General features: G+C 39.2%; 1 protein-coding gene across 6 annotated transcripts; it reads left to right on the top strand.

Annotated features, from left to right (window-relative positions):
* Positions 1 to 37,864: 37,864 nt before the first annotated feature.
* Positions 37,865 to 119,814, top strand: AGFG1 (ArfGAP with FG repeats 1). 6 transcript variants are annotated; one of them, XM_033229981.1, is made up of 14 exons: positions 37,865 to 38,289; positions 56,833 to 56,926; positions 85,682 to 85,797; positions 89,714 to 89,876; positions 91,016 to 91,169; positions 97,312 to 97,431; positions 99,787 to 99,996; positions 101,038 to 101,218; positions 102,818 to 102,897; positions 103,099 to 103,191; positions 114,500 to 114,547; positions 116,404 to 116,562; positions 118,130 to 118,215; positions 119,126 to 119,814. In XM_033229981.1, exons 1-14 carry the CDS (start codon positions 38,123 to 38,125, stop codon positions 119,183 to 119,185), a joined length of 1,731 nt encoding a protein of 576 aa, XP_033085872.1. In that variant the 5' UTR covers positions 37,865 to 38,122; the 3' UTR covers positions 119,186 to 119,814. The 6 variants fall into 6 exon arrangements, with proteins under 6 accessions (XP_033085872.1, XP_033085871.1, XP_033085876.1 ...); XM_033229980.1 differs by having other exon boundaries at positions 118,124 to 118,215; XM_033229985.1 differs by lacking the exon at positions 97,312 to 97,431 and having other exon boundaries at positions 118,124 to 118,215.
* Positions 119,815 to 144,179: the final 24,365 nt, after the last annotated feature.

Here is a 144,179-nt window from a genome sequence, read left to right as displayed (position 1 = left end):
GACTGAAAATTACCTGGTTCTTTTTTCACGGCAGCATGTATTTAAAAATTTTTGATTTTTACAGGACTGGACAAAAACAAATGTGTCCAGGAGCGGTGGCTCATGCCTGTAATCTCAGCAATTTGGGAGACTGAGGTTGGCGGATCACCTGAGGTCAGGAGTTCAAGAGCAGCCTGGCCAACATGGTGAAACCTCATCTCTACTAAACATACAAAAATGAGGCAGGCATGGTGGTGTACACATGTAGTCCCAGCTACTTGGGAGGCTGAGGAGGGAGAATTGCTTGAACCCAGGAGACGGAGGTTGCAGTAAGCCGAGATGGTGCCACTGCACTCCAGCCTGGGTGACAGAGGGAGACTCCGTCTCAAAAACAAAACAACAACAACAACAACAACAACAACAAACAAATTAGACAGAATGTAGTGTCTAATTTCCCCCTTGTTCTTTACTTACTGTTAACGTAGCTGATGTCTCTGAAAGAATTCACTTTGGGAGTAACAGCCTTGAAGATCAGAGTCAATGGCTAGTGATGGATAACCTCTGTCAACCTTTATATCAAAGCAATGTTCCCAGAGGATTAACTGGAACCTGCTCCATTTAATGACATTTTTCATTCTGGAATCCATTGCCTAGATGACGCTAAGGTCATATCACTTCTAAACTCTTGTTCCTAATAGTCTCTCCACTTAGAATGCATATTTTTATTAAAAATGTTAAAGACATAAATGGATCTGGGAATTCAAAAAATGTTGAGTGAATAAAAAAGTTGCAGAAAGATGAATATAGTATGGCCACATTCATGTACATTTTTTTCTCCACTTTTTAGTCATACACAGTAAATTTGGTGTACAGTTCTGTGAGTTTTGAGAAATGCATACGGTTGTGTAACTACCACTGCAATCAACACACAGAACAGTTGCATCACATACAGCCTCAAATTTCCTTGTGCTGTGTCTTTATAGTCAAAGTTCACCCTTCTTTCAGACCCCTCTTCTCTCTGGCAATCACTGATCTGTAAGATGTTACTATACCCTTTTCCAAAATGTCATATAAATGGAATCATATGGGATGCTACCATTTTACACTGATTTTTTTTTTTTTTTACTTAATATAATGTTCTTGAGATCCATCCAAGTTGTTAGATAAATCAATAGTTCTGTTTTTATTCTTAAGAAATATTAAATTTTGCCATAGACCACAGTTTGTTGAGAGACTGTGTTCAGTTTTTTACAATTATGAATCAAGTTGCTATAAACATTTGCATACAAGTTTTGGTATAAACATAGATTTTCATTTCACTTGGGTAAAAATGTAGAAGTACGATCACTAAGTTGTAGGTTAAGTGTTGTTTATAAGAAACTGCCAGGCTTTTCCCATAGTGACTGAATGAGAGTTCCAATTGCTCCACATCCTCGCCAGTACATGGCATTGCCAGGTTTTTATTCTATTTTTAGCCATTTTAAATGGTACACGGTGGTATTTCATTGTAGTTTTACTTTATTTATTTATTTATTTATTTATTTATTTTGAGATGGAGTCTCACTCTTGTCACCCAGGCTGGAGTGCAGTGGCATGATCTCGACTCACTGCAACCTCTGCCTCCTGAATTCAAGTGATTCTCCTGTCTCAGCCTCCTAAGCCGGGCCACCATGCCTGGCTAATTTTTGTATTTTTAGTAGAGACGGGGTTTCACCATGTTGGCCAGGCTGATCTTGAACTGCTGACCTCAAGTGATCCTCCCGCCTCAGCCTCCCAAAATGCTGGGATTACAGGCATGAGCCACCATGCCCGGCCTCATTGTAGTTTAACTAGAATTTTCCTAATTGTGAATAATTTGAAGATCTTTTCATATGATTATTTGCCATGTGTGTATCTTCTGTGGTGAAGCACTTGCTCAAATATTTTTCCCATTTTAAAAATACTGTTTTCTTACCATTGAATTTTGAGAGTTCTTTGTTTTTTTGTTTTGTTTTGTTTTGTTTTTTGTTTTTTGAGACGGAGTCTTGCTCTGTCGCCCAGGCTGGAGTGCAGTGGCCGGATCTCGGCTCACTGCAAGCTCCGCCTCCCAGATTTACGCCATTCTCCTGCCTCAGCCTCCCGAGTAGCTGGGACTACAGGCGTCGGTCACCTCGCCCGGCTAGTTTTTTGCACTTTTTAGTAGAGACGGGGTTTCACCGTGTTAGCCAGGATGGTCTCGATCTCCTGACCTCGTGATCCGCCCGTCTCGGCCTCCCAAAGTGCTGGGATTACAGGCTTGAGCCACCGCGCCCGGCCGAATTTTGAGAGTTCTTTGTATAGTCTATCTAGACGTCCCTTGTCAGATATGTGATTTGCAAATACTTTCTCTTTTTTCTCTTTCTTGTGAATTTCTTAAAGGTGTCTTTCACAGAGCAAAAATTTTTAGTATTGACAAAGTCTAATTTGTCAATTTTTTCTTATATGAAGCATTGCTATTTATATCGAATCTGAGAACACCTTGACTGACAATGTTTCTTTTAAAGATTTAGAGCTTTGGCTGGGCATGGTGGCTCACGCCTGTCCCAGCACTTTGGGAGGCCAAGGAAGTTGGATCATTTGAGGTCAGGAGTTCGAGACCAACCTGGCCAACATGGTGAAACCCTGTCTCTACCAAAAAATTCAAAAATTAGCCGGGTGTGGTGTTGCATGCCTGTAGTCCCAGCTACTGAGGAGGCTGAGGTGGGAGAATCGCTTGAACCTGGGAGATGGAGGTTGCAGTGAGCCGAGATCACACCACTGCACTCCAGCCTGGGTAACAGAGTGAGACACTGTCTCAAAATAAAAATTTTACAGTTTTATGTTTTACGTTTAGGCTAATGGTCCATTTTGGATTAATTTTTGCATAAGATGTGATATGCCAATTTGAAGCCACAAAAATCACTATATATAACGTACAGTCATGTATGTGTGCAATTAAATTTAAAACAAACATGGACGATGGATACACGGGGTGGGAGAGAGTACCCATGAGTTTGGGTAAAATTGACCAAGAAGTCTTCAACAGCAACGATAACATTTTATTCCCTTTAAAATAATCAATCTTAGAGTTATGGGAAGATGATATACAAGTAATATCTTCTATTCTTTTTGCTAAGTACAACTAAAAAGCCTGGATATTATATGTAAGACATAAACTCTGAGAGAGGTGGAGAGAAAAAGGCATATTAACTAGGGATTTAGGGGCCTAAGGAATGACACAATGGTGAGTTCCCTGGGTCTTCTTTCTGTCTCATGTATATTCCAGACTTGGAATTGAGGAAGCTGGTAGCCCAGAAACTCCAAATGATGCATATGGAAAAAATCCTTGACAAGCCTTCTCACTCCAGCCAAAGGATGAGGAAGGAGGCAGTGTAGTAAGACAAAATACTTACAGACAATACCTGCTATACTCCAGTCAAAATCCACAGAAAAAAAAAAAAAGTAGCCCCCAACTTCACCCATGTCAGCAAAGATTCAATAGTACTTCGGTCTGAATGTTTGTGGCCCCTTAAAATTCATATGTTGAAATCCCAAGGTGATGATATTAAGAGGTGGGGGCCTTTATGAGATGATTAAATCATGAGTGCAGACTCTTCGTGGATGGGATTAGTGCCCTTATGAAAGAGACCTCAGACAGCTGTCTTCCCTCTTCCACTAGGTGAGGACATGGTGAGGAGAAGCCATCTATGAGGAAGAGGTCCTTCTCTGACACTGAATCCCATAGTGCTTTAATTTGGACTTTCCAGCCTCCAGAACTGTGAGAAATAAATGTTTGCTGTTTATAAGCCACTCAGCCCAGTTCACGGTATTTGTGTTATGGCAGCCTGAATGGGCTAAGACAAGTTGGGAGCTGAGACTTCTACTCTTGTGAGACTGTAACAATGTGTGTCAGCACCCCACTGCAATGGTGTCAAGAGAAGGCCAAGCAAGGAGCCAGGACTTGCATACCAGGCAGTTGGTAATAGGCCCCCATCCTGTGATGTGTCATTGGAGACCCCATGAGGAGCCAGAACTCCCACCCTTGACCAGCAGTAACAAGGAATCACCTCTTCAGGTGTCAGCTTAGGCAATGTTGGGAACCTGGACTGCTACTATTACCTGGCAGTAATGAGGCAGCACCTTCCCCTTACACAGCCAGCCAGCTGAAAAAGGTTTTTTTTTTTTTGAGACAGAGTTTGGCTTTTGTCACCAAGGATGGAGTGCAATGGCACCATATTGACTCACTGAACATCTGCCTCCCGGGTTCAAGCAATTTTCCTGCCTCAGCCTCCTAAGTAGCTGGGATTACAGGCACCTGCCACCACGCCTAGCTAAGTTTTGTATTTTTAGTAGGGATGGGATTTCACCATGTTGGCCATGCTGGTCTTGAATTCCTGACCTCAGGTGATCCACCCTCTTTGGCCTCCCAAAGTGCTGGGATTACAGGTGTGAGCCACTGCACCCAGCCAGAAAAAGAAGGTTTCAATAAATATCCAGAGTCTCATAACATAATATGAAAATCAGCAGATGGAGAACTAAACAGCACTGATAACCAACAGGATCTAATCATTTAGAGAATACCCCACTTAAGAACGTTAGAATACACATTCTTTCTGAGTGCCCATGGAATATATGCCAAAATAGATTGCATTCTAAGCCACAAAAGAGGCCTCAAAAAATGTAAAATAGTTGAAGTCATAGAGTGTATTTTCTGACCACAATGGAATAAAGTTAGAAATCAAAAATAAAAAGATAATACAGAAATCTCCAAACACTTGGAAACCAAGTAACACACTTTTAAATAATCCATGGGTCAAAGAGGATGAATCAGAGGAAATAAATTAAAAATGCATTGAGATTAATTAAAATGAAGATATAACATATTAAAATGTGTTCCCATGACCATGGCACAATTGTCTACATAAAAAATAGCAAGGAAGAAACAACAGCAACAAAAAAATTTCTGGAATAAGTGAGTTCAGTGAAGTCATAGGATACATAATAAACTTAACAGCAATCATTTATATTTCCATATACTAGCAATGAACAAACACTGAGATTTAGCATAGAATACTATTCACAGTTGCTTTAAAAATAAAATCTTTAGATGTAAATCTAACAAAATATATATAGGACTTGTATGTTGAAAGCTGTACCATGCTAATTAAAAGAATCAAAGACAATCTAAATAAATTGAGAGACACGTTATGTTCATGGATTGGAATACTCAATGTAATGATGATGTCAATACTTGCCAAATTTAAATACAATTTTAACACAATTTTTATCAAAACCCATGCAAGGGCCAGGTGGGGTGTCTCATGCCTGTAATCCCCGCACTTTGGGAGGCTGAGGTGGGTGGATCATGAGGTCGGGAGATCGAGACCATCCTGGCTAACACGGTGAAACCCCATCTCTACTAAAAATACAAAAAATTAGCTGGGCATGGTGGCGGGTGCCTGTAATCCCAGCTACTTGGGAGGCTGAGGCAGGAGAATGGTGTGAACCCAGGAGGCGGAGCTTGCAGTGAGCTGAGATTGCACCACTGCACTCCAGCCTGGGTGAGAGAGCTAGGCTCTGTCTCAGAAAAATAAAATAAAATAAAATAAAACCCGTGCAAGATTTTTTAGATGTAGGCAAGATTATTCTAAAATTTCTATGGAAAGGGAAAGGAACTAGAATAGCCAAAACAATTTTGAAAGAGAAGAATCAAGTGGAAGGAATCAGTCTGCCTGATTTCAAGACTTATTCTATAGCCATGACTGTGTGGTATTGGTGGAGGGATAGAAACATAGATCAATATAACAGAATAGAGAACTCTGGAATAGAACCACACAAATATCCCTAACTAATTTTTGACAAAGGTGCAAAAACAGTGCGATGGAGAAAATATAGTCATCTGCAGGTACTGGCAGGGGACTGGTTCCAGGAACCCTGGAGATACCAAAATCCGTGATGCTCAAGTCCCACAGCAGGCCCTGAGGATTCCACGGGTGCAAAAAGTTGGCCTTCGGTATCTACCAGTTTTTTTTTGGCTTGTTTTGTTTTTCTGAGACAGAGTCTTACTCTGTCACCCAGGCTGGAGTACAGTGGCACGATCTCAGCTCACTGCAACCTCCACCTCCTGGATTCAAGTGATTCTCCTGCCTCAGCCTCCCAAGTAGCTGAGACTATTGGTGTGTGCTACCACACACGACTAATTTTTGTATTTTTAGTAGAGGCAGGGTTTTACCATGTTGGCCAGGCTGGTCTTGAACTCCCGACCTCAGGTGATTTGCCCGCCTCTGCCTCCCAATGTGCTGCAATTACAGGAGTGAGCCACTGCGCTCGAAGTGTATCCATGAATTTTGCATCCCACAAATACTGTATTTTTTTATATATATAGTCAGCTGAGTGTAAGCATAAGGAACCCATGGGTACATATAGCCTTTTTAACAAATGGCACTAGAGTGTGCAACAACCATCCATTGGTGAAAATATGGGTCCTAACCTAAGTCACAAGTCTTACAAAAACATTAACCCAAATTGAATCATGGACATAACTGTAAAGCATAAGGCCACGTATTTTTTCTTTTTTCGAGACAGGGTCTTGACTCACTGCAACCTGCACATCCTGGGCTCAAACGATCCTCTTGCTTCAGTCTCCCAAGTAGCTGGGACTACAGGCATGTGCCACCACGCCTGGCAAATTTTTGTCTTTTTTAGTAGAGACAGGGTTTCCCCATGTTGGCCAGGCTGGTCTCAAACTCCTGGGCTCAAGAGACCCACCCGCCTCTGCTTCCCAAGGTGCTGGGATTACAGGTGTGAGCCACTGAACCTGGCCAGAACAGGGACATTAAAGCTACTGTTTCACTTTAACCAGCCAAATACAGTCATGTACTGCGTAACAACATTTTGGTCAACAACAGACCGCATATATGATAGTGGTCCCAAAGAGTATAATACTGTATTTTTACTGTATCTTTTCTATGTTTAGGTGCACAAACACGTACCATTGTGTTACAATTGCCTACAGTTATTCTGTGCAGTAACATACTGCATAGGTTTGTAGCTTATGAACAATAGGCTATACTGTTTAGCCTAGGTGTGTAGTAGACTGCAACATCTAGGTTTGTGTAAAAGCACTCTATCATGGTCACACAACGACGAAATCACCTAACCATGCATTTCTCAGAATATACTCCTGTTGTTAAGTGACGCATGGCTGTATTTTGTCTTGCTCCCAAGACTACCTTATAGAAGTTTTCCCCTTGGTCCCCTTGGTGGAACCCCACCATTGCCCAATTCCTGTATCACAGTCTGCTCAAATACACTTTAAAATTTTAATGTGCTTCAGTTCATCTTTTAACACTTACAATACATGTTAATCTACAGTTATTTCAAAATGAAAAGTTCAATTTAAAAATGGAACTGAAACAAAAATGCTAGTATTTATAAAAGCAGTTGGTGGGTACATTAGTGTGTATTATATAATTTTCTGTACTTTTTATGTTTAGAAGTTATTTTATTAAAAAAAAAAAAAAAAAACCTTGGCCAGGCTTGGTGGCTTATGCTTATAATCCCAGAACTTTGGGAGGCAGAATCAGGCAGATCACCTGAGGTCAGAAGTTTGAGACCAGTCTGACTAACATGGCAAAACCTTGTCTCTACTAAAAATACAAAAATTAGCCGAGCATGGTGCCTGTAATCCCAGTTACTCGGGAGGCTGAGGCAGGAGAATCGCTTGAACCTGGGAGATGGAGGTTGCAGTGAGCTGAGATCATGCCACTGCACTCCAGCCTGGGCAACAAAGTGAGAATCCATCTTAAAAAACGAAAAACTAAAAATTAAAAAAAAATTTTTAAATACTTCAAGACTTAGGTCAAATGTCTCCTCCACTCAAGGCTGTTGTCAGATAGAATGACATTAGCTGCTCTTCGTCCATGATTCCATGGGGGTAAAATCAGAATAAGAGCATCTTGTCATTTGTCTTTCTTTACACCACTTCCCGTAACTCCCCATATTTAATGCAGTGCCTTGAATGCAATGGTTATTCTTACTGATACACCATTATTTTTGTGCATTTAGCTGTGTCTAAGGGATCTAAATTAGAAAGAAACCAAAAAAGCCCATACAATTTGAGTCTTCATTCCACAAAGAAAACATCCAGCCAAAATAAATGCATCATAAGTTACAGCAATTCAAAGAAATCATAAGGAAGGGTATTGAAAAGGACCCACAGTGTGCTGTTTTCCAAAGCAGGTCTTTTGCCCAAGGGGACAAAATGTCTTTTGTGGAGTGGAAATTTTGTTTTAGTTCCTTTGATGCCCACTTCTCTATCTTTGTGTTGTTCCGAATGCTTTTGGTTTCGAGTAACAGACATTGAACTTCGCTGGCTGAAACGCTGAGTAACTGTCTTGGCTCTCAGAGGGCGAGAGTGTTGATAGGGCATGATCAGGGTCATCAGAATCCAGAGGCTCCAGTTCCACTTCCTGGGGCTTTGCATTCCCCTGTGGGCTGATTTCATTTGTGGCCTAATATTGGCAAGTTCTAGGCCTCATATCCTCACATGATGATATCCAGAGGAAGAGAAAGACGCTCTCTTCATCCTGCTTTCTCCTTAGCCTGAGGAGACGCCCCCAGGGTGCCCCAGGAAACTTCTCCTCGCATTGGCTCACATGCCCACTGCTGAGCCAGTTGCTGGCAGTGAGGATGGAATCGCCCCAGACCAGCCAGGCCTCTTGCCCATCCTGAAGGCTCCATGCCCTGGAGGACCTGAGGGCTGTCTGGGAGAAGGGTGGTTATCTGAACATGTTACAGGAAAGGGGTCCCGATCCAGACCCCAAGAGAGGGTTCTTGGATCTCGCGCAAGAAAGAATTCAGGGCGAGTCCTCAGTGCAAAGTGAGAGCAAGTTTATTAAGAAAGTAAAGCAGTGAAAGCATAGCTACTCCATAGACAGAGTAGGACGTTCCCGAAAGTAAGAGGAGGAAAGTGCCCACCCTAGGTACAATGCTTGTTTATATACAGGGTAAAAAAAGATCTTGGGGAGATGGGCTCTACTATGAGGGTTTCTGATAAGGGATTAATTTTCTTAATTATTATATTTTGCAAGAATTGATATTATCTTTAAAGCAAAATTAGGAATGCCTTTGTTCTCCAGCTATTGGGATATCTGGATACTCCCAAGTCTGGGTCTGGTGAGTAAACGTTATTAATTTGTTCCCTTAATCGTAAACATCACAGAGGCCCGGAATGCTTAAATATCTGGGAATGCAGCCCAGCAGGTCCCAGCCTCATTTTCCAGCCCTCACTCAAAATGGGGTTGCTCTGGTTTGAACGCCTCTGAGAAACAGGCTTGGGGTTCTGGAGGGGTGACAGAGCCTAACAAGAAAGTCCATCCTAATCTCCCTGTCAGCCCTAGGTCAAGCTATGGCTTTTATTCATGTCTCTTTCTGCAAATTTGTTTGGCTTTGTTTCTGTGAATCAGGTGGTACTGGGGTTTAATATTCCTGGCTGACTTGAACAGAGAAACTTAGCCAGCAGGATGGCCCATGTCTGTAGTCCCAGCTACTCCGGAAGCTGAGATGGGAGGATCGCTTGAGCCCCGGAAGTGGAGGTTGCAGTGAGCCAAGACAGCACCACTGCACTCTAGCCTGGGCAACAGAACAAGACCCTGTCTCAAAAACAAACAGACAAAGACAGAGAGAAAAGAGAAACTTTCTTCCACATGTTTTCTGTCCATGATAATAATATATGCTATAAGGCCTCAGGCCAGAGCCAGGTGGGGAATGTGACTTATTAAAAAAAAATCCTGGGCTTATGTTACAAGGAGAGATGTACACGCCTGGGGAGAGATGACCCAGGCGGATCTCTAAGTCCAGGTGGATGGAAAGACAGACAGTGCCCAGTAGGTGACAGGATGATGGGGGCCTGTTGCCAGGCCCCTCAGTGGCTTGGGTGATGTGGTAGGTCTCCCTAAAAGAAGACTGAAGGCCAGAATAAACCCACAGAGAACCTGGGGGGCACACCCAGATACAGAAGTGTGTTCCCAGTATGTGTTTAAAAAACAAAGACTAAAGATATGTCTAGGAAGAACAGGAGACGAGCCAGGAAGACAGGCCGGGGGGCTGCTCCATTCCATTTTGGGATTTAGAGGGAATAGTGAGGGTACGGTACCTTGAAGCAACAAGGTATTCAAGGATACAGGACCACCACATTCAGCTCTGTGGTCCACTAATGAATATGCTAGTCCTACAGCTTCCGTGGATTTACAGGATCAATGTTAGTTTAAGCCCCCAGTTAATTTCAGTAAATGAAGGCTATTTTTTTTTAATTAAAAAAAAGCCTCAAAATTCAAAATGAACTCAAGAACTTGGATTAAAAGCACATAAACATAAAAAGAAACCACTGAAGTCGGGGAAAAACGTTATTTAAAATCTGCCACTAGTGGTAATCACAATTTCTTTCTCTAATCATCCCTCTCACTTATTTGGAATCATTTTTGAGATATTTCTGGGTCTGGCCTGGTAAAGATTTAGTGATGATAGTACTGTGAGCTCTGGGGAGAGAGAGGGAAAAAAAAGAAATTGGAGCACAGAAAAAAATAATTTTCCTCTATTCCCCTTTCTGAAAAATTCTAGGAGAACACATGAGGAACTATTAATAGTGCCTACTTCTGAGCAATGGGACTTTGGGTTGAACAGGTAGGGAAAGGAAGTCTTATTTGTACCACTAGTCTGTGTGGTAGGCATTTTTTTCATACATCATGAGCTCATATAACTATTGTAATTTTTTTTTTTTTTTTAGATGGGGTTTCGCTCTTGTTGCCCAGGCTGGGGTGCAATGCTGCGATCTTGGGATCTTGGCTCACTACAACCTCCACTTCCCGGGTTCAAGCGATTCTCCTGCCTCAGCCTCCCAAGTAGCTGGGATTACAGGCATGTACCACGACCCCCAGCTAATTTCTTATATTTAGTAGAGATGGGATTTCACCATGTTAGGCTGGTCTCGAACTTCTGACCTCAGGCGATCTGCCCACCTCAGCCTCCCAAATTGCTGGGATTACAGGTGTTCACCACTGTGCCCGGCAGACTAGTGTAATCTTTACAAGTAAAACAAGATTAAGGAAAAAGTGTATTAACTATATCTCCAGTTAGTACCTGATGCATCGATTCTTAGTTCTGCTAATGTTCAGTGCAACTGTCTTCCCTGGGATGAATTCGTGTCTGAGGTGTCCTTGGAAGCCTCACTCAGTAGGGAAGGAATGTGAGTGACTGAGTTTAACAACAATAAACGACGAACATTCTCAACTGTATGCTTTGTACGGATGCTTCACATACTAAATATCACCACGGAGTCTCCACTAAGTTTAGCTGCACCCTTCTCATAAATACCCCGAGAAATGCCCAAAGATCAGACATGGCTCATTAGGAAATGTAACGGAGTTGTGACTGAACACAAGTGACAGATTTTAATTCAAATTAGCTCAACAGTGCAGAATAGTCCAATCTTGATTCTGTCGGGGGTGGGTAGGGAGCAGAAACAAAAAAATGTCATAATCAAGGCCAGATTTCAGGGAAGGGATAACTCTCCAACAGGCTAAAGAGTAAATGTATTTAATGTTTCAAGTATACAAGCATTATTCCTATAATGATATCAACACATTATTAAAAAACCATATTTAACAAGGACTATCAGCGGATCCGGCTTGCTTCCCATACTTTCAAAATGTCTGCTCTAACCTGGAATTGGTAACAACTCTTTTGGTCTTTGAAAATATTAATTTAGGTGAGATTCACAAAACCAGAAACTTGAAGCAAGCAAAAATATGATGACGTGATAAACTTAAGCCTATTGTTTGTAATTGCTACTTGCTTTTTTGATCCTAGTATTTTGGTAACATTTCATAAAGCACACTGCCTTATTCATTTTCCTCCTGACATTTAGCATTGAAATCTGTATTATAGATGACACAAAAACCAGTGCCAAATTCCACAAAAAGTTGGGGATGGAACAAACAATCAGGAAGCTTCTGTTAGCTAAAGTCCTTCCAAACCTGCAGGAAAAAAAAAAAAAAAAAGTGTCCTAGCCTTCCCTATTCTCTTCCCTTCCTTTCCCCTCCTCCCTTCCCTTTCTTTCTCCCTCCCCTTCCTTTTTTCTTTTCCCTTCCCTTATTGTATCACTACATTCACCTTATATTCTTAAGAAACTGAATTCTCCCTTTTAAAAAATGAATGGAGAATATAATTTTGGGGGGGTACCTCTTTAATATTCTTTTCTTTTTTTTTTTTTTTTGAGACAGAGTCTTGCTCTGTTGGCCAGGCTGGAGTACAGTGGCACAATCTCGGCTCACTGCAAGGTCCGCCATCTGGGTTCACACCATTCTCCTGCCTCAGCCTCCCGAGTAGCTGGGACCACAGGCGCACGCCACCACACCTGGCTAATTTCTTGTATTTTTAGTAGAGATGGGGTTTCACCGTGTTAGCCAGGGTGGTCTCGATCTCCTGACCTCGTGATCTGCCTGCCTCAGCCTCCCAAAGTGCTGGGATTACAGGCGTGAGCCACCATGCCCGGCTGAATATTCTTGAGATATTTGTTTGCTATGAAAAGTTTTTCACTTTTAAGTCTTTGACTTTGCTTGACTCTGCTCTGCCTATATAAACTTGAATATGTAGAAACAAGAATACAAGCTTCTGATTAACAATAAGGCCCTAATGATTGAGGCAAGGGTTTTTTTTTTCCCTTCTACATTTAATGGCTTTTCTCCTTGGGTTTCTCAAGTGATTTGGTTAATCTGGAGTCTTACTAAACTCAACACAATCCTAATTTTAGAATAACTAGAAAATGTAATTTTGTTTCTCCGTGTGATTGCTAATGCTTGCTTATCTTGGGACTAAGAAATATAATTGCCAGGCGTGGTGGCTCACACCTGTAATCCCAGCACTTTCGGAGGCTGAGGCGGGTGGATCACCTGAGGTCGGGAGTTCAAGACCAGCCTGACCAACATGGAGAAACCCCGTCTCTACTAAAAATACAAAATTAGCCAGGCATGGTGTTGCGTGCCTGTAATCTCAGCTACTCGGGAGGCTGAGGCAGGAGAATCGCTTGAACCCGGGAGGTGGGTTGCGGTGAGCCGAGATTGTGCCATTGCACTCCAGCCTGGGCAAAAAGAGCGAAACTCCATCTCAAAAAAAAAAAAAAAAAGAAAAGAAATATAATTAATAGGCTGGACACGGTGGCTCACGCCTGTAATCCCAGCACTTTGGGAGGCTGAGGTGGGTGGATCACCTGAGGTCAGAAGTTTGAGACCAGCCTGGCCAACGTGGTGAAAACATGTCTCAACTAAAAATACAAAAATTAGCCGTGCATGGTGGTGGCACATGCCTGTAGTCCCAGCTACTTAGGAGGCTGAGGCAGAAGAATTGCTTGAACCTGGGAGGTGGAGGTTGCAGTGAGCCAAGATCGTGCCACTGTACTCTAGTCTGAGCAACAGAGTGAGACTCCATCTCAAAAAAAAAAGAAAGAAAGAAAGAAATAGAATTAGTAAAAACTTTGTTTCATATGGCTTATTTCAAAATAGTGTGTGCTCTTCAGAGTCATTTAATCAGTCAAGTAATCTGCTTTGTTTGGGGCAGTGAATAGATAAGCAGCAGGGGAAAAAAAAAGCAAGCTTAGGAAAAGACCTAAATTGGGGTTTTTTTAACCTTGGCACCATTGACGTTTCAGGCTGGATAACTCTTTGTTGTGCGGTTGTACTGTGAACTGTAGGAGGTTTAGCAGTCTTGCTGGCCTCTACCCAGGCAGTAGCAACCCCTTTCTTTGATATGTGACAACCAAAAAAAGTCTCCAGATATTGCCAAATATCCCCAGGGGGTCAAAATTGCCCCCAGTTGAGAACTACTAACCTAAATTCAGCAGTGAAACTGTTTTATGAACAGTGTCTCTCTGAGATTTATTTCAGAGACTTTCAAAAATTAAAAACTGGGACAGAGTAAAATTTTACGTGGCTCTAAATTTTCCTTGGTCATTTGCCTAAGACAGCATGTCACAGGCTCTCCCTGGAGACCTGGGCCTGCTCCAGGAGTGAACTTTGATGATCTAATAGATCTTTTTTTCTATCTTAGTATTCTGGATAATGGCAGCATAATCAATGTGCTGATGCTGAAAACATGCTGAGAAAACAGTGGGAACAGGGTCAAATCCTCCTGAAGAAAGATTCTTTTTTAGTAGCATGGACCAGACATAACACTGCAGTGTATTTTTTTCATAAGGCAGAAAACTCCAGTGATCCAAGGAGAAGTAAAAATCATTCTTTTTATTGTATTCAAGTCCAGTATACATCCATACATGGATGGAGTTAAGATATAGTGACAAAAGGAGAAAGCTTGAAATATGCTGCCAGGTGGCTTAATAATCACAGCTGAATCTATACGGTCAACTTGGCAGTAAAACACGTTACTTATTTCCTGTTTGGGAAAAATACCACACTATCCTTCCTAGATTCAACTGAACTATGAAATGCAGAAATCGAGATGGGTATAAAAAGTATACTATTTTTTCTCCCTCCCCCCAACCCCCGTTTCCTTTCTTCTTCCCTTCCTTTTTTTTCTGACAGCGTTCACACATAGAAGAAAAGTTGATTCGACACATCTGGATTGTGAAATAGAGCATAAGGTGTGGACAGACAGTACAAGTATTGCATACTGTTAATGTTTAATTAAACATTGGAAATCAAAAGGTTGACTTAGCAAGTGCTATAAAGAAGAGAGTGTAGATTTTACTAGCTTCTCCATAGCTTGGAAAAAAATTCAGATTGTACCAACGAAGGTCAGGTCTTCACTTGTAAAAGCTAAACATTATTCCATGGACGGCTTCCTAGTAGGTGACTTTGGCTCCCTGGCTGCACTGCCCACGTGGCTTTACAGGTCAGAAAACATCTTCTACAAGGAGAGTTAAGAGGGGGTCAGACCAATGAGTGGCTAATTTGTAAGGATTTCACCTTATTGAAAGACACCCTTATTAGTGCTTTCTAAACCCCATTAACATAAATTAGTGTTAAAAGTTAAAAACTAGTAATAATCTGACCTTCAAGCATGCTCTACTATAAACTGAACTCTCTATTTTCTGGCTACCGCATTTTCCACTACCAGCTCTAGCCCAGGTTGCTTCCTCTGCCTGAGATGTTCTTTCCTCCCAGAGCCATGTGCCCTCCAACTCCTGCCCAGCTTAACTGCTACTTCCTCCAAGAAGTCTCCCTTCCCTTATCCTTCAAGACCAAGGGACTCATGCCTTCCTATGAACTGCCTTAGTGGATTATCTCACCATTCTTGTGACACTTCACTTTCTGCCTTGTTTTAAGATCTTTTGTGTTTGCTTTTTTTTCACATAAAAAGCTCTTTGTGGAAAGGACCTGCCTCAGGTTCCTTGTTCCATTCCCCCCACCACATGGCTTGGGACTTTGTACACTGTTTAGCAGATAACAATTTAAATGAATGACCCATTAGATATCCTGTTGGTGTCTGATATTTGTTCTACCCAGAGTGAGTCCATCTGGACGGTGAGATAACGTAGTTCAGCTCCTCTCCAACCCCATCAGCAGTCCTAGGTGAAGAGAGGCAAAGGCCTGTTGTAGATCAACTCCCTGAACTAATGTTGCAATCATTCTCTTTGCAAACATGTGTCAGCATTTCTGCTTCCATATCTTTCTACATATCTGCAGAGAACAAACTCCCTAAGAAACACTGGCTGCTTATTGAAATGGAGCATGTTACTAAATACTATACAGCATTCTTTTTATCCCCCTTCTCTGCTGTATGACACACCAACCTCCACTTGCACGTTCAGAAATACAAAAATGATTACATTATGTAAGTCCAATCCCTTTGTAGGGATCACTGCCAGAGAGATGTTAAAATGACACTACACCTGACCTTTCTGAAAAGGATAATGCTCCAGAAGTAAATTCTTGCAAATGAGGATGGACAACATTTGGAGATTTTTTTTTTTTTTTGGAGTCTTGCTCTGTCTCGCCCAGGCTTGAGTGCAATGGCGTGATCTTGGCTCACTGCAACCTCCGCCTCCCAGGTTCAAGCAATTGTCCTGCCTCAGCCTCCTGAGCAGCTGGGATTACAGGTGCCTGCCACCATGCCCAGCTAATTTTTTGTATTTTTAGTAGAGATGGGGTTTCACCATGTTGGCCAGGCTGGTCTTGAACTCTTGATCTCAGGCAATCCACCTGCCTTGGCCACCCAAAGTACTGGGATTACAGGCGTGAGCCGCTGTGCCTGGCCAACATTCAGAGTTTTTTTGTTTTGTTTTGTTTTAAAGAAACCCCTATTGGTTTGTTATTTTATGTAAATATGATTTTTGATTAAAGGAACTATTTGAACTGAATATTTTCTCCCACAGAATGGGAATTAGATTTCTTTAACTTGGCCTGGCTTAGGGTTTCTCTGTCTTCCTTTTTTTGAAGATCTGAAACTCTGGCAAAACAATGTCATATTTTCTGCTAATTTGTGGTAGTTGTCTTCTTGCAGGATTTGAATCTTATATGAAATTTATTTTGTCACCAAGACCGTATGCCAATTTTTGAGTCTCAGCTGGTATAGGGGTAAAGGCAATGGTGGTCCACTGGACAGCATGTGGAAGAAGATGGCATTTGAGTTTGGGCTATGCAACTACTGGCAGTTTGGTTTGGGGAAAGCCAAATCTTCGCCTCTCAGTCTATCTGAAAAATGGAGACAATAACAATACATATTTCTCAGAATTTTTGTGAGATTTTAATGAGCTAATGCATGAGAAAATGCATCGTATACAATACTATACAAATACCAACGCTTCTTCCTGTATCACCAGACTCTGCCACATTCTTTCAAATCAGCACTTGGTGTTTATGAACATCTTCTCCATATGAGATGCAGAGGACGGAAAGTAAAGAGATGCTGACCTTGCCTTTGCCTTTGCAGAGTATTTAACCTTTTTTTTTTTTTTTTTTTTTTTTTGAGATGGAGTCTTGCTCTGTCACCTAGGTTGGAGTGCATGGAGTGCAATGGTGCAGTCTTGGCTCACTGCAAACTCTGCCTCCCCGGCTCAAGTGATTCTCCTGCCTCAGCCTCCTGAGTAGCTGGGATTACAGGCACCTGCCACTATGCCCGGCTAATTTTTCCATATTTAGTAGAAACAGGGTTTTACCATGTTGGCCAGGCTGGTCTTGAACTCTTGACCTCAAGTGATCCACCTGCCTCAGCCTCCCAAAATGCTGGGATTACAGGCATGAGCCACCACACCAGGCCTTAACCTTTAAGTTTCCTTCTTTCCTTCCTTCCTTCCTTTTTTTTTTTTTCCAGACAGAGACTCACTGTGTCATGTGTCGCCCAGGCTGGAGTGCAGTGGTGCAATCTCAGCTTACTGCAACCTCTGCTCCTGGGATTCAAGTGATTCTCCTGCCTCAGCCTCCCAAGCAGCTGGGATTACAGGCACATGCCATCATGCCCGGCTAATTTTTGTATTTTTAGTAGAGACGAGGTTTCACCACGTTGGCCAGGTTGGTCTTGAACTCCTGACCTCAAGTGATCTGCCAGCCTTGGCTTCCCAAAGTGCTGGGATTACAGGTGTGAGCCACTGCACCCGGCCTTTTAAGTTATGTTTAAAAATTAGTTTAATTTTGTTTGCTTTGTGAATCTGAAAAAGTGGCTTATCTTTTGTGAGTATTGGTTTCCTCATCTGTAAAATGGAAGTAGTAATAGCCATTTTTCAAGAACAAAGGAGGTAATACACATGAAGCATTGGCATAGTACCTGTCACATCTAGTTTCTCAGTAAATGGTACCTTTCCAAAGAAAAAGAAAAGTGCCCACCTAGTATTATAAGGGTTCAAATGAACAAGTAAGAACCATTATATTTAGTTGGAAAAGTCTGGAAAGGCTTTATAGAAGATTTAGAATCTGAGCAGAGGCTCAAAGTACAAACAGATTTCTGCATTTGAAGATAATAGCAGCAATGGCCAATGTTTGCCACACACTGTTCAAATCACTTTACATGTATTAACTCATTTAATACCAAAACACAGCTGGTATTTTCATCCCCGTTTTGCAAATGAGAAGACTGAGGTACCAGAGTTGAAGAGACTAACCCACAGTCTCACAGATGGTTTGGAGCAGAGCAAGGACTAGACCCAAGCAGTCTGGTTCCTAAGCCTCAGCTCATAACCACTACTTAGGAGGGGCAGTGGGGGCCAGTGCAGTGACTCATGCCTATAATCCCAGCACTTTGGGAGGTGGAGGCAGGAGAACTGCTTGAGCCCAGGAATTCAAGACCAGCCTGGGCAACATAGCAAGACTCCATTTTTAAAAAAAAAAAAAAAAAAAAAATAGCTGGGTGTGAGGGTGTGAGCCTTTAGTCCTAGCTACTAGGGAGACGGAGGTGAGAGGATGGCTTATGCCCAGGAGATCAAGGCTACAGTGAGCTATGATGGCACCCCTGCATTCCAGCTTGGGCGACAGAGCAAGACTCTGTCTACAAAAAAGTAAAAATAAACAAACAGAATGGAACAGGGAGCTGGAGGGTGAGAGGGATGGGGGAGACAGGCAACAAAAAGCACTGCAGGCACAGAGATGATGAATGAAAAACCTAGGGTCTTCCTCTTATAAGAGAAAGCAGTGTGAACAGGTCAGAGGCACAGTGAGAAAGGAGCCCCGTGTGATGGGAAAACTGGGGAGACAAAAGGCCAGAGGGAGAGTGTTGTCACTGAGTTGCAGAGAGGTGGCCTCACCATTGAGCCCAGTTCGTATCTATTGATTATGAAGGCAGCAAGAAGGAGAGTTCCAGATTTTGCAAGTCCAGGCCAGATTTAAACATAGGGCCTGTGCTTTCTTAGGAGGCTACCTGGTCTAAGAGGGCAAGGTAATCCCCTCCTCTGTCCACAAAATGCTGCTGACCTTTGGCCAGGCGCGGTGGCTCAAGCCTGTAATCCCAGCACTTTGGGAGGCCGAGACGGGTGGATCACGAGGTCAGGAGATCGAGACTATCCTGGCTAACACGGTGAAACCCCGTCTCTACTTAAAAAAAAAAAAAAAATACAAAAAACTAGCCGGGCGTAGTGGCGGGCGCCTGTAGTCCCAGCTACTCGGGAGGCTGAGGCAGGAGAATGGCGTGAACCCGGGAGGCGGAGCTTGCAGTGAGCTGAAGTGAGCTGAGATCCGGCCACTGCACTCCAGCCCCGGCGGCAGAGCGAGACTCCATCTCAAAAAAAAAAAAAGGCTGCTGACCTTTGACTTTTGCCAGAAAAGCTTTCATCTGGTGTCACCTCTCACCAGGTCCTGGCAATTACGTATATTTCTTAAAAAGGTTATGTAATCCCAGCACTTTGGGAGGCCGAGACGGGCGGATCACGAGGTCAGGAGATCGAGACCATCCTGGCTAACAGGGTGAAACCCCGTCTCTACTAAAAATACAAAAAACTAGCCGGGCGAGGTGGCGGGCGCCTGTAATCCCAGCTACTCCGGAGGCTGAGGCAGGAGAATGGCGTAAAAACCCGGGAGGCGGAGCTTGCAGTGAGCTGAGATCCGGCCACTGCACTCCAGCCCGGGCGAAAGAGCAAGACTCCGTCTCAAAAAAAAAAAAAAAAAAAAAAAAAAAAAGGTTAGACTAGCAATTTTTCAAGCTCACACAGTAGAATGTCATTGTGTGCATGTTTAATTAATCAAGCTGGCATCTAGACTGTGAAAAGCAAGTCTGCAAAGCACCTTGAAGAAAATAATAAACATCCTTCAGTCTTTAAAACACAAACTGCAACAAAAATGAACACTTTCCTTAAGAATCATGAAGACTCAATGGATGCCAAGTTTGCATGTTATGTTGCATGAAATTTCCTCCTCTCTCTCAAATTCAGAGTTTTATAGACAATTTCATCAGGCCAGAAGTGTCAGACTTTCTCTTCGATGGAATCATGATGTCTTTATATGGCCAAATATTGTTAGCATTTAGATTCAAGGTTACTTCCTCTGCAAAAGTTAATTGGATGGGATGATGGTTATTCAATGATAATACATTACACTGTCTTAGTGTGACCCCTGAGCCTGTCATTTCATTAACAGTCCAGAGAGCATGCCTCACTAAGGCTTTTTGGCTCCTAAACACATGAGGTCACCTCTGCATGCAAAATGAGTCCCTCAAAGGTAGTTAGCATAAATTACCTTATCACTCAACCACAAAAGCATCTTTCTTTTGGCAAAATGTTTCTGACTTTTAAGTAACTTCCTCGTACATGCAGTTTTGCTTCTTATACTCGTTATCCAATGAAGCAAAACCTAATAATAATCTAGGCAACTGTTTGTTCTGTTGCTAGGAAGACCCAAGGAACTGCTATAATCTTCTTTTCTTAAAATTTTTTTGTATTTAAAAAATTACTACTCTGAAAATAAATTACTGTGTAAACTCTGCTTGTGGTTTTGTCCATTTTTCTCCCATTAAAATGGGTACATGACATCCATGAATTTATACTGAGAGAGTTAAATGACATCTATTATGTGTTCACACTTTCTAGTCTGTTTCCCTCCCATTTACTTTTTTTTTTTTTTTTTTTTTTTTTGAGACGGAGTCTCGCTCTGTCACCCAGGCTGGAGTGCAGTGGCCGGATCTCAGCTCACTGCAAGCTCCGCCTCCCGGGTTCACGCCATTCTCCTACCTCAGCCTCCCGAGTAACTGGGACTACAGGCGCCCGCCACCTCGCCCGGCTAGTTTTTTTGTATTTTTTAGTAGAGACGGGGTTTCACCGTGTTAGCCAGGATGGTCTTGATCTCCTGACCTCATGATCCGCCCATCTCGGCCTCCCAAAGTGCTGGGATTACAGGCTTGAGCCACCGCGCCCGGCCCCCCTCCCATTTCCTTACTTCAGAAACCCTCTAGAGGTGATGTTCTTGCTACTAATCAGCAGTTAACCAGAACAATGGCTTTATTTATTCATTCAACCATTTATTCATCAAATACTAATTGAGCACCTATTACATGCCTAGCACTATTCAAGGCACTTGGAATACATTAGCGAAAAAGCAGAAGAGATTCCTGTTCTCCTGGGGCTTAAAGTCTCATAAGGGATAGTTAGATAATAAATAATAAACATAACAAATACAAGAACTATAGAGTATATTGAAAGTTCACAAGTGATCTGGAAAAAATTAAAAAATGGCACCAGCGGAGTGGAGAACTGGTATATGCAGCAGGGAGGAAGGGACAGACTGCCATATGTAATAGGGTAATCACGGACGGGCCTGGTTGAGAAATAGAGATGGAGAGAAGTGAAGGAGTTAACCAAGCCAGTACCTGGCTTAAAGCAAAGGTAACAGCTAGAGGAAAGGCCCCAGGCAGGAGCTTGGCATGTTCCCAATGTGGCAATAAAGTCAGAGCGGCTGGAATGAATGGGAGAGAAGAAAGAGCTCTGTGGGACAGGAGGTCAGGGGTGCTGGGGCACAGGGTGGACACTGCAGGAGTTTGAGTAGCAACATGATCTGACTCAGTGTTTAAAAGGATTCCCCTTTAGGGCCTTTTAGGGCATGGTGGCTCATGCCTGTAATCCCAGCACTTTGGGGAGGCCAAGGTAGGAGGATTGCTTGAGCCCAGGAATTGAGACCAGCCCAGGCAACACAGTAAGACCCCTGTCTCTACATAAACAAACAAACAAACAAACAAACAAATAAAGGATCCCGCTAGCACAGGGTTGAGAATGGACAGTGGAGGGGGCTCAGTGTGGAAGCAGGAAAACCAAATTACTATATTCTACAGTCACATTAGAAAATATTAAAAACCCTTTTTGGTTTACATTGTTGTAAACCAGACTTAGAACTAGAAACAAACAAACAAACAAAAAACCCCTCTGTTCAGTCACCTTCTTGGACTACAACGCTTGCATAGAAACTTCAGCACCCTCCTGGAGGAAGGTACAGCATTCTTAGCCCCCTGGCTTTTCTGCGCTGGAGGAGCATTAGATCCGCTTAAGCTAACTTGGTAGTGCCCTGTGGGGGCGCTGCAATTACATCACAGAAGACCATCATCAAGTCAAGGGGCACTGAGGCAAACACAAGGGTGGGAAGTTCCAGAAGTAGTTCCGGAATGCTTGCTTGGTGATGCAAGCCAGGAACGGAATCAGGGAAGGGGGCCAGCAGGTGCTCTATCCTCACTGTGTCTCACTGACGCTACAGATACAGAGTGCATGTTCTTTGATATTTAGAGTAACAAGATGCAAAATAGCACACCTTACCTCACTGTTTTTGCTTTTGAACTGTCATGATGCATCTTAGACTTGTATCAGTCTATTTTCTTTTCTTTTCTTTTTTTTTTTGAGATGGAGTCTTGCTCTGTTGTGTAGGCTTGAGAGCAGTGAGTGGTGCGATCTCCATTCACTGCAACAACCTCTGCTTCCCAGGTTCAAGCGATTCTCCTGCCTCAGCCTCCCGAGTAGGTGGGATGACAGGAGTGAGCCACCACACCTGGCTCATTTGTGTGTGTGTGTGTGCGTGTGTGTATATATATATATGTATATATCTATATTTTAGTAAGATGAGGTTTCACTATGTTGGCCAGGCTGGTCTTGAACTCCTGACCTCAAGTGATCTGCCCACCCTTGGCCTACCAAACTGCTAAGATTACAGGACTGAGCCACCATGCCTGGCCTTTTTTTCCCCTTTTCCGAAGTCTAATATTAGGGATATAGTCCAGTAAGAGAACAATCACTGATACATAAAAGGGCATCACAAAATTGAGACCCAAGATCGAAGGGCAAAAATGAGATTGAACTTCATGCTTCTGAGGACCTGTCTTCATAGTCTGTGTAAACATAAGTTAGAAGCAAGAATACTTGGGGCCCTCTTAATTATTTCACATGACTGAGAATGTAGGAGCACAGCTATTAGAAGAAATCCTAGGAGAGATTACTGCCCTAGAAAGAGAGGTCTCTGGGCCTCTGCTGAACCAAGTAAAGCCATCAGAAAGTTTAAATGAGACTACAGGGAAATATCACAAGGGACTGGAAGCAATGCGGGAAGGTCATCTAGCCACAGAGTGGCAAACAGTGTGCAGATCTCACAGCAACTGGGATCATTAGCAGTATCTTCTGAGCAGAGAGTTAGCTGCAAGGGATTCCAAGGCTACACGTGGTATTGGCTAGAAATGGTGTAATGAGGCCGGGCGCGGTGGCTCAAGCCTGTAATCCCAGCACTTTGGGAGGCCGAGACGGGTGGATCACGAGGTCAGGAGATCGAGACCATCCTGGCTAACACGGTGAAACCCCGTCTCTACTAAAAAAAAAAATACAAAAACTAGCTGGGCGAGGTGGTGGGCGCCTGTAGTCCCAGCTACTCGGGAGGCTGAGGCAGGAGAATGGCGTAAACCCGGGAGGCGGAGCTTGCAGTGAGCTGAGATCCGGCCACTGCACTCCAGTCCGGGAGACAGAGCGAGACTCCGCCTCAAAAAAAAAAAAAAAAAAAAAAAAAAGAAATGGTGTAATGAGCATGAGTGATGCCTGCTCCCTGCTAAAGAGGCAGGAGTGGCGTACAGAGACCACATAGTTAACATTCCTGATGGGTCGGTTCTCTTGCCTTCTTATCTGTCTACATTCAGACCATCTTAGAAAGATGAGATACTAATGCTATTTTTAAGAAGCTTTGGCCGGGCACGGAGGCTCATGGCCTGTAATCCCAACACTTTGGGAGGCCAAGGTGGACAGATCACCTGAGGTCAGGATTTCGAGACCAGCCTGGCCAACATGGGAAAACCGTGTCCCTATTAAAAATACAAAAATCAGCCAGGTGTGGTGGTGCATGCCTGTATTCCCAGCTACCTGGGAGGCCAAGGCAGAAGAATCATTTGAATCCAGGAGGAGGAGGTTGTAGTGAGCCAAGATCACACCACTGCAGGCCAGCCTGGGCAACAGAGTGAGACACTGTCTCAAACAACAACAAGAAGAAGTCTGAAGAGGACATGATATATTATCCTTTCAGAAATGCAAAGATTAAAATGAATTCTTAAAATTCTTTTTTTTTTTTTTTGAGACGGAGTCCCGCTCTGTCGCCCAGGCTGGAGTGCAGTGGCCGGATCTCAGCTCACTGCAAGCTCCACCTCCCGAGTTTATGCCATTCTCCTGCCTCAGCCTCCCAAGTAGCTGGGACTACAGGGGCCCGCCACCTCGCCTGGCTAGTTTTTTGTATTTTTTAGTAGAGACGGGGTTTCACCATGTTAGCCAGGATGGTCTCGATCTCCTGACCTAGTGATCCGCCCGTCTCGGCCTCCCAAAGTGCTGGGATTAAAGGCTTGAGCCACCGCGCCCGGCCAAAAAAGAATTCTTAAAATGAGTTCTTCTTGTTTTACCGGAGGTGGGACTGCTTTAACAGACAGCTGGTTTTTGTTGTCCTGGCCTTTGTGGAGAATGGAAGAGTGCCATGTCCAGGAATCCATCTGTGTCTTTGGTCTAGATTGGGGGAGGGGGTCCAATATTTTGACTTCCCTGGGTCACACTGGAAGAAGAATTGTCTTGGGCCACACATAAAATACACTGACACTAACGATAGTTGATGAGCTAACAACAAAAAAAAAATAGCAGAAAACCTCATAGTGTTTAAAGAAAGTTTACGAATTTGTGTTGGGCCGCGTTTAAAGCTGTCCTGTGCCACGTGTGGCCTATAGGCGGTGGGTCGGACAAGCTTAGTCTAGATATTAGACACTCTCCTTCCTCTGGCCCATCCTCCTACTTAAATCCAGGGTTCCCCTCCCTCTGTTCCCCACCCCCCAACCTTTTTTGTCCCTGTAGACAAACTGGGGACTTCAGATTCAGACAGAGGGAACCTCAGGGAGATGAGGCATTGAGGAGAATCTGGGTTCCTGCCATCAGATCCCTTGTTTTCCTCAGTAGAATGAGGGAGATTTTAACCTTGGGCACGGGATCAGCCTGAGATGATATTTTACATGTCTGGTGCATAGTTAAGAAAGGGGAGGTGGTATCGTCTATCTGATTCTCAAAAGGGGCTCTAACCCCAAACCTGTTGAGTCATTGGTCTCAGTGATTTCTAACATTCTTTCAATTTGAAACTTTGTATGCGAAGATCCGTTTTCACTGGGCACCATGGCTCACGCCTGTAATCCCAGCACTTTGGGAGGCCGAGGCAGGTGGGTCACTTGAGGTTAGGAGTTTGAGACCAGCCTGACCAACAGGGTGAAACCCAGTCTCTACTAAAAATACAAAAATTAGCTGGGTGTGGTGGTGCATGCCTGTAATCCCAGCTACTCAGGAGGCTGAGGTGGGAGGATAGCTTGAACCCAGGAAGCAGAGGCCACAGTGAGCTGCGATCGCACCACTGCACTCCAGCCTGGGCGGTAGAGTGAGACTCCATCTCAAGAAAAAAACAAACAAAAAAAAGAAGATCCCTTTTCACGCAATCATATACCCTAGGTATCATGCTCACAGCTGGAAGATGTAGCAAAATATTCTTCAAATGGCAACTTCCAGATCTTATGGAGAACGGACCCATATTTATCAGATTTAAGATGTTTAAAATAGTCCCAAAATGTAACCTGTATAAGAAAGGAGAAATAGGGGTTGTTAAAATTTCCCTGAAAGCCCATGTGTAATAAAAATGAGTCATTATTCTAGAGGGTTTTCTGCCTTTTAAGGGCTGTAAATCAGAAGCAATGCTCATGGGAGATAAGGCCACGCTCCCCGGGTCTCCTGGGGGCGGCGGCAGCAGCACCCTTGTCCTGGCTGTGGTCCACGGCGACTGGCTGCAACCAAGGCTGCAGAACGCTGGGTTGCTATTCTGTGGTTTTGCCACATTTGTCAAATGTGGTTATTGTCAACTAGATAAAGTATAGGATGGTGGTTATGAGCACAGTTTCTGAATCAGACTGTCCAATCCTGGATCTCCCCTGGGAGCCTGAGCAAGCAACTTAATTTTTCTGTGCTTCAGTTTCTTCACCTGTAAAATAGAAATAATCAGATCACCTACTTCATAAAGTTCCCCTGAGGATTAAGTGATTTAAATATACGAAAAGCACTGAAAACAGTGTCTGGGAGATGGTAAGCATTCTATGTACTTGGATAGTAATAGCATTCCAAATATTACTTAGCCAATCCACAGTATTGGATAGGTTAAAAAGCACAGAAAAAAGGTCTGGAAAGGTAACGATGTGCCGCTACTGCTGGACAAGGGGATGTGAATGGGAAAGTCTGAGCTGTGGGCAGGGAAACTTTTGGCTTTATTGGCTGTGTTGGCTTCTGGAACAAACTGTCACAAGCTAGGTGGTTGAAAACGACAGGGATTTATGCTCACAATTCTGTAAGCTACAGGTGAGCAGTCGAGGAATCAGTAGGTCCATGCTCCCTCCAAAGGCTCCAGGGAAGAATCCTTCCTTGCCTCTTCCAGTTTCTGGTGATCTTAGGTGTTCCTCGGCTAGTGGCAGCATGACTCTCACCTCTGCCTCCATCATCACATGGCCTTCCTCCCCGTATGTCTGTGTGTGTCCTCTCTTTTTCTTATAGAGACCCTAGTCATTGGATTTAGGGCCCACTCTAAATTAGAATGATTTCATCTTGAGTTCTCCAATAAATCACATCTTCAAAGGTCTTATTTCTAAATAAGGTCACATCCTGAGGTTCTGGTTGAATGTGAAGTTTTAGGAGATGCTTCAACTCACTATACCAGCATTGTTTTGTTTTGTTTTGCTTTCTTTTTAAAACGAGATTATATTCATGTATTACTTAGGGTATTTTATTGCTTTTAAGACAGAGTTTCACTCTGTCGCCCAGGCTGGAGTGCAATGGCACGATCTCGGCTCACCGCCACCTCCGCCTCCCTGGTTCAAGCGATTCTCCAGCCTCAGCCTCCCGAGTAGCTGGGATTACAGGCATGCGCCACCATGCCTGGCTAATTTTGTATTTTTAGTAGAGATGAGGTTTCTCCATGTTAGTCGGGCTGGTCTCGAACTCCCGACCTCAGGTGATCTGCCCGCTTCAGCCTCCCAAAGTGTTGAGATTACAGGCATGAGCCACCGTGCCCGGCCCTACTTAGGATATTAAACAACAAAATGAAACAAGAAAAGGGTACTATGGGAAGCTAAATTATACATGTACACACTTGCTTATTCTGTCTCAGTTGTAGAGGAGGTTGTTGATGGGAAAAGAGGGAAATACAATGATTGCTAACACTTGTAGAATGATTACTATCTGCCAGACATTGTTTTAAGTGCTTTTCATATATTAAATCACTTAATCCTCATAGGAACCTTATGAAGTAGGTGGTACGATCATTTCTATTTTATAGGTGAAGAAACTGAGGCACAGAAAAGTTAAGTTGCTTGTTCAAGCTGCCAGTGGAGATCCAGGATTGGACAGTCTGATTCAGAAACTTTGCTGGTAACCACCATGCTGTACTGTCCTTCATGTATGGGCACACATAGGCGATACAGGTCTGAGTCAAGAAAATTTGACATCACTTCCTAAACACACACACTCTCCTTTTTCTCCCCAAATAAAGCATCTATAAATGAACGTTGTTTCTGTGGTTAGAAGTGTTTGGAGAATTTTATCTGCAGAATCTTCTGAACTGGACATTGTCTGGTATTTACTTAGAAGAAATAAAAACTTCCGTGAACTGAGTAAAAAATAGTTGTTCCTGCATATCACTGACTGCTGTTCAGATCACTTAGAGCACAACGGATTTCAACCAGTCAAAGTGCAGCAACGCTTTGGGCAAAGGGTAGCCACACACAAGGTGGTTCATTTACGGCAGCTTCTGGCAAATTGCAGCTAAACTGCAGTTCCGGTTGACTTGGCAACTTACAAACAGCACACACTGAATGGAGAAGGAATTGGTATGCCATATCTGAAACGATGAGAATAATGAGAGCGCTGCTTACATTTATGCTAGGTGCTGCGCTGAGTATATTTTCTTACTCTGTACTTCCTGTAACTTTCTGAATCATTAATGCCCTAGACAGAGGTGTGGTGGTGACTAATGATAAACTGATAAGGGTACCCTTAAGGTAAAAATGGCCACGGCCTTGTTCCTGTAAAGTTGCTCCAGGGACTTCCCCACTCAGAAGCAGACTTGGATTTTTCGCTGTAAGTTTTATGCACATTCAACAGGGACACCTCTGTGTAGCATCAGTTACCTAAATGAATATTCAGGCTGTTTTCACTCTGGGAACTTGGTGTGCGTAAATTTTCAGGTAATTTCCCTCATTTGAATAACTTTTTGAATGAAAACAGGTCCTTCAAGTGCACATCCTGGAGCCCTGGGGCTGGCATAGCATCCTTATGAAGCAGAAGCCTCAGGCTAACAGAGCCCAGTTATGCCCTGGGATGTTTGTATTCCTAGACCCCAGCTCAAGACTAGGAAGTGCCTCCTAGGTTTTCCTGTTCTCCTGTGGCCTTGGTTTGGATTCACAAGAAGAGGATGCAACAGAGTACAGTGCTGACTGTACCGGTTAAATTGTGGCCTCCAAAGTCCAACCACTGGCCTTCCAGTCCCAGCTCCATCACTTCCCAGCTATGTGACCTTGGCAAGCTCAACTTAGGAGGCTTAGTTTCTTCATCTGTAAAATGGATATAACAATAAAATTTATGTCCAAAGGCTGCTGTGAGTATTAACTGGGAGCTTAGTCAACCAGGTAACTTTAGTCATTGCTATTGGGGGATCAACAGTGGAGCTCTATGTCATCGATTCCCTTCTCGGGGGATGGGGTATGATGGTGACATCAGTCAACTGGGCTCAAGAGAGTTACTTTGTGCTCAGTTCACCACATGCTGTCTAATGAGACATTGCCTATCTGCCAGCATTTGTTGAGAAATACAAAAAGAAGGAGAGGAGGTTTTTTTGGAGACCCACTTTTAAAATACCCCCATCTGACCCCTTCAAAATGGAGGGCCGATGGGTAGGGTCCATTTTCCTTTTCTGTAGGCCCAGCAAGCTCCCCTGGTGTTTCTTTTCTGATAACTAAAGCAGGTTTCTGTCCCCACAGGGGCCCCTTTCTTTCCCCTGAACCAGAAGGGAAGATCCCCTTTCTCTTTTCAGTAATGGGCAAGAACAAAGTTCCATTGACAACGTGAATGGAGCATTTCTTACCCTGGACTCTCTTCGCACTGCAGAGGCAGGGACCTTTTCTCTCCCCCTTGGCTTCTGAAGATTATGATTCAAGCCCTCTACAGGCGATTAGAGCAGCCCAGGAATCCTGATTCTAGCACGAACTGACCAAGAGAGGGAGGCTGCTTGGTTGCAGAGCCTCCGTGCCGGGTCATTTTACCTGTGACTTCTGATAGGTGCAACCCCGAGAATTTCCCCTGCTTCACCTACTCTGGGCCTCCCCTAACCACCCAGTAGCATCCTCTCCTTTCACATGCTATTACCATACCCTGCTTCACTTTCCACTGGAGCACTTAGCATCACCTGGTCCATTATATTAACGTGTTTGTCTGTTCTCCCTCCCAGTGGAACATAAACTCCAGGAAAGTAGATGTTGTCTTGTTCATTACCGAATCCCCAGTGTCTGGCACAGTGCCTGGTAAAGAGTAGATGCGGCCGGGCGCGGTGGCTCAAGCCTGTAATCCCAGCACTTTGGGAGGCTGAGACGGGCGGATCACGAGGTCAGGAGATCGAGACTATCCTGACTAACATGGTGAAACCCCGTCTCTACTAAAAAATACAAAAAACTAGCCAGGCGACATGGCGGGCGCCTGTAGTCTCAGCTGCTTGGGAGGCTGAGGCAGGAGAATGGCGTAAACCCAGGAGGCGGAGCTTGCAGTGAGCTGAGACCCGGCCACTGCACTCCAGCCTGGGCGGCAGAGCAAGACTCCGTCTCAAAAAAAAAAAAAAAAAAAAAAAAAGAGTAGATGCTCAGTAAATATTCATTGAATGAATGAAGGCAGGCTGAAAGCTACTTCTGGTTTCCCTCTAAAATCCAAAAAAAAAAAAGTCTTTCTGATAAATGGATAACCAAAGTCAGGTTGCAATGGTTTTGGGCTTTTAGAATGGCCTGAGTTTGGATCAGTCAACTGGCACAATTTATGGGAGATCTTTTATGGCCCAGCAAAGTAGGGACACAGAAGGATATGACTTGGTCCCTGCTGAGTGCACAAAATTCAGCTGGTGAGACAAAGCTCACAAATGACTGTGGAAAATGAACTGAGGTAAAAGAAAAGGTCTCCAACACCACGGACAGCTGGAGGGCAGGTCTGCAGCTTCTCTGTTTTCCCTGGCATCTCTAAGGAAAGAGAAGCCAGGTACCCACCTGTCAGTGCCACAGCCACTGGTGGTAAGGGATACTTGCCCTACAGGTGTCTAGCTTCTGCATCCCTGGTGCTCTGTGTAGTGTATACCCAGAAACTACACTAATATTTCCAGGAAGTATACACCAAGTGCTGTTCCCTGTAGGGTTTGCCCCTTCTTTCTTTTCTGTCATGCTGCCTCTTACAAATTAAAAAGAAGTCAGGAAGCAAGGTTAAAAATAATCAAGCCACAGCTAAAGGAAGGTACCTTCAAAAGAAGAAACGAGGGAAAAAACTGAGTGGACTTTTATTCCACAGTGCTTTATACTTGAGGCGCTGTGATTATTCACTCTGTGAAACCCGGCGGAGACTGGGGGAGTTAATGGGGCCAATGTTACTTTTCTTTTGCATTACTTACGTGGGCCGTAAAAATGAGCACTGGCTCCATGGCCAAAAGTAGAAAATGTCACGTCATGGGGAGGGAAGAATGTTAATCAAAATGTAAAACCTACAGCTCTAGTTTTCCTACATTGTAAATGCTTATTGCTATCAGGTAACTCCTCTGTAATCCAAAGCAGCTCCGGGCACCACAGGAGCAGAGGAAAGGAAGATGTGAAAACCCTAAGTATGGACAATATTGAAGCCAGACACAGTGGCTCACACCTGTAATTGCAGCACTTTGGGAAGCCAAGGCAACAAGATCGCTTGAGGCCAGGAGTTCAAGATCAGCCTGGGCAACATGGCGAGACCCCGGTCTCTGCAAAAAATATTAAAAACAGTAATTAGCTGGGCGTGTTGATGCATGCCTGTAGTTCTAGCTACTCTGGAGGACCACTTGAGCTCAGGAGTTGGAGGCTGCAATGAGCCATGATTAGGCTGCTGTACTGTACTCCAGCCGGGGTGACATAGCGAGATCTTGTCTCAAACAAACAAACAAACAACAACACAAAACAATATTGAGGGTCCCCAGCTACCCAGAGCTACCTGACTGAAACTGGGTGTTTAAGAGAGGATTTGGGGGCTTCTGAGAGAGGCTCTGTGCTCTAAGACTTGGGGCCAGGGAAAGTCGATCAGAAATGTGGGGGCTTGGGGAAGAAGGTAGCTTGCTTTGTGACCAGCTCAATTTTTTTGAGGGTCCCAGAAACAGGGCCTCCCAAAACTGTGGCATATTCTAAAATAATTAAACTTAACCAATATATTGTTTAATATTAATTACATATTAAATATTAATTTCATTAATATTAAATAGTAAGTTTATTAAGACAACATTAAACTTAATATAGAGGTAAACAAAGAAAATACAGCAATCATACTATTCACAATGTAGATCCAAGACTTACTAAAAGTATGAGTGCACTGCAGGTGGCAAGAACGATGTGGGACATGACTGGAAACATCTTTTTTTCTATTCTGTCAATGGATCTTTCTGACACTGCAGTAACTCAGAGATATTGTCAAGAGTCTAAACCTAAGTCAAGCGTGGCAGCTCATGCCTGTAATCCCAGCACTTTGGGAGACTGAGGTGACAGGATCACTGGAGGTTAGGAGTTCGAGACCAGCCTGGCCAACATGGCGAAACCCCGTCTCTACTAAAAAAACAATTAGCCAGGCATGGTGACTCACACCTGTAATCCCAGTTACTTGGGAGGCTGAGGCAGGAGAATCACTTGAACCCAGGAGGCGGAGGTTGTAGCAAGGCAAGATCGTGCCACTGCACTCCAGCCTGGGCAACAGAGCAAGACTCTGTCTCAAAAAAAAAAAAAAAAAAGTCTAAACTGATGACCTTTATGAATGGAAAGCCCTCCAGGGACAAAACCAGCACTGGCCATCCCATGGTGTTTCTTACTGCTAGTCCTGCTTTGTTCTCAAGTAAACAGGGGGCCTCCTCTTGGGGCCTTGCCTGCAGGCATGGAGGGTGGAGCAGCCTAAGATGAGCTGGCAGCTTGCTGCTGGCTCCCTGGGGCCTCTTCAAACACCAGGGTTTGTCGGGGATATATTCTCTGACTCACCAGTAGTGATAAGACAGGCCAAGAACCTTTAAGCAAGTCAGACAGCATTCAGGGAGGTTTTAGATTCTTACCACTGGAAGTCTGATTCCAGAATTTGCAAGTTCCTTAACAAAACTGTTGTAGCTTTGACAGAACTGTAGTCATCCTGGGAGCCAAAACAGCAGAGACAACAATACACGGAATGCTGAACCTGCTGCATGAAAGTGAGGGAAGCTTCATCTCTGCCTCCTCATTGCTGCATCTATTTATTCATTCAACCAATATTTACCGAGCCCTTTCTAAGTGCCAAGTCTCACAGTGAGTGCTGGAGAAATAATAGCGGGCAAACACAGACTTGGTCCCTTCCCGGAGGAGGTCTGCAGTGTGTGGGGCTGGGGGAAGGAAGAGGGACCCTAATTGAAAATCACAGAGCAATGTAAGTAGCCACAGCAGCAAATGCTATAAAGGAGAGGCACGTGGGGCTATGAGTACATATAATGAGGTCTGACATGGTTAGGCATGTCAGGAAAGGATCTCTGAAAAACGGATATTAAGCTGGATCTGTTATGGTTGAGAAAGGAAAGAGGAGATGGAAGACCATTTTTTAACCAACAAAAATAGTGTGTGCAAAGGCCCTGTGGTGGGAGCCAGGAGAATGTAAAAAAACTGAGACGAAGTAGGGCTGGAGCAGAGTGGTGGGGACTTAGGATGGTGCCCAAGGCATTGGGGCATGGGGCAGAGGCCAGGGTGCGGCGGGGGGCAGGGGTGTATGTGCTGCTGGGGTTGTGCTGGGCCAGGCTGGGAGAGACCTAGCGTGGGTAGGAAAGAGGCTGTCCGTGCAGGGCTTCTGAGCCTAAGAGGTTTTCTTTCATCCTAAGAGCAAAGCAAAAGCTTAAGTAGGGGGAGGGGGACTGGGGACATCTGAATCACATTTGGATTTTGAAAAGATTACTCTGGCTGCAGTGTTAACATCTCTAAAGGTAATTTCTGCTTTGCAAGTCCAATAAGCAGGACCAGTCTTCAGTCACTGGAAGCAGAAGCTGGGGCCTTGCAGCCAGATCTGGGTTTGAATCCTGGCTTCATGCCTCACTTCTGACATGGACTTGGGCAGGCCAGCCTTTCAGAGCCTTAGTTTCCTCATATATAAAATAGCGGTAATAATGCCTCTTTCTGCATTGTTGTGAGAGTTAGGGAAATTAAAGCAAATAAATAGTCTTGCTTGATACATAGCAAACTCTCCTTGGGATATTTTAAAGTAGAAACTGACTTTGATACTATGTATGGCATAAAACAGCTAACATCCAAAAGGGATGTATAAACTTTCAGCTTGAGGAAAACATGTTGGACCTAAACTTCACCTTCCTACAGGTCCATAGTTTGGAAATACTGCACCTACTCTTATCTCTCGCTCTCTCTTTTTTTTTTTTTTGAGACAGGGTCTTGCTCTGTCACTCAGCCTGCAGTGCAGTAGCACGATCACAGCTCACAGCAGCCTCAACCTGCTGGGCTCAGGCAATCCTCTGGCTTTAGCCACCTGAGTAGCTGGAACTATAGGTACACGCCACCATACTCAGCTAATCAATTTTTTTTTTTTTTTTTTTTTGTGGAGGCAAGGTCTTACTATGTTGCCCAGGCTGGTCTTAAACTCCTGCGCTCAAGCGATCCTCCTGCCTTGGCCTCCCAAAGTGCTGGGATTACAGGCAGGAGCCACTGTGCCCAGCCTTACTCCTGTCGCTTTAAAACAACAAAAACACAATAATCAACCAAGCACTCATTTAACTGTTTGTATTAGGTGCTACAGCCATGCCTTGGGATTTTGGAATTTATCAGATGATAGACCATGGAGAGATGAGCAACCAGAGAACAAACAAATGACAAAAGAGCACTGCAAATATAGAAACAAGTAAGTCACTGGCTGTGGCATGAGGGCACTTGTTGGTTATGAATAAGACACTGCTGGGTGTCATATTTAGCCAGCGTGGGGCTGGTCCGTAAGCCTTCTGTTTGGATCAGTCAAGAATTCAACATTGCTTTCATCTGTTGAATGGCCCGGGGCCCTGTCAGAATATAACTCCAGGGCCAGTTGCAGCGGCTCCTGCCTGTAATCCCAGCACTTTGGGAGGCCGAGGCTGGTGGATCACTTGAGGCCAAAAGTTGGAGACCAGCCTGGCCAACATGCTGAAACCTCATCTCTACTAAAAATACAAAAATTAGCCGGGTGTGGTGTCGGGTACCTGTAATCCCAGCTGCTTGGGAGGCTGAGGCAGGAGAATCACTTGAACCCAGGAGACAGGGCTGAGATGGCGCCACTGCACTCCAGCTTGGGCAACACAGCGAGACTCCATCTCAACAACAACAAAAACTTCAGTTGACCGTAAGTCAAGGGTCTTGTCAAAATACTCAAGAGCCAGCTTTCAGTGGTTCCCACTGGCCAATGATGAGACAATGTAAGCATCGGGGACATAAAATATATAAAATACATTTAAATCCTTGAGTTTGTAATAACACTTTAAAAATATTCATCACCTAGCCTGGGCACATAGCGACAACTTGTCTCTACAACAAATACAAAAGTTAGCTGGGTGCGGTGGTCCTAGCTTCTTGAGGGGGTGTGCTGAGGCAGGAGGATCACTTGAGCCCAGGAGTTCGAGGCTGTAGTGAGCTTTGATTGTACCGTTGTATTCTAGCCTGGGTGACTGAGTGAGACTCTGTCTCCAAAATGTAGATATAGATATATCTATATATCTCTGTCTATATATATTGATCACCATTGGAAGGTGAAATGAAACCAATACATTATTTTGAAAATTTGTGAATAAAGGAAAGGAATCAAATATTTATCCTGCCTTTCTGACATGTAGTATACCAAATAAAACGGTAGATGAGTGGAAATTTTTTCTTTATAGAAAATTTGAGCTGATAAATGAAGGAATGGTGGAATTAGTTTTATTTATTTATTTATTTTTATTTTTTATTTTTTTGAGACAGAGTCTTCATTCTCATGCCCAGGCTGGAGTGCAGTGGTGGGATCTCGGCTCACTGCAACCTCCACCTCCTGGGTTCAAGCGATTCTCCTGCCACCGCCTCCTGAGTAGCTGGGATTACAGATGTCCGCCACCACGCTCAGATAATTTTTGTATTTTTAGTAGAGACGAGGTTTCGCCACGTTGGCCAGGCTGGTCTTGAACTCCTGACCTCGGATGATCCTCCTGCCCCAGCCTCCCAAAGTGCTGGGATTATAGGCGTGAGCCACCGCGCCCCACCAGAATGACAGAATTAGAATATCGCTATTTTCTTTTAATCATTAGTGAATTAATGGATCTAGACATTAATCATCAATGGTTACCAACATCATGAAAAAGATACCCTCTCCTCAATTATGTGCCTCCTGATGGAAGAACACAATGAAATGCATGCCTGCCCTGCAAAAAAACTGAACTGGATACAAGTGAACTATATGTAACTACCAATTTTTAGCAAATAGAACCGAGGAACATGTTAAATGATACAGATTATGAGAAATTCTACAGAATAAAGTGTCCAATTACTAAAACAAATGAATTGCAATTAAAAAAAAGAGATGGTGGAGAAACCCAAAGAAACTTTATGAGACATATTACCCAGTTGCAAGGAGTGGGTTCAAACAAACTGTAACAATCTTATTAAAATATTGATAATTGCCAACTTAAACACTAGTGTGATATTTGATGATCTTTAGGAATTATTAACTTTATTTTTATTTTTTTCGAGGTGGAGTCTCACTCTGTTGCCCAGGCTGGAGTGCAGTGGCACAATCTTGGCTCACTGCCACCTCCGCCTCCCAAGTTCAAGTGAGTCTCCTGCCTCAGCTTCCCGAGTAGCTGGGACTACAAGTGCGTGTCACCATGCCTGGCTAATTTTTGTATTTTTAGTAGAGACCGAGTTTGCCATGTAGGCCAGGCTGGTCTTGAACTCCTGACCTCAGGTAATCCACCTGCCTTGGCCTCCTACAGTGCTGGGATTACAGGTGTGAGCCATCGTGCCCGGCCTATTGTTAACTTTTTAGATATGCTAACGGTATCATGGCTAAGTTTGAAAGAGAAAGTTTTTCTTTTTTAGGGATACAAATGGAACTATGTACCATTAGATGAATGGTAAGAAATCTAGAATTTGCTTTAAAATAATAGAAGAGCGGATGGAGGGATGGGTTGAGGTATTCATAAAGCAAGATTAGCCATGAGCTAACAATTGTTGAAAGTGGTCCATGGGCTCATAGTAGTTTGATATTTTCCATAACAGAAAAGTTTAAAAACATTCATTGGCCAATGTATCTGTTCATTTCTTTTAATATTAAAAACATTATTATTAGTAGTATTATATTAATATGAAGTCTCACTTCGTTGATTCACCCAGTCCTTTTCATAAGAGATGTGGAGGTTGGCCTTGGCTGTTAGGGAACGTAGATTCTAATCCATTCACCAGCCCAGTGATTTGGGAACTTCAGCTTTCTGGGTCTCTCTGTACTCCTTCGGAAAATCAGAGACGAAGTTGACTGCTGCAGTGACTAAGAGATTTGAGTCCTGCAGTCTGACTGTCTGGGTTGGAATTGAGCTTCCCCATAGGTACCCTTGGGTAAATTTACTTTATCCCTCAGGGTTTCATCTTCCTGTTTTGTAAAATGTAAATAACACTGACCTCGAAGTGTTGTTGTGAAGATTACATAAATGATTTTGTGCATTCATTCCATCAACATTGAACACCTAGTCTCCAGCTCTGGGAGGGGAATGGGATGGAGTGGCAAAGAAAATACAGGTGCCAGTCTGTTTAGCGCCTAAAGGGAGATCCCAGAGAACCCATGGTAAACACGAAATAAGATGCAGTATTTCAAATAGCTAGAACTGAGACGAAAATACAACGCAGCAATTTGATGGAGAGCAACTTCGAGAAAGGTGAGCTGCAACATTAACTAGGCTGATCTGGGACAGCCTGGCAGAGGTGACATCTGAGCCCCACCTGACTTAGAGGACATCAGCTATGGATGATCCGGGTTTCCATACGCAGCAGTGATTCTCAAGCCAGGTGACTGCACCGCCCTAAACCTCCCTCCACTTTCAGCAATGTCTGGGGATTTTTGGTTGCCACCACTGGGGATTGGGAGTTTGTTCTGGTATCATCTAGTGGGTATAGGCTAGGAATGCCGTCCAGTATCCTACAGACAGGACACCCTAAGGCCCCCAAATTAGCTGGTCCAAAAGATAAAGAGAGAAGAGCAAAGGCAAGGGTCCTGCAAGAGTCAGAAAAGAGCTTGCTGTGTTCAGAAAACTCAAAATCCAGTGTGGATGAGCAAGGACGATGAAGAATGAGGTAGACTGGGCTAGACTATGGAGCACTTTTCAGGCTACGGTGAGAAATTTGGAATTATCCTCAAAGCAGTGGAAAACCCTTGAACAGTTTTAAACAGAAGGGGAAGGTAACCCATATGAAACGCTTTGTATATATAAGCGCTTAATAAATACTGTCTATTATTAATACTGTTACCATCATTGTGTCTTCCCTACTCTGCTCCAGACCCAGCCCATGCCTCAGCGCAGCCGCAGTGACTCCTCCTGGCCAGCAGAGGGCGCCAGCCGACACTTGGCTACCGGCCGCCTGGGGCGGGCCTCCTCTTGCCGTCCCCTTCCTCGTCTTTTCCCCTCAGGAGAAGTCGGGAAGGTGGCGGCGGCGGCGGCGGTTGTCCCGGCCGCGCCGGTTGGTGTCTCCCGTCAGCCCGCGTACCGCAGCGCCCGCGCCGCGTCGAGCCCAGTAGAGCCGAGCCGCTGCGGCCGGGTCCGGCGCCGGCGGCGCGCGCTGACGGAGGGCGGCGGCCGCGGCCAGGGCGGCCCGTGGGACCGCGGGCCCCCGGCGCAGCGCCGCCCGGCTCCCGGCCCTGCCGGCCTCCTCCCTTGGCGCCGCGGCCATGGCGGCCAGCGCGAAGCGGAAGCAGGAGGAGAAGCACCTGAAGATGCTGCGGGACATGACCGGCCTCCCGCACAACCGAAAGTGCTTCGACTGCGACCAGCGTGGCCCCACCTACGTGAACATGACGGTCGGCTCCTTCGTGTGTACCTCCTGCTCCGGCAGCCTGTGAGTGCGGGGCGGCCGGGCTGGTGTCGGGCCCTTCCCGGGAGGTGGGGGAGCGGGCGGCGAGACCAGGACCCTGCCGGGGCCGGGGAAACGCTGGGCGGCGTGGGTGGCTGTCGGAGGCGGCCGTTGGGCGCCGGCTGGCGGGCGCGGCGTGGGAGGCTGCGGGCTGGATGCGCTGGGTCGGAGCAGCCGGGCTGGAGCAGCCGGGCTGGGGATGCGCTTTCGGTTTTGCCGGGTGAGGGTTTACGTTCTGGGCTGCCTTCGTGGGTGGGACGTGGGCGGGGTTGGGGTCCAGGAGGGGGCGGCCGGGGCGAGCCTCCCTAGTCTCTGCCGAGCCTGCGGCCGCCGCCCTTGCTCTCCAGCTCCCCGGGGCGCCGGGCTGTGGCGCGGGGGAAGACGCTAGGAGGCCGGGGAGGTCCATGCGGGTCCTTTGTGTGCCCCGCCTTTCAGCGGCCCGGGCGCGGCGGTGCGGAGCGAGGCACCTGCTGGGCGCCTGTGCGGGGGGTCGGGGAGAAGCTGGGGGGGAGGGAGGAGGGACGCCTGCCTCGCCGGTGCCTTTTTTCCTGGGTCGAGAGTACCTAGGTAACTGGGAGAAAGCAGGCACTTAGGAATAGTAGCAGGATGAAAGCATCTTGGTGGCAGATGTGAATCACCAGGGAAAAGTTCGAAAGGATTAATTGCGGGAGAGGGAGGCAGAGGAGCATATTTGAAGCTGTGGGATTTTAGTTTTATGGTCCAAAGAGAGTGTTGTGGTCCAAAGAGAGGAGTTTGGGGAAAGTTTTAATGGCAGTGAAGTACCGACTAGGAGCTCTGTGGTTCTAAATATGATGGAGTTGTTTGTGAAACTTACCTGTATCTCGTTATCAATACCCGAGTGCCCTGGCTGTACACAGAAATGAGGAGAGCTAGCAAGTCAGCATGATTTCAGAAAGACACTACCTTCCTGAGTTACTGGGATGATTTGTGTTTGTTGTTCTTTGCTTCATTAAGCTTTATTTTGATAAAGATTTTTATTGCCGTGTGATTTCATATGGAAGATGTGCAGGTGGTTTTGGAATTGATAAAATGCTTTTATATTATTATCTTGTATTTAAAGTTACTAACAACGTAGCGGTTACTAAGTATTCTTAAAACCTTTGCTTGTGAGATTAATACTGAGACAAAGCACATAATACTTTATGTGGGAAAATTGCTTTTTTAAAACTTAGAAAATACAGAACATGTCTAGTAATGTACTATTTGCTTTTTAAAGTTGGGCAAAGAGGCATTATCAGTGTTACATGAGTTACTTCTTCAGCAGACTTTTTTTTGGTGCCTAGTAGGTTGTGTAAAGGCCCTGGGGTATGCTAATAAATATAGCGAAGTCTTGTTCTCTTGGTTCTTACAGTCTAGTGGGGATGCAAAGTAAGAAAAATGTCATGGGTAAGTACTATGCTGAACTTTAAAATTGTTTGATATGAAAGTCCTCACGGTTACTTTTAGGCTGTGTAACCAGGGAAACACTCTGAGAAGTTGCCAGTTAATGATATTCTTGAATTACTACAGAATCACAGAGCTAGGTGATATCAGGTAGGTAGCCTGGTTCATGCATTTCATTTACAGAAAAAGGAGTAAAGCTGGAAAGTTGTTACTTACGTTGGACAATATTGGTTCCAAAATGAAGCCAATAGAACAATTGTAATTGTATTTGATTTTTATTACATGGTTAAGATGTATGTCCTGCTTTTACTAAACACAGGTCCTTTAATCCGTGTGAAGTATTCGGTTTAAAAAAAATCCATATATTTACACTTCCGGATTTCTGACATTTCTGTGTAGTCCTTGTAAGTACAGCAGCAAATATGTAATATCAAGGAAATATTTTCAAATTTCTTCCAAGATAACATATTTCGGAAACATTCTTATGTAAAAGGATGTCTCAGCATAATGACAATTATTTATCTTAATGGAATTTAATCTGTGGCAGATAGGACTTCATTTCTCTGTTGAGTCATTCCACAAATATTTATTGCCCACTTGTCCTGTGTCATAAGTTACTTGGATCTTAACTGTTCTGTGGAGCGTGCCTTGTAAGTATGTAAACATAGAGTTACAATATATTGTAGTATTTCCTCTCTGTGAATGAGATAGCCATGAAATATGTAAATGATGTAGCTTCTCTGGGAATTGATACCTGAGCAAAGACCTTTAAGGACAAATTCTGCTTTATATAGTTGAAAGATCAAGTACTTATGAGCTAGGTACACATAGCTTTGAATCCTGACTCCAGGTATTAGTTATGCAGTATTGAGAATGCCACTCAATCTATTTGAGCTTGAGTTTTCTCATATATGAAACAGTGAGGATAAGATTTCCCTTGTAGGTTTTGGATGTAGATTTGTTTTCAGTATTAAAAATAATGTATGTTAAACATCTTATGTATTGCCTGATATATAGCAAGTGCCCCAAAGACGAGAAGCGTCAAGGGAGAGGACGTCCTATTCCATGAGTAAGGGAACAATACTGTATATGAAAGATACTAAATAAGAAGTATCCTAATAAAAATCTGTCACTTTGGATTTTATGGTTGTAACTCAAAACCGGAATCAAATTGGTTGAAAAATATGAAGGGTTTATTGATTGATTTTAAAGTAAAACTATCCAGTGGCTTAATAATATTGCCTAGATTTTCCTCATTCAAGTATGGTTGTCCCCAGCTCCTGGGTGTACTGCCTTAATTATGTCGTTGGTCCAATACTTGCAAAAGTTCTGCATTTCCCTCTAATTGGGTTAGCTTAGATCATGCCACAACTGGACACATGTTCTACCCTGACTTCATTGTCACAAGGATCCCCAAACAGAGTTCCCAAATCTGAAATCTAGAATTCCTGGGATGTAGGGAATGAAGACTGGAGTGGCAACCATCAGATGTCTACTGCAGAACGTTGGAGGGACAATAGCTTCTGAAGATTTTTTTCTTTGACAAGCAATAGTGCAGGAAAATAGTTTAGGAAGAATAATATAACTCGGGTTTAATAATTATGTGTTTGCTGTTTAGATGACATGGTATAATTGAAAGTATGAATTTGAAGTCAGATTTTGACAGTGCTTCGTGGCTTAGGTCTAGGTATTAAACTAGGCCACTACATGCAGGTTGGCCCAGATCCACCCTCTTAGCCTCAGTTTCTTTATTTGTGATAAGAAGATAACATATAGCTCAGGGTTGTTAAGAGGATTCAATGATACACATACTTACTGTATTTACTTATTGAGCACATACTGTATTTGAGGATAGGGCTAAGCACTGGAGGTACAAATATTGAAATAAGGCATGCTAGCTGCCATTCCTTCATTTACCTGGAAAATATGATACGTAGCAAATACTATCCACTATCATGAATTCTAAATTTTAGGATAGTGACATACCTTCTATAGTTTATACTAATACTTTTTTTTAAAATAAATTGAACTAGCATCTTGTTAATGTTACTAGAGTTGGAGCTAATCTTTCCTGTTTCTTGTTTTCCAGATGACTGTCGTATATGCTTGAATGATGTTCATTTAGAGTATATAACTGAATTTAGATTGTGAAACTTTAAAATGAACTTCAGAGTTAGATGCAGTTTAACTATTTGTTACTGAGGCAGAATGATGAAGGCATCCTGATTGGTTTGTCACTATCTTTTATTTTTTTATTTTTATTTTATTTTATTTTATTTTATTTTTGAGATGCAGTCTCGCTCTGTGGCCCAGGCTGGAGTGCAGTGGCTGGATCTCAGCTCGCTGCAAGCTCCGCCTCCCGGGTTCACACCATTCTCCTGCCTCAGCCTCCCGAGTAGCTGGGACTACAGGCGCCCGCCACCTCACCCGGCTAGTTTTTTGTGTTTTTTAGTAGAGACAGGGTTTCACCGTGTTAGTCAGGATGGTCTCGATCTCCTGACCTCGTGATCCGCCCACCTCAGCCTCCCAAAGTGCTGGAATTACAGGCTTGAGCCACTGCGCCCGGCCAGTATCTTTTATTATCTTTCTGATTGTATTTATGGAAATCCCTAAAATTATCAATGGACACTTCAAACATTTAGAGTATAGCCAACAGTAAAATTGGCTTTTATGTTAAAGAACTTCTAGTTGATTTAAAGACTAGTTTTAGATTAAATTATTTGTTTTATAAATACTATAAATATTAGTGTAATTGATATGTAGTATAAAAGATTGTCCTGTCCTTAAAAAGTGATCCATACATTTTTCAGTGAGGGTTTAGATAAAATAATAACATTTGAGAAAGGGGTTACTGCTCTTAATACCATCTATTTTATGTAGACAGTGCATTTAAGCTTGAAATTTCACAGGTAATAAATGTAGCTGGATAGTAACTTATATTCCATTGAGTCTGTGTACATTTTGACTCTTGAGATGAATATTACAAAAATTTTAATTTTTTTTAGATGACAGATGAAAAGAGGTGTTTAATGTTTTTATACAATTAGTACATTAGGATGGATTGCAAATCAGATGCTCTTTTGGAGCTCTGTATAATATTCAGGACCTTATGAGGTCACAGTGAGCAGGGATTTATATTCTTAATTCCTTTTTTACTTTTTTTGGATACTCTGATATGGCCACATTCAGTTAAGTATTTAGAGTAAGTGGCCAAAATATTTTACACTTTTTCTTTGTATTTTTTTGAGATGGAGTCTGCGATCTCGGCTCACTGCAACCTCTGCCTCCCGGGTTCGAGCCATTCTCCTGCCTCAGCCTCCCTAGTAGCTGGGATTACAGGCACCCATCACCATGCCTGGCTAGTTTTTGTATTTTTAGTAGAGACAGGGTTTCACCATGTTGACCTGGCTGGTCTTGAACTCCTGACCTCAGTTGATCCGCCGCCTTGGCCTCTCCAAGTGCTGGAATTACAGGCATGAGCCACCTCGCCTGGTCTACATACTTTTTCATTTGTGAAGGACAGATTTTTTATTTTAAGCAAATATTTATTAAGTGCCAGATACTAGCCCATGTGCTGGAGATATAACAGTGAAAATATTTATTGAAAAAAATAAAAACCATCGAGTGCTAGCTGTGTGACAGACATTCTAGTAACAGTGATATGAGGAAGGTACTATTATCCCCGCTCAACTTTAAGTTGTAAAATTAGTGCACACTCTCAGTGTTTCGCTATTACAACCTGCTGGAAGTTGGGATCTGGAACTGATGCTGATTCCGCCACTGAAGAATGTATGGTTACCATGGTTACCATAAATTGTTGTGAATTCTATATTTTGGGGATTTAAATGGTAGATTTTACTTCATTGTGTTTTAAATGGCAGAATAGACTTACTTTTTTTTTTTTTTTTGAGATGGAGTTTCGCTCATTGCCCAGGCTGGAGTGCAGTGGCGTGATCTCAGCTCACTGCAACCTCTGCCTCCCAGGTTCAAGCAACTCTCCTGCCTCAGCCTCCCAAGCAGCTGGGATTACAGGCATGCACCACCATGCCCAGCTAAATTTTTTTGTATTAAAAATTTAGGGACGGGGTTTCACCAGCTGGTCTTGAACTTCTGGACCTCAGGTGATCCACCTCCCTCAACCTCCCAAAGTGCTGGGTTTACAAGCATGAGCCACCATGCCTAGCCCAGAATAGATATTTTATGATGCATCATAAATGTTTGTTTATGGCTGTGTCATGCTTTTTATTATTTTTAAGGAACTTTTTAGCTCCAAAATGTGTGTTCTTATCTTTGAGTTTTATTGAGAAAATACTGTTGTGTATTCTGAATTCAATGGGAAAGATGGTGCCATTCCAGCAGCAATTCTTTTGAATTTGGCATGTCCATACTACCATGTGCTGTAATTCTCGTGCTATTTTTTTATATTTGAATTCTAATTAGAGCCCCTCATTCTGTGCAGTCAGGATTGCTAGTGGATAAGTTTATCAAAAAATTCAGTTAAAGTAAGCAATCAGTAAAAAAAAAAAAAAAAAAGAAAAAATACATACATGCACACATACATATATGTGTATCTATTGTATATACATATATAATATATATTAGCAAGCATAGGTTTTTTTATTTTTTTTGGGTTTTGTTGTTATTTTGAGACAGGGTCTCTGTCGGTCAGGCTGGAGTGCAGTAACATTATCATGGTTCACTGCAGCCCTGAGCTCCCCGGGCTTAGGTGATCCTCCGACCTCAGCTTCCCAGGTACCTGAGACTACAGGTGTGTGCTACCATGCCCAGCTGATTTTTGTAGAGATGGGGTTTCGCCATGTTGTCCAGGCTGGTCTCCAACTCCTGGCTCAAGCAATCCTCCCACCTTAGTCTTCCAAGTTGTGGGGATTATAAGCGTGAGTTATCATGCCCTGCCTCAAGCTTAGGTTTTTAAATTTTAACATACAACTGTTCATTTCCTGGCACATAAGACTTTGAATATGGGTCCACTGGTTAGATTCTTTGTCCACTAATATAATTTATGTCCACTTATATATAATTTATGTCCAGTTATATATTATTGTCCACTAATATGCTATTTATGATTTTTAGCATTTTAATGTACTTATAAAACAGTTTGAATGCTGAATTCTTCTAGATTTTTATGATTTTTCTCTCAGTCTTTTACAGTTCTTTTCCGTGGTCAAATAACAGCTTATCCTAGTGACTTGTTTTAGTCTCTAAAAATACTTAGTTTACATGGAAATAATTCTTCTCACTCCTGCCATTGTTTTACGTGACATTCACTTAAACTACATACTTACCAAGTACCATACCAACTGTATTACCAAGTACTATACCAGACAAATTTTGATAAGCATAAAACTCACTCACTCCTGAGAGAGGAGCAGGAGAGAGTGGCCTTTTAGCCATGAACGTTCATTGTGCAGTAGGCATTAACTTTAGGTTTTTCAGAGGGAAGGAGCCAGCAAATTGGATAAGAAGGACTCTTCTTGATGGTGCTGTGGGGTACCTTTTATTACTGGGAAAAGTCCAGCGTTCAGGGTGTGGTGACATCATTTGACCATAACCGCGTATAAAGGTATCATTGCCTTGTTAAGCCTTTTTCTGTTCCTTATTCATTCATCCATCGTTTTTGGCATGTGATTTTTAAACACTGGCTTTTAGTTTCAAAGTGGATAAAATACAATTTAGATTAAATTTATATTAAATATTATAATAGTGCATTGTAAATGAAAAGAATTAAGACTTTGTTTTAAAAGAACTTGGTGACCTCTGGATCTCAATTTGAAAATTATTGTCTCTTTAGAAACCTCTGTATCTGTTCCGGTAGCATTCTTTGGAAAACAGGCAGATCTCCTTATTTGATATTTTCCTTCTTTTCTATGCAGCATACATGATGTTCACATTTGTGAGAAACTCCTATGAAAATATTCAGGACTAGGTGTTATTACCCCCCTCATTTTTTCCCCCACTCCGTAATGTGTTTTCTAATTCAAATCAAAGTGATGATTGTCTAGGGAAATACAACTTGGATACTTTTAATGTATGTAAAAAACGGTTTTACATCATTTATAACTTTGAGTACTTAGATTAATAGCATGTTCCTTGTGACATCTTTTACAACCTTACACATGAGAACCATTGCTAAAGACACCTGATTGAACATTAGAATAAAATCATGAACTATACAGTGGGGACAGGAGACTTATTTGAATTATCTGAAATGCAGAGAATTAATTTTTGTTTGAGTTAGAACATACTTTGCTCAAAGACTTCTGACTAAGATAGCAATCTTTTTGATTGACACCATACATGTTTTGTAGAGGTCATAATTATACCTTGCTTTTATTCTGGTTGTTTATTTTAAGAGGAATGTTAACAAACTGGAGCATGCTCCAAGGAATCTGATCAAGATGGTGAGGAAGTTTGAAACTATGTATTAGAGGAACATTTGCAGGAACCAAAAATGCTACTAGCTTAAAGAAGAAAATATTAGGAGCTGTACACATGATCACTGTCATTGGGTAATTTAAGGCATTGGGAGAGGTAATAGATTTGTTTTTATGACTCTAGGGGGAGATGCAACACCAGCGTTTGTAAGTTACGGAGCAACAGTATGTGTTTAGAAAAGGAAAGAGGAATTTTCCTTGTAAGTGTCAGATTCCAAAAATTCTTGTCTTTCCGTATTTCTTATTTTATTTTATTTTATTTTATTTTTGAGACGGAGACTCACTCCATCTCCCAGGCTGGAGTGCAGTGGCGCCATCTCAGCTCACTGCAGCCTTCATCTCTCAGGTTCAAGTGATTCTCCTGCCTCAGCCTCCCTGGTAGCTGGGATTACAGGCATGAGCTGTAATGAACTTCCTTCATTGTGATCAGACGCATCAGCTACCTTTTTTTTTTATTTTTATTTTTTCACCGTTTCTGGGTACTTTTGTAATCTTCTGCTCTGGAAATGCTGCTGTCTAGGCCTGCTGTGCGCCTCTCATACCGGAACTTTTCTTCTGTACTTCATTCTGGAAATTCCTTTTACCTGTAACCTATGTTAAATGCTCTCTTTCCAGGACCCCCACATTTCCATTAGCCTCCTGATGAAAGGTGAATGAGAGGTCATTTTTGAAAGGCACAAAGCTGAAAATGTTTTATTCTGCCCTCATTTTAAAAATTAGTTTGTCTACATTCATAAAGGTGAAAATACTTTACCCTTGAAACTTTTAATATATTGCTTAGTTGTCTTCAAACCTACAGTGTTACTGTTGAGAAGTCTGATGCTGTTCTTATTACTGAGTCTTTCTGACCCACTTTTTTTCTTCCCTCTTTGGCAGATAAGAGATCTTCTTTTCTTCCTGCTGTTCAGAACCTCATATTGAAGTATTTTGGTGTAGGTCTTTTGTGCAGTGTTTTAGGCTTTTTTTTTTTTTTTTTTTTGACTCTGTTTGGAAACTCACGCTTTTTATAGTTGAGACATATTTTCTCCAGTCTTCTTTTTTGGGGAATATAAAAGCCTGCGATGCCACTGTTCTGGGAGCCAAGTTGAGGGAGGTGACTGTTATTCTGTATGTACGATCTTAGATAATCCTCCAGTTTTTAACATGGTGCCTAACAAGAATCTTCAGCAGTGTCTGAGTTTGAAGTCTCTGTGGTATAACATCTTTAATTTAAAACTTTCCTTCAGACTTCTGCCTAGGGCTGGTGGGAGTATGCTTTTGGCTGTTGAGGAGCTGGAGAGTCTAATGATTTCTGACCCTACTTTAAGCTTCACCTGTATCCAGTTCCTTCAGTAAATCTTCATAGGTCCTGTGGCTATGAAGTTTCCAGTTGGCTTCTCCCACCTTTGCAGAAGCTTTTGTTTTGGCTTTCTCCATAAAGTCAGTTACTGCTGGTATTTTGTTTTTAAATCTTCCAAATTTTGTTGTTTAGAGAACTGTCGTGTGCTCTTGGGCTCCTCTCTTGTTCTCTGACCCTCTGTCTAGTTATTTTAATTTTTGTGGGCACATAGTAGGTGTATGTATGAGGTACACAAGATATTTTGATGTAGGCATTCAGTGTGAGATAAACACATCATGGTAACCCTCTGTCTCTTGTGGGTTAATACCTTCTTATTCCTTTACTGTCGTTTCATTGGGGGTTTGGGGATGTGAAGACATTGAGATTTTGTCCGCTACTATTAACTAGAATGCCTTAATTAGGTTTAAATCATAACTTGAGTATTATTTTTTAGATGCTTCCTCTAAGTGTTACAAGGACCTTATGGTGTAGTATTTGTGGCTTTCCCAGAAACTCGGAATAACAATTAGGATTTATATCACACTTATTATTGTATGGAAAGCTAAATATATTCAGTTTTTTAATATTGGACTCTGGATAGATGAATATTTTGGACTAGTCAACCTATATGATGTCTTGGCATCAATAGTTTGTAGATTTGATAACCTGCTAAAGGCACCTTCAATCTGTTCTATATTTTAAATGTATAATTTTATACTATGAAACATATATAATATTTTTAGTAAATAACTAGGATGGGCTAGATCTAAATGTCAACTTTATTACTGTCTGCCAATATTATTAGCAACTACATAAACTTACACAGGTTATTAAAAATATTTTAACCAGCTTCTACCCCAGCAGGATAAAAACAATGAATAAAACTAACTAAGCTTTCCTACTTACTCATCCAGCACAGATTGTTATTTGAATTGAACAAATGGCTATTTGCAAGATGGTTTGCGGCCTAGTTAAGTGCACCGTACTGATGGACATATGGAATGAGTCACACCATCTGGTTACAGTCGTACCTGGGTGGTGGTCATTAAAACTAAATCTCCTGGGGATCTGCAAATGGCTTAATTATACTACAAAGATGTATTGGGCTGCTCCAGTGGGCTACTTTGAACTTCTTGAAACCAATTAACTTGGAAACATGTTTTCAAGATATGAAAACTGCAGTTATTAAGTCAGTCTTTTTTTTTTTTTTGCACAAAACTGAGGACTTAAAATGTGTATTTGAGGATCTGGAATGGGTGATACTTCAGTATTGGCCCTATAAAAGTAATGTGGTTTACTTACCCAACACTTTGATCCAATAGTTATGACTAATATCATCACAGAAAGGTGTTTTATAAACACTGAATTCACCCTGCAGCTAGAAGAACTTTGGCAAAGAAGGGAGGTGACACCAGGTTCCAGGAATACATCTTAAAAATACTTGTTTTGATTCACTACAGGATTTTATTCACTTAAATGATCAAATTTAGTAGGTGAAGATAGTCTGCTAATGATATATTTATTTTAATTAGTCTAAAAATTGTGGTTACTATAGGTAGTAACATGAAATCAGGACTACAGTTTTTTAAATTTCTTAACATATATTATTTTTTGATGCACAGTTCTGTGAATCTTAACATATGTATAGATTCATATAGCCACCACTAAAATTAGAACATGCAAGTTTTCCATCACCCCAAAAAACTTTCAGCCCTTGTTTTTACTGTACTCCTGGCGATTACTGATGTGTTCTCCAACACTGCAGGTTTGTCTTTCCAAGAATGTTGTGTAAATGGACTCATAACTTTTCTAGATTGCCTTTTTTCACTCAGCATAATATCTTTAAGATTAATCCAAGTTTGTTGTTGTTTATCTTAATAGTTTGTTCCTCCTTGTTGCTAAGTAGTATTCCATTGCTTGTTTGTTTTTCCATTCTTCATTTGAGGAGTTTCTAGTTTTTGATATATATAAATGGAAATGCTGTAAATGTTTATGCACAGGTTTTTGGGTGAACATAAGTTTTCATTTCACTTGGGTAAATATCTAGGGCTAGGTTGTATGGCACATGCATGTTTAATTTTATTAAAAATTGACAGTTTTTTTGGCATTGTTTTGATTTTCCCTTTTACTTGTGGAATTCCATTTTCTTTTATGGTCACAATTGAAATTGTATTATTGATATTAACATTCCAGAGTTAATCAGTATTTTAGTCTTCTATTAATACAAGTTCTTTAAAAATACAAAGTAGTTTCATTTAAGTGGGTTTTTTTGTTTTTTGAGATGGAGTTTTACTCTGTGGCCCAGGCACAGTGGCATGATCTCGGCTTACTGCAACCTCCACCTCCCAGGTTCAAGTGATTCTTCTGCCTCAGACTCCTGAGTAGCTGGGATTGAGGATTGCCACCACACCAGCTAATTTTTGTATTTTTAGTAGAGATGGGGTTTTAACCATGTTGGCCAGGCTGTGGCGAACTCCTGACCACAGGTGATCCACCTGCCTGCTGGGATTACAGGCGTGAGCCACTGTGCCTGGCTCATTTAAGTGTTATTGTTGGTAAACATATTATTTGTCCCTTTTTTCCTTCTGTAAATTGGATGTTACTGTAATAAGATATTTGTTTAGATTTGCCAGTTACAGTTTTCTTTGCTTATCCTTTTGCATCTCTAGACTTTCTTGGGTCATTTTTCTTCTTAAAGTATATACAGTATAAGCTTCTTTAACGAAGATCTCTTAGTTTTGTTTTGTTTTTGAGATGGAGTCTCACTCTGTTAGCCAGGCTGGAGTGCAGTGGCATGAGCTTGGCTCACTGTAACCTCTGTCTCCTGGATTCAAGTGATCTTCCTGCCTCAGCCTCCCCAGTAGCTGGGATTATAAGTGTGCACCACCATGCCCAGTTAATTTTTGTATTTTTTCGTCGTTGTTGTTAATTGAGGTGGGATTTCACCATGTGCCAGGCTGGTCTCAAACTCCTGAACTCAAGTGATCTGCCCACCTTGGCCTCCTGAAGTGCTGGGATTACACACATAAGCCACCGTGCCTGGCCTAGTGGTTTTTTTTTTTGTTTGTTTGTTTGTTTTATCCGAAGATACTGTTATTTTGATCTTATACTTCAAATACAGCTTTGCTGGATTCACAAGTTATTTTTTCTTACCACTTGAAGATAATATTCCATGGTCTTCTCCTTTCCATTGAGAAGTCTACTGCTAGCCAAATTTTGTTCCCTATATTTTCTTTCCAGTTGCTTTTAAGATCTTCTCTGTCTTTGAAGTTTCACTGAATTGTTCCTTTTTTTTTTTTTGAGACGGAGTCTTGCTCTTTCGCCCAGGCTAGAGTGCAATGGCGTGATCTTGGCTCACTGCAACCTTCGCCTGCCAGGTTCAAGTGATTCTCCTGCCTCAGCCTCCTGAGTAGCTAGGATTACAGGTACCTGTAATCAGGTATCACGCCCAGCTAATTTTTTTTTTTTTTTTTCCAGTAGAGATGGGGTTTCACTAGGTTAGCCAGGCTGATCTGGAACTCCTGACCTCAGGTGATCCACCTGCCTTGGCCTCCCAGAGTACTGGGATTACAGGTGTGAGCCATTGCACCCAGCCCGAATTGTTTTCAAATTGGATTTTATTTATCTATATTTTGATGGGCTTTTTATATCTGTAGATGCATGACTTTTATTGGATCTGAAAAATCTCAGTCATTATCACTTCAGTGTTACCTTCCAGTTCATTAATTGTCTCTTTAGGTATGTCTAGTCTGCTTTCTTATTTGGTGAATTTTTGATTTCCACATTTATAGTTTTTCATTTCTGAAAATTCTGATTTTTAAATTTGCCTCGTTCTGACAATTACATATTTCCTGTTCATTTTTACTCCATCTTTCATTTATTTTAATGTTCCCTATATACTATATTTTGCAACTGGTAATTCTGATAACTAAAGTCTTGGAGGGAGGTGCTGTTAATCTTTTGCATTTACTGACTCAAGCACATTGGTTTGTTTCATTTTTGTGTGATAATTTTTATTGCAGCCTCATATTGTATTGAACTTAATATTTGGAAATCTTGATAGCTTAAATTGAAAATGCATTCCTTTAGAGAGAATTTGCATGTTCATGGGATCCTAGGATCCTGTGTAACCTGAAGGTATTTTATTTTCCATCCAGGGTCTTAGGTTTAACTTCACAGAGATATCTGAGGTTGAGCTCTCTCATCTCGCCTTGGCTATTGTTGGCACTTGCCTTCTGAGCAACATTGCATCTTGTGCATAATGTGGGGCACATTTCTGGTTTCAGCTTAATTTTTAATTTTGTGTCTTTCTTTTCTGTGGGGTGGGGGATCCTTAGAGATTTCCCTTTCTAAAAAGTTCAATAGTATGTTAATAGTCATAGGGTTTTTGGGGGGTTATTTATGGACTATCATATTGTAGTAGAGGAGGCTTTTCATTTTGCCGTACTGTTGGAAGTAGAAATTAATGAGATTAAATATGTAACGTGCCAGTCTAGATACTGTATATATATTAATTTCCTTCTACCTTATTAAGTTACATTTTGCCGACCAGTTCATATAAGAGTGCTTTATATGGTATAGTTTATTCTTGGTTATTTGTTGTGGACACTTTCCTTAGTCTGTTTTCTAATTTAAATTTTAATATATTTTCTATATGAATCTTAAACATGTATGTTTACTTTGTTGTTTATTGTTTCAGAGAGAGAAATATTTATTCTGTTTTCTGTTACTCTGAAAAGAAAGTTATGCAAGATAATTGAACCTTGGTAGAGTTTATATCTTAATAGAGAGCCAAAGAAATTCCATTAATTTCTTTTGCTTGGTAATTTACGTATTTATTATATTTAGAGCAGTGGTTCTCAACTGAAGGGGTTTTACCCCGTGGGGGATATTTGGCAATGTCTGGAAACAGTTTTGATTGTCAGTATCTGATGAAGGGTGCTACTGACATTTAGTGAGTAGAGCTAGGAATGCAGATGCTGCTCAACATCCTACAATGCATAGGACACCCCTCCACAATAAAGAATTATCCAACCCAAAATGTCAATAATGCCAAAGTTAAGAAGCCTTGATTTAGAGAAATGAAGATAAGGTGTTAATGTTGGTGGGTATCATAGGATTTGCGAGGAAAGGTTTTCCAGGTTTTAGAACAATTGGAAGAAAGTCTTAGATTGGAAAACCGTTCCCTCCTTCTCTTAATTGCTTTTTCTAATTCTTCAGCATAGACGTTCACATTCATAAAGCCAAGACTAAAAATCTAAATTTTTTGAGTACTGCTACTAGTCAATTGGACTTTCCATTATTTCTCACCCCTTTTTTCCTACTGCAGAATAAGTAGTATTTATTATAGAAAATTTGGAGAGAATAGAAATTTATGAATAGAGAAAAATTGATTCGATCTCATCACATGTACAAGAACTGTTAACATTTTGGAGTATTTGGTTTGTCTTTTTTTTTGCTGATTTAAAAAAATTAGTTCTGAGAATACTATATAATTTTTATCTTAAAAAGTTAAAGCACAATTGTAAGTGCATAATGTCATACTTTTTAAAATTGTCACTTATTTAACCATTTCCTTTTTGGTGTGAAATGTTTCCGATGTTTTCCTATTATGGATAATGTTTGGTGAACATCTTGTACATAGGTGGTCAGCTGTATATCCAATTCTTTTTTTAGAATTGATTCCTAAAAGTGGCATAGCTGGGTCAAATGGGAATAATGAGGTTCTTAATAAAAATTGGTGAGTTTATCCCACTATCAGTGTTTGAGACTACTCATTTTTTGGCGTAGGGGTGGGTAGGGTGGGGTGTGGGTGGTGTGGGGGCGAGACTACTCATTTTTGTTGCAGCTCATCACTCCGAGATTAAGACATTGATGGAATCAGTCTTCAGCTTTTTTTCAGACTCTTATATAAACATATAAAATCCATGTACAAAGCTTTTGAAGGCTAAAAAAATGAAAAATCCGTGTACAGCCTTGCATTGAGAATATAGTTAATATCCCTGAATAAATGGAATATAAAAGAGCAATTAGAGAAAGCAACATGAACGCATAAAATTTCCTCTTGGTTACTCAATTTATGTAATAAGTGTAGCCTTGTAAAATTGTCTGCCATTTTGTAAATTGAATACTATTGTGAGTGTACTGAGAAAGTTCATTTGAGTAAATCCTGTAACGGGTAACAAATCCTGTAACAGATTTCACTTGGAAAAAATGTCCTTTCCTCATTTGGTTGTGAGTACATTCTGGTTGTACTTGTTTCATAAGTTTAAAATTTTGTTCACTTATTTAGCTAATATGAATACCTTCTTTGCGCGTTAGTAGACCTTGTGATATGGTGGGGCCTGGGCTATATTTACACACTGTACTGCATTTGTGAGATTACATATGTGTGATGTAACTTAAAGATTTAGGGTTAGCTTTATGAATTGTTATTTCCTCATTGAACAATTTGAGAAGTATACAGGTACAGTTGTTCGCTCCAAAATTTCCGAAACATACATCCTTTTAATAGTGCTTGATATTTCGTCATCAGAAAGTTACTCCTTTGCCTTTTCCATTTTTAAAAAGGAGATATTGCCAGTAGGTAGAAAGGTAAAGGCTTGTCTGAAACAACGAGGAGATATTACAGAATAAGGAGAGACAAAGTTGCAAGGTAAGGAGGGAGTAAGAGGCATTTGAGAGAACAATAATATGTTAATTCCTTTTTATATTGTTTTGGGGCAAGGTAGAATGGAAGTATTATATCATAAATGATTAAATCTCCCTGAAAGGGGTGAATTAAGTGTTGTTCTCATGGAGGATGAGTTGGAATCAAAGTGTTGTGCCCTAAGTAATAATGACTTTTCTAAATTTTCACTTTTGGAAATTAATTAATTAATTAATTTATTTGTTTGTTTGAGATGGAGTCTCGCTATGTTGCCCAGGCTGGAGTGCAGTGGCACAATCTCGGCTCACTGCAACCTCTACCTCCCGGGTTCAGGCAATTCTCCTGCCTCAGCCTCGGGAGTAGCTGGGACTACAGGTGTGTGACACCACACCCAGATAATTTTTGTAGTTTTTAGTAGAGACAGGGTTTCATCATGTTGGCCAGGCGGGTCTCGAACTCTTGACCTTGAGTGATCCTCCCACCTTGGCCTCCCAAAGCACTGGGATTACAGGCATGAGCCACCACTCCTGGCCACTTTTAGAAATTTGGAACTAGTCTTTAGAGCCTTATTTTGTGATTGCAAGCTGTAAAGGTACTTGCAAGTTACTACTGAGGTTGTTTCTTCAGAATCAAGTTTGAGAGTTTTTTTTTTTGGAGACAGGTTCTCAGTCTGCTGCCCAGGATGGAATGCAGTGGTGCGATCTCGGCTCACTGCAACCTCCGCCTCCCAGGTTCAAGCGATTCTCCTGCCTCAGCCTCCTGTGTAGTTGGCAAGCGCCACCACGCCCACCTAATGTTTGTATTCTTAGTAGAGATGGTCTTGCGTAGCTGGCAAGTGCCACCACGCTGCCTAATTTTTGTATTTTTAGTAGAGATGGAGTTTCACCATGTTGGCCAGGCTGGTCTCGAACTTCTGACCTCAAGTGATACGCCCATCGTGGCCTCCCAAAGTGCTGAGATTACAGGTGTGAGCCACCGCGCCTGGCCAAGTTTGAGAGTTTACCAGAATAAAATTTCGGTTACTTAGTTCTTCTTGTTCAGTCATTATTTCCCTATTTTATGACAACAGAAGGAAAAAATTAGTATAAAATGTAAACAAAGCAAAACAAAACAACAGCCAAACCCAAGTTAACTTTTCCTTACCTTGAAATTTGAAACAAATGAAGTGTAACTTGTCTTCATTCAGATCATGATCTGAAAGATGACATTTATCTGTGACAAGAGGGAGAAAAAGAAGCAGTCAGTTGAGGAGCTTTTCCTTTGTGTTTTGACAAAAATACTGTTTTTATTAGTTTTTAAATTTTATTATTAGTTTTTGAGACAGAATCTTGCTCTGTCATGCAGGCTGGAGTGCAGTGGCGCGATCTTGGCTCACTGCAACCTCTGCCTTCTGGGTTCAAGCAATTTTCATGTCTCAGCCTCCCGAGTAGCTGAGATTACAGGTGCATGCCACCACTCCCTGCTTATTTTTGTATTTTTAATAGAGACAGGGTTTTGCCATGCTGGCCAGGCTGGTCTTGAACTCCTGACCTCAAGTGAGCTCCTCGTCTCGGCCTCCCAAAGTGCTGGGGTTACAGATGTGAGCCACAGCAACCGGCCCCAAAATACGGTGAATTTTTAGAATGTTACGCACTATATTTAATTATTCAAAATGTTCTCAAATATTTTTTAAACACTTTTTTTGGGTGCATTTATTATTTTACGTCATTGTTAAATATCCTATTTAATTAGTGTGAATGATTACAAATTGACAAATTCTTTAAAAATATTACTACAGTAATTGCTGTAGAACCGAGCATTCAAATGAGACATTTGTCAGAGAGCATGAGCCCAAAGTAGTTTTATGGAACTTTGCATAGGTTACTTGTTGCTTTGCATAGATTATTTGGCCATTATTCTTGTGGGTGGACCTGCCCACAAGATAGTTGGACAACATGTAAATAATTATTAAATCTGTTCCACTCAGTTTTTCATGTGCGTGTTCAAACATCAAGATAAAGTCCTTTTAAGGCCATCCATACAGAAAAGGCTTCAGGGTTGTAAAGGACCTTAAAAATTGTTTAATCATGCATCCAGCAATTTTTTGAATCTCTTCCATGTGTCCTTGCGGTTTCCTCTTTTACACTCACTGCCTTCTGAGGTGACTGAAAATGTTCTTTATTATAAATTCTTACTTGAATTGATGGCAAGATAGGACTTTACTAATTGGCTTATTACCTCAATTCATGACATTACTTTTAATATAGTTTTCTAAATTAGTCTTAAACTTATTTAAAGGTAACAACTGTTTGATAAGGATATTTGTATGGCTCCGGTCTTATATCATTGTTTCTTAGGAGATGTGAAATATTTAAAGAATTAAAATTCTTTACCATAGAGCTCTTCACATGTATAGCCTTTTCATCAGAGACACACTAAAGCACTATTTGCAGTTCCTAGAAACTCATGTGTCACAGTTACTTTGTGTTTTTAACTAGGTAGTTACTTGAATTTATTGTTAGGTCTATTATTTAATGAGTCTAACCAAACTTGAACATCTGTTATGAAGTTTAATAGTTTAAAATAATTTAAAAATACTTTGAGTTTATGGAATGAAAACACTGTTTCAAGTTTATACATTGGTTAAAATGTTTTGAATCACTAGATGTGTCATTTTAAACATGTGGTATGTACTAGTAAATTTTGTGAAATATTTTATCTTTCAGACGAGGATTAAATCCACCACACAGGGTGAAATCTATCTCCATGACAACATTCACACAACAGGAGATTGAATTCTTACAAAAACATGGAAATGAAGTAAGTGGTTTTTTTTTTTTTTTTTTTTTGCAATTTTCAACTTTTTTGTTGGCAGTCATTTTAATAAGATTTAATAAGTTATTTAAAATGTTGAATTTCGCAGTCTAAAAAAGTTATTTTTGGATTTTATATTTGGATATTTTAAAATTACTCAACAATGTATTTGGAATTGTTTACTACATAAACACTTTACTGTAAATCTGAGGTTGACATGTGTGTATTTAAAAGTCATCAGTCTTGAATATAAAAGGTGTTTCGGAGGACACCCATTATTGCAGTTACTGTTAGTCTTTGCTTTAAAAGTCAAAAAAGAGGAAGAGAGTTCATTTTGTGATGTTATGTTAAACTTGTTAGGGGTTGAAGTCCTCTATTTTTCCTAAATTTTTAACTTTGGATGTGTATGTGATGTGTAATGTTTAGCAAGTGTTCAGTAGGGAGGAGGTTAGTAGTTCTCAGTGGCAGCCTAGTGTCTTTGGGAGTCAGATGGTATATTTGGATGGAAGCTTTTTTTCTTCTTGCCTTTAATGGGCTTCCAGTAATTCCATTCTGTTTGCTTGTTTGCTTTTAGCTCTATGTTTTGCTATTAGTAAAAGGTTTTAAATTTTTCTAATATTTTTAAAATTAATAAAATTAAAGAGAGTGGGCATTTTTTATAATCCTGGGGTAAGGATGAACCAGTTAACCCAAGTTGATTAATAATAGCTATTATTATTTGACAGAAAAGTCTCATTTTCTAGAAAGGATAAGTAGTACTTTAGTGGTACTCTTCTGGTTGCATCTTTGATATCCTTAATAAACATAAGTTAAATATTAAGATTTTATTAGTTTTAATCTTCTCTTTGACCCTTAGAAAATATATGCAAGCGTTTTACACTCTGCCTTCCTAATATTTTGAAAGTAATATCTTAAAATTGTTTGCCTGCTTGTGATGTCCATGTGCTTTTGGTTCTAAAATAGTGAGGAAATATAAATTCACAGCTATGAAATATTTTTAAATACATGATTTAAAGAAGAGAGCACATTTTGAAGTCTCAAAATTTTGCCAATGACAAATTATTTTGAGTATTCAGATTCCAGACTAATGTGACTATATTATAAGAACATGTAAAGTTGGATGAAAGGGTAGAAGGCTTTTAATGACAGTAAGCATAGAATAATATATATGGGCCGGGCGCGGTGGCTCAAGCCTGTAATCCCAGCACTTTGGGAGGCCGAGACGGGCGGATCACGAGGTCAGGAGATCGAGACCATCCTGGCTAACATGGTGAAACCCCGTCTCTACTAAAAAATACAAAAAACAAAACAAAACAAAACAAAAAAACTAATTGGGTGAGGTGGTGGGCGCCTGTAGTCCCAGCTACTCGGGAGGCTGAGGCAGGAGAATGGCGTAAACCCGGGAGGCGGAGCTTGCAGTGAGCTGAGATCCAGCCACTGCACTCCAGCCTGGGCGACAGAGCGAGACTCCATCTCAAAAAAAAAAAAAAAAAAGAATAATATATATGTTGATTAAAATACAATTTGAACTATTTGTGTAAAGTTTACAAGTGGGATTAACAGTGCACACTTGAAGTTACTTTCTTAGGATGTTGGCTTCGTGTGCAAAATTTTGGAAATTAGAATGGAATCAGAAATAAATATTATTCTATCTTTAGATTAAAAATATGACAGTAGGTAAAACCAGAGTAACAAAACTGTGATAACAGCAGTCCATTTAACAACATGTGAGATACAATTAGGTGGAGACTGGTCCAAAAAAATCAAGATTGAAGGCGTATACATTTTTTTAAATGTGGTGGGAACATTGATCTACTCTCTTAACAAATTTTTAGGTGTGCAATATTGTATGGTTAATTACAGACATAGCATTGTATAGCAGATCTCTAGAAATTAATCATTTAACTTTATACCAGTTGAACTACAGCTCCTCATTTTATCTTCTGCCCCTGGTACCCCTGATTGTACTCTCTGCTTCTCTGGGTTTGACTATTTTAGATACTTCATATAAATTGAATTATACAATATTTGTCCTTCTGTGACTGGCATATTTCACTTCGTGTAATATCCTCAAGATTCATCCTTATTGTCATGTATGGCAGGATTTCTGAAGGAATATTTTTTAACGCTGTAGCATTAAGGTAAATTTAGAGTATATAAAAATTAGTTGATTTTGAGGAACTCACTGTATCAAAAAGTAGAAGCAAAATGTAAATGTTAGAAGTGACTGAAACGTATTCATGAATCTTAAATCCTACAAAGAGGTATGCAAGTTGGTAGACCACTCGAAGTACTTAACCATGACAATCACTGTCACTATGCTGGGTATTATGGATGTGGTTATAGATGTGTTACACTGGCTTAGTGGACAAAGGGCTCACAGTTGGTGCAACAGATACATAACAGATAATTGCAACATGGTGTTAGATAAATAATGATAAGAATAAGAAGTATCAGCAGTAGTATGAAAAAGGGACCCAGTATTCTGGTGGGAAGGAGAGGATTGGGAAGACCCCACAGAACAGGTAACACATTTATTGGGTTTTGAGGGTAACTAGAACCTAAGCTGGTAGTGAAAGTCACTGAAGATGGAGCAAACAGTAGAAAAAAAAAGAAGGGAAACTTGCAATAGGTTGCTAGGAAATATACTAACCTTGTAAATGCTTGTTAAGAAAGACACACATATCTTCTCATAGTGTACCAAAGAACATCTTAGAACAAAAATAATGGACAGGTGTGTTTGGTTCTTTGCAGTATTAACAGTATCTTAAAATTTTGAGAGGTGTGTAGAGGGTGAAGATACGAAATGTGGGACAGTTGGTACAGCTTTATAACCAAATATTTATGGATTTCAAGTGCAAGTATTTTATTATCCGTTCATCTTTTTTAAACCTTTAAATCATAAGTATCACTTGCATAGGGAATAGTACCAGAACGTGAGTTTACATTTCAAAATAAGTTGCCATGTTTCTCTTGTCACCTTTTAATAGTTTGGAAAGGACCATATTCAGTCACATTAAGTTTTGGATTAAAAAGGCTCTATCATACATCTTGTGCGTGAATGAGTTCATGCCTGAAGATGAATATTTCCAAAATTAAAAGATCAGAAAGTTTATTGGCTTCGGCAGCAGCCTTGGATCTTTGATCCCTACCAGGGAGTTTTAGTGTGCTGGAGGGCATGTTTGGTTGTTGTCACTATTGGAGGATGTTGCTGGCTTAAGCAGGCAAGCACCATGAATGGTGAATGACTTGTAATGTGTTGAACAGAATTAACCTGCGTGCCATATGCTATGAATGTTCCTCCAGACATTTATATGTGGGAAACATCTGTGTATGGTCTTCTGCATATATAATTTAATTCTGTTTTAATACTTGCATTATAGTTAAACATCCTATTACCAAAGAAAGTCGTGCTCCAAGCCCAGAATCAGAGTGAGGTGGGCTACCAAGTTACAGGGCAAAGGGCATGCATACAATCGCACAACTGATGGCAATACTAATTATATTTTAGTCATCAATAAAGTATATCTGTATTGGTCTGTATTAGTAGCTGTGGTAAGCAAATAATGTTATTACTGTTTATAGATATGCATAGAGACCATACTTTTTACAGAGTGTATCATTAGTTTCTACAGATGTGGTTTACAAATTTCTTGACTATTACTTTAGTGTTTATAGACTTCTACAGTGTGTTTGGTGGAGCAGATATGTACATTGTTAAGTTACAGAACATAATATGCCAGATGCTAGTAAAATATTTTGCATTGGAGCACTTTGTATTTATTTGCTGCAGTAATTTTTGTCATTTTTTTCAGAACCAAAATATTTCACAAAAAGTTTCTATGTATTTCTTTTGTAATGCTTTCTTTTGTATCAAACTTTAAAAACAAAACAAAACAAAAAACCTGTAGTGATCTTGGCACTGTAGCTCCGCTATAATCCCAGCACTTTGGGAAGTGGAGGTGAGAGGATTCCTTGAGACCAGGAATTTGAGACCAACCTGGGCAACAAAGCGAGATCCCATCTCTACAAAAATTCAAAAATTAGCCAGGCATGGTGATATATATCTGTAGTCCCAGGTACCCAGGAGGCTGTGGTGGGAGCATTGCTTGAGCCCTGGAGTTCAAGGCTGCAGTGAGTCATGATCATATGACTGACTGCACACCAGCCTGGGTGACCAAGAGAGATACTGTCTCAAAAAAAAAGAAATTCTGTAGTGATTTTCTGTATATCCTCATTTGTGATGTCATGGGCAAATCATGGTTTTCCAGTTAAAGGAAGGTGGATTAACTTCTGATTATAAAGTTAATGGAAGGTGGACTGGTGAACGCTGCTACGGATAGATAATTCAATAGAAAAGAAAATGTAGAAATAATTTTATTTTGAAATATGTATAGTTTATGTTTTCTAGTAGTAAGTTAACCTTCCTAATTATGTTTGAAGACTAAAAGTAAAAACATTACTACTGGCCAAGTGTGGTGGCTCATGCTTGTAATCCCAGCAGTTTGAGAGGCTGAGGCGAACCGATCAGTTGAGGCCAGGAGTTCAAGACCAGCCTGGCCAACATGACGAAACTCTGTCTCTACTAAAAATATGTATGTATTTGAAAAAAAAAAAATAGCCAGCCTTGGTGGTGTGCACCTGTAATCTCAGGTACTTGGGAGGCTGAGATGGGAGAATCACTTGAACCTGGGAGGTGGAGGTTACAGTGAGATTGTGCCACTGCACTCCATCCTGGGCAACAGAGCGAGACTGTCTCTAAAAAAGAAAAAGCATTGATGCTCCACAGGCATGGTCTATGTGTAGGAGTAAAATCACGCATTGCATGCCAGTATTTGATTATCTTTTACTAGATTAAAAACAAAACAAAATGATTGCTTTGAAAACCCATGCAATAACGTACACTTTTCCCATTAACGTTCATGATTGATTCATTTTTGAAGCGGAAATTTACTAATAAATTACCTGCCGTGGAAGAATGGCGTGAACCCGGGAGGCGGAGCTTGCAGTGAGCCAAGATCGTGCCACTGCACTCCAGCCTGGGCGACAGAGTGAGACTCCGTCTCAAAAAAGTAAAATAAAATAAAAATAAAAATAAAAAAATAAATTGCCTGCTGTGTGCCAGGAACTGCCCTTAGGCCCTAGGGATACAAAAACTGAGATGATTCCTGCCCTCCCCTTGCAGTCTTTTAGGGCCGAGACATAATAAAAGTACAGTGGTCTTGTGCTGAAAGCTCAGATTTGGACTATGCAGGTTATGAACCTTGGGCAAGAAGCTTCTGAGCCTTACTTTCTATTAGTAGTAAATAGAATACCTGTGTATAAAAATGCTAGGATTTTTAAAATTAGGCCAGCTTGTGAAAATTCCCAGCATATTTCTTTTCAGATAGTATTTATTTATTGAATCTGAATCTAAAGTGGTAGAAGTTATAAGAAGAATTATCAGTTTTCATTTTCATTCTTGGTTTGGATGGTTTCTTTAGGGGAATTTGTCAGTTTTCATAGCATACTGTCATGTCATTTACATTAATATTCGGGTTATGTGTTTAAACTCTTGGAGCATTTTAACTTCAATTTTCTGCTGAGTTTAATAATAATGAAAATTGATAGTTATTTTAGTAACAATATGTTGTCATTGTAGAGTGGCAGAGTTAAGTTACATACTCAATAATTCAGGATTTACAATTATTCTGTTGCTCACATCTGGGGTTGGCAAACTGTTTCTAATGGCCAGATAGTAAATATTGTAGGCTTTGTGGGCCACCTGTATTCTCTGTTGCATAACTTTGTTTGAAATCCACTTCTCCTCCCTAACACACACACAATTATTTAGTGTAAAAACCATCTTTAGATTAAGGCAATATAAAAACAAGCCAGTGATGACCCAGTTTGGTCTGCACATTGAAGATCTGTTGATTGAAGATGTATAGAACTCTTATTTTTCAGCGTGCAATGTAAATCTTTTTATGACCTGGCTTCTTAACCTTATTGCCAGCAGAAATGTTTTAACTACAATGATCTTTGTTTTGTTTCCCATATGTGCTATCTGTATTCTAATTTTTTACCATTTTACCAATGCTGGCTTTTATTTTTGCTTGACTTTTCTTTTCTAATCCTATCAGTCTTTCAGGAGTTTTTATCCCTCAGATTCTAACACCCCCGTAAGTATTTTTAACTGTTTAAAAAAATAGCATGCACTAAAAGATTTACAAAAAAAAAATTTTTTTTTTGTTATTGCTCTTAGTTTCTTCTGTATTGGTCTTACTGACCTCGAGACGTTATAGACATCTCTGTGGTATAATCTTGCATATTTCTTAATTATACCTAAAGCAGTGAAAATGCACAAGCATATATATCCAAGTGAGTTTCTTTTTTTGGGGGAGCGGGGGGATGGCGTCTTACTCTGTTGCCTAGGCTGGAGTGTAGTGGTGCCATCTTGGCTCACTGCAACCTCCACCTCCCGGGTTCAAGTGATTCTCCTGCCTCAGCCTCCCAGGTAGCTGGGATTACAGGCATGTAACACCATGCCTGGCTAATTTACTAGGACTCAAAAAACTCCATGGTTTAGTTTGATTACCACCAATTTATGAACCTTGTCACCTTGGGCAAACCACTTCCCTGAGCTTCATTTTCCTTTGTAATCTGTGAGAAGTATCTGTTTTGCCTATTTCATGAGCTTGATTTGAAGGTAGTATATAGGAAAACATTTTGAAAATTGATGTGTTATATAGATGTAAGATCATGGTTTTATTTTATTTTTTAAAATTAAAAAAAAATTTTTCCCCCAGGTTTAGTTACTTGCCCAAGATCGTGCTTTTATGGGCAAAGATACTTTTCCAGTTGATTCCTAAACGCAGAAAATAAGTATGACGTAGGAACATGGCATGCTTTGAATTGAATTTAGGGTGGAGATAAATTTTTGCAGAATTTCAGTCAGTATGATGGTATCAATAAATGAAAACATTCACTAATAATACATTGGAAAACATTTTAAACTACAAAATTAATTAATTGAGGGAATAGCTTCCTAGAGGGATATTTGAGTTTTAAAACCATCCAATTAAAATATTAAAGCACACTATTGTATTATTTAAGGGATATTTATTTAGTGTCTGCGTATTTATGCACATGTCTGGCCTCTTAAGCATTTTGAAAGAAAGGTATGGCACCATAGCTCTTCTAAATATTAGCTGAATCTAGTCAGTAGTAACTTAGTAAAGTTGAAAATATTTAGAGTGTATTCTTTGATAATTAACTGTTGGCTTTCAGAGAAATATACTAATTAACAAAAATGTAGAAAATGTAGACATGTCTTTATTTTGAACATATCATAACCTGTGGGTCTTTTTGAATGATGACAGAAAACCCAAAGCTTTATAGAAGAAGCTAGATGTTATGTTGTTAGTTTGTAACTACTCTGAGAGTTTAATTTTTTTTTACATTACATATTCCAGGTTACTGTGTTTATTTCTTTCTAACTGTTTGCCTTACCATTCTAGCTTCCTGTAATCTCTTACCTTGTTTTTTTCTTGCCATTGTGTGTTATCTTCTAAAAAATCTTACTTGACTCTAATTAAAACAATATAAATCATTAAACGTTTTTGTTTCTTTTTAAAAGACTTTTTTTTGGCCGGGCGCGGTGGCTCAAGCCTGTAATCCCAGCACTTTGGGAGGCCGAGGCGGGCGGATCACAAGGTCAGGAGATCGAGACCATGGTGAAACCCCGTCTCTACCAAAAATACAAAAAATTAGCCGGGCGTGGTGGCGGGCGCCTGTAGTCCCAGCTACTCAGGAGGCTGAGGCAGGAGAATGGTGTGAACCCGGGAGGCGGAGCTTGCAGTGAGCCGAGATCGCGCCACTGCACTCCAGCCTGGGCGACAGAGCGAGACTCTGCCTCAAAAAAAAAAAAAAAAAAAAAAAAAAGACTTTTTTTTGTGGAGGTATTAATGCATTTACACAAGTAGATAATATAACAAACTTCCATCAACACATGGCTGTCTTTTTATTATTTTTAAGCAAATGTGAGACATAAAATTTCATCCGTAAACTCAGCTCTCATGTTATCTGTAAACTTCAAGGGCTTTAAAATATATATAGCAACAGTGTTATTTTTGTCCCTATGACAATTAACAGTGATCTAGTCATCTGGTCAGTGTTTAAGTTTTCTGTTGTTCATAAGTATCCTACTTTTCTTTTTTTTCTTAATGGTCTGTTTGAATGAGGATCCAGGCAAGATCCACACATTGAGTGGTTAAAATGGGCGTTAAAACTTTGTACTGCTTGTAAAGGATGGGAGGCTTGGCTGGGCACCATGCCTCATGCTTGTAATCCCAGCACTTTGGGAGGCTGAGGCAGGTGGATCACTTGAGGCCAGGAGTTTGAGACTAGCTTGGGCAATGTGACAAAACCCCATCTCTACTAAAAATGCAAAAATTTGCTGGGTGTGGTGGCGTGTGCCTGTAATCCCAGCTACTCTGGAGGCCGAGGCACAAGAATCGCTTGAACCCAGCAGGCAGAGGTTGCAGTCTGCCAAGATGGCACCACTGTACTCCAGCCTGGGTGACAGAGTGAGACTCTGTCTCACAAAAAAAAAAAAAAAGAAGAAGGATTGGAGGCTAAATGGTTCACAGTGACATCTGCAAAGATTGGACTGTAACGGGTGTGTGCTAGTGGTATGTGGCATAGATTCACCCTGAAGTTTGTGTTAAGACAGTGGGGGCCTCGGGCCAGGTAGTTATTCTGGGGCTGGATAGTCTGTAACCTGCGGCCCCTGCCAGCTTGAAGTCCCTGGGAAACATAGCAGCTCAGGTGACTTCCAGTGCCTTGTGAGACACTCACGCAGCATGAGTGCTACCTGGTACACATCTGAGTTGTAGTCCTTTTCCTGTGTCTTTTCCATTGCTCTGACATCAGCTACTACTCAGTCTCCTTAAAATTGATACTGGGTTCTTACTGCAGGAAAAAGAGGCCTGTTTGTTTGTCAGGACAGCAACTGACATTCATTTTGGCAACAGAGTATGCCATCTGATTATGGGGTATGTTATGAGCTGGTAAGAAGAAAATAAACAGGCCCTCAAGCCTCATAGGTTTTTGAGGAATTGGTAATGATGTTTAAGGTTTGGGTAGTAGTAGCCAAAGGCCATGCCTGCAATAACTTCTTGTTGATTTGGGTGATATTTTTTGGTCAGTCTCCTACTGGACCATGTTTCCCACCACTTCCCCAAGGACAGTCTCATACTGGCCTGTGATCCTAGGTTCTTTCCAAGGATGGAGTGGCTATGAGCAGTTATGTTTTGATAGAACTTGTCCTGCTTTGTGCCATCTAATGGCAGCATAGTGTCGTAGGTCTTACGGCAGGTGAGCTGCTCTGCCTGCAGGGAGCCTGGTTTGGCTATCTGCTACATTGTCTCTCAGAACCTGCTCTCCTAGATAGCTACAGCAAGACTCTGGACTTGGGCAGAGAATGCTCAGAGCCATAGCACAATGGCCAGATCTACCTGTTTTCCTCCCCTCCTCCAACGTTATTGTGAAAAATTCCAAATACATATAAAAGTTGAAAAATTATACAGGTAAAATAAACATTGTGCTGTATTTGCCTCAGCAGATATCTATACTCGTTCATCAGTCCATCTTATATTTCAAAGTAAGTTCAAAACATTAGTTCACATCACTTCTATAAACTGCAGTATATCTTTTATTTTTAAATTAAATTTAAAAAAATTTTTTTTTGGAGACAGAGTTTCGCTCTTGTTGCCCAGACTGGAGTACAGTGGCATGATCGTGGCTCACTGCAACCACCGCCTCCCAGGTTCACGTGATTCTCTTGCCGTAGCCTCCTGAGTAGCTGGGATTACAGGTGATTGCCACCATGCCCAGCTAATTTTTTGTATTTTTAGTAGAGACGGGGTTTCATCATATTGGCCAGGCTGATCGATCGTGAACTCCTGACCTCAGGTGATCCACCTGCTTCAGCCTCCCAAAGTGCTGGGATTACAGGTGTGAGCCACCGTGCCTGGCCTAATTTTTTTTTTTTAGGCGGCGTCCTGCTCTTGTCGCTCAGGCTAGAGTGGTGTGATCTTGGCTAACTGCAGCTTCCACCTCCTGGGTTCAAGAGATTGTCCTGCTTCAGTCTCTGGAGGATTTGGTGCTACAGGTGCCCACCACCTCGCTGGGCTAGTTTTTGTATCTTTAGTAGAGATGGGGTTTTGCCATGTTGACCAGGATGGTCTTGAACTCCTGACCTCAGGTGATCCATCCACCTTGGCTTCCTAAAGTGTTGGGATTATAGGCTTGAGCCATTGCGCCTAGCCCAGTATATCTATCATTAATTAGAATTCAGTATTCATTCAATTTTTTTAGGTATAATTTACATACAGTGGAGCTTAAGAATCTTAAGTGTACTTTTGGATGAGTTTTGATCATTGCTTCCAATTTGGTAACCTAAAGACCTGTACAAATATAGCACATAAGCATCATTACAGACAGTCACTGGACACTTCTTCCTATTCAGTCCTTCCCTGAATTTTTTGAGACAGGGTCTCAACTTCTGTCCCTCCCAGGCTGAAGTGCAGTGGCTGGGTCACAGCCTACTGCAGCCTTGACTTCCTGGGCTCAGGTGATTCTCCCACCTCAGCCTCCCAAGCAGCTGGGTCCACAGGCATATGCCTCCATGCCTGGCTCATTTTTTGTTTGTTTTTTTTTTTAGTGGAGACGGAGCCTACTCCTGAGGCACTGTTTTGTTTTTTTTTATTCACATTCATATAAAGTAAGTTAAAGTGTGATTTTAAAAATAACCCTTCTTCCTTTTTTCTTCCCTGTCTTAAAAAATCTGCTTCCTCTTAAATCATGAGGATAATCTGATATATTTTAGAAGCTTTACATTTACATCTGTGATCCATCTCAAATTAATTTTAGTGGATGGTGTGATAGGGATTGAGGTTCGTATTTTTACATGAATATATACACTTCTAGCTCTATTGTTGAAAACACTTTTCTTTCCTCAGTGTTGCTTTGGAGTCTTTGTCAAAAATGAAATGACCAGGCCGGGCATGGTGGTTCACGACTGTAATCCTGGCACTTTGGGTGGCAGAGTTGGGCAGATGGCTTGAGCCCAGGAGTTCAAGACCAACCTGGGCAACATGGTGAGACCCTGCCTCTACAAAAAATACAAAAATTAGCCTGGCGTGGTGGTGTGCATCTGTCTTCCCAGTTAGTTTGGGAGGCCGAGGTGGGAGGATCACTTGAGCTTGGGGAGATTTTAGGCTGCAGTGAGCTGTGATTGCACCACTGCACTCCAGCCTGGACGTCAGAATGAGATGTTGTTTCTCAAAAAAAAAAAAAAGAAAAGAAAAGACCACGTAATTATGGGTTATATGTTCTCTATTTAGTGTCATTTATTTATTTGTTAACCCTTATGCCATACAACACTGTCTTTTGGTTACTCTGCCTTTCTAGTAAGTCTTGAAGTCAGGTAGTACAAATCCTTCAGTTTTCTGTTTTAAACATTGCGTTAGATATTCAGGGTCAGGGGTTGACCGACTAAAGCCTGTGGGCGAAATTTGGCCTGTTGCCTGTTTTTATATGGTCTACCTGATTGAGCTACCATTGTGAGACATGGAGACCAAGCTGGGTTTTCTCGCCCTTCCTTCGTCATTTCTTCCTCCATTGTTGGCATCTTTGGGCACCAAATGGTGGAATCTGGGAGTTGATGACTTAGTCACCTTTGACCAGTTGCCCAGATTGAGATGCTGGGCTCTTTGGGAATTTGGAAAGGCACATCGGGATCTGGATGTCACTGCGGTAGAGAGTGAAAATGACCACAGTGCAGATTATCTTTTTGTCATACTGGTTTTCATAAATTGTACTTTTCAGGGAATTTGCCCATTTCATCTAAGTTGTCATATTTATTGACATAAAGTTATTCATAATAGTCTTGCTCTCTTAATGTGTATGGGATCTATAATTATTTTGCTCTTTTATTATTTCCTTCTGTTTACTCTGGGTTATTTCCTCATTTTTACCTTACTAAAGGTGGGACCTGAGGTCATTGATTCTACAGCTTGCTCTTTGAATACAAAGTTAGAGGAAAGATAATGTTATTAAGACATTAATAAAGAAGGGAAAATTTATTTACTATTTATTAAATGGAAGTAGATTGTCATAAAGGTCTTCATTCTCATCCTCGCGTTCAGTAGGCTGAGGAGGAGGAAGAGGTGGAGGGACTGGTCTTGCTGTCTTGGAGGTAACAGAGACAGGAGAGGTGGAGGGGAGGCCGAAGAGGCAGGGACACTTGGTGTAAATTTTTTGTTTTTTGTTTTTTGAGACAGGGTCACAAGTTCCCTCACTCCCAGGCTGGAATGCAGTGGCTGGATCATGGCTTACTGCAGCCTTGACATCCTGGGCTCAGGTGATTCTCCCACCTCAGCCTCCCAAGCACCTGTGACCACAGGCATACGCCACCATGCCTGGCTCATTTTTGTATTTTTAGTAGAGACAGAGCCTCACTGTGTTGCCCAGGCTGGTCTCTAACTTCTGGGCCCAAAGGATCCGTCCGCCTTGGCCTCCCAAAGTGCTGGGGTTATGGGCTTGAGCCACTGTGCCCAGCCAACTCGGTGTAACTTTTGTTGAAAAAAATTTGTGTTTAAGCGGACATGCACACTTCAAACTCAAGCGGACATGCACACTTCAAACTCATATTGCCAACTATTAACTTTTTAATGTGATCATTTTCCCTTTAAGCTCTACTTTAACTGTGTTATACAAATGTTGATGTATTTTATCATTTGGTTCAAAATGTTTTCTGATTGCCCTTGTGGGCCTTCTTTGACCCATTGATTTATTTAGTAGTGGTTTAATTTTTGCATATTTGGGATTTTCCTAGGTCCTTTACTAGTTGATTGTTGAGTTAATTCTATATCATCAGTGAACATTTTTAATATATTTTCACTGCTTTCCTTTTTATTGAGACCTCTTTTATGGTCCAGCACATGTTCTCTCTTGGTGAGTGTACAATATGTACTTGAAAGGAGTGTGTTTTCTGAAGTTGTTGGGTGTAGTGTTCTATAAATGACAATTATAGCTCTGTGATTGATGGTGGTGTTTAGATGATGTAGATCCACCTTACTGATTTTAGTCTAGTTAAGTAACTGCAGATAGAACAATTTTCACAGCTGGTGTGTATTTACCTATTTTTTTCTATAATTTTTTGCTGCATGTATTTTGAAACTTTATAATTGGTGCTGGTATATAATTATTATGTCATCTTGATTACACCATCGTTATGTAATATCTTTTTTTATGTTTGATAATACTCTTTTTTGAAATTTACTTTATCTCATATTGTTTTTTCTTTGTAGTGATGGGTTGTTGTGAAACACTTTTTGTTTTCAGAATGTGACTGTGATGCACCTGGATATGCTTTATGTATATGTATGTATTTATCCTACTTCTGGTTGATGATGCTCTTGAATCTATACATTTTTCATTTACCAAATTGGGAAAATTTCAACATTTTCCCACCAGATATTTTTTCTGCCTCATTCTCTCTCAGCTCTCCTTCTGAGATTCCAATTCCATGGATGTTAGGCATTTTGATACTGTTCTGCAGTTTCCAGAGGCTCTCTTAATTTTTTCTCCTCCATCTTTTTACTTTACAGATTGGACAATTTCTCCCTTATCCTCAACTTACTCTTCTGTTATCTTTAAGCTCTGATTTTTAACTTTAGATACTGTATTTTCCATCTCTAGTATTTACATTTTTTCTGTTATTTCTAGAGTTTCCATTTCTCTGCTCAGATTTTGTTCATTTTTAATTATTGTAAGGATGTTTTCTCTTTTAATATGATCTTTTATTTATTTATTTTTTTGAGACGGAGTCTTATTCTGTCATCCAGGCTGGAGTGCAGTGGCACAATCTTGGCTCAGTGCAACCTCCGCCTCCCAGGTTCAAGCGATTCTCTGCCTCAGCCTCCTGAGTAACTGGGATTACAGGCGCCCACCACCATGCCCAGCTAATTTTTGTATTTTTAGTGGAGACAGAGTTTCAGTTTCACCACCTTGGCCAGGCTGATCTTGAACTGACCTCATGATCCACCTGCCTTGGCCTTCCAAAGTGCTGGGATTACTCGCGTGAGCCACTGCATCCAGCCTGTAATATGTTTTTGAATATAAGTGTACTAGCTATTTTAAGTCATTGCCTGCTTATTCTAAAATCTTTATCATTGCAGAATCTGTTGCTGATTGATTTTTCTTTTGATTATGGGTCATAATTTCCTGTTTCTTTGTATATGTAGTGCCTCTGGATTCTGTTTTGTTCCTTCAAAAACTGTTGGATTTGTTAAATTGTTTTGTTTTTTACTTCAGCAAATTCTGCTTCTCCCATGGTGAGTGCCAGCTGAAATCTCTGCTCAGTTCTTTATTTGAACTGTTTGAAGTCAGCCACCTGCACACATAGGTCAGGAGTGAGCCAGAGACTTGGGAAGAGTTGATACACAAGTTTTGTGGTACCTATTTTCTTTCTCTAGCCATCTCTCTTCTGGGATTTACCCCTCGCTTTCCAGTTGCTGTGGCTGTGGTGAAACTCTTGTCTTCTTGTACTTTAAGCTTTAAGACTTGTGTATTTCTGTTTGAGTTTTAGCAGCCCTGCATGACTGCTTTCAAGTGATGATCCTTTAAAAAAAAAAAAAAAAAAAGCATATAAGCACATACCTAGCGCTGTTTCTTTCCTCTTCAGCTTGTTTGTGGTTGCCCTTTAGTGTCTTTATAAACCTTGTCCAGAGTTTATAGTTGTTATCTGCTGGAGAGTTGGGGTTTTAACATGAGCCTTTTTGTAACTACTGGAAGGAATCTACACTGCTCGCCCTTTAAGTCTTTTTTCATCCTCTAAGTTTCCTCTCCAGTCACTCATTCTTATTCTCTGCCCTCCTGCTAACGAAGTCACTTATTCCACCTACTGGATTTTGCTAATGCCATCCACATAGTGTTAGTGTTCCTCTGTTCTCCCAGTTACCTGTAAACCAGTGGTTGGCTGTTGTAGTTTAAGATTCAGGGCTTAATTTCAGGAATGGGAAAGATCCACTCTTTCATAGGTTGTGTGGTGTGTTCTTTTTTCAAGAACCACTTTAAAAGTTTTCATTTTTGGTCATGTTAGCAGCTAATGCTCAGTGCCTACATCCATTAATTAGGAATTGTAAAATGGTGATATTCTAACTCAGTAGTTTTCCAAGTACAGTTTGAGACTTGTAGGGGATCCTTGAGACCTTTTCAGAAGTTCTTTAAAGTTTAAAAAAAAAAAAAGTTTAATAGTACTGAGACTCAGTTTGCTGTTTTTTTACTTCTGTTTTCATGGGTATACAGAGTTTGCCAGAAGCTACATAACATAAAAATGCAGAAGCAGATGAGAAATCAGCTGCTACCTAACAAGGCATTAATGAAGTTTACAAAAATTACAACGGTAATCCCAGCACTTTGGGAGGCCGAGGCGGGTGGATCCACAAGGTCAGGAGATCGAGACCATCCTGGCTAACACGGTGAAACCCCGTCTCTACTAAAAATACAAACAAATTAGCCAGGCGTGGTGGCACGCCCTGTAGTCCCAGCTACTTCAGAGGCCAAGGCAGGAGAATGGTGTGAACCCAGGAGGTGGAGCTTGCAGTGAGCTGAGATTGCGTCACTGTACTCCAGCCTGAACGACAGAGCGAGACTCCATCTCAAAAAAAAAAATAAATAAATAAAAACAGTACCTTTTCACTAATTTTTTTGTTTTGGGAAAAAATAGCCGTTTTTATAAATAAGTTACTTACATTAAGATGCAATAGTCTTATTCTTCTTTAAGAACATTACAACTATTTATAAATATCAGTAGATATGGTGCACCACCATTTGTGGTCTTCAATATTGAACTCTTTAAAATAGTTTCATAACATTTCCAACATCTACCAATTAGGTTTTTTTAAATTACTATGAATTTATTTATTTGATATGTTTCACTCAAATTCAGTTATTCTTACCGATGCCCAAATTTTCCCCTTTGTTCAATGAGATAATCTGTTTTTGAAACCAATTTAAAACTTCTGCAAATCTTGTTTTTACCTAGAAGAGCTTTGCCTGAATGTTCCTTTTTTTAAAAAAAAAAAAAACCCGTGAGCCACCAGTATGTTCAGAAATGTTGAAAGAAAACTGTTTCTTCCCCACCTCTTGTTTTATTTACATAGAATATGGTACAAATGCGATTTACTTCAGAGGCTTGCTTTGAATTTGGGCGAGCTTCTTTCTGTTCCTTGGCCAATGACTACATTCCAAACCTGGGTCAGCTGCCTTACAGATGCATGCCTCCAGTCACCAGGACAACAAGACAATAGAGTGTCAGTACAAATAGGTCATTATCATTGAGTCCTCGATTGAACTAAATAATAGATGAGTATATTTGTGTTAAGAGGTGGCTAGTATTAATGATATCCTTAAACCATGGATAATCCACAAACAGTTCTTTATATCAGGACAAAATAAAATATAAAGTTGTGTTCTTAATCATTTCTGAAGGTTAAATGACCAAACAAGCTAGCCCTCTTCTGCTACTCCCTTGCTAAACTCCTTGTTTGTTCCAGGTGTATTCTGGAAAATGTAAAAATATGTAAAGCTTATTCTGTGTGTACATCTATATATGAGGGAGGAAGGCAAGAACACACCTTTGGTTAATTTTTCCTCTGCAACTTTGCTTATCAGATTCATAGTATCTTTGGGAGTGAGAATGCTTTGCTTTAAGTGGCGTCACAAAATAAGTTTAGAACAATTGGAATGGAAACACTGTTGGGATTTTTTTTTCTTTTTAGGAAATAATTCTAATGCTCATCCAAAAGAACAAAAAAGTAAAATTAGTTGGGAATAATTATTTACTGTTTGTAAAACAGTAAATAGACAATGTAAATATAAAACAAACAGTAAATAGGATTTGTCCTATTAAATACTAAGTTTATCTCTGTCTTTTATGTACACAGTAATTTGTGATATAAACTTGCAATAATTACAGCAACCTGAAACTAGTGGAAGGATAGGCACAGATCTGTATATTAGATACTGAGATATACTATAACCTTCTTATAATTATAAATGTGAATGATCTTGTAAAACAAATGAATTTCAGCATTCCTTGTGGAAGTTGGTTATTTAATAAATGGAAAATTAACTGGAATGTTACCTGACATGATACACCAAAATTTCAGAAAAATTTTAGCATTAAAATTTAAGTCATAAAGGAAGCCATAAACATGTAGAAAATAGTCTCAAAAGATCTACCTGCAAAATGTTTATTAATCCCAAGGGAGACAAACAGTGACTTTAAAATGGATAAAGATACATTATAACCAAATAATCCAAGTATACACCAGTACTGGGACAAATTGATGTTGTGTGTCTTTCTTGATAATGATGAACTGGGAAGGACATGTCATTTATGTAGTATCTTCCCCAAAATACATAACATTAGTTTAATCATGAGGAAGCCCAAAGTAAGGGTCATTCCACCAAACAGCTGGCCTGTACTCTTCAAAGATGTCATAGCCATGAAAGACAGAGTAAAGAATGTTCCAGATTAAAAGAGACAAGACAGTTAATGGATTCTGGACAAGGAAAACCTTTTCTTTTTACTATAAAGGCCATTATTAAGATTATTGACTAATCTGTAGATCAGATAATATAAAATATTAATGTCTTGGCTTTGATCATTGTGCTATGGTTATGTAAAAGAATATACTTATTTTTAGGAAATACACATTTAGGGGTAAAAGGCTTGTTATGTCACCAATTTAAATGGTTACAAAAATTCTTTTTCTCAGAATGGTAAAGCAAATGTTAACCATTGGAGACTTGGTAAAGGGTATGTGGGATGTGTTTCTATTATCAGATTTTCTGTAAAATAAATTATTTTGTAATTAAAAAAACAAGCAAAACTAAATTGTAATGTTTAAGGATGTATACATGGTGGGGGCGTGGGTAATAGTAAAACACTAAGAGTGATTACTATAGAAAATACAGCCAAATAGGCAACTACATATTTAGCATTTGAATGCAGAAGGACTTTATAGACTGAAAGCAATGGAAGAAGTCACAAAGTAAAAACTGATACATTTAACTAGATAAAACAAGGAAACTCGTGAAAGGCAGAGTAAATAAAATTAAAAGGCAGAGCCATTGTTCTGTGCCAGGCACCATACCATACAGGGTAATTTACTTATGTTATCTTAGTTTGAGAGAGTTGGGTAGATGATAATCTTCCTTGAAACTACTAATACTTGACTAATTATAAGTCTTAAATTTATAAATCTCTTTGTAATTTACAAAGCACATTCATAAATAACCTGTGTGTTGAGGGGGTAGGGAGGGGTGCTTACCATACTCATGTTCCTTACTGAAAGAAGAAAAGGCTTATTGCCATGAGAAAATTACGAAACACAGCACCACACATCCACACACACACATCCACACCCCTGATTGTACCAGGGATGGACACCTAACCCTGAGGCTAGTGACTTATCAGGTCCTGTTTCTTCAGAAATTGAATTAAGGTTCACAGGGCTGTATTCAAACAATTAGTCATCTGAACTGAAAAATTGTATGTAGTGGGCTCTGTGCAGGCTAACAAGTAAACAAACAAAAAGTTGTACTTAGAGAAGCAAGAGTGGGGACAAGACATAGTATGTGAAGCAAAATGATAAACTCTGTCTTGGTGGAGGGGTCGGTTGAGAGAGGGCTTAGGAGATAGGCACTCAGACTGCCCAGGTCCCAGATGGTTTCCTGTTTGCATTCCTGGTTCTCATGAAGTATTTGTTTTATTTTGGTGGAGTGCTTTGGTGTATGCTGTCTGTAAGTCTGTTTTTCTCTAAGCTAGTATAGCTGGGTTTTGCTTCTTTTCATCCTATCTGAACACAGTTCTGATGTTAGAGACCTTAAGTGAAATAAGGTATGGGTTTGTGAGTTGTGTGTGCTGCCCTTTACTAAGTCCTTACAGTAGATGTCTGAATTAGAGTTGTTGCTCTCCTTCACAATGCAGATACTTGCAAGTAAGTTTTCTTACTATCCATTGCATTTTATTTCTCTCTAGTATTCTAAATATTTGCTTCTTTCTTTCCTTTGTGAGATTTCCTAATCCCTTTCCAAGTGTTTTATCATTTCTGTTTCTTTGTACTTAGTAGTTATTTAGAAAACAAGTATTAAATACCTATTAATCTTCCACCAAAACTTATTCTGGTACTTTTTCTCCTGTATTGTCAAGTGAATCAGTATGTATAATAAATTGGCTCTTAGATAGTCCTTGCTGTTGGGAAGTTCTTCCTCCAGGGAAAAATTTTTGCCCACCTCTCTATGTTATTCCCTGTGCACATTCTAATACCTGTCTCTGAAACAGGTTTTTATTATCCTATTTAAATTGTTACTAGTCTTGGATGCTGGGATGGTAGCATAGTCCATGGTTACAGGTATGTTCGGGGTTGCCAGACTTTTTCTTTGAAGAGTCAGATAGTAAATACTTTAGGCTTTATGGGTGCCATAAGGTCTTTGTTGCAATTAATGCTGATGTTGTAGCTGTAAGTAGTCATAGACAAAAGGTAAGCAAGTGGGTGTGACTGTGTTCTAAGAAGGTTTTTATCTATACAAATAGGCCCCAGATTTAGCCCAGTTTGCTGATCCCTGGCTATATATGACGTGAGAATTTGGATCAGTGAATTTATTATTTCTACCTAAATAAGTTGGGGAGCTAACTGTTCTAGGTCAGCGTGTATATTTTACATGGAACAAAAGAAAAAAGATAATTTCTATTGTGCATATATTTGAGGACTGTTAAGGAAGTTGCTTTCACTCATATACCAGGTATTAAGTGCTTACTGTGTGTCAGGTACCGAGCATACAGATAGTGTTGAATCAGAGAGGAGGTTCCTGCCTTATGAAATTTGCATTTCAAAATTATGAGATAAAGGTTGTGAAAATAATGTGAGAGTGTGTATCTGTGATTTGGTACGGGGATTATTGTCCCTTTGGATTGGGTGGTTAGGGAAGACTTTCTGAGGAAGCCAGTGGGCTGGAAAGAGTTTAAAATTAGTTTGGAGGGCTAATCAGGGGTCACATTCTGTTGAGCCTAATAGGCTATGATGAAGAATTTGAATTTTACGTTAAGGAAGCTGTTATCAGGTAGTTTGTGCTTAAATAAATTATTTTTAAAGAAACCCTAGGACAAAAGAAACAAGTTGGATTTGATATCTCATAAGTCCGATCGATACTCCCTTACCTGTCAATTTATGTGGCTGGTTTACAAAGGCACTTTGTCTCCGAGATCTCACATATAGCTTGTGTGCGCCTATTTTTAGTTAGTTACTCAGTTGCTGCATAAGTTCTAATTCTTGCCAGCACATTTTATAAAACCAAATGTTAAGATAGGATATACCATAAAGTTCCTAAAAAAGGTATATGTAAATGCAAAACCATCAGTTTCTCTTGCATAAAGCACATGCGGATAGTGTTTTTGTTTGTGTAGGCATCATTTAGTTTATGTATTTTTTAGAGATATGTCATTGAGAAATACAAATCAGCTGGTGGTCTAGAAATAAAGTAATGTAGGCTGGTTCAGTGTAGGAAATGTTAATAATATACTTAACATTAATAATGTACTTGTTTTTCCAGTATTTTACTTGAGTCATGGCATATATTTGAGATTATTTCTCTGAGTATGGACCTTTTCTCCCTCGTTTCTTCCTTTTAGGGCAAAATAATATGTTGGTGATAGAATTTTGTATAGGTCCATGGTACCTGTCTAGAGAGCTTCTAATGGTATTTTCTGTTTGTTAATATTTATTTTTGTTCAGTTTTTCTGCCCGCTTCCAAAAAGTAGATATTGATTACTTGTTCATCAAATTTTCAGTTGTTAAACTATTCTGTTATTTGTTCCTGTGTTTTATGGGTGGTATTATTAAGTGCTGTGATTATATCTTATATCCAGAAGGAGGCAGGAGTACTTAGAGGATTGCTCCATCTCTACTAAGTAGAGAAAGGACAAAAAAGAAAGTATGAAATCTTGTTGGATGTATGTAGATTGGCTGAGTGAAAAAAGATTCTTTAATTTCAGATCCTCTGTCCTTTCCTTATTCTTTTTTTTTTTTTTTTTTTTGAGACGGAGTCTCGCTGTGTCGCCCAGGCTGGAGTGCAGTGGCGCTATCTCGGCTCACTGCAAGCTCCGCCTCCCGGGTTCCCGCCATTCTCCTGCCTCAGCCTCCGAGTAACTGGGACTACAGGCGCCCGCCACTGCGCCCGGCTAGTTTTTTGTATTTTTAGTAGAGACGGGGTTTCACCGTGTTAGCCAGGAGGGTCTCAATCTCCTGACCTCGTGATCCACCCGCCTCGGCCTCCCAAAGTGCTGGGATTACAGGCTTGAGCCACCGCGCCCGGCCTTCCTTTCCTTATTCTTGTATCTTTCTATATAGAGGTTACAAGCAGAGTCATGCCATGTGGTTTACTCTTTTTATCTTTTGTGAAAATAAGTTTTTCTCCAAATAAAGGTGAATATCCATTTCAACAAGTTTCCACTCCAATTTGCTGTCCCCCTCAAGGATTACTGATATAACACTGTTTCTTACCTTTCCTTTTATATATGAGTAATTGGGAATGAGTATGAAGGTTTCCTATTTCTGGTATTCATAACTGAGTTTGTTAAATTGCTAGCCCTGTATATATTTATTATCACGATTTGGCTGCTGTGCTGGATACCTGCTATCTGCACTTCTCACTCTGGTCTTTTCCTTGCTCTGGCTCCAAGCAGCTGTTCTGTCTGGATATACAAATCGGCTTCTTTTCCCTGGTTTCTAGTTGGGTTCAGCTGGTGGGGAACATTTTATTTTTCTGACGTCTTCCTGTGGGATTTCTGCAGCCTGGCTACATCCTTCCATTAAAGTTTGCAGTTCCTATCAGGGCTGATAGTTCCTGTCAGGCAGCTGACATTTTTCTTTCCTCTCCTGCTTTATGCCAATGGGTAGTGGTAGGCCCTGCTGTTACTAACCCTGGGATATAACACTCTCCCTTGTGATTTCCTTACAACCCACCTATGCTTCGTAATAGTCTCCTTATGAAACTTTCTTCAAATTATCCAAATTGACCGTGCCGTCTGTTTCTGTGGTAACTGACTGATAAAATATGCTTTAACATATTTTAGATTCTGTCAGTGGCTATTATGATTCCAATTATAGAGTGGATTAGGACTATTAAGGGAAAAAATTAACAATTTTATGAATTTATTCTGTTGTCTGGTGTGATTTTATTTTTAGTTCTTCCATAAGATCTGGCTTTGAGTATTACCAGTTTATTGAACACTTAATATGGCACAGCCCATTGTTTGAAGCATTATGGGGAATCCAAAAGTAAATGAGACACATGCTCCATGATTCTACTAGTAGGCAGTTTGGAATGAGTTTCCTGTGAGAGCTACAAAATGCTAGAAGTTCAGAGGAGGGAGGTTACTCTGTCAAGACGGTGTGTCTGCGGCAGGAATGAAGGGAGATCTACAATTTCCTGTATTTTCCTGGTAAGACCACCCTTCCCAGTCGTTGCTTATCTCATCACTCCATAGTCTGTCACTGCAAACCACTTAAAGAGGCTAGGCCCAAAAGTAATATAACTAATATGATTTCTTTTTTTGAGGCAGTCTTGTTCTGTCACCCAGGCTGGAGTACAATGGCATGATCTCAGCTCACTGCAGCTTCTGTCTCCCAGGTTCAAGCAGTTCTTCTGCCTCAGCCTCCTGAGTAGCTGGAATTACAGGTGCATGCCACCATGCCCGGCTAATTTTTTGTGTGTGTTCTTAGTAGAGACGGGGTTTCACCATTTTGGCCAGGCTAGTCTTTACCTACTGACCCCCCAAAGCGCTGGGATTATAGGTGTGAGCCACTGCGCCTGGCCAAACTATTTAAAGTTTATATACCTGTTCTCAGTACAAAACATATATTAATTTATTTAACTCTCTAAACCTCCTTATGAAATAGGTTCTATTATTATTTGCATTTTACAAATAAAGAAAAGTTAATTTGCTCAAGTCAAATAGTAGCAAACAGTTGGAATTCAAACTCATGCAGTCTGATTCCCTTGTCCAAGCTCATTAACTACCATAAACACCACATTATTCTATAATTAGAATTGATTATTCACCTCCCCAAAAAGGGACCATCAAAAGTAATTCCATTGTTCCATATAATTCCTTTTTTTAGGTGTCATTCTTGCTCCTCAGTGCTGTTTTTAGTCCCTCACCCCCACTTTTCATGTCAATAGATATTATCACTTGCTGCATCTTCTTGTTGCAATCATACCAGTCAGTCTTCCTTATTCAGTATTTATTTATTTATTTAGAGACAGGATCTCACTCTGACACCCAGAATGGAGTAGAGTGGTATGATCAAGGGTGATCAAGGGTGACTTGCCAGGCTCAGGTGATTCTCTCACCTCAGCCTCCCTAGTAGCTGGGACTACACGTGCACCACCATGCTCAGCAAATTTTTGTATTTTTTGTAGAGACTGAGTTTTGCCATGTTGCTCAGGCTGGTCTTGAACTCCTGGGCTCAAGCAGTCCATCCGTTTTGGCCTCCCAAAGTGCTGGGATTACAGGCGTGAGCCATCGTACCCAGCCCCCTCATTCATTTTAAATATTGTTTTTATTCCCACTAGTGTTAATCATTTTTGCAGTTCCAGTATCCACATAGATATCTACATGGCCTCCTGAATTCCTTGACCTCCAGTGATCCTCTATACTACTTTAGACCTTTTATTGATTGTTAACTGTATCACCTTCCAGATTTCAGTTTCAAGCATCCAGTTCTCTGACCACCACTGATTCTCTCTTTCCGGCTTACTCCCTCTAGTACTGGAGCCACAGCAATTTTGGGACAGTCATCAGCACTTCTATTCCTTCATTTCACTAAATCCCTTTGTTATCTATCTTCCTCATGATGTCTTTATTTTTCTTAGCTTAGATTCTGTTGATATAATCATCTTTTTCCACCATCTGTCCTATTCTGCTCGATTAAACCAATATTCTACCTACTTTTACCTAAAGAGCCAGATAAAGCTGGAGAAAAACACAGCCAGAACTAGTTTCACTTTAGATATTGATGGCCACAAGTCTTCAGTGCTTCCTAGTCAATTCATTCTCTCCCTTTTTTCCCAACCTTGAGATCCCCTTTTTTCCGTTGATGGTGTTTATTTTACTAAAAAACCAAAACAAGCAGAAAAGAGACTTTATCAGCAAGTCTAGATGCCTGAAATAGCAATGTTAGGAGCAGAAGGCAGCCTTTCAGGGACTGAACTATGAGTAGGTCATAAGGAGTTAGAGATTGATGTTTTCCCAGGTGTGTCACTGAAACGCTGTCTGTGTTAAATGAATCTTGCCCCATAATAGGTTTACTGGCTATATTTGGGAAATGCTGAAAGCTATGTATAGTTTGAATTTCTGTTTCCCTCTCTCTCTGATGTGCTGATACAGAAGCGAGGAAAGATGAATAAAATTACAGGTAGAAAGTAAGTTTCCATCTGCTGGCTTAGATGTTACTAAAGCATTGGTTTTCAAACTTTCACCCACTTCAGAATAACCTGGAGGACTTGATAAAACAGATTGCTGGATTCTACCTAGAGGGACTGATTTCACATGTCTTGAGTGGCTCCTGAAAACTTGCATTTCCATCAAGTTCTTAGTTGACACTGATGCTGCTTGCTGATTTACAGAATTGGGAATTGTATATTGAGAGTTACTTCATTTGAGTAAGAATTCAACTGCCAAGAGTGTCAAGAATGGTTAGGATTTTGATCTATAAATATAGGAAATAGCTGCTGTGGGACAATATAGTGGGAAATTAGAGCTGATTAATAACTTTGAGGGACTTTGACAGTGAGATGGTTTGAATTTGTAGGGGACTCAAGCAACTCTTTTTAATGACTTTTTCTCCAGCAATGTGACCTTTCAGAGAGCAGGAACAGAACCACAGCAGTTAGTATATACAATTTTGAGGGAATTCTACAGGCTGCTTATGTCAAATATTTTATCATCAAGCACTCCATCTTTGCTTTGCATTACCATTATGAGTGCCAAGATGGCAGCTCTATGATCTGTCTGCCCTTAGCTCATCTGCTTCATTTTATTTGTATGCTTATTATTTATTCATTTATTGATTTTAATTTTAAAAAGTTATATATGGCAGAGGTTTTAGAATGTAGAGAATAAAGTGTCCATCAAGTACAGTCAATAGTTTCATGGCTTTGGGTAAATAACTACCCTGTCTCTTGTTTTCTCATTTGGGAAGTTTTAAAATCCTCTATTTTAAAATCTTCTATTTTAAAAGAAAAACTTCCAGGCCTCCCTTTATGAATGTAACTGATAAATCTTTAAAAATCTTAAAGAATTACATTTTGGGAGAATCATTAGTTAGGTTTCTGCCTGAGGAGAGTCCCATGTAGTTCTTTTTAACTGGCTAAATATTATTGGACAAGCTGGGTCTCTTAAAGGTTTGTAGTATTTCTGGCAGTAAGTTGCACTACTATTCCTGGGTGTCTGTACGTCTCAGGCGTTGCCAGTGAAATGTTTTCGTAATGGATTGTGCCTCATTCTGGTCCTCACTCTTGTCAACTGTCACTTCCTAAATGACTTTATACTATCTGTACTGAGCCTGGAATAGGAAGGAACCACAAGAAATATTTGTATAGACAGACAGACACGGAGTCTCGCTCTGTCGCCAGTCTGGAATGCAGTGGTGCGATCTCGGCTCACTGCAACTTCTGACTCCCGGGTTCAAGCGATTCTCCTGCTTCAGCCTCTGGGATTATAGGCACGTGCCGCCATGCCCAGCTAATTTTTTTGTTTTTTAAAAATATTTAGTAGAGGCCGGGCGCGGTGGCTCAAGCCTGTAATCCCAGCACTTTGGGAGGCCGAGACGGGCGGATCACGAGGTCAGGAGTTTGAGACCATCCTGGCTAACATGGTGAAACCCCGTCTCTACTAAAAAATACAAAAAGCTAGCCGGGCGAGGTGGCTGGCGCCTGTAGTCCCAGCTACTCGGGAGACTGAGGCAGGAGAATGGCGTAAACCCGGGAGGCGGAGCTTGCAGTGAGCTGAGGTCCGGCCACTGCACTCCAGCCCGGGCGACAGAGCAAGACTCCGTCTCAAAAAAAAAAAAAAAAAAAAAAAATATTTAGTAGAGATGGGGTTTCAGCATGTTGGCCAGGATGGTCTCGATCTCCTGACCTCATGATCCGCCCGCCTTGGCCTCCCATAGTGCTGGGATTATAGGCGTGAGCCACCACGCCTAGCCTACAAAAATATTTTGAAACACACTTGGGGACATGATAGGAGAGGAGAAGGGCAAGCCCTTTTTCCTATCCTTATTTATTCCGTACCCAGTTCAGTGAGCAGGTAAGATTGAGAAGTATGCTCTTCCTTCGCTGATTTCTTAAATATTTGTCAGCGTTTTTGAAACCAGATACCATGTTCTTTTCATAGTGTCGTAATTGCTTATTCTTTAAAATAACGTAATTTTGGAAACTCGTTGACTTGTTCTTGATAATTTTGCTGAGGAATAATTGATAACTTTTGGATATTTAAATTGATAACGTGTACATACTTAAAGTGTACAATTTGATGAGTTTTGACGTTTGTATATACTGTGAAACCACTACCACAATAACAAGATAGTATATATTTTCATTGTGCAACCCTTTGCGATGAATCCACTGGTCTGCTTTTCTTCGCTGTAGACTGGTTTGCATTGAAAATTTAAATGAATGGAAATATGCAGTATATACGTCTCGGTGGGGGTCGTGCACAGGTTACTTTCAGCATCATCGCGAGGTTATTTGTGTTTCTCTTATTAATGGTTTTCTCCTTTTAATTGCGGAATAATATTCTTCTTTGGCTATTCTCCCATTTGTTTGTTTATTCACTTGTTTATGGACAATTGGATTGTTTCCAGTTTGGGGTTATTAGTAAAGCTGCTATAAATATTTATGTACAGTTTGAGTGTGGAAAAGTGCTTTTATTTTTCTTGAATAAATACCTAAAAGTAGAATGGCTACGTCATATGCCAGGTCTGTGTTTAACTCTTGAGAAACTGCCAAATGTTTTCCAAAGTGCTTATACTATTTTACATTCTAAAGCGTTCTGGTTGTTCCACATTGTTACCAACACATGGTGTGGTCACACTTTGTTTTCAGCTTTTCTAGTAGTATCTATGCATGTCTATCTTGTGGAGTCTCAGTGTCTTTTTTTTTTTTTTTAAGATGGAGTTTTGTTCTTGTCGCCCAGGCCAGAGTGCAGTGAGGTGATCTCCACTCACTGCAACCTCCCCATCCTGGGTTCAAGTGATTCTACTGACTCAGCCTACCAAGTAGCTGGGATTACAGGCATGTGCCACTACTTAGTGGCCTGGCTAATTTTTTTGTATTTTTAGTAGAGATGGGGTTTCACCATTTTGGCCAGGCTAGTCCCGAACTCCTGACCTCAGGTGATTCGCCTGCCTCAGCCTCCCAAAGTTCTGGGATTACAGGTGTGAGCCACCACACCCGGCCTCAGTGTCATTTTAATTTGCATTTTATACATGACTGATGATAGTGGGCTGCTGATACCTTTGCTGAAGTGTTTGTTCAGACCTTTTGCCCCCTCTTTAAACAAGTGTTGGCTGGGCGTGGTGGCTCACTCCTGTAAACCCAGCACTTTGGGAGGCTGAGACGGGTGGATCGCTTGAGCTCCTGAATTCGAGAGCAGCGTGGGCAACATGGTGAAACACTGTCTCTTCAAAAAATACAAAAAATTAGTCACCTGTGGTGCTGCACTCCTGTAGTCCCAGCTTACTCAGGAGGCTGAGGTGGGAGGATGGCTTGAGCCTGGGAGGTGGAGGTTGCAATAAGCTGAGATTGCACCACTACACTCCATTCTGTGCTATAGAGACAGACCTTTTCTCAAAAACAAAAACCGAAACAAGCGTTGGGTTATCTGTCTTTTATAATTGAGTTATGGGAGTTCTTTATATATTCCAGTTTCAAGTTCTTATACATTTTGCAAAACTTTTTATCAGTTATCTTGATTTTTGTGTTTAAGTTTTTTGAAGAATAGTTTTTTATTTTGATGAAGTCTACTTTATCAGTTTTTCTCTTTATAGTTCTTTTTGTGCTGTTTTATTTCGTTTCTCTTTTGGTTTTTCTGAAAGTTAAATTTCTCAGATTCTCATTTTTTAGCTATCAGACAAAAAATGCTAGGAGACAACTATAAAGCTAATAGTGTGTTTGCCTTATGTTTGTGTTTATTGTTACAGTTTTACAGTAAATTGTTTATGATTCTAGTATTTTTGCTTGTTCTTTTTGGTTTTTTAGACTTGCTAAAGGGCCTGTAAAATTACTGTTGGTTCGTTCCTTTGTTTTGTGAGTAAGGGAATTGAGAATTACACAGGTTACATGACTTCGCTAATGGTGAAGTTTATGATTATGCCAAGACTGAAAAGACCCCAGGTCCTCTCAAATCCCATTTCACTGTTCATTTCCCCTTTTTAATGATTTTGTTGCTAAAATTTTACTGCATACTACAACATATTAAAAAGAAATTTAGTTCCTTTATTTCTGTTTATTAGTATCCTCATTGAAAGCATATTATTACAATTATTATGTAGATTAGCTTCCTGAAAGAATCACAATATCCCCTTAAAATTTCATTAAGTGAAGATGTTGAATTTAACATATTTTTTTTGATTCTTTCCAAAGGTCTGTAAACAGATTTGGCTAGGATTATTTGATGATAGATCTTCAGCAATTCCAGACTTCAGGGATCCACAAAAAGTGAAAGAGTTTCTACAAGAAAAATATGAAAAGAAAAGATGGTGAGTGAAGAGTTGTATGTAGACTAAAGCCTCCCCAAATCACATGTTAACTATGGGTAAGGTTAGTCTGACACAATGAAGGATAAAAGACAGACAGTGAGAGCTTAGATAGGTATATAATTCATTATCCCTTGGCTTTTTGTTGGTTTGGTTTCCGAAAACCTTTACTTCTACTTTATCTTAACTCATCTGTTCCTGGCAGCAACCTTTTTGTTATAATAATTACCAGGAAAGTTAGGGATTCTTCCTTCTCATCATTCCCTATCGCTGTTAACTTCTTTAAATATGTTTTGCCCTACAAAGCTTCTATTCTTAAAAATCATTAATTTAGCAAGTATTTACTGAGTCGTATCTTTTTTTAATTTATTGAGTAACATCTTCTATATACTAGGCACTATGCTAAATAAAGCTCTGGTGTGGTAGTCCATCCACCTAATTGTCTGTTGTAGCCTTTGCTCAAAATATTTTTTCTTTCCACCTAAGAAATCAGTTTACTTTCTGGTTAAGAAGGGAGCATTTACTTTTGCCTAACTAAATCTATCAGATGTTAATTTTTAAAAATTAATACCAACAGGTTGTACATATAGCTAGTAAGCCCCTTCCAGTGGAATAGGGACTATATCCATAAAGCTAGTGTTCAGCTACTGAGGGCTCTGCATTTTTAGCTATATGAGCACAATTTAAGTATAGTTACTAAGACTCATTAACTATGAACTCTTTTGGTTGTTTCTTTAATAGTATTGAATAGTGGATATTTTCATCTTGGGAGGTTAGAAAGATGGGACAGAGAATCAAAATAGAGACAATAAATAATGGGGAAGTAATGAGCTTCTTGTTTGCTTGAGGAGCTGTGTTTCAACCCAAGAGAATGTTCAGAGCCTGTTTTGGTCCTGAGGGAACATTTGCTGTGGCTTACAGCAGAGGTCTTTACCTTCATTCAGGAGCATGTTAGCTCTGACTTGCATGCTATATCAAAATTTGTATTCTTACTACTTTCCAAAATAGACTACATTTTTTCTTTTTCTTTTTGGAGACTGAGTTTTGCTTTTGTCGCCTAGGCTGGAGTGCAGTGGCGCGATCTCGGCTCACTGCAACCTCCACCTCCTGGGTTCAAGCGATTCTCATGCCTCAGCCTCCCAAGTAGCTGGGATTACAGGCACCCACCACCACGCCTGGCTAATTTTTTGTATTTTTAGTAGAGACGCGATTTTGCCATGTTGGCCAGGCTGGTCTCGAACTCCTGACCTCAGGTGATCCACCCGCCTCAGCCTCCCATAGTGCTGGGATTACAGGTGTGAGCCACCGCACCCTGCCTAAAATAGACTCCTTTTTGCAAGGCAAGATTAATCAGGGCTATATTCAGCTATACTAGAAGACATCAGGTATGAAAATAGATTAAAACACACCAGTAAAATTTAAGCTCAGGAAAGAAGAAAATATTAGAAGGTGGGTTGATAGTAAAAATATGGTAGCATAAATGATTCTTTTAAAACGAAAGGTATAATTATCCTTTTATCTTTTTGATTCTGAATTTCCTAGACATTCTACTCTGTAGGAAAGACTGTTCTCCTTATGTAGCCCTAACCTAGTTTTTTTTCTCTCAGCTGTGTTACTTTTACCAATTCAGAAAGAGAGTTTGGTTAGGGATTAGCTTGTGGTCAGCTCTAGCTATCAAGAGAAAAGTGAGTGTGAGTAATGGTAGAATTAAAATCATTGATCCTTACCTCCACATTTATAACAGTAATGTATTATTCATTCAAACTGTAACACAAATACCTAGAAACCTCAAATAATTACAATTTGTGTTTTTTTTTTTTTTTCCTGAGAAACAGGATAATAAGAGTTATAAAAATAGAGACTTCGGCCGGGCGCGGTGGCTCAAGCCTGTAATCCCAGCACTTTGGGAGGCCGAGACGGGTGGATCACGAGGTCAGGAGATCGAGACCATCCTGGCTAACACGGTGAAACCCCGTCTCTACTAAAAATACAAAAACTAGCCGGGCGAGGTGGCGGGCGCCTGTAGTCCCAGCTACTCAGGAGGCTGAGGCAGGAGAATGGCGTAAACCGGGAGGCGGAGCTTGCAGTGAGCTGAGATCTGGCCACTGCACTCCAGTCCGGGCGACAGAGTGAGACTCCGCCTCAAAAAAAAAAAAAAAAAAAAAAAATAGAGACTTCAAGTGGTGGGACAGGTGACCATCATTAAGAGGGCCAGGAACAGTATGTTTTTAATCCACACTCCCTCATACCTGTAACATATAGCTAGAGAGCAGTGAAGTTGGTTTCTAACATGGAATAAGCACTATCCAGATGCAGCCTCCCTAAAAATACTCACTGTAACTATACTTAAAACAGTGATGCTGTTGTTATCCAAAGGGATTTTGAAATTGTTCTTTTGACCAGTTCTCAAAATCACTTCCTGTGTTATACAAGATTAGTTTCTTTACTTTGTCAGGCAAGTCTTTTGAACCAGTAACTATCATTTGATTTTATCCTTTGATAAGACTTGGCTATACTCAAGAATTTGTATTAGTAGTATGCTAAATTATGGGAAAGTACAAGTTCTTGTATTCATTCTCATATATCTTTTGTCTCTCTCATTTACTTTTAAAAAGCCGGTTGTATTGTTTGTGATTATTAAGTGGTTTGGTGGTAATGAACACTTATGTAGTTAATATCTACACCAGGAATTGTTCTCAGTGCTTTACAAATGTTAACTTGTTTAAACCTAGGCAACTCTGTCTCTCCATTTTATAAATGAAAAAAATAGAAGCACAAAGAGTTGAAGTATTAATAGTTTGCCCAAGGTTTCACAGCCATTTGGTGATAGAGATGGGATTTGAACTCTTGTCTCTGGAACAGGTGCTCTTAAGCATAGTTTTCCTTCTTTCCTCACCTACTTCATATGGGGAATAAGAAGGAGGGTAGGACAAAACCCAGAATTACAAAGATTAAAAGCTCTCACATAATCCCACACCTAGAGGTTAGGATTGCCAGTGTTTGGACATTATTATATCTTTGCTGCCTCTCCTTTCTCAACTCGCCTCCTCACATAAATCGTGTATTTACATGACTGGAATCAAATCTGAAGGATCTGTGAGGTTTTATCTTTCCACATCAAAGCAGAGTAGCTATGAGTATTGTATTATTGTAAATATTTTTTTCTTGATGTTGGGTTTGTTTCCCAGTTTTTTTGAAATTATAAAGAGTGGACTGTGATTAACATTCCTGTGTACATGCATCTGTATACACTTACCAATTCTTAAGGATGTTTCTAGAAGTGGTACTTCTGGTGCACAAAGCACACCTATTCATATATTTTAGTAGGTAGCAATAAAAAAATTGCAAAGTTCACACTTAGCTTATAGGTGAATAAAACCTTAATTTGCATTTTTGTTAGGTTAAAAGTGTTTTCATTTCTATGTCTCCTGTCTTCTGTGAATTGCTTCTTTTGTTCATTTAAAATGGGATGATCTTATTCTTACAGTTGTAATAAGCCTTTATATTTTAGGCCGTTAACTGTAATGTTACAAATGTTTTTCTACCTCATTTGTCTTCAGAGGTTATTTAGATCTTAAGATAATGAACTATTCATCGTGATGATTAATTGTAGGTCCTCTGTTTAAAAAAAGCAGTTATTTCTTGTGTTGTACCTAATATCTTAGAAAAACCATAAATAAGTAATTGAAACAAGTTTTGTGGTTAGTCTTCTCTTTCTCTGAGTATTTCAAGTATTTAATGGGTGTAGTCTTAAGCTATCGTTCCTTTTTAAAAAAATATGCAAAGGTGTTCTGTATGAGAGGGTTTTCAGATAAGATTAATGGTGAAACAGTCTTGTACGAAGTTAGAATTAAGCTTATTTTTTGGTATAGAAGTACCTACTTTTTTTTTTTAGTTAACTGGTTTTTATGTGTTTTAGGTATGTCCCGCCAGAACAAGCCAAAGTCGTGGCATCAGTTCATGCATCTATTTCCGGGTCCTCTGCCAGTAGCACAAGCAGCACACCTGAGGTCAAACCACTGAAATCTCTTTTAGGGGATTCTGCACCAACACTGCACTTAAATAAGGGCACACCTAGTCAGGTGAGTAGTCTTTGAATCTTTGTAGGAAGCTTCGACTTAAAGAGGGCTTGAGTATCAAGAATTTGAGAATTCTTTAAGACAGCAGCATAACCTTGTATGCCAGTAGCATTGTGTTCCAGTGGTTTATTATACATTAAGAAATTGTTAAGTGGTTGAAATATATATGTATTTGTTCTTTTTGCTGTTGCTAATAGGAGTTTCTTTGACTTCTCTGCAACTTTGTAAAGGCAAGTTATACAGGAATGTTGCTATAGCTATATATGTGTGTGTGTGTATACATGTATATATGTATATATCATGTGTTATACAATTAGTAAAACATGAATCTATGGTGACCATCAGAGTTAGAACATACAGTCTCTTTGATATACTTTTCTAGGAAGGGATTTCTTTTTTTTTTGAAACGGAGTCTGGCTCTGTAGCCCGGGCTGGAGTGCAGTGGCCGGATCTCAGCTCACTGCAAGCTCCGCCTCCCGGGTTTACACCATTCTCCTGCCTCAGCCTCCCGAGTAACTGGGACTACAGGCGCCTGCCACATTGCCCGGCTAGTTTTTTTGTATTTTTTTAGTAGAGACGGGGTTTCACCGTGTTAGCCAGGATGGTCTCGATCTCCTGACCTCGTGATCCACCCGTCTCGGCCTCCCAAAGTGCTGGGATTACAGGCTTGAGCCACCGCGCCTGGCGGGATTTCTTTAGTAGTAGAGTTTTCCCACATGTGTGGTTTTGAAGCATGTTGGTCATTGAAACACAAGGGACTTTGCATTATATCTTATTCTTAGAAATGAACAAAATGAAATCGTTTCAAAGTTGCTACCTAAAGTTTGTCTTCTACACTTTATTATAGTTGATGGGGCTGTGACAGATCTGTTACTGTGTGGCATTGCAGTCTCTATCCTATACAAGAATAGTTCAGAGGCATAGTACTATGGTTTAAATCCTGCCCTTTTTGGTAACACATACTAAGACACTTGGATAAATTTCTCTGTTTTCACAAAAGGTTGAGTGAAAAATGAGAAAGGTTAACTCAGCATACTGTAACTCTTCTTAAGTATAACTGTGTTTTAAGTTTGGAGATAGTTTTGTATAAAGATTTCGCAGATCTGACTGGAATATCTTTATAGTTAATATGTGGTTTATAGTCCCCAGTTGTAGGTCGTTCTCAAGGGCAGCAGCAGGAGAAGAAGCAATTTGACCTTTTAAGTGATCTTGGCTCAGACATCTTTGCTGCTCCAGCTCCTCAGTCAACAGCTACAGCCAATTTTGCTAACTTTGCACATTTCAACAGTCATGCAGGTAAGTGTTTTTTCCCGACAGCTTTTGCTGGGGGTGCATATAAAACACCAAGAAACATCAATTCTTCATCACACTTTGAGGATCAGTAAACATTTTTTGTTGAGAATGTTTTGTTACTCGTAACTGTTGAGCTGTAATATGTAATCATATAATTGTGTTGCTTTTTAATCACTGAAGAGATTATATTTAATATCAGTTGGTTGACATGACCTCTTTCTGTGGAAAAATGGGGAAAGGATATAATGTCTGTTTTTTATTCTTTATGAAAATTGCAAATATTCAAAAGTAATTGGATACTATAACCTTTATGTGCTAATCACCCATGGCTAATCTTGTTTCATTTGTCATTCCACTGTCACTGTCATATTATTTTGAAGCAAATTTTAGACATAGTTTATCCTTAAATGTTTATCCTTAAATATCCTTAAATTTCAATCTATAAAGCATACTTTTTTTGTTAGATATAACCACATTAGTAGCATCACTCCCTAAATAATAGTAGGAGTAATAATTCATTAATCAGTATTCAAATGTTCATTATAGTTCAGATTTTTCCATACACATACATACATACGTACATACGTACATGCATACATACAGTTTGTTTGAATCAGATTTCCAGCAAGGTCTACAGACTACAGTTGTGGGATATGTCTCTTAGGTTTCTTAGTTCATAAGATTTTTCCTCTATTCCTTCTTTTTCCTCCTCTATAATTTGTGAAAGAAATTTGCTCATTTGTCCTATACAGTTTTCAGTAGTCTGAATTAGTTGATTGCACCACTATGGTGCCCTGTAACAAGTTCCTATGTTCTATTTCTTGTATCAGGTTGTTGGATCCAGAGACTTAATCAGTTACAGGTTCTTCCTATTAGGAGGATGGGTGGCTGGGGATATGCTTACTGCTTGGGATTTAAGAGGCTTTTAATTTTGGATTGTGTTTTTATAATGTTACCTGTTGATGCTCAATAACCGAGTCCACTGTGTAAAAATAATGATGTTCTGAATTTATTCCTTCACTTATTAGCTGAAATACTTTTTAAAAAATCTATCATGATTTGTTTAGGAAAGTCAGAATACATGATTCTTTTCCATCAGATATCAGAATAATGAGTTGATTTCCTAGCATTTTATAATGGTGACTTTTTTCTTTAGTATCATTATGACTTCATAGAGTTAAACATTTGCTGCTTCTCAGTTTGCTGTCATTATCCTTAGTAGTGCTCAAATTAGCCCACCTTAGGAGTAGGAACATTTTCAGGTTGGTTCCTACAGATACAACTCATTCATTCATTTATTTGAGGTGGAGTCTCGCTCTCTCACCCAGGCTAGAGTGCAGTGGTACAATCTCACTGCAACCTTTACCTCCCGGGTTCAAGCTGTTCTCCCACCTGAGCCTCCCAGGTAGCTGGGATTACAAGTGTGCGCCACAACACCTGAAATTATATACAAATGTAAAAGTTTGTATTTTAGTAATACAAAAATACTAATTTTTTTATTTTTAGTAGAGATGGGATTTCACCTTGTTGGCCAGGCTGGTCTCGAACTCCTGACCTTAAGTGATCCACCCACCTCGGCCTCCCAAAGTACTGGGATTACAGGTGTGAGCCACTGCACCCAGCCCTAAAGATACTTTTTTGATAGAACTCTTGTGGTCTTTGAATGGCCTTTTCTCCCCTGCTTATTCTCAGATTTAACATATTTGTTACAGTTTAATGCATGTCACCAGAAATTGGGATTTATGGAGTTTTATTTTGTTAACAAATATGCAAGCCTTGAAGAGGTACTTAGGTAATATTTAAAAATTTATTATTGAAGTATAGATTTGGTCACTTGTATCTCTCCTTAATTGTAATAGCAATAGTCTGATAGGGAAGTGGCATAATGTAGTGAAAAGAACCTGGACTTTGGAGTTGGGACAGCCTGGGTTCAGATGCTGGCTGGCTTACTTATTATGGTGTGTAACTTTGGGCAAATTACCTAACATTTCTAAACTTTCTATTCTGTAAATTGACTTTGATAAGTGGCAAGGTTCAAGTGAGATGATGCATTTAAGTGGTTTACCATCTAAAAGGTACAATAAATATTGTTTTTCTTTTCTCTTTTACACACACTTCATATATATGTACCTATGTATACACATACACACTTATGTATGTAGTTTGTGTGTTTACATGCATTTAAGAAAAAGGATCGTACTTTATGGCAAGTTTTTGTGCTGTTTTAATCTTTCCATCTTTGTTAAGATTCCACAAATGGTTTAGATTCATTTCCTAACAGCTTGGTAATTTCTTGAGTCTTTACAGTTGCTTCTTTATGCTTAAACAGTGTAAAAGCATACATAGTATTTGTGTTGGAAATATGTATGGAATCTATTTTGGATGTCAGTAAGCTGTGATGTTTAAAGTTTATCGGTCTGCATTTTGAGTGATTAAATAAATATCAAACCAAATGTAGAACATTAATTTAGGAATTAAGTCATTTTATAGTTTTATTTTGATAATTTGAAACTTTGCTTTATATTATTTTGGCATGTGTGTATGAGGTATTGGCTAAAGCTTACTCTTTTTCATAGATTTCTATAGGTTCAGTTATGGAGAAGAAAAACTCAAGACTGTATGTTTCTAAAAGATGTATTTCACAATTTTATGAGCATAACAGAAACCAGTGCTGATAGAACTGATTTCATATTTGTATTTTGGAACTTACTTTGCCTTATTTTACTTAACCTGTGAGATTGTGATGGTTTTTCATTTTCTTTCAATTTGATGACCTGGCTTCTTTTTGGATAATGATGACATGAAGCATTTTATACATAATCACACTCCAAAGTGTGCTGTTTGGGATAGTTTGAAATTTTGTAGAAAAACTTCTCTCCAGCCACATTTCTTTCTAGCAAGCAATAAGGGAACCTTTCATTTTAAATATTAATAAAAACATTTTCTAAGGACATGCTTTAGAAGGGAATTGTGGTGTAATTTTTATATGTCTCGTGTGTATTTGCTTTGAAAAGGAGAGGATGACATAGATCTCTTTTTTCAGGAAAGGTTATACTGAGAAAGATAAGAAATTTTGGTTTTCTTTTGCTTAAGTTGTTGGAGTTGTGGTAGATTTCCCTTCTCCTGTGTTAACCTGAGCTGCAAAATCCCAGAAAACATGGAGAACCTCTTTCCCCATAACCCTCCAGATAAGAAGCCATTTCCCCTTCTGACCAAAAAGAACCCCAACTCTCTTTTTTCACCTCTTGCATTTGAATGCTGGTAAAAAGAGTTGGTGGGAGAACCAGTAAATAGAGTAAAACTTGTGTAATTTGTGAATATATTCTGGTTTTATCTCCATTTTAGGATTATTGAAATACAATGCGAAATTACTGATAACCACCAAATTCTTCTGTAAATTTGCAACTTATTTGTTCCCTTTGTTTTTCTCTCTTGAAATGCAATTTGTGAGTCTTCACAGGTAATGTTGGACTTTTCTTTGTAGCCCTGTTAGCCAAAAATGGTTAGACTGCAACTCTACAGACTAATTTGTACCATGGCTGCACTAATACTTTCAACAACTTCTTTAAATTGCACTTTGAAAACAATAGCCATCATTTAATCGTAGGATATGCAGTAAAGGAAAAGAATCTTATATTTTGATCAGATTGATAGAAAGTAGTTAATCTTAACTGTTCTGTTTCTTGTGCGAAGAAAGAATGAAATAGCTCCTGTAGGCTGCAAGTCAGGCTGCCTGAGAGGAGTTGCTTTTTAGTCTGAAGTTCTTACTTACAAATGACGGCTCAGATTACCTTTTTTTTTTCTTTACTTTATTTGACTTTTGGTTTCATTACAGGAGAATAAAATATATATGCCTGTTACAAGAAGAAACTACTGAGTTACTCATTTATTTTTCCTTCTAATATGTATGGTTGATAACATCTTTTGACATTTTGCCTTGGAGTAGTTTTTAGGTGTAAAAATTAGGTCATGATTTAACTGAAATGTCTTTTTCCAGAGCCTTTCCAGGCATTCAGAATCTTTATTTTTCCATATATAGTTTACAAATAAAGTCATTGATTGCCAATTTCTTCTCATCCTGATATTCTTGTTAATTTTTAAAAAATATTAGGTGAAAATTTTATCCTGAACAGTTTGATACGACTGATGGAACCTTTAATGGCAAATGATAACTATTCACACATGCCAATCTGGTTCATTAGCATTGTTTTGTAGGGAAACTTTTTCTTTTGTAGGTAGTTTAGTGACTTAAAAGCCGGAAGCCTTTACTCTTCATGTGAGCATTCAGGCTGAGGTATAGTATTTGTGGATATGTGTTGCTGGGTGGGGTCATTATTGGGTTCAGTAAAAGTCATCTTCTATGGAAATATGCATGAAGCTAGAAATAAAATTCACCTACTGAATTTAGTAGTTATTTTGCCTGATGATAACCATCATATCACAAAACCTGTGCACTATAAACTGTAATTGATTTTTGTCACATTCTATGCTGTAGGATCTAAACCCAACAACTGCCTTGCAACTCAGGTAACACAAATGAGTAGTATCATGTGTGTTTAAGGACCTATGGTGCCCTTTTTAAAGGGGATGTTCTAATCTGTTACCACATGGAAATAGGGGTTTAGGATACTAGATATATTGATTTTTTTTTTTTAAATAAGAGAAGCTAGAAGTCTTTTTGTTTATTGTGAAATGCCCTCTTTTTTAACATTAGGTACTGTACAGATGAAACAAAGCTTATCTGTCAGATGAATTTGCTGAGGGCTGATAGTTTGCATCCTGTGATCTCTCTGTCTTGCTGTCTCATGAATATGTGTTTTTATTTGAAGAGGAATGACAACTCTTAGCAAGACTCAGGCTCATTAGTTTGGGGTCTTAAGTTCCACACTAAGTTGACTTCTTGAAATACGATTATTTAAGAAACAGCTTTACCATTGTGTTACATTCTGCTTAGCTTGGATTTCTTTGTATAGAGATTGCTTGAGTGTCCAGATAGTAATTTTTGTATTTTAGTGTTGAATTTGCGAAGTTTTGTCTTCCAAAGTTTTATTCTGCAGCATTTATAATCGATTGTTGAAGATAGTGAATAGATCAGTACCTAGACGTAAAAATGGATACAAGTACTACAAAGTCCTATCTTGCCATATTTAATAGGTATTCGATTAATGTTTGAGGCTCTGAATTATATGCTGTAATTTCTATACTAGCATTCATTGTTCCTTAAATTTTAATGAGTTTAAAATTGCAGGCTTCTAATAGAATATGAATATCTTCCATTTATTTGGTGATCTTGTGCTTTTTTAAGATTTTTATATGACTGTGGTGAGACATTTGTAAACTTTAAAAAAGTTTTATTTCTTAATTAAACCATCTTTGTGTTATTATTTTAAGTATTTCAATTATTGTTCAGATTCACATAGTTGATTACCATTTTTAATCAGTGAATTTTTCCAGAATGTTTTCTACATCTTTGTCTGCTTTCCTGTAACTCGGTACTATAACTCAGTACTCTGAAATAGTTTCCTTTGTTAATGGAGTCACTTTTTTAGTACTGTGCTTGAGGTCATATACAGAGTATTGTGTCCAAATTTATCATTGCACGAAGTGTTTTTGGAAATTCCTGGTATACTACTTAGTAAATTACCTGTAATTGGGTTAAATGCTGGTAGGGTTTAAAATCTGATTTCTAGGCCGGGCGCGGTGGCTCGAGCCTGTAATCCCAGCACTTTGGGAGGCCGAGACGGGCGGATCACGAGGTCAGGAGATCGAGACCATCCTGGCTAACACGGTGAACCCCGTCTCTACTAAAAATACAAAAACTAGCCGGGTGAAGTGGCGGGCGCCTGTAGTCCCAGCTACTCGGGAGGCTGAGGCAGGAGAATGGCGTGAACCCGGAGGCGGAGCTTGCAGTGAGCTGAGATCCGGCCACTGCACTCCAGTCCGGGCGACAGAGCGAGACTCCGCCTCAAAAAAAAAAAAAAAAAAAAAAAAAAAAAAAAAAAAAATCTGATTTCTAAGTGAATTCTCTGTAAAGTGAGTTTGGATACATAGAAACTTTTCCATATAATTCTTAAACTCATTTGTCATGTATTTTCATTTATAGTTTTCATATTCATTAACATATGTTGTTCCTTACCATTTACAGCTCAGAATTCTGCAAATGCAGATTTTGCAAACTTTGATGCATTTGGACAGTCTAGTGGTTCGAGTAATTTTGGAGGTTTCCCCACAGCAAGTCACTCTCCTTTTCAGCCCCAAACTACAGGTAGAGCTTCTCCAGCATTGTGCTTAAATGTTTACTTCACGAAACAAAACTCTCTTAAGTGTAGTTTTGAAAAATTAGTCTAAACTTAAATTCTGTAATTACCTGACTTTAAAATGGTTCTATCTTAAAAAGCTCTGGGGAAACCTGAACTCTTATTTTTTTATATATTCATTTGTTTTTCTGCATTATTTGGTGTATTGTCTGTTTGACAACATCCATTCTCCTCCTTTTCCTGCACATGAATCTTCCTTAGATCTACCATGCACAGAGGACAGAGGCATGACAACTACTATAAGTATTTCTCTTTCTGTCTCTCTTTTTTTTTGTGTTTGTTTGTTTTTTGGCAATGCGCCTGCCTCAGGATAGAATACAGGCACATGTCACCACTCCCAGCTGAAATTTTTTTTGGGGGTAGGGGTAGCAACTGGGTGTCACTGTGTTGCCCAGGCTGGTCTTGAACTCCTGGCCTCACGTTATCCTCCTGCCTTGGCCTCCCAGAGTGCTGGGATTACAGATGTGAGCCACTGTGCCCAGCCAGTACTGTAAGTTTTTTAAGGTTCATAGAATCCATTGATTTAGGCTGACATTATACCTCTTAATAAAGGAAGCTGATTGCTTCTGTAGAACTAAAAATGTAAGTAATTTTCAGAGCAAGAAGCCTGAGAAAAATGTTTATATGTTTATTAGACAAGAGTACGTTAATGATCACTTCAGTCAAACTTGGAAATAGTTTTCTGTGCAGGAATTGGTGTTTAAACATTGAATACTCTTTCCATAAATTGTGCTGTTTCCGGAAACTCATTGAACCCTTATTTAGATTTTTGGCTGATTAGTTTTCTTTCAACTTTTAACTCTGTATTGTCTTAAAGCCTTTTCTTTCAGTTTTCTTTCTTTTTTTTTTTTCCCTTTAACTTTCATCATTTACATAATTTCTGGCTGTCCAGCATTTAGAATGCTTTCATCTAGCTGCAGTTTTGGTGAATTTACTTCAGCTTTTCCTCTTCAGGCTACCCACAGTAAGTTCTGTTGTCAAATAGGCATCTTATACTAATTTGCATATTTTTGCTGTACTTCAAGGGTTTTTCCAATTATAGATCGTTGATAATTCTTTAGTGATAATCCTTCATAAAAATCTCTTCCAACTCTATTTATTAAACTCAGAGTTAGAGAACACAATAGTAGACAAAGAGTTACTTGGTTTAATAATAATTTGAAATAATATTCTTATATAAATTTTGAAAGTTTAGTATGCACTTTGTTTGCCAACTCCTTGTAACAGATCACAGTCTTTTACATACAAACATGTATTACTTACCTTTAATTGAAAACACCATGGTTTAACTCCTGAAAGAAATTTGATCAGTATATATTTCTTTTAGAATGTATAAAAACCTGCTTGATAGAAAGTGTTCGTGTTTTTTTAATAGAGGTTCATACATTCTGTTTTAAAATTATCTATCTGTAGTTGTCTTTTCTATCACTTTAATATATAACTGTATATATATACTATTTTGATTTCTGAAACTAAAGTTTAGAAATAAAGAACTAATATCCCAAAAGTGTAGGATCAAAAGCATAGAATGAAATATACTGGTTTTAGTCTTTTGATAGTACTTTAAGGAGATCTTTATAATAGAGAACATATTTTAAAGATTTAACAGGATATATACAATAGTGACCATTAGGTGAATTGTGGTTTATAACGTCAAAAATTGCTATAATGTATTATGTACTGTAGTTTTAATGCCTTGAACTACATGGTACAGCATGATTTTATGGTGGACATCATGATATTGTATACACATTTAACTATTATATGGAATTAAATAGTAGCTCTTCAAGTGAAGTAAGTGTAAATGTCAATAACCATCTTTTAAGAAATTCTGGATCACCTTAACACATTTTACATATTGTTAATTGCTACCACTGGGATTTGTTTAAACTGTTTCACCATGGAGCCACAAAAGTTTGAAATCCTCCGAGTAAGATACTTTGCATCTTGTTTGTAGTCTGTTTAGGGAGAACTAGTAAAAGGCCATAGTATATTTGGATGAGAAAGTAACTGAATCTCAAACCAGGTAGTGTGGAGTTACCTCCTCCATGAATTACATTCTTCATTCCAGGGTAGGTAATAAACAGAAACATGTTATTTTACATGTTGCCAAGGCCTTTGAAAATTCTACTTTTACAAATTAGAAAACATCACTTGCAGTTGAAAGCCATTGCCAGTCATTGATTTTAATGTTGTAAGATTGCTTATAGGACATTTAATTTAGGAAGAAATGATCATACAGTCTATGAGAGGGTATTAGGAAAAGCTTAGAAATTTCAAGTGCTCTGTTTATTCTGTTACAGGTGGAAGTGCTGCATCAGTAAATGCTAATTTTGCTCATTTTGATAACTTCCCCAAATCCTCCAGTGCTGATTTTGGAACCTTCAATACTTCCCAGAGTCATCAAACAGCATCAACTGTTAGTAAAGTTTCAACGAACAAAGCTGGTTTACAGACAGCAGACAAATATGCAGCACTTGCTAATTTAGACAATATCTTCAGTGCTGGGCAAGGTATCAAGCTTTAAGCAAAACAAATACAAATTTGTGCTCTTAATTTGGTTGTATTTATTAAAATCTGAACATGTTACACTTTTCTCAGTTGTTGTATAGAAATTTTGTCTGCACTGTCATTTTGAGTAAAATGTTCACTTGGCACATTTTGTACCTGAAATATCAACTACAAAACCGAAGACATAGGAACTGATTTGTAAACTTTCAGTCTTACTAGTTGAGAAAAATTTTATTTTGTCCTAGAAGGCATGCTTTACTTTTCTTTGGCAATAAGGAGCCAAGAAACCCCATTGGCAGAGCTGAATGGAGGCTTATTTGGTGGTTTCTGTGATGTATTTACTTTGAACAATTTTCCGTTAACATCTTGGTGGGTTTTATATTTTTTTTTGAGAAATTCATGAATTTTATAGTATAGTCTTGTATCCAGTTTTATCTTAAGGCTAGTAGCCTCTAAAAATGCATATGGCAGTGGTGAATAGCAGGTGTGTGTTGCTAAATGGAATTCTCCATTCTGATCTCTGGGCCTGTTCTCCTCTCCAGAATGGATAATTCTAAGCATTAAACTCATGGAGTTGTGTTCTAAGTATTATTGCATGTAAGGCATTTAGAACGGTGCCTAGCACATAATAAGTGCTCAATAAATGTTTCCCGTTATTACTGTCTCTAATTTTTTCATGGAGAGTACTGAGGGAAATGATGCTATTGATAGACTGTTCACATTAGGTCCAGCATTATATGAATTTATATGGTCACGTGAACAAGATCCACTTGTGAGACTTTCTTGCTTATGCATAATGTAGACAAATTTTTTTGGTACAGAGTCTTAATTTTTGTTAAAAGACATATTCTGTCTTTACCACAGTGGTATGTATAACAACTAATCCTGTCCTGTATGGTCCAGGTTATTTATTAGATTAATGATTTGGAATCCTGCTTAACTCTAAATCCATTTTAAGTTTACCGGTGTTTCATGGCAAATGTGGTTGATAAGTTGAAAGTGTAACTAAATCTTTGGTGTAACGTGATTTTGTTCATTCCCAGGTGGTGATCAGGGAAGTGGCTTTGGGACCACAGGTAAAGCTCCTGTTGGTTCTGTGGTTTCAGTTCCCAGTCAGTCAAGTGCGTCTTCAGACAAGTATGCAGCCCTGGCAGAACTAGACAGCGTTTTCAGTTCCGCAGCCACCTCCAGTAATGCATATACTTCCACAAGTAATGCTAGCAGGTACCTTGTCTTAGCTAGCCCCTCCTGCTTTGTGTTTTATCTTTTTTTTCCAACTTTGAATAATCAAGTTAAAAAATGACTGTTTCAAGGTATAATTTTAAAGTTCTTGAATACTTCTGTAAATTTGAGGAATTTGAATTTAATTTGCTAATTAAAATATAATCCTTGAATAATTGGCATAATTTTATCTTTTCATTGAATCAGACATTTTGTTATGTTCTGTCTTTGAACACTAAACCGTATTTGAGAGCATGTACACATCTCAAAATGGACAGTTATTTACAGATTGTACTCAGCGGAGAATCCATTTAGTAGTCAAATAATATACTTTAAAAATACAGTTTTTAGTCATGAAGATTACACAGTGAAAGTACCATATTATAGGCTTAGTCGTAAATACAGATTTTTAGAAGTGTTTGCACCAAAGCCCAAAATCAATTCTATATCTCTTTAGTGTCATTCTTGTATTTATAAATAAGCACATCTGCTATTATGTTCATATATATCTGTTAGAATTCTTGGCAGTAGGAAGCCTAACACATTTTAAGGACATTATACTTGTAAAAAACTCTTCTAGTCTTTATTTTAGAGTTGCGAAAATAGTCTCAGAAATACAAGAGATTTACTTATAACAGTGTTTTATTTTTCTCTGTTTTCCATTCCTGTGGATTGTATTTACTACTTTCTTTTGTTATCCTAGTAGCTTATTTTCCTTAGGGTTGTAACACTTCTAGAAACATAAAGTCTGGAAACATACGTGATATATAATACATGATTTATTGATATTACAGTACTACAGTACATCAGGGATTCACAAAGTGTGATCCATGGAATGTTTGGGGTGCCTGAGACCCTTTCATGGGGTCTGTGAGGTTAAAACTTTCTTTATAATAATTCTGAGAGATTGTTTACCTTTTCATTAATTGATATTTGCATTAATGGTGCAAAAACAATGGCAAGTAAAACTTGATATTGCTGGTGTCTTTTTTTTTTTTTTTTTTGGTACTTTAAGTTCTAGGGTACATGTACACAACATGCGGGTTTGTTACGTAGGTATACATGTGCCATGTTGGCTTGCTGCACTCATCAACTCATCATTTACATTAGGTATTTCTCCTAATGCTATCCCTCCCCCAGCCCCCCTACCCCCAACAGGCCCCCATGTGTGATGTTTCCCACCGTGTGTCCATGTGTTCTTGTTGTTCAACTCCCACCTATGAGTGAGAACGTGCAGTGTTTGGTTTTCTGTCCTTGTGATAGTTTGCTTAGAATAATGGTTTTTGCTGATGTCTTAACATGAATATTAAGATAGTGGCACCAAACTGTACTAGTCGTTGCAGTAATCATATTCCTCCCCACTATGCATTCAGTTTTACTTGTATTTTTTATTTTTTTATGACAATTCTTAATGAAGCAGTAACAATTGTTTATTTTATTACATCTTTACACTTAAATGTCTTAATTTTTCTTTGTGTTGATAACTGATGCTATGATACATGATATGTTCATTATTTTATGGCTACCCTGTAGATCGATTATCCTTACTTTCTCTTTTTTTTTAAGAAAAAAAAAATGAACTCTTTCAATATTTGTTCTCAGCAATGTTTTTGGAACAGTGCCAGTGGGTGCTTCTGCACAGACACAGCCTGCTTCATCAAGTGTGCCTGCTCCATTTGGAGGTATGTGCTTCTGGCATATATACTGTTTTTTTAATAAAGAACCCAAGTATATATTGTGTAGCATTTTCTTAGGAGTCAAAGCAATGATTTGTTACCAGAATCCTTGAGTTTTCTATCTTGATAAATATAGTGAACAAATAATTTAAATCTTAAATATAAAATGTATTAGGATTTTATAGTGTATTTTATACTTTTTTAAAGCGACGCCTTCCACAAATCCATTTGTTGCTGCTGCTGGTCCTTCTGTGGCATCTTCTACAAATCCATTTCAGACCAATGCCAGAGGAGCAACAGGTAAGAAAAAGAGACAGTCAGTAGAACAGTACGCTTTGGGGAAGGTGTTTATCAACAAAGATACCATGTGAAGAACACCAGAAAATGGGGCCTCTTTCTTAGTGAAGTGAATGGCAGATGGATAGAGGAGTTTGTCCATAAAGACAAATTCTAGCTGAAAGTTCATAAAATCCTAGCATTTAACAGTTCAGAGGGACCTTAGAAATTATCTAGTGTCTGCCCTTTCTAGTTAAAGCTTTCATTTTTCAGGTAGGGAAGCCCAGACATGGAGATGAGACTCCACAGAACGTTTATGACAGAGAAGGGACTTGAACAGAGCAATTTAGACATATTTGGTGGTCTAGTTTCAGAATTACTGGTTGTAACTCATGCAGTCTTAATGGAACCATTTTACGAGAAGTTTTTATTTTCCCTATGAGATTGTATCTGGTGACTTTATTATGTGAATTCTTAATTATTAGGTCTTTTTCTAGTGAATATCTCTTTCAAGTGTGTATATTTTTTAAGTTGTGGAAACTTGATTCACTTGTGGGTATAGTACTGAATATTTTCTCTTGATAATTTTTTCCCTTAATTCTCTTTATTTTCTCCATTTTTTTCTTTTTGATTCATACTGTAAGCCAGTCACATTTTTCTCACATCATACCTCTGATTTTTGTCATATTACCTTAAACACCAGAGATATTTGCCAGTATCTTAGAATGTCAGCAGGATACATTTCGTATGGCTGGGTATCCATTAAATCTAGAGTTTGTATGCTTTTTGTGTGTATGTCACAGTAATTTAGAACTAAAGCCTAAATTCCAGTTACAGCCAATGTTGATATGAAATCTTGAGAGATTAGGTACTTGTAACATTGAAATCAAATCAAACCATTAAGAATTACTAGTTTTTAGTAAATCTCTTTGTCATTGACAAGATTAAGAATCACAGTATTAGAAATTTGAGCTGTAACTATTTTCTTTTCACATAAATGTCTTCACTGTTGATAACTAACATAATAGATATTTGATAACAAGTATTTGAATTTCACACAAAATTTAACTTTAAAAAATAGTTTGTTTTAATTCAAATGAATTAAATGATTGTTTTAAATTTCCATTTGTACAATTTCTTCATTAGGTGTGTGATATGAGCAGTGTTTCTGTTTCTTAGCAAACTGTTTTCATTTTGTGGACTGAGTTTGTAAAATGTCTCATGATACAATGGGTTTTTGTATATTGCCTCATTTAATCCACTCAGCTGTATTAAATAAATATTTTAATTGTGTGACAGCTGAGGGAACAGGCCCAGAAAAGTTAATTGGACATATTTTGAGTACAGCCAGCCAAACTCGTGTTCGAATTCTGATTTATAGTTACTTCTGGTTGACCATAAGAAAGCCTTTTGAATTTTGCTCTTTTACTGAATGGGGTAAGAATGATAGGGGAATGTTCAAACATTTATTGTGATAAACTTGCTCACAAGATGCTATTGAGATATTTATAGATATTATAACTTCATTTAAGAACTGATGAATGGAAACTCAAATTACGCTTTGGCTGAGCCTAATCGTGTTGACCTAACTTCTTTGAGCCTTCATGTTGTCCCTCTCTATAGAATGTGAACAGTATTCTCTTGCTGGCAGGTTTGTTGTAAAATTAGATGATGCACATTTACCCTGTATGGTCTTCACATTACAGCATATGCTCCGTAAATCAGACCTGTTATTTTCCTTTCATGACTATACCTCTGAGTTGGTTCTGTCATTAGAGTTAAGGGGCCTTTTTTTGCTTGTTTTATTTAGAGTATGAAAGTTTTTTTTTTTTTTGAGATGGAGTCTCGCTCTGTCGCCCAGGCTGGAGTACAGTGGCCGGATCTCAGCTCACTGGAAGCTCCGCCTCCCGGGTTCACGCCATTCTCCTGCCTCAGCCTCCCAAGTAGCTGGACTACAAGCGCCCACCACACCGCCCGGCTAGTTTTTTGTATTTTTTAGTAGAGACGGGGTTTCACCGTGTTAGCCAGGATGGTCTCGATCTCCTGACCTCATGATCCGCCCGTCTCGGCCTCCCAAAGTGCTGGGATTACAGGCTTGAGCCACCGCACCCGGCCTGGTTGAACTAGTTTACATTCCCACCAACAGTGTAAAAGTGTTCCTATTTCTCCACATTCTCTCCAGCACCTATTTCCTGACTTTTTAATGATTGCCATTCTAACTGGTGTGAGATAGTATCTCATTGTAGTTTTGATTTACATTTCTCTGATGGCCGGTGATAATGAGCATTTTTTCATGTGTCTGTTGGCTGCAATAAATGTTGTCTTTTGAGAAGTGTCTGTCTGTTCATATCCTTTGCCCACTTTTTGATAGGGTTGTTTGATTTTTTTCTTGTGAATTTGTTTAAGTTCCTTGTAGATTCTGGATATTAGCCCTTTGTCAGATGAGTAGATTGAAGAAATTTTCTCCCATTCTGTAGGTTGCCTGTTCACTCTGATGGTAGTTTCTTTTGCTGTGCAGAAGCTCTTTAGTTTAATTAGATCCCATCTGTCTATTTTGGCTTTTGTGGCCATTGCTTTTGGTGTTTTAGTCATGAAGTCCTTGCCCAATCCTACATCCTGAATGTTATTGGCTAGGTTTTCTTCTAGCGTTTTTATGGTTTTAGGTCTAACATTTAAGTCTTTAATCCATCTTGAATTAATTTTTATACAAGCTGTAAGGAAGGGATCCAGTTTCAGCGTTCTACATATGGCTAGCCAGTTTTCCCAGCACCATTTATTAAATAGGGAATCCTTTTCCCATTTCTTGTTTTTGTCAGGTTTGTCAAAGATCAAATGGTCGTAGATGTGTGGTATTATTTCTAAGGGCTCTGTTCTGTTTTGGTACCAGTACCATGCTGTTTTGATTACTGTAGCCTTGTAGTATAAAGTCAGGTAGCGTGATGCCTCCAGCTTTGTTCTTTTTGCTTAGGATTGTCTTGGCAATGCGGGCTCTTTTTTGGTTCCATATGAACTTTAAAGTAGTTTTTACCAGGTCTGTGAAGAAAGTCATTGGTAGCTTGTCGGGGATGGCATTCAATCTGTAAATTACCTTGGGCAGTATGGCCATTTTCACGATACTGATTCTTCCTATCCATGAGCATGGAATGTTCTTCCATTTGTTTGTGTCCTCTTTTATTTCATTGAGCAGTGGTTTGTAGTTCTCCTTGAAGAGGTCCTTGTAAGTTGGATTCCTAGGTATTTTATTCTCTTTGAAGCAGTTGTGAATGGGAGTTCACTCATGATTTGGCGCTCTGTCTACTATTGGTGTATAGGAATGTTTGTGATTTTAGCACATTGATTTTGTATCCTGAGGCTTTGGGCTGAGACGATGGGGTTTTCTAAATATACAGTCATGTCATCTGCAAACAGGGACAATTTGAGTTCCTCTTTTCCTAATTGAATAGCCTTTATTTCTTTCTCCTGCCTGGTTGCCCTGGCCAGAACTTTCAACACTATGTTGAATAGGAGTGGTGAGTGAGGGCATCCCTGTCTTATGCCAGTTTTCAAAGGGAATACTTCCAGTTTTTGCCCATTCAGTATGATATTGGCTGTGGGTTTGTCATAAATAGCTCTTATCATTTTGAGCTACATTCCATGAATACCTAGTTTATTGAGAGTTTTTAGGTTGAAGGGCTGTTGAATTTTGTCAAAGGCCTTTTCTGCATCTATTGAGATAATCATGTGGTTTTTGCCTTTGTTTCTGTTTATATGCTGGATTACATTTATTGATTTTTGTATGTTGAACCAGCCTTGCATTCCAGGGATGAAGCCAACTTGATCGTGGTGGATAAGCTTCTTGATGTGCTGCTGGATTTGGTTTGCCAGTATTTTATTGAGGATGTTTGCATCGATGTTCATCAAGGATATTGGTCTGAAATTCTCTTTGTATGTTGTGTCTCTGCCAGGCTTTGGTATCAGGATGAGGATTCCCTCTTTTTCTATTGATTGGAATAGTTTCAGAAGGAATAGTACCAGCTCCTCTTTGTACCTCTGGTAGAATTCGGCTGTGAATCTGTCTGGTCCTGGACTTTTTTTTGGTTGGTAGGCTATTATCAATTTCAGAGCCTGTTATTGGTCTATTCAGGGATTCAACTTCTTCCTGGTTTAGTCTTGGGAGAGTGTATATGTCCAGGAATTTATCAATTTCTTCCAAGTTTTCTAGTTTATTTGCGTAGAAGTGTTTATAGTATTCTCTGATGGTAGTTTGTATTTCTGTGGGATCAGTGGTGATATCCCCTTTATCATTTTTTATTGTGTCTGTTTGATTCTTTTCTCTTTTCTTCTTTATTAGTCTTGCCTAGTGGTCTATCAATTTTGTTGATCTTTTCAAAAAACCAGCTCCTGGATTCATTGATTTTTTTTTGAAGGGTTTGTTTTGTGTCTCTATCTCCTTCAGTTCTGCTGTGATCTTAGTTATTTCTTGCCTTCTGCTAGCTTTTGAATGTGTTTGCTCTTGCTTCTCTAGTTCTTTTAATTGTGATGTTAAGGTGTCAACTTTAGATCTTTCCTGCTTTCTCTTATGGGCATTTAGTGCTATAAATTTCCCTCTACACACTGCTTTAAATGTGTCCCAGAGATTCTGGTATGTTATGTCTTTGTTCTCATTGGTTTCAAAGAACATCTTTATTTCTGCCTTCATTTCGTTATGTACCCAGTAGTCATTCAGTAGCAGGTTGTTCAGTTTCCATGTAGTTGTTTGGTTTGTGTGAGTTTCTTAATCCTGAGTTTTAATTTGATTGCACTGTGGTCTGAGAGACAGTTTGTTACAGTTTCTGTTCTTTTACATTTGCTGAGGAGTGATTTACTTCCAATTGTGTGGTCAGTTTTGGAGTAAGTGCAGTGTGGTGCTAAGAGGAATGTATATTCTGTTGATTTGGGGTGGAGAGTTCTGTAGATGTCTATTAGGTCCTCTTGGTGCAGAGCTGAGTTCAAGTCCTGGATATCCTTGTTACCTTTCTGTCGATATCCTTGTTAACTTTCTGTCTCATTGATCTGTCTAATGTTGACAATGGGGTGTTAAAGTCGCCCATTATTATTGTGTGGGAGTCTAAGTCTCTTTGTGGACTTACTTTTTGAATCTGGGTGCTCCTGTATTGGGTGCATATATATTTAGGATCGTTAGCTCTTCTTGTTGAATTGATCCCTTTAGCATTATGTAATGGCCTTCTTTGTCTCTTTTGATCTTTGTTGGTTTAAAGTCTGTTTTATCAGAGACTAGGATTGAACCCCTGCTTTTTTTTTTGTTTGTTTTCCATTTGCTTAGTAGATCTTCCTCCATCCCTTTATTTTGAGCCTATGTATGTCTCTGTATGTGAGATGGGTCTCCTGAATACAGCACACTGATGGGTCTTGACTCTATCGAATTTGCCAGTCTGTGTTTTTTTGGTTTTTTTTTTTTTTTTTTTTTTTTGGAGACAGAGTCTCACTTTGTCACCCAGGCTGGAGTGCTGTGGTGCGATCTTGGCTCACTGCAGGCTCCGCCTCCTGGGTTCACACCATTCTCCTGCCTCAGCCTCCCGAGTAACTGGGACTGCAGGCGCCCACCACCATGCCCAGCTAATTTTTTTGTATTTTTAGTAGAAACGGGGTTTCACCATGTTAGCTAGGATGGTGTTGATCTCCTGACTTCGTGATCTGCCCGCCTCGGCCTCCCAAAGTCAGTCTGTCTCTTTTAATTGGGGCATTTAGCCCATTTACATTTAAGGTTAATATTCTTACGTGTGAATTTGATCCTGTCATTATGATGTTAGCTGGTTATTTTGCTCGTTAGTTGATGCAGTTTCTTCCTAGCATCGATGGTCTTTACAATTTGACATGTTTTTGCAGTGACTGGTACTGGTTGTTCCTTTCCATGTTTAGTGCTTCCTTCAGGAGCTCTTGTAAAGCAGGCCTGGTGGTGACAAAAACTCTCAGCATTTGCTTGTCTGTAAAAGATTTTATTTCTCCTTCACTTATGAAGCTTAGTTTGGAATGAAGCTTAGTTTGGATGGATATGAAATTGTGGTTTGAAAATTCTTTTCTTTAAGAATGTTAAATATTGGCCCCCACCCTCTTCTGGCTTGTAGAGTTTCTACTGAGAGATCCGCTGTTAATCTAATGGGCTTCCCTTTGTGGGTAGCCCAACCTTTCTCTCTGGGTGCCCTTAACATTTTTTCCTTCATTTCAAGCTTGGTAAAGCTGACAATTATGTATCTTGGCATTGCTCCTCTTGAGGATTATCTTTGTGGCATTCTCTGTATTTCTCGAATTTGAATGTTGGCCTGACTTGCTAGGTTGAGGAAGTTCTCCTGGATACTATCCTGAAGAGTGTTTTCCAGCTTGGTTCCATTCTCCCTGTCACTTTCTGATATACCAATGAGATGTAGTTTTGGTCTTTTCACATAGTCCTGTATTTCTTGGAGGCTTTGTTTCTTTTTACTCTTTTTTCTCTAAACTTCTCTTCTCTCTTCATTTCATTCATTTGATCTTCAGTCACTGATACCCGTTCTTCCACTTGATTGAATCAGCTACTGAAGCTTGTGCATGTGTCATGTAGTTCTCGTGCTATGGTTTTCAGCTCCATCAGGTCATTTAAGATCTTCCCTATGCTGTTTATTCTGGTTTGCCATTCGTCTAATCTTTTTTCAAGGTTTTTAGCTTCCTTGTGATGGGTTCGAACATCCTCCTTTAGCTCGGAGAAGTTTGTTATTACCGATCTTCTGAAGCCTATTTCAGTCAGCTCGTCAAAGTCATTCTCCATCCTGCTTTGTTTCATTGCTGGCGAGGAGATGTGATGCTTTGGAGGAGAAGAGGCACTCTGGTTTTTAGAATTTACAGCTTTTCTGCTCTGGTTTCTCCCCATCTTTGTGGTTTTATCTACCTTTGGTCTTTGATGATGGTGATCTACAGATGGGGTTTTGGTGTGGATGTCCTTTTTGTTAATGTTGATGCTATGCCTTTCTGTTTGTTACTTTTCCTTCTAACAGTCAGGACCCTCAGCTGCAGGTCTGTTGGAGTTTGCTGGAGGTCTACTCCAGACCCTGTTTGCCTCGGTATCACTAGCAGAGGCTACAGAATAGCAAATATTGCAAAATAGCAAATATTGCTGCCTGATCCTTCCTCTGGAAGCTTTGTCTCAGAGGGGCACCAGGCTGTATGAGGTGTCAGTCGGCTCCTACTGGGAGTTGTGTACCAGTTAGGCTATTAGGGGATCAAGGACCCTCTTGAGGAGGCAGTCTGTCCATTCTCAGATCTCAGACTCCATGCTGGGAGAACCACTGCTCTCTTCAAAGCTGTCAGACAGAGACGTTTAGGTCTACAGAAGTTTCTGCTGCGTTTTGTTCAGCTATGCCCTGTCCTTAGAGGTGGAGTCTATAGAGGCAGGCAGGCCTCATTGAGCTGCGGTGGGCTCCGCCCAGTTCAAGCTTCCTGGCTGCTTTGTTTACCAAGTCAAGCCTCAGTAATAGCGGACGCCCCTCCCACAGCCTTGTTGCCGCCTCCCAGTTCTATCTAGGACTGCTGTGCTAGTAGTGCGCAAGGCTCCATGGGCGTGGGACTTGCCGAGCCAGGCATGGGATATAATCTTCTGGTGTGCCGTTTGCTAAGACCATTGGAAAAGCGTAGTATTAGGGCAGGAGTGTCCCGATTTTCCAGGTACTGTCTGTCACAACTTCCCTTGGCTAGGAAAGGGAATTCCCTGACGCCTTGCACTTCCCGGATAAGGGGATGCCCTGCCCTGCTTCAGCTCACACTCTGTGGGCTACACTCACTGTCCAACCAGTGCCAATGAGATGAGCCCAGTACCTCAGTTGGAAATGCAGAAACCACCTGTCTTCTGAGTCGCTCAAGCTGGGAGCCGTTGACTGGAGCTGTTCCTATTCGGTCATTTTGGAACTCCCTTCTGGGGCTTTAGCTTTTTACAAAACTGTAATATTGCATAGTAACTCTCATTAGGAGATTAGCCTGTTATGGCTTAATTTTCCGATTCTATGGTATTTAGTTTTTTTCCCCCCAGAGCCCTTAAATCTAATTAATAGAGGTAAAATAATTTTTAAATAGTAGGAAATTTTTATAACTCTTAGGTCTCTCCTTTGTCACTGAATGAATAGTTATTATTTCCTAGCATTTATTTTAATGAATGAATGGTTTCAAAGATTTTTTTCCCCAAGGAAAGGTACTTACCGAAATGCAGAGCTTGTTGGATGGCATCTGGCCCTCATATCTTTGTTTTATTAGCTAGGTGGAAACCAGTTTGCTAAGATTAATGAATTTGCCTTAAAGTTTCATAATTCCGTAGTGGCTGATCTTAAATTAATACCCAGAATGCTTCTGAACCAACACTATTTTTGTTCCAGTACAATTGCCTCCATATTTATACTTTAGTTTCACATGGATGAAACATACCAAATTAATATTATGTACTATTCCTTGTATCTGAATACTTAGAAGGCTCACTTCACTTGCCTAGCATATTCTGGAAGTGAGGATTAATACAAAAAAGGGTTGGAGGTAGCTGAGCAAAAGCAAAGAAAAAACCCTAAGTAGAAAGTTACCTTGGGCTGTGAAGGACATATTTTGTTTGTAGAATTGCTGCTGATTTGCTCTCCCTGTGCTTTCAGCCTCTCAGTTTACTCTTAATATTTGGACATCTCTAATATTTAATAATCTACAATTGGTATTTTAAAAAGGAACCAGAAATGAAAATTACCAATTTGGTAATTAAAACAAGAAAGACAGGAAAGTTGTAAAAATTAACACAATAGAAATATTAAATTTGATAGCAGTCTGGAGGAAATATTTGTAAATCCTACATCTGATAAAGGACTTGTATTCAGAATATATAAAGAACTCATAACAGCTAAATAATAAAAATAAAAAGACAACCAAATTAAAAAGTGAACAAAATATTTGAATAGATATTTCCCTAAGAAGACATACAGATGGTCAATAAAAGAAAAGACAACGATGAACAATGTAAGGAGGTGAGAAAATGGAAACCTCATATATTGCTTGTGGGAATATAAAATGGTACAACCCCTTGGAAAACATTTTGGCAGTTCCTCAAAATGGTCATCATGGAGTCACCATATAACCTAGCAGAGTGCCACTATTAGGAATATACCAGCGAGGAATGAAAACATATATCTGCACAAAAATTTGTACACAAATGTTCATAGCATCAATGTTTATCATCGCTAAGAAGTAGAAACAACCTAAGTGCCCGTCAGCTGATGAAGCCAAATGTTGAATAGTCATACTATGACAAAGTATTTGATAATAAAAAGTGATGAAGCATTGATGGATACTACAATATGGATGGACCTTGAAAACATTCTGCTGAGCAAAAGAAACTCGTCACAAAAGGCCACATATTTGTGGTGCCATTTGTATGAAATGTCCAGAATTGGAAAGAAAAAGTAGATCAATGATTGACGAGGGCTGGGTTTTAGTGGTGGGGCAGCATGGGAAGTGACAGCTGATAGGTATCATGTTTCTTTTGAGGGGCATGAAAATATTCTAAAATTAGATTGTGATGGTGGTTGTACAAGTCTGTGAATATATTTAAAGAAACATTGAATTCTATACTTTAAGTGAATGAGTTGTGTGTAGTATGTGAATTATATTTCAGAAAGCTGTAAAAAGTCTTAAAAAAGTTTAGAGCAGTTCAGGACCAGAGCTTGGGGGGGCATCTTTGTTGCAGGCTGAGGTATAGTGATTAATACTGGTTAACAGTCACTATTGGCTAAAAGTCAGTTTTTGCCAGTGCATTTTGTGAAACATGTCTCCTGTAACATTGTTAGCAAAATTCTATGGACAAGTGTTCTGTGTCTAAACACATATGAGAAATGCTGGAATAAACACAATTTAATGTCATTAATGCAGTACTGCTGCAAGCCTGTAAAGTGCTTTAAGAAAGTAGATAAGACCTGGCGCAGTGGCTCACGCCTGTAATCCCAGCACTTTGGGAGGCCGAGGCAGGCAAATCCTGAGATCAGGAGATCGAGACCATCCTGGCTAACACGGTGAAACCCTGTCTCTACTAAACATACAAAAAAGGTAGCTGGGCATGATGTCCGGCGCCTATAGTCCCAGCTACTCTGGAGGCTGAGGCAGGAGAATGGCGTGAACCTAGGAGGTGGAGCTTGCAGTGAGCTGAGATTGCGTCACTGCACTCCAGTCTGGGTGACAGAGCGAGACTCCGTCTCAAAAAGAAAAAAAGAAAGTAGATAAATATACGGGCCACATTTATCTTTCACAGGCCCTTCTCTCTCAGTTAACCTTTTTTTGTATTTGGAACACAGTGACACTTTAAGTTAGCAAGAAAGTTACATTCATTGAGTATTTATTGCAAAGCACTTTAATTTGTCGCTACATTTATTCACAGCAGCTTTGTGAAGTATAGATACTATTATCTCTATTCCTCCACCTCATTTGCAAATGAGGAAACTGAAGCTTATAAAATAAAGTAACATCATGCAACCAGAAAATGACAGAACCACAACTCAGAACCATTCAGTTTTTTAATTGTTCTTATGCCAGTTTTAAAAGTATTCTACTTTTAAATCAATGGAAATACATTGTCGGTACAATCTTACTTCAGATTGTTAAAACGAACAAACAAAAGATTCTATTATTTAACAATTTAAGTTTACTTTGTGTTAATTTATATATAACCTGTCTGTTCTCAACATACCAGGTGAGTAAGATCTGTACAAGATGCATTTTTCTTTTTTCTCTCTCTCCTTTTCAGCCATTGTATTTTAACCTGTAAATACTGCTTACCTTTCTCTTGAACTAGAATATTTAATAATTTTTCCCTTGTAATACTTAATTAGTTCATTTGAGTTATTTGTGTATTTCTAGTTAATGTGCTGATTTGTAAATAAAACAATCTAGCATTGTTCATGCGCTCTCCCCCAAGACTTGGTTTTGATCCTAAATGTAGATGCTGGATAGTCTCATATGATGCTATGAATAGTGTATTTGGATGTAGCTTATGATGCCTACAAAGTGTTTTTTAATGACTATGAAAAAGTTGATGCTTATTTGTTTAAAAAATGTCATCACTGTTTCTTAATTTATTTATTATTCTAATCTCCCCTTTATTTCAAACAGTATAAATATTACAGTGTCATGAATATAGTTGAAATTAAAAGGCTTATTTTGTGAATGTGTTTTTGTTATGTATTATGCTACCCCCTTAGCAACAGTACGCTCGAATTTTACAACTTCTTAATGAAACAAATATACTTTTATTTTAACAATAGTTATCCATACATTAATTGACGTTGGTCTCTTTATGGCTTTCCATAAGGCCTTTCTGGAGCAATGCATTCTCAAGTGTTTCCTCACGCTCATTTTGGTAGGTGGCCACAATTAATATCTAGATTTGTGTGGCAATTTGTCTACCTGCTTGTGGAAGCTTCTGCTAGTGTTCTGGATCCCTGCATGTGGAATTAAGTTTTTTTCCATGTTTTAAAATAGAGTGGGCATGGATGTGTGGCATTGGGATTACATTGTATTTAAAATTACATGGAAATTTTTTTAGTGATTTATGTGTAAATGCTGAAAAGCATTACTGCTTACCTACATGGTCATATTAGAATGTTAATAGCCGTTTTGATTCTTTTTCTTGAGTTTGAATTCATGGTACTTTGAGTGATGCCTTTTTGATATACCAAACCATTTTACTGCATTATTCCATGGAGTTTGGTTTTGCTTAACTGTATCCAAGTTTTGCTTTTTAGTGCTCTCTTAAAGTGATTTGTCAAAGTTATGTCAGTGCATTGTTGTCTGTTATGAAGCCCTCCCATTACCCTTGCAGTGTGCTTATTATTATTTAATTCACCTGCTTCCCAATGGCCTGTTTTTCCTTTTTTTCACATCAATAATAAAAAAGTAGTTTTTTAATATTCTAATTAGGTTCATTGAGCAGAATTGCATTGTTACAAACATTATAACTACAGGGATTACTTTGGGCAACATCTGTAACTTGATTTTCAGCTTTTTAAAAATAAAAGGCATTCCATGTAACATTTTTTAGTGTTTAATTTCTGTGCCTTAAATCAATGAACAAATTGGTAAATTTTTAAAATCAGGAAATTTAGTGAATTTTCATGGTATTTTCATTGCATCATCCTTAGAATATTTCATTATGTAATTACTGGTAGTCTATATTTAAAGCAACATTATTGGCTCTTATTTTACTGAGACCCTTCCTAGAACACATAGTTGGAGATTCTGTTTTTAATATTCACTAGTAATAAATAACATACTGTAAGTGAATAGTAAGTAGGGAAATGATAGCAGCATTCCACATATGTAGCAGGTGTTCACACACATTTCCCCAACGTGATAATACTCTGTCCACCAAGTAATACCAGCTAGGCATGGCAAGCCAAGGAAGAATACAGTAGTAGTGAATACTATGGCCATTTATTCTGCATTCTTTCTAAGAATGCTTATTTCATTTCTAATCTGCGGATTTCACACTAATTTCGATAGCTCAGTTGCCCTAACCTTCCTTCAGTCTTCCAAAGCTGTCTTCATTTACCTTCCAGAAGTGGGTGGGAATCCATGTGTGTGTGTATATATATATGGAATTGATTTAATAGGAACATGTCCTTTTAATTGCGTTAGTGTTGTTAAGAGAATATCTCTCCTTCTCTGGCTGTAGTTACAAAGCTGCATAGGTTCTGAGTGGTCTGCCTCTAACTAACCCTGTTTGTCCTATAAGTCCTGTTCTTTTTAGTGAACTATTTTTCAGCGGTTTTAAAATTTTTTTCCGGGAACACATATTACTTTGTGGCAGATACTTCAGTAGATAAAATTTTGGCTGTTATTTTACTGCATATAGCAAAACAAAACTAAGAACAAAAATGTATACTAGTTTACATATTAATTGCATAATCTTTAAAAAACAGACTACTGTTTAGATTTGAATTTATAATTTGAGAAATTTTCTTGGGATTTCAAACAACAGCTTTGGTAGTTAGTTTCATTCTGGTCATTGTGTTTTAGAAGAATAAAATTTCTACAGGTTATGTTAAACTGTGTAGTGCTAAAACTCGTTGTTAACTTTGTTGGAATTTTGGAATTAACCCTGCCTTTAATGTACATCTTAGTATTTTTCAAGGTGAATGATGTCTTTTTTACAATGTTGTGAGAAACTGAATATGTCCTGTTGTATGTAACTGATCAGCCCTTCTCTTCTGTCAGCGGCGACCTTTGGCACTGCATCCATGAGCATGCCCACGGGATTCGGCACTCCTGCTCCCTACAGTCTTCCCACCAGCTTTAGTGGCAGCTTCCAGCAGCCTGCCTTTCCAGCCCAAGCAGCTTTCCCTCAACAGACAGCTTTTTCTCAACAGCCCAATGGTAAGATCTAATATTTGGCGAGCTGTAAGTTCATTTTATGTATCCTTTTTATATCATAATGTTGTGTGCTTGGGCAGAAAGACTTTTCTAAAGAATACTATACTATTATCTACTGAGTTTTACTACACAAAAATAAAAGCTTTTGGTGATTTGAACCTCAGAAAGCTAAGTGATTTTATAAGTTTTTGTGAGCAGGTTACAATTTATGGGAAATCAGTGACTATGTAAAGAGTATCCTGTCATTCTCAGAATTTCTATTGCCTTTTTCTGATTAATTTGTCTTACAAGCCTGTTGATTTTAAAAGGAGAATTTATAGAGCTAGAATGTTGGTTTTTTTTTTCCTTTCTTCACAGAAATGTGTACCTTTTTGTGTATGAAATAGACTACTTTTCTAATTTGATAACTATACTGTAGTTAGAGTTTGTTATTTGATTTTAGGAAGAGACGAGGATTAACTCAACCATTTTTACCTATTTCTGTCATTTGCTCAAGTTTGAAGTGCATAGATTTGAGGATTCTTGAATCACAACTACATGTTTTCTTTTTTTTTTTTTTTTTTTTAAAGTAAGTGGTTATTTAAAAATCTGAAATATGGGCCAGGCGTGGTGGCTTACGCCTGTAATCCCAGCACTTTGGGAGGCCGAGGCAGGTAGATCTGAGCTCGGGAATTCGAGACTAGCCTGACCAACATAGAGAAATCCCGTCTCTACTAAAAATACAAAATTAGCCGGGCGTGGTGGTGCATGCCTGTAATCCCAGCTATTCAGGAGGTAGGAGAATCGCTTGAACCCAGGAGGCGGAGGTTGCGGTGAGCTGAGACCGCCATTGCACTCCATCCTGAGCAAAAAGAGCAAAACTCCGTCCCAAAAAAAGAAAAGGTTCTGAAATATGGACTGTGGAAGAGCCATAAGTAATAAAAATATTTCCTACAAATACTGTGATATTTACGTAGAAATCATTGTGTTGTCTGCACGGCCTGTCCCAAATAGTCACAAGCTCGTCTAGTAACAAAATCCTATACATTTTAGTTATTGAGACAAGTTAGAATGGAAGAGCTGAATGAAAGTTCTGTTGGCGAGTGTGGTGGCTCACGTCTGTAATCCCATCACTTTGGGAGGCCAACACAGGTGGATCGCTTGAGTCCGGGAGATTGAGACCAGCCTGGACAGCATAGTGAAACCCTGTCTCTACAAAAAATACAAAAATTAGCTGGGCATGGTGGCATGTGCCTGTAGTTCCAGCTACTCAAGAGACTGAGGTGGAAGGATCACCTGAGCTCTGGAGGTTGAGGCTGCAGTGAGCCATGATCGTGCCACTGGACTCTGGCCTGGGCAGCAGAGTGAGATCCTGTCTCAAAAAAAAAGAAAAAAGTTATTTTAAGACATGCTGTAGTAAGTTTGTCTTTGGTATCTGAAAGAGCTTGAGGCCTAACAACTTAACTTTGACGTTTTATTTTTGCTGCTCTGGTAGGAATTTCTCTGAAAGTTATTATGAGGCTTTATAAGCATCAGATTGTCTCTTGAAGATGTAGGTTGTAATTGATGGTTCTGTTTTAACAAGGTGCAGGTTTTGCAGCATTTGGACAAACAAAGCCAGTGGTAACCCCTTTTGGTCAAGTTGCAGCTGCTGGAGTATCTAGTAATCCTTTTATGGTAAGCAAAACTTAAAATTAAGTACTTTATAAGTTGTTAAATCTTATTTTCAAATAAGGAATAGCAGGATGTAAGGCCGGGCATGGTGGCTTACGCCTGTAATCGTAGCACTTTGGGAGGCCGAGGCGGGCAGATCACAAGGTCAGGAGATTGAGACCATCCTGGCTAACACGATGAAACCCTGTCTCTACTAAAAATACAGAAAATTAGCCGAGCACAGTGGCGGGTGCCTGTAGTCCTACCTACTTGGGAGGCTGAGGCAGGAGAATGGTATGAACCCAGGAGGTGGAGCTTGCAGTGAGCTGAGATTGCACCACTGCACTCCAGCCTGGGCAACAGAGCGAGACTCTGTCTCTAAAAAAATAAAAAAATAAAAAAAGGAATAGCAGAATATTAATACTTTTAGATGGTATTTGGTGTTCTATTGATATGAGTGACATCATAAGATTGTACAAATTGACACAGAGCCATTATGTGTGATCCTTTTCTGACCTTTTAAAAAAATTAGTTGCAAATCAAAGCATTGACAGTAGATCAACTATTTTATAATATGAAACTTACCTGCTTTCTTGTCAAAATAACACTTTATGAAAGGCCCTAGGAATTAGTGAACATAAAAAAGAGGCCTTAAGAGTCAGAAGTTTTGTTTGAATCACAAGTGCTTTTCTAAGACCATTCTAACGTTCTTTTTAGAATCTATTACAAGAACTGTATGAAATAATGGATATGAAAGACACATAGTAGTTTGATATAGCATATTGTCAATAACAAATATTGTTGCCAATAATTTAAAAAATAATTCTTAACCAGAAAGTCTAATTAAATAAAATTAAGTTCAGTTTAATGTTTTTGTATTTTGTACATGCACCAGTTTTGTCTCTTTATTTATTTGTCTTATGTTTTCCTTTAGACTGGTGCACCAACAGGACAATTTCCAACAGGAAGCTCATCAACCAATCCTTTCTTATAGCCTTATATAGACAATTTACTGGAACGAACTTTTATGTGGTCACATTACATCTCTCCACCTCTTGCACTGTTGTCTTGTTTCACTGATCTTAGCTTTAAACACAAGAGAAGTCTTTAAAAAGCCTGCATTGTGTATTAAACACCAGGTAATATGTGCAAAACCGAGGGCTCCAGTAACACCTTTTAACCTGTGAATTGGCAGAAAAGGGTAGCGGTATCATGTATATTAAAATTGGCTAATATTAAGTTATTGCAGATACCACATTCATTATGCTGCAGTACTGTATATATTTTTCTTAGAAATTAGCTATTTGTGCATATCAGTATTTGTAACTTTAACACATTGTTATGTGAGAAATGTTACTGGGGAAATAGATCAGCCACTTTTAAGGTGCTGTCATATATCTTGGAATGAATGACCTAAAATCATTTTAACCATTGCTACTGGAAAGTTACAGAGTCAAAATTGGAAGGTTTTATTCATTCTTGAATTTTTCCTTTCTAAAGAGCTCTTCTATTTATACATGCCTAAATTCTTTTAAAATGTAGAGGGATACCTGTCTGCATAATAAAGCTGATCATGTTTTGCTACAGTTTGCAGGTGAAAAAAATAAATATTATAAAATATGCTATTGTTTTTGTGTTCTTGCTGCAATGCCTTTACCAAAGTGGCCTTAAATATGAGTAGTGAATTGAGAACATCTTGAATTCTTAAAAGACTTCTTAGTGACTTTTTATAAAAAGGCCATGTAGAAAATTTATTAAAACTACTATGACTGCTACATTCAGGAATATGCCAGTGGTAAAGCATTTAAATGTAGCTTGTCAGATTTACCATAATCCTTCTAATTTCTTTGCAGCTTATTAATTTTGTGAAATTTGTATATATGAAGAATTTGCATGTATGTGTATTTACAAATTTTTCTAAGTATCTTGAATTCTCAGACTGCAGAAGGCCTATTTTGACTATTGATTTTTAAAAAAAAAAAAAATCTTGTCTTTGAATGTATTGGAAGTTGACATGCATTAACTGTGACATTATTGCACCTCAGTTTTTTTTCTTTCTTTTTTTGGGCAAACTGATATTATCTGTAGGATATTTGTTTATGTTTGTTTTTTAGGGGAAAGAAACTGGAACTCAGTGTTACCTTAAAGTGATGGAATACTGGGCCGGGCGCGGTGGCTCAAGCCTGTAATCCCAGCACTTTGGGAGGCCGAGACGGGCGGATCACGAGGTCAGGAGATCGAGACCATCCTGGCTAACACGGTGAAACCCCGTCTCTACTAAAAAATACAAAAAACTAGCCGGGCGATGTGGCGGGCGCCTGTAGTCCCACCTACTCGGGAGGCTGAGGCAGGAGAATGGCGTAAACCCAGGAGGCGGAGCTTGCAGTGAGCTGAGATCCGGCCACTGCACTCCAGCCTGGGCGACAGAGCGAGACTCCATCTCAAAAAAAAAAAAAAGTGATGGAATACTTTGTTTTAAAGGAAGAGATAATAAGTTTAGTTATTTTTTTTGTTAATATTCAAATGAACTTGTTTAAGTATCTGTGTACAGTAATGCCTCTTTCATCTAGAGGTAATCTGGCAGTCTCGTGAAAACTGAACACAACTCAGAAACTTGGAATCGCTTTTTAAAAAAATGCCTCTGAGCAACCCATATAAGTCACAAAGTCTGTGTGTTAGAGCTTATGCATTTGTTTATATGAGAGATTTTAATAAATTTGATTATTTGCTTGTCCAGACTGTTGGCAGTTTAGAAGGGATGGCTTGAAAGGAAGGAGACTGAAAAAATCTCTGAGGAGCATACACTGTCCAAGGCCCTTAGTGTAAGCACCACTCGCAGGCCTAGAGGACATCACTATACTACATCATCTGATGATCGTTCTTTATTATGCGTCTAGGTAATTAAGTAAAGGTGAAATTGCATACACAGATATATAGTACATATTTTAAAAGTTTTATCTTAAATTGATTAAAACTTTTTTTAAAGCTTTGGTATTAAAAGAAGTAAACATCAGTTTCCTCAAACATTTTATTCATGTTGAATGCCTTTTTGCAATGATGAATGAGTTGTTACAGTATTTTTAAACCTGTATAGTGTTTTAGACTTGTTAAAACATTGCTGTCTAGTGTACATCTAGCTGAAAGTGTGGTTTATCTGAACCGTTTTAATAAGCAGGATGACTGGGAAATCTCTGCCCCTTTTCTGAGCGGTATGCCTCTTCTTTTAGAATTAAATGAATGCTGCCCAGGTCCAGGTGTGTGTTGATGTAGACCTGAAATGTCTCTACATTTTGGAGGACTTCCTCAGCCCTTTTCATTGAGGGAAAATATATTTGAATTTCTGTTTTAGATTGTATCGGGTCCCAGGTGATTCATGTGTACAAAGTTATGCTACCTAATTACAGGCTATTACCCGAATAACCTACCAGGCTTTCCACCTGAGTAGTAAATTAAACAGTTGTTATCAAAATAATTTTAAAGACTATTTCTTTTTCTGGGTAACTATTGAAGTTTATAATGAAATGGGAGCTCTTACTGACTTTATCGCTTATGAAATAGAAATGTTTAGTTTAAGAAGAGACCCACCTTGGATATGTTGGTGTAAGAGCCTGTGACTCCTGGCTACCCTGGAGGTGAGGTGGGAACATCACTTGAGCCCAGGAGTTGGAGGCTGCAGTGAGCTACGGTCACACCACTGCACACCAGCCTGGGTGATAGAGTGAGATCCTATCTCTAAAAAATAAAAAGAAGAGAGGTAGCTTTAAAGTGGTTTTTCTCGTGATATTCACTGTTTATTATTAAAGAAAATCAGCTTTCGTTAGACTTTTACATTCAGATTTATTCTAGTTTTATATAGACCATCAAAATTATGTTGAGTACTGAAAAGGAGAAAAAATCCTGGAAGGTAACAAGGCTGAAGACCTTCAGATTTCCTGGCTTACTGGTTTAGTCAGATCGTTTTTCCTGTTCAGGTATCTGCAGGTATCCCTGTTCAGCAAAGATCTTTTTTCAGGATGGCAATCTTCTGACATAATGTAAAGACATTTTTTCCTCATTTTTTTGAAATAGAGAATATTTTACTATTTTTGTGAAAATAGAGTTTTGGTTATCACTTTCTTCCTTAAAATAATTCCTTCTGTTAATTTGTAAAAGCACATTTCATGCTTTACCTGTGAGATTCCCTGCCCCCTGCACACACACCCACTTAAGTACAGTTCCTGTCAATTGGCAGCATGGAGAGGGGGACCTGGCTGCTGCTTTACCACGGTACCAACATATCTGGAGCATCTTAGTTTCAGGACCGTAACGCTTATGAAGATCCCCAAACAGCTTTGGTGATGTAGCTTATATCTCTGAGAATTTACTGTATTAAAATTAATACTGAGATATTTTAAAAACATATTTGTTTTAATATAACAGTAATAAACTAATAACTTGCTAACATAAATAACATTTTTGATAAAAATGACTTTTCCAGAACACAAACTAATGAGAACAGGAACATTGTTTTACATTTTATGCATTTAAAAAAATCTGGCTTAATAAAAGCAGTGAAATTTTCATATTGCTTTTGCATTCTAAATTAAAAATTACACAGCATACACACCCTCCTCCACTGTGCACTTGTGAGATCATGAGAATGAAAACTATATAATGTCTCAGTAGTACAATGAAAATAGTTTGACCTTTCACACCCTTTCAAAGAAAGTGTTGTAGGGGCCCTTAAGGGTCTCCAGACTCTTTGATGATAACCACTATACTTTAAATTTGTGTATTTCTAGAACAATATTTACTTGTAGGGCAAACATACTACTCCCTGGGTTTTTTTGTTTGTTTGCTAGTGAGAAAAACTGAAATTGCAGACTTTTTAACGCTACTTCAAGGTAATAATAGCAGTGGTATTATGGGGTGTGTATGAGATAGTTATTTGCAAAACGATTTTCATATTTCATCTCTTACAATCCCTGAAGTGGACCCGTACTTTTAGGATGAAAGAAGCAAAGCATAGAGAGGTTAAGCTAGTGGCAGCTTTTACTCTAGGGAACAGATTTGGATTCAAATGCTGTCACATTTATATACAAATGCATTCTTAATATTTTGAAATTCTGAACAAGTTATGTTCTATATCTTGTATATCTAAAACAAACTTTAATCACTTGAATTCCTTTCATAATTTGATGAAATCAGTACAGTTTATTCTTTTTTTTTTTTAACTTTAAAAGTAGATTAATATGGTAACTAGTGGAACGTGCTTTAAATTGAAGACTCATCTGAAGTATCACAGACTCCGATTTTGTAAAGCATTCCACCTTTATTGATACAGTTTGTGGCCTACACACTTTTAAAATTCAGTTTTTAAAAAGTGGTATTAAATTTTGTATTAAATTAACCTGTTGTATTCATCCTCATTAGTAGTTAAATTTTTCTTTTTATATTTTAAAACTTGGTGACATTAAACTTTTCATGTGGTTGGTTGTGAACAAATGAATATATAACCACGATGTAATCCAGTGTTGTGCTGCTGCTGAATGTTTAACAACCATCTTTCATGAAAGAAAAAAGGCCCTGTTTTGTAGTGTTTACTAATATTTGTAGTATAAATGCTGTCTTCATGGTGATTTTTCCTGCCAATCTGATGTCATTAAATGCAGTTTGATGAAAGAGATAGCAAACCAGTGGCTCTCTCAAGCCTTTGCAAACCAGTTTCAGCACAGCAAAGGACATAAAATTTCACAACTCATTAATTAAATGTGTTGGTCATTTGATGATTATATCCAGTATTTGAAGAGCTTTTATATTGTTAATTCATTTGGCAAGCATTTGGACACTTGTTTATTTTTAGAGATATACTGGGCACTGAGGTATTTAATCTGCAAAGACCCAAGTTTTGTGAACCTTGGTTTTAAAAAGTCCAATTATTGTGCTCTTATAGGGGTTGCACATTCAAGGCTTACACTGAATTCTGTCTGCAGTTCTATTTTGTGTGACCAGCACAGTGTTTTAAAATGTTGCATTCCGAATCCAACTTTTTAAAATGGGGCATGTGCTCTTAAGGTGACCACTAGCTTACCACTCCCAGTTTTTCTTAGTCTCAAACATTCACATGCTTTTCAAGGCCTTTGAGTTGGCAAATCCTGAATATATAGTGAAGGTAGGAAATGGCTCTTGTTATGCCACATCTTAGTCTGATTTTGAAGTCAGTTGTATAAGGTTGGGCTGACAGTGGTATTTTCCAGTGAAGACTATTGCCAAGAATGCATATCATTCTGCTTATTTTATTCTAGTGGATAAAAATTCAGTGTATATTTAAGTGTATTTTTGAAATCTGTGCTTGTCCAACACAGGGCTGTAGGGGCTGATGAAAAGAGAGTATTGTGATTTGAGCTTTTTTTAAAAAAAAGATACAGTGATCCTGGATAAAATATTTTAGATGGTGATTAAAATGCCCATAGATTAATTTTTTATTGGTTCTCTGAAATCTCGAAATGTTATCCAAGTTACAATTTAAGCAATGAGCGTAAAATTTGAATTCTAAATTCTCAGCATCTTCCCTCAATCTTGAGTGGAGAGACAGAGGAAGCAAATGCCAAGGAGCCTTCTAATTTTGACTATATGATCATTAACTAAAGGCAGCAAGGGGTTGTAAACTAATCTTATATAGTCAATGTTTCATAGAATGCTTTGGTTACAATCAGGTTTTTTAAAGACTTTAAAGGTTTTTTGTATGTTATATGCTTATGATTTCTAAAAATTATGCAGTATACACAAAGGGCATAAAGTCAAAAAGTATGTCTCCCTCTGTGACTTATTCTCACACCCCAGAGGTATATAATTTCTTGTATTCTTGTATAGTCTTTCAGAAATGTTATTCATTTTCTATATGGTTCCCTATATATATGCTTCTTCCTGTTCTTCCTTATTTTAAATGTTCAATTTTGTGACTTGGTTCTTATTTAACTTGGTTGTCTTTCCATATTGCCACATCCAGCTCTCATTATTTTAATGTCTCCAGGATTCCATTATATGGATGTCCCTTCGGGAGAACATTTGTTTATAGACTTTTCTACTAAATATATTGTTACAATGATAATATCCTTTTGCATATGTGAAGATTACTCTTGATTCTGCCTGACTGGAAACTTTATTAATAAAGTGGACATCATTCTATTTTGAGGCTTACCAGCTGTGTAGGTAGGTATGATCTTGTGCTTCCATTTAAGAAATTCTTCCATTTAAAGAAGAAAAAAAACTCTCTAATTGACTATCTGAAGATATATGAAAAATCCTATGCTTTTAAATTAAATGATTAAGGCAGTCAGTTCATTGAAAGATTGTGCAAGTTCACATCTATTTTGCACCTTAATTTTTTCATTGTCCCTACTCATGACTCTTAATAAAGTGCATGGCTTGGGGCTATATTTTGTTTTGCGGTTTGTTGGTATGTGCCTTTCCTTATCTATATTAGCTTAGACTATACCTTATTTTTAAGAAGAGAAAGTGGAAATTAACTATGGCAAAATCTGTTTTGGCACAACCACGTTTGTTCATTATTCAAAATTAGCGTCCTATGCTTTAGAAAAAATGTGAGTTATTACTCGGAAAGTTCTGATTCTGATTCCTCATGGTTTAGAGCCCAGAAATATCTTAACATGTCTTTGCTGTTAGTCAAGCACAGGATTTGTTTCCTGCAGAAGTTTATTTTCAATGAAGAATACTTGTCCTAATAGCTGATAGACAGTACCTTTGCACTTTAAATCCTAGGAATAGCGAACAAGGAAACTTACTGAGAAGTTCAAAAGAAAGAGTAACAGGACCTTCTAGTCAGCAGGGCATGTTTAGAAAATGTTAATACACCATGATTTTTGAAGACCAATTTTAGTTCAGGAGGTGGTTTTAAATATTGGATGAAAACTTACAGGCTGATTTCAATATTCATTTCTGAAATACTTTAGTATGATAGATAAATTTGGTTAAGTTCTTGTTCATTGTGAAATACTGTTGGAAGAATTTTTTTCAAAATAAAGACTTCTGAATTTGTGTACCATTTGGAAATAGCCTCTTTCATTTAAATGAGTGTCAAATCTGGAAAATTGAAATAATATTTTTTCCTTTCATCACTCACATTATGCATTCCTGTAAAGCAGCTCATGCATTTACTTCCAGCTTAACCTGTTTTCCATTAATTAATAACTTTTGCATTTTTTGTTTTTTTAATTAAAAAGTCTTCCTTTTTAAAAAGCAGGATCTATTTGTTACTTAATTTGCAATATTTTTTTCTTCAAAGGTGGATTTTTATTTTTTTTTTCTTGAGTGCACATTGATACAAGTTGGTTTTAAGAAAACATTGTAATGGGATTTTACTTACCTTACCACTGTTGAAATTTAGAAGGTAAATACTGAACTGTGTTTATCACATCCCTAATCTTATTTCCCTGTAGTGGTCACTAACTATTATTTGTTCTGAGTCCATCTTGGTTATTCTGTACATCTTGTTTAAATTATTTTCACTAACCATCACCAGAACACAGAAGAAAATTTTGTTTCCTTAGAATCAATGAGTATTTCCACCACCCGAGGGTGGGGGACAAGAAGGAGAGAACTAATGTTTGTTTTAGCCTCATACTCAAATTATTTTTCTTCGTATTTTTTTCACAGATTTGGGGCTCTGTGAAAAGTACTATACCAGAGTCAAATTGCCCCTGTTCTTTTCTGCTGTTAACTGGCTTTGGGTTGGGAAATTCAGATAATTCCACTTTTCCAACTTTAAAATGAGATCTCTTTCAAAACAAGATTCTCCACAGCCATTTGGAATATGTGTTTAAATTAGTAATGCTTTGGAAATTGGAATTAAAGATTTCAGAATAATAGCTGTTAGACCGGGCTCAGTGGCTCATGCCTGTAATCCCAATACTTTGGGAGGCCGAGGCGGGTGGATCACCTGAGGTCAGGAGTTTGAGACCAGCCTGGCCAACATGTTAAAACCCCATCTCTATTAAAAATACAAAAATTAGGCATGGTTGGCGGGTGCCCGTTGTCCCAGCTACTTGGGAGGCTGAGGCAGGAGAATCGCTTGAACCAGGGAGGTGGAGGTTGCAGTAAGCTGAGATTGCGCCACTGCACTTCCAGCCTGGGCAGCAAGAGTGAGATTCTGTCTCAAAAAAAAATAATTAAAAAATAATAGCTGTTAGATTGAACATATGAAACGTTTTTGTAGATAAAAATTGCCAAGTGTCAGCAACTTTGACGATTCTTAAATCACCAACTTGTGCCATTTATCTCATATAATTGATCCCATTTAATGGATACAAAAACCTTTTAAGGCAGTATTTGTCAGAAGAAGACACAAGTGTTCGCTTGGCCTGGATTGCATAGCTAATTACTAAGTGGCAGGAGTAAAATTCTGACTTTAAAATTAATCTTCCCGTCAATATTGTATTCCTACTTTGAAGCTCCTCATTCTAGCAGTTTTAATGAGTATGGATATTTTTTTTAAAAAACACCTGTTTCACAAGCACTATTGGAAACTGTAAGGACTACTCACAGCCTTCCTACACCAAATGTTCCAACTTTGGGGTTTTTTCCTTCCACATTTGCTTCTTGCCAATGTGAAATATTTTGTTGTAATCATAACCAGTTAATGTTTAACCCATTTATGCCTAGTGTTCCATTATTGGAACGCTAAGCTTGTGGGAGTTATATATATCCTACTGCTCAAGGTCATTGCCAAGGTCTAATTTTTCACAAAAAGAATTTTGCAGCTTCCGGCATAAATGGATTAATATTGAATTTTTCCTGCATACCAGTTTTCTTCCAAACAAAATACATTTTCATTTATTATTTTTTCTGATGGTGAAAATACATACTTATTGTAAGGAATTTGAAAATAAAGAAAAGTTAATAATCTTATGTAGGTATAAGTATGTCTGGATTGTGTTTTATGGATAAGTATAAAGACTTCTTACAGAATGGCATATTATGCTTACTATTTTGTAACCTTTTCCTCAATACATCATGGTTTTCTTTCAGTGTCAAATATAGACGTAGATTCTCTTCCAATGAAGTTTCATTGTATGGAGTTCTCATAATTAATCTCCATGACAGATGTTGATATTTCCAATTTTCAACATTAGGAATTTTACCTGTGTGTTTATTTTTATTTTACCCGTACACACGATTTGGAGTCATGTTTTCTTAGAAATTGAATTGCTGAGTGAACAGTATACATCTTAAGGACATTGATATGTCTCCTGTACTGGAACGTAGATTTTATGGCCATTTGTCATTTTTCATAATGTTAATTGAATATCTCACTTTAACTTTTCATTTGGATTATGTCTTGAAATTAAATATTTGTAAATTACACTATTGGCTTGTAAGAATTAACATTTTCTCAACTTACTATTTAAAGAGATTGTTTTAATTTATGGAATACCAAAAAGAGCACTTGGGCCATTTTTACTCCAGTTCTTTTTTTTTTTTTTTTTTTTTTTGAGGCGGAGTCTCGCTCTGTCGCCCGGACTGGAGTGCAGTGGCCGATCTCAGCTCACTGCAAGCTCCGCCTCCCGGGTTTACGCCATTCTCCATTCTCCTGCCTCAGCCTCCGAGTAGCTGGGACTACAGGCGCCCGCCACCTCGCCCGGCTAGTTTTTGTATTTTAGTAGAGACGGGGTTTCACTGTGTTAGCCAGATGGTCTCGATCTCCTGACCTCGTGATCCGCCCTCTCGGCCTCCCAAAGTGCTGGGATTACAGGCTTGAGCCACCGCGCCCTGCCTTTTTTTTTTTTTTTTGAGACAGAGTCTCGCTCTGCTGCCCAGGCTGGAGTACAGTGGCCAGATCTCAGCTCACTGCAAGCTCCGCCTCCCGGGTTTACGCCATTCTCCTGCCTCAGCCTCCCGAGTAGCTGGGACTACAGGCGCCCGCCACCTCGCCCGGCTAGTTTTTGCATGTTTTAGTAGAGACGGGGTTTCACCGTGTTAGCCAGGATGGTCTCGATCTCCTGACCTCGTGATCCGCCCGTCTCGGCCTCCCAAAGTGCTGGGATTACAGGCTTGAGCCACCGCGCCCGGCCACTCCAGTTCTTTTTAATGACTGCTAATTTCAGGGGATTATTTTTTTCTTTTTTTTTTTTTTGATTACTGGTGAGTTTGATTTTTTCGTGAGTTTCTACTTGCATTTTCTCATTTGTAAATTGTCTTAAAAGTTTATTTTAAGGCATTGGATTAACTAAATTTGCATTTTTATTCATTATATCTCATTGTTTTGGGATTACAGAGGCACAAACTGGAATTTCTATTGCTAATGATGTCATTTAACTTTTAGGCTGAATAACTTAATCTGTAATCTAGAGATCAAAAAATCTAGATAACTCCTAAACTTCCTTCTAGTTGCATATTTTTTTTACAAATCAGTGAAGGATAACTTACTCAGATTATCCGGTTGAACTGGTTGTTATTCAGACTTAAAAGCTTGTTTCTTCACCCTACACTGTATGTAAAACACAGAAATGACTGTTGTATTTTTTTGTTTGTTTTTTTTTCGGTGTGTTTCACTGTGATGTGTCTGAATGTGGATGTTTTGTTTTTGTGTTTTGCATGGGATTTGATATGCTTGAATCTGTATTGGGTGTGTGGGGGTGTGGGGGTGTGTGTGTGTGTGTTGCTGCCAGCTCTGCAAGTTTCTCAACCATCCTGTATTCAAGTATTATTTGCCCTATTTTCTGCATTAACTTTTAAGGTTTATAAATGTTTTGAAGAAAGAACTAAGTAAAATTATTTGGAATCCTTGAAGGATTTTAAACATTTAAAATGTTTACAGTTATCAGTATCAATTCAGACTAAATTTCTATAAAGTTATCAGAGAAGAATATAAATTTAGAACACGTGATTTTAGAACAGTACTGTTTCTTTCAGCCTTTCTATTTTAGTTGCTTACTGTATATGGGTAGTGTCATGCGTGTCCATGTGAAGAGACCACCAAACAGGCTTTGTGTGAGCAACATGGCTGTTTATTTCACCTGGGTGCAGACAGGCTGAGTCCGAAAAGAGTCAGCGAAGGGAGATAAGGGTGGGGCCGTTTTATAGGGTTTGGGTAGGTAAAGGAAAATTACAGTCAAAGGGGGGGTTGTTCTCTGGCGGGCAGGAGTGGGGGTCACAAGGTGCTCAGTGAGGGAGCTTTTTGAGCCAGGAAAAGGAGTTTCAAAGATAATATCATCGCTTAAGGCAAGGACCGGCCATTTTCACTTCTTTTGTGGTGTAATGTCATCGGTTAAGGCAAGGCAGGGCATTTGCACTTTTGTGATTCTTCAGTTACTTCAGGCCAGCTGGGCGTATACGTGCAAGTCACAGGGGATGCGATGGCTCTTCTCGGGCTCAGAGGCCTGACAGGTAGGTCTCCCAAATAAGGAGAGAAGAGGGGAATTTCCAGGCCTTCCAGATAAGATTTCTAGTATTCTAAACTAAGAAATGTTAGAGAAACTTGCAAATTCTAGCAGGCCAGAGATACTAAATTTTTTTTTTCTTATTACGAAATAATACTTGAAAATGCAGAACATTTTTGACTTCAGTGATGTTTGAGAACTGCTCATGTAAATCACTAAATGCTGTATGTCATTGTCGTAGTAGCTTCCATTTAGTAGGTGTTATATTTGGTGCTACTTTGCTAAGTGATTTTTAAATAGTATTTCCTGTAATTTTCACAATCTTATATGTAGGTACGATTTCTTTTTTACCAGACAAAACAGGCTTAGAAATGATAGTTTACTTGCTGAAGTGTAAAGTAAGTGGCAGACCTGAGCTTTGAATCCAGCTGGAGAGTAGGTATGCAGAACCACTCCACCACAGTGCCTTGAAGGAACTGGTCGTCTAGAAGAGGGGTGTGATGTATATGTAAGTCCACACCAAGGGCAGGGAAGTGGGGCTGGGGGAGAGTAAAGACATCTCAATCCGACCTAATACAGATTTATGAAGGAGCAGTAGACAGAAGACTAAGGGGGAAGAGTGAGAAGGAAGCAAGAAGAAAAGAGGCCTGTATATTGGGGTTTTGCTGTATCGGTGGACAAGCAGGTATCAAAATACATTGGACAGGTTTTCTCCTCAGGGCATTTGATTAAAGGATGGTGGGTGTGGGGATGTGTGTGTGTGTGTTTGTGTGTCTGTTGGTGTAAGTACTTAATACAAAATACTTACTTTGCAGATCTCTGGCTTGAAGAACATGGAAAAAGGTATAAGAGTTAATAATAGTTGTGTTTAAAATTAGTGTGAAGTAGTATTAGATTGGAATTCTGTATAGTGTATATTATTTCACCTAAGGCATTAAAGATGATTAAAGTCATTTGCTACTCCAAATGTGGTCTGAGGACCTACAGCCTGGATGTAGTCACCTGGAAGCTTGTTAATCATGCAGAATCTCAGGCCCCATCCCAGGGTAATAAACCAGAATTTGCATTTTAACAAAATCCCTAGGTGATTTGTATGCAAATTCAAGAACAAGAGGCACTGATTTAGGTTCTGTGTTAGGCAAATCATTTTTGTATATGGCTATTAATTTGTTATACTAAAACCAATCTGCAAAATCTTAAAAAGGAGATTGAGAAAAAAATTCTGTGAAAGTACATTTGAATTAAGTTCCTTGTGTGTGTTCAGTTTTATAGATGTGTTGCCAGGAGTCAGGAGTTTATGCAGAGTGTTTTATTTAAAAAGTAGTAGAGAAATAGGCTGCTGTAAACCTCACACACGTGAAGTCATTAGGCAGTGCCGTGCAATGAAGATAAATGCAAAGGCAGTAGACTTCCTCTAGAAGAAACTGAATAGAGGAACATGGAAAGAGCACAGGTTTCACTATCACCATGAAGTCGGTCACTGGAAGAGGAAGGAGGCTCTGCAGATGACAGAAGCACCTGAGGACACCTGAAATACTTTTTGGTGCTGGTCGACATTTGAGCAGTAGCTCAGAGGAGTGGCAGCACTGAGGAGGAGGATACATGTATCATAACACCCTGCTGGCCAAGGTGTGGCCCGGATGTTGGAAACTGGCTGAAGAGTGGCAGTGGTTCCTGATACTAAAGAAATGGTGTTTAAAGCTGTTTTTCTTATACCCTGTTTACCTTTGAAATTTTAAAGCATTCACTGCACATCTGTTTTGCATTTTTACAAAACTTTAAAGAGAGAGCCCTCTGCCACCAAAATATGCTTGACCTCATCACCCTGAGATCACTGGTATCAAAATATTTGGTGTATATTTTTCCCCTATTTTTTGTGTGTATATACATTCTATATAATTGCTTTCTTGTGTACAATTTGTGTAACTATTATCTGCTTTAAAAGTTTAATAGTACCTTTTTCTATCATTAAATAGTGTGCAAGAGCATGTGTAGTAACTGCAGTATATGACTGTCTCTGGTCAGAGCATACATCTCTTCACTAGTCCTGTACAGGGGTCTGCGAACTTTTTAAGTGGCTAGCTAGTATATATTTTCAGACTTTGCAGGTGATATGGTCTCTCTCCTAACTACTGGATTCTGTTTTGTTAGAACAAAAGCAGCCGCAGCCATAAGTAAAATGTAAGTGAGCTCAGCTTTGTCCCAGTGAAATTTTTCTTACAAAACCAGGCCTGCAGGTCATAGTTTGTCCTCCTCTGTCTAATGGAACCTTTAGGTGGTTTCTGGTCATGAGCCATTCTTTTAGCATCTTTGCCCAACACTAGTTTCCACATAAATAAATCCCTACAGTGGGTGTTTCTTTTTAATTCATATAGTCCTCTAGAAAGTTTTTCCAACTTTGGGTTCTTGTAAGTTTTTGAGGATGTGTATTCTTCTGGAATATTGATAACACTGGTTATTTTTAATTGTCAACTTGATAGGTTGAAGGTGTTATCGAGTATTTCATGTTGCTTGCGTTTCTAGTGAGGTTGGTCATCTTTTCATGCTTTGTGAATTACCTTTTCATGAGATTTACTCTTCCCTCGTATACTCATGTTTTAAAAATTGTTTTTAGACCTTTTTGTAGGAAAACCACGTTGTATATTTTGCATATTTCAATTTTCTGATTTATTTTTACATGAATTTTATATTTGTGCAGTCACATCTGTCCATCTTTTCTGTAATTTTTTTTCATTTTTTTGGTACCAAAGGCAATCTTTTCTGTAATTTGCAACTTGGAATTCATGCTTGAGAAACCCTTTACTAAACCACTGTTACGAAAATAGAAACCTGTGTGTTGTCATAGTATTTCTCAGGTTTAGTTTTTGTGTAAATATTGGAGGTTGATACAATTTTTTAACTTTGGGGGAAAGTTATTAGGAGTAATACTAGAGAGAAAGTCCAGTGTTTATTGGATAATACACATTTCTCATGGAAATTTAGAAGTCAGGGATATGAAGCTTATATCAAAAGCCTAAACAGGCTGGGCATGGTGGCACACACCTGTAGTCCCAACTACTTGAGAGGCTGAGATGGGAGGGTCTCTTGAGCCCAGGAGGCTGAGGTTGCAGTGAGCTGAGATCACGTCACTGCACTGCAGCCTGGGTGACAGAGAGAGACCCTGTCTTAAAAAAAAAAGTTGGGGGTGCTAAACAGTGGTGTATGATCTCTTGCCACATAGAATGATTTCAGCTTCAGAGTTTCAAAAGTTCACAAAAGACATAAAGGACAACTAGAAGAAAGTTAGATGGATGTATGTATTTTAAAAGGGACAGGGGGAGCTCTTATAATGAGGTGGTGATAGAGGTAGTAGGATGGGTGGAAGATAGGAGACTGGGTAGGGGGGAAGGGGGAAGGCATAGTCCAAGAGTAGCTTGTTGGGCAGTAGCCTGGTGGGCAGACAAGACACCAAAAATGCCAGTATTCTAGAATGCTTATACTGTCCAAGCAGCCTCTCCTGGAGAAGCACTTTGTTATTGCTCATCTGAAATTTAGTCATCTATGTGAGGTAACTGCAGGGATTAAAATGCTAATTCACTGGATGAGCTTGATGGTTTAGTGGGAAGTTTTAAAGAGCCAGAAAGAGTTGCCCATTTGATTGCTTCAGAAAATCCTCAAAATGTGTTACAATCCCATGCATGGTGTCGTGTCTTAGCTACAAGGGTTTGATCCTGGATTCACCATAGGTTCTTAAGAAAGTTATTTATTTTTTAAAGGCAGCAAATACTTCCTGAGAATAGACAACTCATAAGGGATAAAGAGAAGCATAAAGGGCCTGTCCAAAAGGAGATTATGACTTGTTTTAAAAGAATAACACATGCTAGGTGCAGTGACTCACGCCTGTAATCCCAGCACTTTGGGAGGCTGAGGCGGGCAGATCACTTGAAGTCAGGAGTTCAAGACCATCCTGGCCAACATGGTAAAACCCCGTCACATGGAGGGATAATTAAAAATAAGTTCCATTTTTTCCCCATTTTCCTAGTATTCTGGAATCATTAAAAGGAATAATGACATATTTTATTGTAAAACTAATACACTTTCATGCTGGATCAGAGGTCAGTAAACTAGTGTACTGTCTGCTGGCTAAATCTGGCTAGCCACCTAACAAAGTTTTATTGGAACATAGGCACGCTCATTTCTCATATTGTCTATGTTGCTGTTGCCTTACAACAAGAGGTGTAGTTGTGATGGAGACCTATGTCTCACGAAATCTAAAGTATGCCTTTACAGAGAAACTTTGCTGACCTCTGCTTTAGATAATTAGGCAAATGCAGAAAGTATAAAAATTTTAAATTGTCCATAATTTCACTTTTGGTTAGCTTATGTATGTATATCTTACGCACCAAAATGTAAAATGGTTTATATGGTTATATATACATTTTTAACCACACTGTGTCATTAAATATTGGGAAAACAAGATTTTTAATGCCTGAATAGTATAACGGATATGCAGTAATTTAAACATTACCGTTTCCAGTCTGCACTAGTACACATATTTTATTAAATACCGTTCTGCATAAATGTGTGTGTATACATATGTGTATATATAGTGTTGCTTTTTGTGAAAGGTTTTCAGGTGTGGACTTGCTAGAATTAATATTTTCAAGATTTTTTACCTTATGTCAAATTGCCCTCCAAAGACATTTTACTAAGTTTATACTCCCACCATTAGAATATGAATGTTCATTTTCCTCAATTTTTACAGTTATGAATTTTTTAAGTAGCCTTAGGCATTACTTTAAGCAAAAACTGTGTCTCATTGTCATTAAATTGCTAGAGAAGCTATTTTTCCAAATTTTTTTTTTTTTTTTTTTTTTCTTTTGAGACGGAGTCTCGCTCTGTCACCCAGGCTGGAGTGCAGTGGCGCGATCTCGGCTCACTGCAAGCTCCGCCTCCCGGGTTTACGCCATTCTCCTGCCTCAGCCTCCGAGTAGCTGGGACTACAGGCGCCCGCCATCTCGCCCGGCTAATTTTTTGTATTTTTTTAGTAGAGACGGGGTTTCACCGTGTTAGCCAGGATGGTCTCGATCTCCTGACCTCGTGATCCACCCGTCTCGGCCTCCCAAAGTGCTGGGATTACAGGCTTGAGCCACCGCGCCCGGCCCCAAATGTTAATTTGCTTGTTCTAGTTCCACTTTTTGGATTTGCCTATTTATGTCCTGAGCACATTTAATTGCTTGTGTAAATGCAACATTTTTTCTGCTTGGAAACTATTCATTCCCCAATGTTAATTCCAAATGTAATTTTATTACCGTCAACTGTTATTTCTAATTACTTATTCATGCCTCTGCTTTAGTATGATATTTATGATTCATTTATTCATTTGCTTCCAAACCAGGCCGTGAAGTCTTCTATGGCAGTGGCTCTGGATTACCGTGACCACCACTGGGCTAGCTAGGCATGTGCTAAACACTCAATAGATGTAGGTTGAATGAATGAATGGCTTTTGGATCAACCCATGGCAAGATAAGAGTTGGCACTGGTAATATAACAGTCCTGTAAAGAGTTATCACTTCATACCTTTTGAAAATGTTATTTTCAGCACATCAAGTATATACTATGAACCAAGAACCAGGTTAGGTCCTGGGATTTAACAGTAAATAATACACAGTGCCTGTCCCAAGTTCTAGTGGAAAACGTGAAATTATAAATTATGGTGTAGTGAGAGAGGAAACAAGTGCTCAATAAAATAACTGATAGAAGCTCAGGCGTTGTGAATACACATAGGAGAGGCATTTAACCCAAACTACAGCATTGAGAGAGGTTTGCTATAAAAGGAAATAGAGTTAAGGCTAGAAAAATGAGGAAGAATTATTGAAATCACCTAGTGCAAAAATCTAGGGCTTGTAGGAAATGAGGCTTTAGAAGAATTTCAAAGGAGGGAAGAATGGAAGGAAACTGGGGGCAAAGAGACCAGGCTGCACAGATAGAAGCTAGGTCTTGAAAGGCTGCTGTTTCTTTTTAGGAGTTTTGACTTGTTTTAGAGCAGAGTGAAGGAAAAGAGTGATTAAGCACTGAAGTGTTGAAGCAGTTGAATATGATCAGATATGCAACTTAGAAATATGACTTTGGACTTGCTGCAGAATGGAGAATGGATTTGCTGCAGGAATAAGACTGGAGGCAAGGAGACAGTTTATAGAAGAACTTCCAGCTTCAGGAAATGGAGAAGTAATTCCTTTCTGACCAGGCCTCCCATAACCCATTCTCAATTCTGGAAAAATACTGAAAAGCACTGGAGAGCAACCAATAACAGGCAGAAACTGGAGGGAGATTTGACACTGGAAAAAGGGAAGAGCACCGAGTGTTCTGTTTTTATAGCTTGTTGCCTGAGCACAGGCCCCAGTTAACTTCACATGAAACAACTAAAGCTTGACAAAAAAGAACTGTAGTTGAACTCTACTTGTATATTTGAATTTAGTATACACAAGGCATACTCCAAGCAGCCCAGCCAAGGCTGAAAGAAATAAACACAGATTTCTCCTGATGTTAATCTCAGGAATGATAGAGTTTGGACTTTGAGTCCAGCAAAGTTAACTGCTTGGTAAAACAAAACAATAGTTTTCAGAGGAATATAATAGAATCCAGAGTCTTGGCAACAAATTAACACAATGTTCACGATTCAGTAAAAAACTACTAGGTGTACCAGAGGCCCATCGCTGCACTCAAAGTTCAGATAAGTATTTTAGATGTTAACAAGTATTTTAGGCCTCTGGTGCAATTGCTCACCTCTGCCATTGTAGAATAAATGCAGCCATGTATAATATGTAAACAAATGGGCATGACTGTGTCCCAATAAAACTTTATTAAAATGAGCCACATTACTGGATTTGGCCAGCAGGTCAGTTTGCCAACTCCTCAAGTATAGGAAGAAATAGGCAAATTTGAGCCATACTCAAGAGACAAGGTAATGAATAGAGACCAACACAGAAATAACCCAGACAAGGATTTTAAAGCAGTAAACATAACTATGTTTAAGCATGTAAAGGAAATATAAACAATGAATAAAAGGATAGGGGGAGGCCAAGGCGGGCGGATCATGACGTCAGGAGATTGAGACCATCCTGGCTAACACGGTGAAACCCCGTCTCTACTAAAAATACAAAAAATTAGCCAGGGGTGGTGGTGGGCGCCTGTAGTCCTAGCTACTCAGGAGGCTGAGGCAGGAGAATGGAGTGAAACCGGGAGGCGGAGCTTGCAGTGAGCCGAGATCGCGCCACTGCACTCCAGCCTGGGTGACAGAGTGAGACTCAGTCTCAAGAAAAAAAAAAAGAAAAGAAATTTTAGAGAAACTACCAGAGAGGTAAATGGGAATGATTAAGCTGAAAAATAGTCTCTGAAATTACAAACAACAACAACAACAACAAAAAACACACACACAACACTACTTGATGGATTTAACAGTAGATTTGAGATAACAAAGACCTTGAAGATAGATCAATAGAAATGATCCATGAAAGGAAAAAGATTTAAAACAAAAAGCCTGAGTTACCCATGAAATAATACCAAAAGATCTCATTTATATGTGATTAAGTTCTAGGAAGAAAAAAGAGTGGGATGAGAAAAGAAAAGCTATTTGATGAAATAATGGCTAAAATTTGCTCTCCTGAAAGCTATAGAGTCCAAAAAGACTCAGAATCCCAAAAAGAAGAAAAGGATCAGTGGTTGCCAGGAGTTACCTGGGGGAAAAGGATGAATCGAGGGCACAGGTTATTTTCTAGTCTTTTGATACAACAAGCAATTGTACAGTGGAAAAGTATTATAAACATAGAGTATGATACAAAAAAAATGATGGACAGATTCCTATGCAATTAAGACTTAAGGCCATAAAGTATAGCACTACTAAGTCCTTGAGTGTAATTTTTCTCTGATAGTACATGCAGAAAAGACAAGAACTTGGATTAATCTAGGTTTGGAGTTTTGCTGGGTATGTGCAAGAAATGGATAGCTGAGGATATTGGAAAGGAAATGATTGTCCTAGGAATGAAAGATGAATGAGGAAAGAATAAAGAACTAAAGGGATGCACTGAGCCAAAAATAGAAGGCTCAAATGGATAGGAGCTCTTCTAATGGTATTAAAGAACAGATAAATATCTGAATGGAAGTATTTAAAAGGATAAAAGTTGTCTGGAGGAGTATGTTTGGACTTGAAATTGTAATGTAATTCTAAGTGATGACAAATTTAAGATCTGACCTTGATAATTAGGTAGCTAAAATTCAGTGGAGGTGTGGTCTGTTAAGGATATTAAGGAAGTAAGGTTAGGGTGCCTGATGGATTTTATGCAAAGATATAGGGGATCTACTGCTCATCAGCCTCAGTGATGGTGGTGGTGGTGGGAGGTGATAATCACCATTGAATTGGAGGATTACCAGAGGTTAATAGATGACAAGAGAGAAAAGGTAGAAATTTTATATGAGGAATAAAATCTGGCAGGGGCAATGGGGAAAGGAGCACCCATCCTGGAGTATATGCAGTGTGAGGACATGATCATTTTCCACTGGAGAAGACAGTAGGGTCAGATTTCACTTGAACCCTGCAGAGGGTTGTGGGTGGAGGGCAGTGTGAAGATGGAATATTGATGTATAGACTGGGAGCATCCCTGAAGTCCCTGAGCATGTACTGAACTTGAGCCTGGAAAGCAGATTCTACAGGTCAGCAATAAAGGTTTAACAAAAGAGAAGTGGTGCAAGGTTAGGTCTGGGAGGGAGCACTTGGAACAGTAAGGAGATAAGAATATTACAGGTGGAATAACTTGAGAAGTTTTCATCCAGTGTTGTGAGGTATAGTTGAAACTGGCCACATTTCCCAAAGAATGAGTCCCAGCAGGAAGGGGCAGGTGGGGCAGGAGAGGATAGGACCTTTCCTCTAAGACCAAATTGATTGCATTTCCAAAGAAGGCCTAGTTTGCATGCAGAGAACCCACAGATTTTGGCGAGAGGGACTCTTGCCATGTGTCCTGAGCTTTAAGGGGCTTAATTCTGACCCTCTTCTTCAATTCATGTGCCCACATTGGGGAAGGAATCCATGAAATCACCCGCTCCCTGGCTTGTGTTTCTTGTAGACCACACCCCAGGCAACCAGGAACCCAGGGGTCTCTGCCCTAACAGCCCCAAGCCCGCTTCTAGGTGTTTGTAGCTCATCTAGATCCTAAGCACAGCCTAGTAGCTGCTGCTTGCCAGGAGGTAGGGGCCGATACATGGCTAGAGCCTTCTTTTCCTTTTGGGCAAATTTATGATAAAATATGGAATACCCAGTTTACTTTGAATTTCAGAAAAACAATAAACAGAATTATGTTCCATACAGTATTCTGGACATGCTTATACCAAAAATTTCTTTATTGTTTATTTGAAATTCGAATTTAACTGGGCATCCTGTATTTTTATTTGCTAAATCTAACAACCCTACTTCTTCCTCTTGTTTTTCACAAGAAATAAAAAAGAACACATAAACTAACATAAAAATGTGTTTATACAAACAACTTTTAGGCTGTGTCAGTTATGGCTGCACTACCGTATAGTGAGAAGTCATGTTTATATGTCAGTGGTAGGATAATTGGTAGTTGCTCTTTCAAATGTAGATTTGTGTGCTCAGTGGTGAATTCTGCTCCCACATGTTACCAAGGGTTCTACTTGCATGAGTTCCAGCACACAGGGACTGGGCTCTTGGCCACTTCTCCCCAGGACCCTCCGTACACATAGGTAAGAATGCTCTGTTCTTTCAGCTTGGCCCCCACCCCATTTCAGGCTTCCAACTTTACATTTATTTATTCACTCAATGAATATTTGCTGAAGATATACAATGTATTTCTTCATGGTATATTGTGCCACAGGCTAGGATAAACAACAGTGAAGACAAAAAGCAAGACCCTTACCTTTATGGAACTTAGTCTTAGTGAGGGAGGGGTTTTCCATCCGCTATTATCTTCACCATGGCCTTTAGTTTAGCACACGAGTTAGTTTCTCTTGGCTTTGATCTTGGCCTCCATCTAGCCGTGTTGTCCTTGGTTTAGTGCATTCTCAAGAACTCTTGGGGTGACTCTCGTCTCACTCTGACAAGGCCCTGCAATGAATGTCCCTGTTCATCCTAGTGAGCAGTCCCTGTCTTACCTGTTCTGGCCTCACTTGGGAGCCAAGACCTGGAGAGTATATATGATGCAGAAACACCCAATCATTTGGAGTAATTAAGAATTATCTATAGGGTTAAATATAAAAATCCATTTGAGATGATTGAGAAAAACTACCGTTTTAAAACTTTGAAATCATTTCTGCTAATACTCCAAGATAGCTCAATATGTCAAAGATTGAAGACTATACTGGAAGATGTTCCATCTTAAAAATGAAATAGTTTACCTTCCTGATGAGCTATTGTAATAAACACATATAGCATTTGTCTTGGCATCTTGAGAAAATAGGATTATTGAAATTGACTAGACAAAGATTTGTGATCAAATTATATGAAGGCTCATTAATCAGGTATTGATGACTGCTGAACATCTAATTGCTTATCACTGGAAAAGTTATGTGGACAGTCTACAAAGAGCTTAATAGATAACTCAATGTCATGACTGTTGAGAAATTGCTTATTCTCCTGTATTGAAATCTACATATATTTGTCACTTTTTTTTTTACTATCTATCTTGTTTTTTATTTGTTGAGATTTTAGCACTTCTTTTTTTTTGAGACAGAGTCTTGCTCTGTCACCTAGGCTGGAGTACAGTGGCGCAATCTCAGCTCACTGCAACATCTACCTCCTGGGTTCAAGCAATTCTCCTGCCTCAGCCTCCCGAGTAGCTGGGATTACAGGTGTGTGCCACCACACCTGGCTAATTTTTGTATTTTTAGTAGAGACAGGGTTTCACCATGTTGGTCAGACTGGTCTCGAACTCCTGACTTCAAGTGATCCGCCCACCTCAATCTCCCAAAATGCTGGGATTACAGCCATGAGCCACTGTGCCTGGCCTGAGATTTTAGCACTTCTTATGTCTCTCTTTTTTATAATAACTGTGAATGGTGCCCGATTTCCTAAATACCAATTTATAAATTATCCAAATTGTAAGACAAGGATGTTATGCTTATATATTAGTTTTAAGTCTGTATTTGAAACTTGGGTTAATATAATGTGTAATATATTCCTTCTTATACCTTTGTATGGAGCCACTTCTACCACTTAACAATAAAAAGACAACCAAACTTAAAAAAAAAATGAGGAAAGGATATGAATAGACATTTCCCTGAAAAACATATACAAACGGCCAATAAGCCCATGATGAAATATTCAGCATCATGAGTCATTAGTGAAGTACAAGTCAAAAACGAGATACCACTTCACACCAACTGGGATGGCTCTCATCAAAAAGATGATGGCAACAAGCATTAACAAGGATGTGGAGAAACTGGAGTCCTCATACCTTGCTGATGAGGATGCAAGATGAGGCAGCAGCTTTAGAGAATGGCCTGGCAGCTCCTCAAAAAGTTACAGAGCTGCCATATGACCCAGCAATTGCACTGTTAGGTATATATCCAAGAGGAATAAAAACATGTTGATACAGAAACTTGTGTGTACAAGTGTTCCTAGCTGCATTTACAGGAGCCAAAAAGTGGGAACAACCCAAATGTCCATCCAGGGATACACGGTGTAGGCACACAATGGAATATCATTCAGCCTATAACTGATGCTGCACCATGGGTGAACCTTGAAAACAAGTGAATGAATGAAGCCAAATGCAAATGGCCACTTATGTATGTTTCCATTTATACAAAGTGTTCCGAATAGGCAAACCCAAACAGACAAAATGTAGAGCAGTGGTTTCCAGGGCCTGTGGGGATGGAGGAATAGGAGATGACTACTAATGGGAACAAGGTTTCTTTATGGGATGGTAGAAATATTCTGAAATTAAATAGTGAATTTTGCAAATGTATGAAAAACCATTGAATTGTACACTAAAGAACCGTATGTGTGGATAAAAATATTCAAATACTTATTCTCCTTTACTGAACAATGCAGGTTCATCTAAACTTCTGGCACAAAGCCAGCAGGCCGTAGGCACTCTCTCGCTCCTTTCTTTTCTTTTCTTTTTATTTCTTATTTTTAGCAATTTAACAAGTGAATGAATGAGTGAACTAAATGCAGATATCTTAAATAAAATTCCTTTGACTCTCTTCCCAGGGATCATAAAATTGGGTCCCTATGACTCATTTCCCAGCGCTGATGTCTGCTCTCCCTGCTGGTGGTTCTACTGCTTTCCTTCCTGAAATGGCTTTTGCCATCAGCCACTTACCCAGTATGATCCACTTGTTCAAGTGATGTGAGCAGCCTCGTCATCATGGATAATGTTCCAGCACTTTGTTGATGATTATTCTAGGATTTCATATAGAACAGCAGGATAACATGGACCAAGAAACCAGATGAAATGTTTTTGTCATGAAAGAATCCAACTTCTTATATCACAGGTCGGGGGAGGAAGAGAAGATACAAACGGCAGTGAGAAAAGAAAGGGGGCGAAGACTAGCCAAGGTACAAATAGAAAATCATCCTCCCCTAGTTTAGAACCTGGTGTCTGTTTCTCCGCTACTTTTTATGTAATAGTAAGCTGACACAGCTCAAATCAAGTTGATTCTCCTTATCCAAAAAGAATGAACAATGCTAGTAGTTACTGCTAAAATATCCACAGGTGCCTAGTCGTCCCCACCCTGTCATTTGCCCTTGTTTATCCAGGAACCCACTGTTTCTGTGACTCTGCTGGTGTTTACCACACCAGGAACAAAGTACAGGAACAAAGACTGTGAGCTGTAAAATCTCTCAAATCTTGACTCAAATTCCAGCTCCCTACCTCTGAAGACTTGTACTTTTGGCAGCTTGTTTAGTTTCTCTGAATTTCAGTTTTTCTATTTGTAAAATTTGGATCATGATAATGATATTTCATGATTGTCATCAGAGTTAAATTAGATTGATGTATGTATACCCTCCATAAATGTTAACTATTATTCAATTATTAACCATTTAACTATTCGCACCTGTCAACATAGGCTTTATTTTCAAGTTCAGAGTCTAAAGTTCTTTTAGGTCTAGACTAACTTTTAAGAGTAAGATTAGGGCCTATATGCTTATATTAATTGACATTATAATTCTAGCATTTTCTGTTTAAGCTCTCACCATGAAAAGAAATTTGACTAAAACCACTTTGTACATCAGTTGTATGTATCAAGGGCATAAAAATGAAAATTTCAATCCAGATCAAGTAAAAATAATCCCTTCTACCCTCTTTAGACAAATCTTAATAAGCATATAACCAGGGAATACTTTTTAGTTAAAATGGATCATTCTGTATTATTATTGAACTCACTTAAGAATTTGAGAACTAGAAAGAACCCTTGGGAGAGTCTGACCTCCAGTGTTTACAAGGGAAGAAATGGAGGCTCAGACTTATTAGAAATGGAGATTTAGTGACTTATTGATAAGAAGATAGCTGCACAGTGATATGGACAAAACCAGAGCATACTGCCTCCCACTCCCATTCCATGTTCATTCCAAGGCACTAACTCCATATTAAGAAAAAGACAAATAGTGAAACAGGT

This window comes from Trachypithecus francoisi, unplaced genomic scaffold, assembly GCF_009764315.1.
Source record: "Trachypithecus francoisi isolate TF-2019V2 unplaced genomic scaffold, Tfra_2.0 Lachesis_group13, whole genome shotgun sequence".
Lineage (NCBI taxonomy): Eukaryota > Metazoa > Chordata > Mammalia > Primates > Cercopithecidae > Trachypithecus > Trachypithecus francoisi.
Note: the sequence above shows the minus strand (reverse complement) of the source record. Positions and strands in the feature narration are given on the sequence as shown.

Coding starts and splice junctions, on each gene's coding strand:
- AGFG1 (XM_033229980.1), top strand. CDS start 38,123: ATGGCGGCCAGCGCGAAGCGGAAGCAGGAGGAGAAGCACCTGAAGATG. Junction 102,898..103,098: donor TGTGCCTGCTCCATTTGGAG/GTATGTGCTTCT, acceptor ACTTTTTTAAAG/CGACGCCTTCCACAAATCCA. Junction 103,192..114,499: donor CAATGCCAGAGGAGCAACAG/GTAAGAAAAAGA, acceptor GCTTTCCATAAG/GCCTTTCTGGAGCAATGCAT.